General features: G+C 35.4%; 11 protein-coding genes, 4 long non-coding RNA genes and 1 pseudogene across 23 annotated transcripts in view; 10 read left to right on the top strand and 6 right to left on the bottom strand.

The window, feature by feature from the left end:
* Positions 1 to 6,081: 6,081 nt before the first annotated feature.
* LOC104730621 (uncharacterized) lies at positions 6,082 to 6,634 on the bottom strand. Its single transcript, XR_758491.3, has 2 exons — positions 6,436 to 6,634; positions 6,082 to 6,356 (listed from the first exon to the last, which is right to left on the bottom strand). It is a non-coding gene; the product is annotated as an uncharacterized LOC104730621 (long non-coding RNA).
* Positions 6,635 to 9,131: 2,497 nt separating this feature from the next.
* LOC104730628 (scarecrow-like protein 23 pseudogene) lies at positions 9,132 to 10,633 on the top strand (annotated as a pseudogene). The gene has a single exon (XR_015574046.1). The product of XR_015574046.1 is annotated as a scarecrow-like protein 23 pseudogene (transcript).
* A 24,646-nt stretch (positions 10,634 to 35,279) lies between these two features.
* On the top strand, positions 35,280 to 37,529 carry LOC147933198 (uncharacterized). Its single transcript, XM_087477329.1, has 4 exons — positions 35,280 to 35,343; positions 36,871 to 36,954; positions 37,038 to 37,159; positions 37,269 to 37,529. The coding sequence occupies exons 1-4, from the start codon at positions 35,280 to 35,282 to the stop codon at positions 37,527 to 37,529; spliced, it is 531 nt and encodes a 176-aa protein (XP_087333455.1).
* Positions 37,530 to 39,949: 2,420 nt separating this feature from the next.
* On the bottom strand, positions 39,950 to 40,446 carry LOC147933197 (uncharacterized protein At4g04775-like). The gene is made up of 2 exons (XM_087477328.1): positions 40,267 to 40,446; positions 39,950 to 40,174 (listed from the first exon to the last, which is right to left on the bottom strand). Exons 1-2 carry the CDS (start codon positions 40,444 to 40,446, stop codon positions 39,950 to 39,952), a joined length of 405 nt encoding a protein of 134 aa, XP_087333454.1.
* Positions 40,447 to 51,175: 10,729 nt separating this feature from the next.
* LOC104729620 (rab GTPase-activating protein 22) lies at positions 51,176 to 54,765 on the top strand. The gene is made up of 5 exons (XM_010448585.3): positions 51,176 to 51,517; positions 52,131 to 52,266; positions 52,393 to 52,442; positions 52,840 to 52,893; positions 53,118 to 54,765. The coding sequence occupies exons 1-5, from the start codon at positions 51,297 to 51,299 to the stop codon at positions 54,625 to 54,627; spliced, it is 1,971 nt and encodes a 656-aa protein (XP_010446887.2). The 5' UTR covers positions 51,176 to 51,296; the 3' UTR covers positions 54,628 to 54,765.
* Positions 54,766 to 54,784: 19 nt separating this feature from the next.
* On the top strand, positions 54,785 to 58,714 carry LOC104729629 (protein HLB1). Of its 2 annotated transcripts, none has more exons than XM_087478254.1 (14): positions 54,785 to 55,516; positions 55,646 to 55,765; positions 56,006 to 56,075; positions 56,400 to 56,513; positions 56,664 to 56,747; positions 56,877 to 56,927; positions 57,102 to 57,131; positions 57,254 to 57,316; positions 57,407 to 57,472; positions 57,572 to 57,700; positions 57,794 to 57,829; positions 57,914 to 58,043; positions 58,133 to 58,314; positions 58,433 to 58,714. In XM_087478254.1, exons 1-14 carry the CDS (start codon positions 55,026 to 55,028, stop codon positions 58,541 to 58,543), a joined length of 1,677 nt encoding a protein of 558 aa, XP_087334380.1. In that variant the 5' UTR covers positions 54,785 to 55,025; the 3' UTR covers positions 58,544 to 58,714. The 2 variants fall into 2 exon arrangements, with proteins under 2 accessions (XP_087334380.1, XP_010446893.1); XM_010448591.3 differs by having other exon boundaries at positions 54,891 to 55,516; positions 57,914 to 58,033; positions 58,123 to 58,314.
* A 53-nt stretch (positions 58,715 to 58,767) lies between these two features.
* On the top strand, positions 58,768 to 60,173 carry LOC104729640 (uncharacterized). Its single transcript, XM_010448603.3, has 6 exons — positions 58,768 to 59,024; positions 59,102 to 59,317; positions 59,421 to 59,500; positions 59,632 to 59,707; positions 59,806 to 59,913; positions 60,011 to 60,173. The coding sequence occupies exons 1-6, from the start codon at positions 58,890 to 58,892 to the stop codon at positions 60,035 to 60,037; spliced, it is 642 nt and encodes a 213-aa protein (XP_010446905.1). The 5' UTR covers positions 58,768 to 58,889; the 3' UTR covers positions 60,038 to 60,173.
* Positions 60,174 to 60,367: 194 nt separating this feature from the next.
* LOC104729651 (uncharacterized) lies at positions 60,368 to 62,408 on the top strand. Its single transcript, XM_010448613.3, has 7 exons — positions 60,368 to 60,652; positions 60,796 to 60,942; positions 61,043 to 61,141; positions 61,286 to 61,477; positions 61,619 to 61,738; positions 61,826 to 61,897; positions 61,983 to 62,408. The coding sequence occupies exons 1-7, from the start codon at positions 60,386 to 60,388 to the stop codon at positions 62,205 to 62,207; spliced, it is 1,122 nt and encodes a 373-aa protein (XP_010446915.2). The 5' UTR covers positions 60,368 to 60,385; the 3' UTR covers positions 62,208 to 62,408.
* A 1,394-nt stretch (positions 62,409 to 63,802) lies between these two features.
* LOC147933196 (serine/threonine-protein kinase WNK8) lies at positions 63,803 to 66,952 on the bottom strand. Of its 2 annotated transcripts, XM_087478472.1 has the most exons (8): positions 66,501 to 66,952; positions 66,276 to 66,340; positions 65,968 to 66,005; positions 65,647 to 65,874; positions 65,334 to 65,554; positions 65,098 to 65,255; positions 64,619 to 65,018; positions 63,803 to 64,531 (listed from the first exon to the last, which is right to left on the bottom strand). In XM_087478472.1, exons 1-8 carry the CDS (start codon positions 66,580 to 66,582, stop codon positions 63,957 to 63,959), a joined length of 1,767 nt encoding a protein of 588 aa, XP_087334598.1. In that variant the 5' UTR covers positions 66,583 to 66,952; the 3' UTR covers positions 63,803 to 63,956. The 2 variants fall into 2 exon arrangements, with proteins under 2 accessions (XP_087334598.1, XP_087334597.1); XM_087478471.1 differs by having other exon boundaries at positions 65,647 to 66,005; positions 66,501 to 66,893.
* Positions 66,953 to 70,492: 3,540 nt separating this feature from the next.
* LOC147933195 (uncharacterized) lies at positions 70,493 to 72,836 on the top strand. Its single transcript, XR_015575507.1, has 2 exons — positions 70,493 to 70,696; positions 71,090 to 72,836. It is a non-coding gene; the product is annotated as an uncharacterized LOC147933195 (long non-coding RNA).
* A 7,965-nt stretch (positions 72,837 to 80,801) lies between these two features.
* On the top strand, positions 80,802 to 82,815 carry LOC104729670 (uncharacterized). Its single transcript, XM_010448636.3, has 3 exons — positions 80,802 to 81,288; positions 81,387 to 81,535; positions 82,281 to 82,815. The coding sequence occupies exons 1-3, from the start codon at positions 81,112 to 81,114 to the stop codon at positions 82,417 to 82,419; spliced, it is 465 nt and encodes a 154-aa protein (XP_010446938.1). The 5' UTR covers positions 80,802 to 81,111; the 3' UTR covers positions 82,420 to 82,815.
* Positions 82,816 to 83,421: 606 nt separating this feature from the next.
* LOC147933194 (uncharacterized) lies at positions 83,422 to 83,995 on the top strand. Its single transcript, XR_015574821.1, has 3 exons — positions 83,422 to 83,563; positions 83,674 to 83,692; positions 83,860 to 83,995. It is a non-coding gene; the product is annotated as an uncharacterized LOC147933194 (long non-coding RNA).
* A 486-nt stretch (positions 83,996 to 84,481) lies between these two features.
* Positions 84,482 to 87,980, top strand: LOC104729678 (uncharacterized). Of its 2 annotated transcripts, none has more exons than XM_010448656.3 (6): positions 84,482 to 84,910; positions 85,199 to 86,383; positions 86,471 to 86,564; positions 86,648 to 86,857; positions 86,960 to 87,136; positions 87,208 to 87,980. In XM_010448656.3, the coding sequence occupies exons 2-6, from the start codon at positions 85,205 to 85,207 to the stop codon at positions 87,729 to 87,731; spliced, it is 2,184 nt and encodes a 727-aa protein (XP_010446958.2). In that variant the 5' UTR covers positions 84,482 to 84,910; positions 85,199 to 85,204; the 3' UTR covers positions 87,732 to 87,980. The 2 variants fall into 2 exon arrangements, with proteins under 2 accessions (XP_010446958.2, XP_010446951.2); XM_010448649.3 differs by having other exon boundaries at positions 84,514 to 84,910; positions 85,196 to 86,383.
* A 396-nt stretch (positions 87,981 to 88,376) lies between these two features.
* Positions 88,377 to 89,926, bottom strand: LOC104729689 (uncharacterized). 2 transcript variants are annotated; one of them, XR_015573881.1, is made up of 3 exons: positions 89,761 to 89,926; positions 89,324 to 89,645; positions 88,377 to 88,648 (listed from the first exon to the last, which is right to left on the bottom strand). It is a non-coding gene; the product is annotated as an uncharacterized LOC104729689 (long non-coding RNA). The 2 variants fall into 2 exon arrangements; XR_758328.3 differs by having other exon boundaries at positions 89,324 to 89,609.
* Positions 89,927 to 90,782: 856 nt separating this feature from the next.
* LOC104729697 (large ribosomal subunit protein eL6y-like) lies at positions 90,783 to 92,518 on the bottom strand. Of its 4 annotated transcripts, none has more exons than XM_087477783.1 (4): positions 92,206 to 92,518; positions 92,031 to 92,121; positions 91,283 to 91,433; positions 90,783 to 91,143 (listed from the first exon to the last, which is right to left on the bottom strand). In XM_087477783.1, exons 3-4 carry the CDS (start codon positions 91,365 to 91,367, stop codon positions 90,986 to 90,988), a joined length of 243 nt encoding a protein of 80 aa, XP_087333909.1. In that variant the 5' UTR covers positions 91,368 to 91,433; positions 92,031 to 92,121; positions 92,206 to 92,518; the 3' UTR covers positions 90,783 to 90,985. The 4 variants fall into 4 exon arrangements, with proteins under 4 accessions (XP_087333909.1, XP_087333911.1, XP_087333912.1 ...); XM_087477785.1 differs by having other exon boundaries at positions 91,283 to 91,376; positions 92,206 to 92,460; XM_087477786.1 differs by having other exon boundaries at positions 91,283 to 91,376; positions 92,031 to 92,114; positions 92,206 to 92,460.
* Positions 92,519 to 103,242: 10,724 nt separating this feature from the next.
* The window catches only part of LOC104729701 (heat shock 70 kDa protein BIP2-like), a 3,459-nt gene continuing 1,719 nt past the window's right edge, over positions 103,243 to 104,982 (bottom strand). The window contains exons 5-6 of the mRNA XM_010448682.3: positions 104,074 to 104,791; positions 103,243 to 103,986 (exon numbers count right to left, since the gene is read on the bottom strand). Of these exons, the coding sequence (XP_010446984.1) occupies positions 103,479 to 103,986; positions 104,074 to 104,791 (1,226 nt within the window). The 3' untranslated portion in view covers positions 103,243 to 103,478. The remainder of the gene's footprint in view (positions 103,987 to 104,073; positions 104,792 to 104,982) is intronic.

The following is a 104,982-nucleotide window of genomic DNA, read 5'->3' as shown; positions in this document are numbered from 1 at the left end:
TCACATAATATAAAACTGAAATCTTTATAGCTTCTCCCTATAAATTATACATTAACTTTATTTCTCCACTAAGTTGTATTAATCAATTGTATTAAAACAAAACAGTAAATTAGAATTGTAACTCTAATTTTTCTAAATGTAATTTTTTATCATTTCTCTTCCTATAAATACTCATTATCTTATTATCTTAGTCTATCACTCTTTCATTCTCTCATCTTCTTCCACTACTCTCAAATCTCTTTTTTGTTTTGTTTTGTTTTGTTTTGTATTTTTTTTGTTATTGTTGTTGTATGGGTTATAAAAAATCAACTCAAATATCATTGTAAAAGCTTAGTTTTAGAGTTTGTATGATATGTATATCTTATATATTTATTTTAATCTTTCAAAATGTTTATCTCCATTTTCTATTTTATATTAACATCTTATAAGTCATTATTTTCATACTTCCTTACAATATTCACCACACAATAAGATCATAAAGTTGAAATGATCCATATATAATTATCTATTATGTCTCTGGTTATCTCACATATTCATGTATCATTTTAAATAATTTATAAAGATCAATATAATATTTAAAGATCAATATAATTATCCATTTATCCATTTATAAAGACTATTTTGTTTTGTGATCCAATTGTTAAATCTGCAGAGATCAATATAATATATATATATATATATATATATATATATATTTTATGATTTGAGGTTTTTGAAACAAAAAGAACATAATTAAACAATTGGTTTTTTGTGTCTTTAATCAAAATAAAAAATGATCCAAAAAACAAAACATATTCAACTGGAACTTAAATATAAAAATAAAATATAATTTTAAAAATATCATTTCACTAAATTCTCTAAAGATGAAACCATTAGTATGAAATCTAGCACTATAAATTAAATTGATGAGTGAAAACCAAAAAAATATAAGTTATCCTTGGGATTTTAAAAATTATTGAGATTGAAGAATTCATATAATTTTATAAGAAAACTAATTTAGTTTGTCACTTAAAAAGTAATATTTTTTATTTTGAAATATTATGTGTAAGTGTTGAGTTTATATCAACAAACAACCAAATCATGTGAATTTTGATTCAGCCACTTGGTATTCCTTTTATTTTAGGTTATAAAAAATTAAAATATTTATTTATAATTAAAGACATGTAACTCCATTTAACTCAAATGTAACTCCTATCCAATAATTGTACATTAATTCATTCCTCCTACTAACTTATTATCTTTCAAGAGAAATTATTTTTGGTTAAATTTTAATATTTTTTATTTATTTTGGTTGGCTAAACTTATATTTATATTTTGGTTGGCTAAATTAATATATTTCTCATGTAAAATTATTGTTTATAATATATTTCTCATTTCAAAGTTTAAAGCAATATATCATATATATAAAAGTAAGGTTTTGGTCTCTCTTTATTGGTTGATTTTCATTTAATGTTTTCTTATTTTTTTTATTTTTTTATTTGCTTTCTAATTGCTTTAAACAATATTTAAGATCCAATAAACACAATACATTTAACTCACACATTAAAATAAAATTATAACTGAAAATAAAATAAATTATGCATTAATCATATTCTACCACTCAATTCTATTCAAACACAATAAATTACTATTGTAACTCCATAGTTCTAAATGTAACTTCCATCATTTCTTATCATATAAATAAGCATTCTCTCAATCTATAATTCTCTCATATTGACATTCTTTTACTATCTCATTTTCACATTCTCTCATTCTCTTCTACAATACCTCAAATCATTTTTCATTTTTTTTTTTTTTGATTTCTTATTTTTGTTGTATGGGCTGTAAAAAAAAATGAAATATCATTGTAAATTGTTAATGCTAAATTTTAATTTTAGAGACTACATGATATATATTTTACATTGTTCTTATTTTAAAAGATTTATCTCCTTTATCTAATTTGGATTATTATCTTATAAGTAATCATTCTCTCTTCCTCTCCCACCAATATCAAATGTTGTTATATCTCATATGTGTTTTAGAATGTATTATATATATAGATATTACATTGTTCTATTTTTTAAAGATTCATCTCCATTATCTAATTTGGATTACCATCTTATAGTAAACATTCTCTCTTCCTCTCCTACCAATATCAAATGTTGTTATATCTCATATGTGTTGTAACTTGTAATAGTTTGATTCTATATTTTAATGTAGAAAATATTATATATATTTAACATTGTTTTCAATTTTTTATTTTATTTATATAAAAAATATTTCTTTTATATTTCTTGCCTTTCTAATCTATTCATATTTATTTTTCAAATTTGCATAGTTAAATTTAAATTCACATATGTTGGTTTTAACAAAACAATCAACTTTATTTGAGAATTAGATGTTCCTATTCATTTTTAAACGATCAATTGTAACATATAAGCATTTTGTCTTGCAATCACAAGTTCCATTTCCATTGCTTAACTCCATGGTTAAACTATAATATATGTTGTCCTATTTGTAGGAATAACAACATACTTATTTAATTTATTTAAAAGAGTAGATGATTAAACGAAATAAACATTTCTCCAAATTTTATAATTCAATCAGTGAGTGTACTTATTATTTTGAAAAACTTTTACATTGAAGTTCATAAAATCATATAAGAAAACTAAAATACTATATCACTTCAAATTTGGAAGGAAACACTTGGTATTCCTTTTTAAAAAAGTCAAGACACCTATAAAAATTTATTAATATTTAACTCACTTTAAAGACATTAAAGGTCATTTAACTCAAAAATAACTTCTATCCAATAATTTCATACATTCCTCCCACAAATAAAATATATATATATATATATATATATATATATATGTTCAAGATTGTATTTAAATATTACATAATTTTTTAGTTAGCTAAATTTATAGTCACATATATACAATATATATACATAAGAATTTATATTACTTATTAACACCATAAATCGACCCATTATTTGCTTAACTCAATATTGGTTTCAAAGCCAACTAAAGAAAAACAGAAACGATCTTATTGATATTAGACCAAAACATGGGCATACAAACATAATCACTTACCCGGAAGATATTTTTAAAAAATAACTTATTATTGCAACATCAACGTATGAAGGGTTTACATAAGCAGTTAATTAGAAAATCTATAATACAATAAATGTATTGGAAACGATATCAGTCAACGATAAGATTGGATCCTCAAAAGCAAGAAACAACATCTTCATAATTCATAAAAAGTAAACGCCACAATTATACACATCTGAACGAAATGGTATAAACATATAGTGTATAAATAAAAGTGACGGCAAAGCCCGTATATGCCTAATTAAAACGAAATAATACAAAAGAGAAAACGAAAAAACCAAAAAACAAACAAGAAAGTGCCAACTATACCACAACCCACGTGTTGCGTGGGGAAGCACCTAGTTATAAAAAAAAAAGAAAAAAAAACCCAAAGGATTTTTAGAGAGAAGAGAGAGGGATTAAATGAATGGACCGACCATAACCATATTCAATGATGGTGAAATATATATAAGACGTGGGCTTAGTTTACTCCCCAACTCGTCTCGATCTGTGTCTATAGTCGACTATGAGAGCCTATTGAATGCATTCACCAAAAAAAAATACCTTCTCTATTTTAAATCAACTTATATATATATATATATGTGCTGTCAGAATACACGTTGATCAAAAACAAGATTTCTAAAATTATATAAAAATTATGCATAGTTCGTTCATATATAATTATTGATAAAAATAATTGTTTTTTTAACGATAAAAATAAGTGTTGGAGAACGTTTTATTTATTCAGTAAGTATCGGTGAATTTGGTTGTAATATGTGAGTATCGAAATTTGTGTGAAGTTTCTTGAATGGCTTTAGCTTTCGTATCAGCATCATACCAGACAGCATCAATTATACAACATTGACCTATATAGAATCTGTCAAGATCAATACATGTTCCCGTATCGTGTTCTAGATTTGCTAGTCGTGCTGAACGTACACAGCTATATGGCTTAGTCGAGAAATCATTACGTAGTAGGTCAATTTGGTTCCAAAAACTCTATAAATATGTTCTCAGTTTCAACAAAAAGGGGGATTAAGAAAATATCTTACTACTTGGAGTTCTGGGCGAAAACAAAAATCTTTTGATTTGAGCGTTCACTTAGAGGGTTCTACAATATCGGTGTCCGAAGCAACCTTGCATTGACGTCGCATTAAATCTTCGAGAAGATACCAAAAGCAACTATTAGATAAAGATAATGATAATCTTGCAAAATATCTTATTCCAATATGCCTTAACATTAGTTAGGAGAAAAAACAAAAAAACATTAGTTAGGAGAAACGTAAGCGTGCAAGTACGTAGATTTCCGTGTCCTTACAAATGTATATGTATATCTGTTTTATATTTCTTAAGGATGTTTTATAATGAGTATAGCATTTACAAGTACTGTAAATATTTTTTTAATATAAACTCGCCTCATGATGGTGTTATGCCATTTCCAGGTTAGCTATCCAATGATCATAGTTACCAGTAGTTGGGGTGGTTTTTTATAGGACGAATCGCATTGTCGAATTTAGTTCCATAATATTCTTAATGTCTCTAGTGAAAGTGTCACAATGACATTCCATCTATTTAGATGAGACATAGACGGTATCAATATGCTTGTGATTTCATATAAATGAATTGTTGACAATATGGTTTGGATGATGTCATGTGCTCAGAAAAAAAAAAACAAATTTTATACCGAGTCAAAATTGATTTGCAAGGACATTTTTAAAAATGCAGATTGTTCTTCCCATTTTTTTTTTTAGGTTCTTTATGTTGGATAATTCTTAAGACAACTACACTAATTAACTTACTTGTTTTAAGTCAAGTGAAAGTGGTTGCGCATCAACAATCTTGTATTATAGTATCTGACAAATTAAGAGTGGTTGTGGTACGGTTCACCAAACTTTTGTGTTCTTCTTTGTTTTGTCTTCAGCAGCCGGACCACGTTCAATTATTATTTTTACCACATTTACAAGCATTACTGTTCTTTCAACGGTTTCGAAAAAAGTAGTATAAAATAGATTGGGACAGCTATCTGGAACGACATAGTACGTCAGTAATTTTCCTCAAAAACTTTGGGACTACAAAAATAAAATTAAGTCATACTATATATACTGTAGAAAATAAAACAAAAATGGAGAGATATACCATTACTAGGTAAATGACGTTCCTTTGGAAATAGTTATAAATTAAAACTTAAGCATATATATTTCTTTTTAAGATCGAATATGATTCCACATTATCACATTGTATTCACTTGCATGAGAGTGACACTCGTCGCATCTTATAAGGCGCATATACACATAGGAAAAAGTAATAGGCAAAAAAAAAAAAAAAAAAAAATGAGAGAGAGATAACGACAATAACATGAATGGCATAGTTTTAACAAAAAAGCATGCATGAATGGTATAGTTTCACCCAAAAGTTAGAAAGATCAAAACGATTTTTACAAAGTTATATTTAGAACAATCATATACCCTTTCTTTTTTTTTTTTCTTTTTTTGCGGTGGAGACACCAAACATTCGAAACTTTATATGAGTGAGTGAAATAGGATTGATTCTGTAGTTTCACCTTTGTGAATCATACGTTTCCAAAAAAAATAAAGTAAAAAAAATGCAATAATTAAGAAGAGAATTCACTCATTGTATTAAAAGTCATTTTTTGTAAGCATCACCTAAAGCAAAGCATCTACTTCTCTTATCATCCCACTGGCACTAGCCCTTCTTCTGCTTCTTCTTTTCAAATTCTTTCCACATACATAATAATCCAGGCTCTTATAACAATAAATAAGTAAACACCATTGGATGAATGAAACCAGAAACAACGACAAATTAATTATATATAATAACGACAAATACTGAATAAGATGTAGTTTTACAAACAAACTAAATATTCAAATCTGAACAATAAGTTTTAATATATAAATCGATCTTGAAAAACTATGTTGTAACACTATTTTGTTTGTAATTTGAGCAGAATACACAAGTAAGAATCTGATATATATACCAAGAAATCAACTAGCAACCTCAACATGTAGTTAATTAATTAGTATATACCCCAAAACGTCCTAGCTAGCAAAACCATACAAAATAAACACAACCCACAATTTTTATATGAAATCATCCATAGAAATTGAAGTTGATATCGTTTAATTTAGAGAAAGGAAGATGAACGAAGCTTAACCAATCACTAATAATAGAAAAGATATATGAATGAAACTAACCTGATCAGATTACGAGCGTATGTACTCGAAGAAGGAAGGATCAAAGCGATGTAATTGAGGGGAATGAAGCCTGGTCCGACGTCATTAACCGTTAGATCGATCATTCAAACATATATATGTGTAGACTAATTAAATAAAGAAGAGAGTACTTATAAATATATAATCAAGTGTAGTAGATCTTAGTTAAGGGCCTCGTGCCAGACAACATTCCCCTCAAAAGAAAAAGCTTCACTGATGAACATGGACTCCATAAGAAAACCCTAGCTTTTAACAGAGAGAGAGGGAGATCAGAGAGAGAGATATGAGCTTAATTTATAAACAAAATAAAAGTGAAAGAGGAGAGGAGACAAGAAAGCAATGATGAAAAGAAGAAGGAGGAAGATATTATTAGGAAAAGATTGTGGAAATGTAGGGGGGTAAACAAAAAAAAAACACAAAAGCTAAATAAAAAGGCAATTCGAAAAAGATAGAAAAGTCGAAAAGAACAAACATATTAAAGTCATAATGATAAAATTCTGATGACTTATTTCCACTTCTTTTTTTATATAGTTCATCTTTGAAGCTAATAATGCTTTCACATGTATCCAGTATTTGCGTATTAAAAAAAAAACACAAAACAAAGTCAAATATTTTTATCCGTAGATCGTCAATTTTTTAGCTCTTGAAATGAGATGTACGTTAGACAATCTAGGTTTAGATAAAGAAAGAGTCAAATAATTTGTTGTTCCTTTAATTTTGCTTGATTAAATTTTGTATGATTACTGACTAAAACCTTAAAAGTATACTATAATGATCGATCGGATCCTATATATCATTATGAAGAAAATTAAGTCAAAGTGTCTATTGAGAAAGTCAAAAGATTAGGTGAGAAAGGACCCAACATAGGTAGATGAATGAAAAATGAAAAATAAAAAATAAAAACAAGAGAGGTGAATTATTAGAAGATGATTAGGTTGGATATGATGAACATGTCATTTGAGAGAGAGAGAGAGAGAGAATAATTATGTCTTCACCGTCCTCATTCACTTCATGTGACATTCACATGCCTCCCATATCTCTCTCTCACTCTCCCACAAGGCCACAACACATACAATAAAGATATTTTCAATACTTGTATTTTAAATTCGTGGTCGACAGATATACAAATTTTCTAAATAGCTAAAGCGTAACGTTTTGTATAGATGCTTGCGTATTTCGGTATCGGGGAACACGATCTCTAAAACGAAATTTTAAACCAATGTTAAATGCTCTATAAAATGTAATGCAAACCAAAATCTCTGACAAAAGTCACAAAAAGAATCAAATTTACTCTAGAGATGTTAGCTTCTATGTATTTTTTTTTTGTTTTTACAAAAATAAATGTAGTGTAAATACTCTTTTTCTTTTTATCTTGGTTAAAGTATTTTAAGGTGAAACTGATATAGGATGGAGTTTTTTTTTCCTTTTTGTTGCAAGTAATATCCGAAGAGTCAGTCTAGTTAAGGTAAAAAAAGCTCATATACCCTACTCTGGCTAAGATGATTTCTATATCTCTTTGCCACACTTTTTGTTTCCTTGTTTTTTCCTTTTTTTTTTTTTTTGCAAGGTTTCAAATTTTAGGCTATACTCTGTTCATTTTGATTAATGATATTAACATTATTATCAAAAAAAAAAAAAGCTCATATATATTTCTGTCAGGAACTGTTTTGCTTTAAAGAGCTCCCAAATAGGATTACAGCTAAAAGTTGTAGAAAACGTCCTATATCTTTGTAAATTCTTATGAATATATGTAATATTGTCGTAACTATATGATCAGTTTCACTATTTAGTTTGATTTTCTAACATTTTTTGTATGTCAACCTTTAGATTAATTGAATTTTCATATCTACAACATTTAGGAAAAAAAACTAAAATCGTGTTGTTAGAAAAAAAAAAGGACCAATATGTGATTGTGAGAAGCTCAGTGAATTAAGAGGAAACACTTGGAAAAGTGAACCAAAGAGTGGTGGTCAAGTAGTAGCATTTGGCCAAATATGGGGGTTCTAGAACAGAGGACCAACTACTAACTCATTTGATTTCAAGTCTCTGCACTTTATGTTCAAAGTGACTCAAAGACCAATCCTCAAGTTCTTCAGGACTTGGATCAACAGCTGAGGCTGCATCACCAACAGGTCGCTGTATGGATTTAAAAAGGACGTGTCAGGTCTAAGACCAAGCATTGCGCTGAACGCTGTCGACGATTCCCTTGATTCTCCTCGCTAGAGCTCCCATAGCTTCCTTCATTCATCTTTCTTCTTGACGGTTCACATAGAGAACCACGTATGATGTTGTAAAGTACAAATATATCTCTGGGTGATGGAAATATAAAGAGTGTGAAGAAAGTGTTCAAAGACATAAGTGTTACTAAGAATGCATGGTTGAGAGAAGGAATTGCAACTTTGACATGTGTTTTATTAGCCAAGTTACAAAAAGCAGCAGATATTAATGAAGATCAAATGTCAAATAGAAAAAAAGAGGAACTGATTTTTACAACTTCAACTTACAGCGGGAGAAGTGGCACGGATATCTCTATTCGTGTTCGTCAAGAAAAGATCAGATCAAGCTACTCCAGAAGATGTTTCCTCAAACCCTGTATAAAATTGTTTGGACTTAAAACTCAATCTAAAGACAGTAAAAAAGGACTTGTTTCGAACAAAGTTATAAATGGGCCCTTGGGCCTCGTTATAAAACTCGATCGATCCCAGCAAATTGAGGAATTTGGTCTGGTTCGCTTTTCGGTTTGGTTATGGATTTGGCCTGGTTTTTTTATCTTCACACTTAAAAAAAAAAAAAAAAAAATGGTTTCAAGTAAATAGAAAAAGACAAAAAGAGTAGCAATCAAGCTGTGTTTTTTATGTTCACAAAGAGCACTCGATTATAACAGTGAAAACGTTACGAAAGAAACTGAAAATTTCCAAAATACTATCTTGTCTCCTCTCTTTCAAACTCTCTCAAACCTTTTTCTCTTTTCGAATCTCCACTTTTCTTCTATCTTTCCATCTTCCTTCTCTCTTCAATGATTCATTTCTCAACACTCCTCCTCCATGACTACAAAACCTATCGACCGAGATTTCCCTTCTTCCAAAACACTCGAAAACGACGGTGCCGCCGCTATCAAACTCCTTAGCTTACTCTTACAATGCGCTGAATACGTCGCCACGGATCATCTCCGCGAAGCTTCGACGCTCTTATCCGAAATCTCCGAGATATGTTCTCCGTTCGGCTCCTCTCCCGAGCGAGTCGTCGCTTACTTCGCACAAGCGCTTCAAACGCGCGTGATCAGCTCTTACCTCTCCCGCGCGTGTTCTCCACTCTCCGAGAAACCTCTCTCCGTTGCTCAGTCTCAGAAGATCTTCTCCGCCTTGCAGACGTTCAACTCCGTCAGTCCTCTGATCAAATTCTCACATTTCACGGCGAATCAAGCGATCTTTCAGGCGCTTGATGGCGAAGACTCCGTTCATATCATCGACCTCGACGTGATGCAAGGTCTTCAATGGCCGGCTCTGTTTCACATCCTCGCTTCGCGTCCACGAAAACTCCGGTCGATTCGAATCACCGGATTCGGCTCCTCCTCCGATCTACTCGCTTCAACCGGCCGGAGACTCGCCGATTTCGCATCGTCGTTAAACCTTCCGTTCGAGTTTCATCCAATCGAAGGCAAAATCGGAAACCTAATCGAACCGAGTCAACTCGGGACGAGACAAGGCGAAGCTGTGGTGGTTCACTGGATGCAGCACCGGTTATACGACGTCACCGGAAACGATCTCGAGACGGTGGAGATTCTACGGAGGCTGAAACCGAATCTGGTAACGGTGGTGGAACAAGAATTGAGCTACGACGACGACGGAGGAAGCTTTTTAGGGAGATTCGTGGAGGCGTTGCATTATTACAGCGCGTTGTTCGACGCGCTTGGAGATGGATTGTGTGAGGAGAGTGGAGAGAGGTTCACGGTGGAGCAGATTGTGTTGGCGACGGAGATAAGAAACATTGTGGCGCACGGAGGAGGAGGAAGAAGAAGAAGGAAGAGAGTGAAGTGGAGAGAGGAGTTCAATCGGGTCGGGTTTAGACTCGTTTCGCTTCGGGGTAACCCGGCCACGCAAGCGGGTTTGTTGTTGGGTATGTTGCCGTGGAATGGATATACTTTGGTCGAAGAGAATGGAACACTCCGTCTTGGTTGGAAGGATCTCTCGCTTTTGACCGCCTCTGCCTGGATCTCTCAGCCGTTCCACTGATATATTTTTTCTACCAAACAGTTATTTTAATATATTTTATTTGAAAGAATAATACAATGTAGAAAAAATCTAATTATATAAAGTTGGGTTTTGAAAATTAATCATTAACAAGATTTTGATATTTGTTAAGTTATTAATCTTAGATTTTGACATGTGTAAAACTTAATATTTAATAGGAGGAATTTGATTACAACAAAAATAAAAAATTTTGTTTTAAAAAATATTAATAATGTAAAAAGATAATTATCAAAAATTACAGAATTTATATTAAAAATACAAAGTTTTTAAAAAAATAATTATAAGAGATTATTCATATATATATTTCATAAAATTTGAATTTATAATAGTATTTACTTATTTATAATTTTAAGTTATTAATTATACAAAAATATAGAAAAAAGGATTTAGGAAAATATAAAGTTAATTATTAATTCTAAATTTTCTAAATACTCACTGCGTTTTTCCTAATACTGTATTTTAAAATTTATTGTAGTATTTTTTGATTGTTTTATTTAATTTATATTTTTATTTTTGAATTATTTGGGATTCATATATTACCATGCTAATAATTTTCTATTGTTTCTTTAATTATACCAAATTATTTTTCTTCTAATTTCTCAACTTTGATTGGTTGGTCATAAACCCTTTTTTTTTTTTTTGCAAACATAATTGTTACCATTATTCATTTAATCCCAAAGGGAGATAACGAATAGAAGCTCAACAACCTAATAGATGGATAAAATAGGCTAATCAAACAAAAGTTTACAACAAACATAGATAGATTAATTGGAAAAAAATAAATTATTGATAGATCCATAGGAGCTCAAAAACTCTAACACCCTAATTTGTGGAAAGGTTTAAAAGAATTGATTTGGCCACATATGTCAGCAAAATGCACTTATTTTCTCGGTCAAGGGTCCTGATAGAACTTCATGATGGGTGACCTTCCTGGAAGTGATTGTCGGAACTGTGCGAGTGAAGACAAAACATAGGAAAAGATCATTTGTTGATTTGTAGGATCGGTAAACAAGTTTTTAAAGCCTCCTAGATGTAACAAAACGGCCATCAAATATAGATGGGTCCACGGGCCGGGAATAGATGTAGGCCCCACTTAGGAAGGTGGGCCTATGGACTGAGAGTGGACATGAGCTCACTAAGCAAGGTGGCGGTTGAGTTGTTATAGAGATAGAGGCTACATCATGGTGTGTCAAAGACACTTCCATGAATACATTGAGAAATTTAACATTGGTTACTATCAAAAAAGATTTTGTGACGTTAGAAATTTTATTTTTTCTTTCATTGGTTGTCAGAGCAAGCCACTTTGAGATAGCAAAAAGACGTGAACATTTTCTCTCCACACAAGAGGAGGGCAGAGCCGAGGAGGTTCTCTCTATTGTGGAGAAGGTTGGACACAAGGGTTATCTCCCCAAGGGAGGAAGGTGAAGGAGGTTGGACGCAAGGTTATCTCCCCAAAGAAAGAAGGCAGAGCCAAAGTTCTCCCCATGGTGGAGGAGGTTGGACGCAAGGTTCTCTCCATAAGGGATGAGGGCGGAGCTGAGGTTTTCTCCATGGTGGTCATACATTATTGTAATGATACATCATTGATTATTATATTATGTAATATATAAATACATTAGGCCAACTATTTTACTTTCACTTCTGCATAGTTACTATCAAAAATACATTGAGAAATTTAACATTAGTTGCTATTCAAAGATTTTGTGACGTTAGAAAAAGATTTTTACTTTCATTAGTTGTCGGAGCAAGCCATTTTGAGATAGCAAAAAGACGTGAACATGTTCTCTCCACACAAGAGGAAGGCACAGCCGAGGTTCTCTCTATGGTGGAGAAGATTGGATACAAGATTATCTCTCCAAAAAAAGAAGGTGGAGGAGGTTGGACGCAAGGTTATCTCCCCAAAGGAGGAAGGCAGAGCCAAAGTTCTCTCCTTGGTGGAGGAGGTTGGACACAAGGTTCTCTCCATAAGGGATGAGGGCGGAACCGAGATTTTTTCCATTGTGGTCATACATTATTATGATGATACATCATTGATTAGTATATTATGTAATATATTTTTTATTCAAAATATTTTTTGAACCAACAATTTTAGTAATTAAAAAACTATGCAGAAGTGAAAGTAAAATAGTTGGCTTAATGTGTTCATATAGACATGTTCTAGGTGGTGATAAAAAATATATTTGTAACATAGAATATATTTAAATGTAAAAAATACACTTTTAATAGTAACATACATAAAAGATTTGTAAATAGATATAAATCAGTGTATTATAACAAAAATAAAATTTATAAATAACGTACAATAAATTTTAATATATTTTTAAAAATTTAGTTTAATTAATAAACTTTAAACCTGCACATCGGACGGGTCCTCATCTAGTTTATTAGTAAAATGGTCATCAATCATCATCATGGATATTATCAATTTTGTTTTGAGAAAAATTCAGTAATATTTTCTAAAAAAGCTACCGTAATATATCTTAATTTGAGAAATTAATCTTTATATTTTTATTTAATCAATGTTGTTAAAATTTTTAACCTTACTATCATGTGGTATATTACAAAAAATATCATTACATTTTAATTAATCTAATAACTAATAATAGAATACTTATATTGATTTACAAAATAATAAACAATATTTTTGAAATTATTTAACAGATTCCATTTATTGTTTCAGAAATCGTAGAAAACAATAACAAACTATTTAAAAACTCAATTTTATTTATAAAACTAAAATTAAATATTTGGATCCGTAAATCGTTTAATAATGGCATATATATATATATATCAATACTATAAAAGTACTAGGGAGTTTCTCTCCAGTTGACACATCAGCTTCTGTATTGAACCAGAAGCTGACACATCAGTAAAAAACTCTATCCTATCAAATTATAACATTAATACAGCTCATCATATATTGCCAATAAAAATTGAATTATGTTCCACACATGTTCCACCAGCTCAGCTCATCAAATACGATCAAGGCAGCCCCTACTGGGCTTCAATATTCATTATGGCCTAAATAAATTAAATAAAGTGATACAATGTTAAACCAGTTAGCAGCCTAACTTACAACCAAATCATATGAACATCTTCATCGTTTTACTTGATTTAGCGATTTATGAGAAAATATTTCTAAAACATTGGCTCATAATCATATACGTTTAATAAAATGAGGTAGACTTACTCTCAAATTTTCATTTTTTTTGCGTGTTGGTTAAGAAATTTTTTCTTCTAAATAATATTTTTAACCCAAATTAAAAAATATTCACAATCCAATTAAAAAAATCAATATTAACATATATTTTTTCAAGTCGTATATCTTCTCGAATATTTTTTTTAAAAGACATCAGAGCATGGCCAATGGTAGTTTCTTTTAGGAGTACTATTAATTTTTTTAAAAATAATAATAATAAAGAAAGATAAAAATTGTGAAGCGTTTCTTCTTCTAGAATCGTAAAAATCGACTCTCTGGACAAAGAAAACATGTGTCAGTTTCTAATAGGTTTATTATTTTCGTTTTCCAAATTTCTTATTTAAATATATAATAATATTAAAAGAAAACAATTAAAATGTATTATTTTGAGAGAACTATGATATGTAGATGGTCTAATAAATCTAAATAAAAAATTCCCCTTCTATCAGCTGCCTCTTTCTATTTTTTTTATTCGAATTCCATCGAGTTAAGCAAAAGCCGAGACTGTGGATCATGTGGAAAATAAAATGTGTTGTTATCTTCGAATCTAAGATTTTTTTATGAGTTTTTTTTTCTGATTTATCTTTGTGTTCGTGGTTTTGGGTAGAAGAGAAATTTTGAGTTTTTCTTATTGAATCTCGTTACGAATTCGGTATTCGCCATGATTCGAGGGTAGAAGGGAAAATTGACACTTTCAGAGTATTTCTTTGTTAGGTGATTGAAGATTATGAATAAAGTTGGAAGCTTTATAATGTAAACAAGTTCTGGCTTGTGAACATTGTCCAAATTGGGTATGGAACTATATGATTTAGCTCAATGGTGTTTGCTTTAGATCTATTACTGAGTTATTTTATGAACTAAACTGCGAATTGAATATGTGATCTCATATTCATGGCATAGTTGCTTTTGTTTTGTTTTATCTGGAATTAAGTTTTTGGAAGGTTTATTTTTGAGATTGCAGTTTAAGAATGCTAAACCATTGTAATAAATTGTGCTTGATAATAATTTTTTTAACCATAAAAAAAAACTATATAACAATTATGTGATTAAATTTGTATAAATTACAAAAAGTACATCATAAATTCAAACTATATTAATAAGATATTTGTCCCACAAAATTTAAAGAAAATAAAACAGAACATACATTAGGGTTAGTTAGTCTATTTATACAATTAAGTATTTAAGTATATCCGATTTAAATGTAAATATTTATAAGTCATCTTAAATTTGAGATTTCTCTATGTTTATTTTATTAATGCATCTTCTATATTATCATTGTATAAAACCCATATGATATAAAACATAGTTTTTACAGTTAATCTAATTTTTTTTAAAATTCTATTTTCAATATTTCAATATATCTAAAAAGTATCGTAGCGCGGGTCTAACCTAGTATTTTTAAAACTAAGATACAACATTGCTTATCTTTTAAAAATATAAAAAATTATTTCTAATTTATTAAATGCTTTTTTGGACTGCACATCGACACAATGACATCATATTAAAATCTAAGGAATCACAAATGTTATATTTTATTCAATATTGTATATACAACTTTAAAGAATCAAAAAATTAAATCGAGATTTCTAAACATGATCAAATTTATACAATTCACGGGTTTAAACATTGTATTATGTACCAAATACGGATTGAAATCATAGTATGAACTAAGTAAATTAAATGTAAAATATAAATTGTATAGAGTAAATTAAATAAAACTTCTACTATTAATTTATAACTAACAAATTAAAATAAAGTTTACGTAAACATTTTCTAGTGCTATACAATACGGATAATTATCTAGTTTAAATGTATTTGACTCTATAGATAGGATTTAGATGATTAGTAGTTTGAAATCTTTGGTTTGCAATATGTTGGAAAAATAAATTATTGTATTCCCAACGTAAATGATGTCACTTTGGGTCATGAAAGCTTTTTCTCAAATGTATTTACTGAGAGTAACTCCTAAGTTATAATTAATTCTTAAATGTGATTGTTTTCGTAGGCTAAACTAACTATGGTATATGTGAGTTGGAGGTCTCTCACAAGTCACAATTGCCATGTGAATGGAATCCCATTATTTTCTATACTCATATAGTCATATCTTATTGATTTATACTTATTTTACCTCGGAGCACCGTAAAAATATTCTACTATATTAATTGAGAAGTACAAATTTGAAACTAACCTTAAATGTGTAAAAAATTACATTCAATTGCCATTAGAAAACTTAATTAAGATTAATAAATTAATTAAATAAATATAATTAATTAAAAAACGAAAATCAGGGATATATTAAATTGTAGAAAAATAAAAAAAAATCTATTATAATCAAAACTAATCCGTATTAAAAAAAATTAACAGCTAAGATTTTAAAAACCTAATCAAATAAAATCTACAACTACAAATTTTATCCTACTATATTAATTGGGAAGTACAAATATGAAACTAACCTTAAAATGTTTAAAAATTACATTCAATTGTCATTAAATTTTTTTTAATTAAGATTAGTTAATTAAATAAATAAAATTAATTAAAAATGAAAATTGGACACACATCAAATAAAATAAATTGTAGAAAAGTATAAAAAAATCTATTTGAATCAAAACTAATTCGTACTTAAAAATAATTAACAGGTAAGATTTTAAAATCAAATCGAATAAAATATACAACTACAAATTGTATCAAAACAATTTCACCACAGATTAAAATTATTACAGACAAGAAAAGGAAGCCACATAAAAAAAAACAATGAATGTTATTTTCAAAGAGGCTTTTAGAACTTTTACTAGCTATATTTAGTTGTTTTTTTTTACATGTTAGTAAGGATTGTGTTTAGTTGACAAAGGTTTAAACAGTTTTATTCATTACATGCAAATGTTTCAATAAACATTTTTAAAATTCAAAAATTATAATATAAGCAAACCAAAATTTTAATCACAAACTATTATAAATAACATAATAATAAATTAATTATTACAAATTTTTATTAAAAAAAAGTTCAGCCCGCGGAGAACCGCGGCTTAATACCTAGTTAAGAGGTAAATTGTTACACAATTGAGATATAATGTAAGATATGATCATATGAGCAATAAACATAAACATAAATAAATATAGGAGACTTTCTAGGAGATATCATCATAATTTTATATGGGATCTTTTATAGTTCTATTATCCATTATTGTCATCGTCCAGAATAAATTATTTTTCAAAGGTTAATCACACTTCAACAAACAATCCAAAATAAAATTTGGTTCATGAAACTATTACCAGCTATCTTTCAAAGATTAATCACACTTCAACAAACAATCGAAAATAATATTTTGTTCATGATACTGTAATCATCTATCTATTGAAAACACTACATAACAATTTGAAAAAATCTACATACTCATCGAGGAGGTCCAACCATGGGGACTGATCCCAAAGTTTCGAGCTCTTTTGTGCGTGAGATCATAGGTAATCATGACCATGGATTCTTAACCCTAGTTCTGTTATTAAAACCAGAAATTATGTTGTGACTGATTTTTTTTTATTGTGGCAAATGCAATGCAAGAAGAAGAAAAAGAAGATGTGCTGAACCTCGATGAGAAATTAAGGAGAACTATTGTACGTGTTGGACATTATGCGTGGGAAGAAAATACAGAAAATGAAAAATACGAATCTTATGATGGATTGATGACTTTAATCTCTTACCATCTCTCTCAATATTTTACTACTTCGTTTATTATGATGTGTTTGCACAATTTTTCTGTTGGAAAAAAAAGAAAGAATTACTCAAATGTTATCCAAAAGTTGGTTTATTACTCAAATCTATAAATCTTTTGAAAATTACTAGAATGTTTAGTGCCTTGGGTGTAATTACAATTTACCCCTTGGGTTTTGTTTTTCGAATTTGAGTAAAAAAAAAAAAAAAAAATACACATCAACAAATTAAAATACACATCAGATATGAATTAACACGTCATTAAGCAGTTTTTTTAAGATCCACAGTTTTGTTTTCTCTCGTTTATATCAAAGAGAGGGAAAGTGAATAGTTTTAACTATTCACAAATCGCGAGAAAAAAAAATTATCGAAACTCTCGTCTCTCGTCGCCGGCGATACTGTCATTGTCCACTCTCTTGCCGTCAATCTCCCGCCGTCATCTCTCGCCGTCATCTCTCACTGTCATCTCTCACCGTCTTTCTTCGTCGTCGCACTCTCTTTCTTCAATTGGCTCTCTATCTCTCTTCATCTTCTTCGTCTTCTTCGTCTTCGTCTATCCGGTATGTGTCGACTGTTTAGTTTCGAGTTTTCCGGCTGAATGTGGGTTTTTTCGATGATTTACCGCTGATTGTCGCCGTTGTTAATGACGGCTGATTTGTTAGATCTATTCGATTCGATGGCTGATTTACTTTTTGTTTTATGTTGCGGCTCAGTTATTTTAGGGTTTATGGCTGATTTGTTAGATTTATTCGATTCGATGGCTGATTTACTGTTTGTTTTATTTTGCTTACGGATGAGTTGTGACTGAGATATTTTGTGCTTTAGATCTGAGTTATGTGTTTGTGGCTAAGTTATGTTATGCTTTGTGTATGAGTTTGTTTTATGTTATGGCTGATTCATTTTATGATTTACTTATGAACTATAACAGATGTCGATGGTGATTATTTCTTCTGAAGAACAAGCAAGGGATTACCCCCCAAGACTATACGCTAAAATAGAGTCTAGAGATATAAACACAAATTTCAGGATGAAAGAATTCCCTCAGATTAGGGAATCAATAGGACTGGATGCGTGGGAAGAAACGAAGAAAGTACCTATTGGAATAATCTCTAAGCTAGTTGATAGCCAATTCGTCTGGTCTGGTAAGGTTGTTCATTTCCTACTATGTAACCAGTTAAGGGTACATAAGAAGGAGCTTTGGTTTGTGGTCGGCGGTCAACCTATCAGGTTTGGGTTGAATGAGTTTCATTTTCTGACGGGGTTAAACATAGACCCAATGCCTACTGAACGGTTTGAACTTGAAGAGGAACACAAAGATTTCTTCAGACTTTTGAAAGTGCCTGGTGGGGCAGGTCCAACGCTACTTGAACTCAGGGAAGCATTAAGAGTGTGCCGGGGATGGGTTAACCTTGATCATCGTAAATGGTTGGGGCTGTTTCTTCTTCAACACATTGGACTTTATGGTTTGCATCATAACTCTAGAATTCCATATGAAAGTGCCAAAAGAGTTTTTGATGATGAAGCAATGAAGACGTATCCGTGGGGTCGGTCAGCATTTGAAGCTCTTGTTGATTCCATAAAGATGTTGAACCCTACGGGAAAGTCGTACACCCTCAGTGGGTTTACACCCGTGTTACAGGCTTGGGCGTATGAGTCCATCAAATGCTTTGGAGAACGGTTTGGGAATGCATCAGCTAATGATGGTGGCATACCGATGCTTCAATGGGGTGGAAACCGTACACGTTCATTGCTGGAAACCGCAATTGCTGAAGAGATCAAAGCGCTTGGTGAGGTAAGGTTTATATCTGGTTGAGTGATTGTTTAGTAATGGATGAGTTATGATGTAGTTATGGCTGAGTTATGATGTAGTTATGGCTGAGTTATTGTTTAGTAACGGCTGAGTTATGTTTTAGTAATGGATGATTTATGCTTTAGTGTTGGCTGAGTTATGTTTTAGTAATGACTGATTTATGCTTTCATTAGTAATGACTGAGTTAAAACTTACTGATGGGTTTCATAATCTCTTATGTTACAGCTGCGTGTGATTAATATGGTTATGAAGGAAAATGGCTGCGAGCTATTTCATTCGTGGCCAGAAGAAGAAGACGACCCAGCAATCGATCGCCTGATCGAAGACATACATCTGAATACGTTTGTTAAAGGTTTTTGGGATGTTAAGGGGAGTGATAAGAAGAAAAAAAGAAAGAAAGCTGAAGCAGTTGTTGAGTCTGAATCTCCTCCCGCAAAGAAGCGGAAAGTTCAGAAGATGAAAGTTTCCAACAGTCAGGAAACTAATGAAGGAGTTGCACAGGAAAGGAAGAAGAAAGGAAAAAAGGTAAGTGAGGAGGAAGATGCTGGGGAAGATGATCTCTACGAATTGATCTCTAAGTTATACACAAGGTTTGACACCGTTGATAGGAACATTGAAAATGTATCGGCGAATCTGGAGAAGAAGATGGATGAAAGGATTGAAACCAGGCTTGGATCTTTTGAGACGGACCTCAAACAGATGAAAGAGCTCATACTTGCAAAGAGCACGACTGACCAGACTTTAAAAATGGGACAGGAACTAAATAACCTGGGACATGGACAGGAACTTCAGACATCAAAAGGTCCACCAAAAGTTCCGGTAATGTCTGGTTTATCTTTGTTTTATGGCTGATTTTTCAGAATGTTTAGGCTGAGCTATTATAATTTCAATTGTCTTCGCTATGATATACAGGAAAAGAACTCTTTGACTTCTCCTAAGAAGTCTCCAGATGCTAAGAAACCAGCTGATACGAAAACAGGGCCTTCCACGAGGAGAAATGCCAAAGAGTTAGAGGCGTCAGAGAAGGCCAAAGAGTTAGAGGCGGGAGAGCCGGTAATGTCTGGTTTATCTTTGTTTTATGGCTGATGTTTCAGAATGTTTAGGCTGAGTTATTATAATTTTAATTGTCTTCGCTATGATATACAGGAAAAGAACTCTTTGACTTCTCCTAAGAAGTCTCCAGCTGCTAAGAAACCAGCTGATACGAAAACAGGGCCTTCCACGAGGAGAAATGCCAAAGAGTTAGAGGCGTCAGAGAAGGCCAAAGAGTTAGAGGCGGGAGAGAAGGTAATGTCTGATTCATCTTTGTTTTATGGCTGATTTTTCAGAATATTTAGGCTGAGTTATTATAATTTTAATATACAGGAAAAGAACTATTTGACTTCTCCAGATGCTAAGAAGTCTCCAGCTACTAAGAGACCAGCTGATACGAAAAGACGGCCTTCCACGAGGAGAAATGTTAAAGAGTTAGAGGCGGCAGAGGAGGCCAAAGAGTTAGAGGCGGCAGAGAAGGCCAAAGAAGTAGCTGCGTTAAAGAAGCCCAAAGAAGTAGCTGCGGCAAAGCAGGCTAAAGAAGTAGCTGCGGCTGGAGGTAGAGGTGGAGGTAGAGGTAGAGGTAGAGGTAGAGGTACAGGTAGAGGTACAGGTAGAGGTAGAGGTAGAGGTAGGGCGCCTACAAATCCTACTGCTGCTGTTGTGGCTGCTGGTGTTAAGCCGTTGAAATTTGTACTACCTGGAGGTTCAGAAGCTGGTGCAGAAGCTGGTGCAGAAGATATTACAGACGAGTATTTTGCTGAAGCCGACTCACTTGAACCTGAATCTGAGGATGATGAGGAGGAAAAGATTAGGCTTGATAGAATTAAAGCTTTAAGGCTGGAGAGTGTTAAGTTGTCAGCGGATGGGAGTGCATTGAATACACAACAAGATCATCCAAGCTGGATTTTCCCTAATATTGGAGACAACGGACTGACGTGCATGAGGAAGAACTCTTCACCTGGACCTGGAATATATGATCCTCTGGCACCTGTTGATCCGGTGAAGTTGCAGAAACTTTTGGAGTACCTAAAGAAAGCCGAGTATGACCCTTTAGACCCTTTTGCTTAACAAGTTAATAACAGCTTGTTAACATTATATTAACTTGTGTTTATTTGTTTGTTAGGAATATCCCGTTAGGCAAATGCGGAATGGAAATTGAATTCTATAGGGTGCTAATGACCGAACGAAAGGAATGGCCAGTGAAGCCAGAAGAATATGGTAAATATGGGTGGGTTACTGATGAAGTAAGTTTATCTTAATGTCTTAGTTATTGTTGTCGTTGTCTGACTTATATTACATTATGGCTGCGTTGTTGTTTACTACTCAGTTTTCTGTTGTACAGCACTTGTGCGCGTTTATGAGAGTCCTTAGGTGTAGGTACAAACGAGATCCCTTCCCATTCCACAACAAACGCATTGCGTTTATAGACCCGTGGTTCACCAGTGAAATGGTTCACCGTCATTATCCGTTGTTCAAGTCCGAACCCAAGTTTTTTACAATGATTGGCAATTGTTATGAAGAATTAGTTAAAGGTTTGATTCCATCAGATGAACAAACTAATTTGAAGTGGATAGAAGATGTGGATCACCTGTATATTGCTCCACAAATTGGAGGTGATCACTGGGTGGCGCTGCACGTGGATCTCAACAGAAGGCATATTGATTGCTATGATAGCATCGTGGGACAAGTAACCGGAGAGAGTGAGCTTAGAATGCTGAATGCTTGTAGGGCGTTTACGCGGATGATTCCAGCAATGATGAACGCAAACGTTCCTCACGAAATTCGTACACCTACTTACAAACAGTTTACCTTCAGGAGGAGGACAGTCTCCAAGGTCCCTCAAAACGTACAGGTTGGTGACTGTGGCGTGTACGCTTTAAAGTTTATAGAATGTCTAGCGCTTGGTGTGTCTTTCGATGGAATCTGTGATCAAAACATCCAGGGTATACGTGTTAAAATGGCAGCAGAAATCTTCGATGAGTCACCTGATTTTATGAATCAGTTCACGTAAAAAACATTTGTATTTCTTTTGGTAGGTAGGAATTGCACTTTGGATATGTAAAAAAACCTTTGGATTTCTTTTGGTAGGAATTGTACTTGGATATGTAAAAAAACATCTCAATTTCTTTTGGTAGGAATTGTACTTGGATAAGAAAGTTCTTTGTTTAGTATCTTTTCAATGTTACGGCTGAGTTATGTACTTCACACGGCTGAGTTATAATTAAATATTGAATAAACATATATGTTATGGCTGAGTTATATATTTCGAACCGCTGAGTTATCTACTTCGTACGGATGAGTGAGTTATGGCTGAGTTATGTACTTGGGACGGCTTCGTTTAGTCTTTCGTGCCGTGCCTCGATATTACTAAAAGTGTTGTTGGGGAAGCCCAAACAATAATTCTGTACCTGCTCAGATCCACACGCGTAATCAATTTATAAAGTTAGTTTTTTCACAATATATTATACAAAATAATTAAAAAATTGAACTCAAAATTCGAATAAAAAATCTTAAAATTCCGACAAAGTGACTAAGTGATGGCTGAGTTATTGACTTACACGGCTGACTTATAAAATATTTGTAAATTTACATTATTATAACTCAACATTTAAATGTAAAATTGAATTATGAATATTACAATTATTATAACCAATAAAAAGTAATAATTATAGAGAAAGATTGATTTTTACACATTCTCACCAAAGATGTGTAAAACATACAACACATGACGTTTAGGGGTTAGGGTTAGGGTTAGGGTTGGGGTTTAGGGTTTGAGATGTAGGGTTCAGATTATTTGATTTTTGGATTTGGTTCTAATGTGTTTTAATGTGTATGGTTTAAGGTGGTAATATGGATATAATAATATTATTACATTTGAATATTTTTTTAAAAATCAAAAAGTCAAAAAAATATTTGGTTATTTCCGGTTATGGGTCGGTTATATTAATATCTAACAATAAATAACCCAAATTATATTGTAATTAAGTAGATTAGCCTAATATAACAGAAATTAAGCCAAATATATCCGAAATTAATTAAACATACCAATTCAAAAATATCAAATTGGAAAATTTATTTTATCGGTCGGTTCGGTTTAGTCGGTTATTTAGTCATTCTAATAAATAACCCAAAATATATTGCAATAAAGTAGATTAGCCTAATATAACCGAAATTAAGCCGAATACATCCGAAATAAACCAAACATACCAATTCAAAAATATCAAATTGGAAAATTTATTTTATCGGTCGGTTCGGTTAAGTCGGTTATTTAGTCATTCTAATTTGAGGGTTGGCTGAGATATCATCTATTGACGGCTGAGTTATAATTAATCAGCGAGATTCTCGGGACGCAGCGAAAATCTCGCTGCACTCTGGTTGGTGGATTCAGCGGCGGTTACTTCCCATAATCCCGTACAAATAGGTTTGAGAGCCTGAGAGATTGAAATATTCCAACCTCCACAACTTTCCAAGATATAGAGAGAAAGAGATGGTGACTACTCGATCTGCGAGGCTGAGACGGGCTCAGGAAAGGATAGCCGCTTCGGCGAGCGGTTCCAGCCGAACTGAAACGTCGAATAATCCCTCCGCCCAAGAGGGCGTGGAAACGTTCCGCGTTCGCGCACCTGTTCCGCATGTCGATATGACGGGTGCAGAAGGGAGCCTCGTATGTCAGGAACTCCGAAGGTATCGAGCTCGCCGCTATAGGCTGGGGGCTCACCTTATGGCGAGACGCCGTAGATTGGCCGAAGTCTGTTGGCTTTATCGTTTGGACGGGACTATTCGGGTCCTGAACGAAATAATCGCCGAAGGTTTCTTCTTGGAGAAGTGGCGTATGACCGGGCTGCTCGCCGCGCATGCGGCGTGCCAAGAGCTGGTGGCGAGTATGGAGGTGTTTGTCCTTTTTGAGGCTGACTGTCAACCTCTCGAAGATACCGCGCACCCGTTTACTGTGGATATCTGGGCCTACCGGGCTTCCATAGAGAGATTAAGGCGGTACGCCAATTTCCTGGAGTCGGCCGGCCCAATTTTCCGTGAGAGGCACTTGGTCGAGGGCCCGTGTTCCTTTTTGGAAGACTTGGCGTCAAGAGGCGTCGAAGTTCCGAGGGAGAGACTGGAGACCCTAAGGCAAGCTCGTCAGTTCTGGCGAACCGAACTGGACAAGGTAACGGTGGAGGAACCGCTGGCAGACGATCTATCAGGTCCACGGCCTCCACTTCGTCTGCAGGACCAACCCAGACGGTGATGGTGAAACCCCGACCCAGACGGTGATCTTGTATTTAGTTTGATGGTTGGCTGAGATATCGTCTATGACGGCTGAGTTATAATTAATGATGATTGAGTTATAATTAATCATGACTGAGTTATTAAAATAGATTGATAAAACACCACAACATAGAAAGTTCATATCAATTCCAAAAAAAAAAAAAAAAAAAAACAACGGAGCTTGACTAATCTCACAGATACTTGTTCAAGCTCTCAAACTTCTTCTCCAGCGCGTCATATTTCTTTTCCAAATACAAGATCATTTCTTCTTGAATCTCGATGCGCTTCTTGGTTGCATCCAAGTCCTGCTTCATCTCATTCTTCTCCTCCTGAGTAACCCTAAACTCTTCGCGCACTGCATCAGTCCACCACTTCCTGAAACCACAGCCTTGACCGGGACCCTTACAAATAGTACATAATTCATATTAGACTAAAAAAAAAGTCAGAAACAGAACACAAAACTCAACAATAAGAGAACAAAAATCTTTACATCTGTGATGTCATACGGACAACTGAAATAACGTTCTCCTCTCGTGGTAGGATCATTAGAAGTGGCAACGAGAAGCACCGCACCGCAATTACACCCGATTGGAACGCCCTTGTCTCGCCTCCGGATTTCGCCGTACCTCATTTTCATATTTATTTCATTACGATTCAGTTCCTACAGTTCCACAAACACAATATTAAGATAATGCTTTGAGATTTCAGATAGTCTAGAGATCTACCTCAGCTAGTGCTTCAGAAGCAGTTTTCTTATCAGCCCTGGAGTTGCCGCCGTATATATCTCTATTTGCCATCATCTTGACTCGATCTCGATTACTGAAGCAATAAAAATCACACCAAATCCCTTAATTTATACTAAAACAATATATCGAACGACGTCGTTTGACAGTAATATACTTGAAGGCTGAGTTGTGTTCTTTACACGACTGACTTAGGATAGTCAGTTAAATTAACAACTTTGTTATGGCTGACTTATGCAACGGCCATAATAATGGTTTTACGGCTGAGTTATCCGACGGCCACCCTATTAATTTATTATATACCCGCTCGGGAATGCAAAAAGGGTTGTTGGGGAGACGCAAACAATAATTATGTTTCTTGTTATCATCCATACGCTTAATAAAAATATTTTAAACGATTTATTATTAAAAATAAATTCAAAAATTTGAATTCAAATTTGTCATGTATTTTTATTTATTATTAAAGAAGGGGCCAGTAATTTGACTAAGTAGTGGCTGGGTTATTGACTTAAACGGCTGAGTTATGAGATATTTGTAAAATAAGGTTATTATAACTCAAAATTAAAATTTAGAATGGCAAAATGAATATTACTATTATTATAACCAATAAAAATAATAATTATAGACAAAAAGAGTGATTTTTACACATTCTGATCAAAATGTGTCAAACATACCAAAACATGTTGTTTAGGGGTTAGGGTTAGGGTTAGGGTTTAGGGTTTAGAGTTAGATGAGGTAACATTATTTGTTTTTAATATAACAGTTTGGTTTTGGATATAATGTGTTTGGATTAAGGTGGTAATATGGATATACTTATGGTTGAACCATTTTGAAAATAATTTTTTTAAAAAAATTTTAAAATTTTGAAATTAATTTTTGGTTATTTCCGGTTATTGGTCGGTTAGATGAATATCTAACAATAAATAACCCAAAATATATTGTAATTAGGTAGATTAGCATAATATAACCGAAATAAGCCGAATATAAGAAAACTAGGCAAACATACCAATACAAAAATACCAAATTGGGAAAAATTATTTTTTCGGTTCGGTTCGGTTTAGTCGGTTATTTAATCATTCTAATTTGAGGGTTGGCTGAGATACCGTTTATGACTGCTGAGTTATCTTTCCAGCATCGACAGTTACAATGAGAGGGAAAGTGAACGGTTTTTAAACCGCGGAAAAAAAAAACTCTCTGTCCTTATCGTCGGCGAAATCTAACCCTAATTGCGCCGGCGATAATCTGTCTTTTTCTACTCTCCCGCCGTCATCTCTCGCCGTCCTCGCTCGATATCCTCATTCGCTCTTTCTTCTCTTCGTCGGCGCTGGTCTTGTTCGTTTTCCGTCTAAGCCGTCTCGTCTTCGAGTTCCGGTATGTGTCTTCCTATTTATTTTTGAGATACGGGTGATTGTCGCCGTCTTGGATGGCTGAGTTTGGACTGAGTTATCTTATGCTTTACGACTGAGTTATGTATTATGGCGGAGTTATTATATGCCTTGTGTTTGCCATATGTTATGGCTGATTTATTTTATGCTTTACTATCAGATGGCGAAGGATATTTCTGAAGAACAAGCAAGGGATTACCCACCAAGACTATACGCTAAAATAGAGTCTAGAGATATAAACACAAATTTCAGGATGTTAGAATTACCTCAGATTAGGGAATCAATAGGACTGGATGCGTGGGATGAAACGAAGAAAGTACCAATTGGAATAATCTCTAAGCTAGCTGATAGCCAATTCGTCTGGTCTGGTAAGGTTGTTTATTTCCTACTATGTAACCAGTTAAGGGTACATAAGAAGGAGCTTTGGTTTGTGGTCGGCGGTCAACCTATCAGGTTTGGGTTGAATGAATTTCATTATCTGACGGGGTTAAACATAGACCCAATGCCTACTGAACAGTTTGAACTTGAAGAGGAACACAAAAAGTTCTTCCGACTTTTGAAAGTGCCTGGTGGGGCAGGTCCAACGCTACTTGAACTCAGGGAAGCATTAAAAGTGTGCCGGGGATGGGTTAACCTTGATCATCGTAAATGGTTGGGGCTGTTGCTTCTTCAACACATTGGACTTTATGGTTTGCATCATAACTCTAGAATTCCATATGAAAGTGCCAAAAGAGTTTTTGATGATGAAGCAATGAAGACGTATCCGTGGGGTCGGTCAGCATTTGAAGCTCTTGTTGATTCCATAAAGATGCTGAATCCTACGGGAAAGTCGTACACCCTCAGTGGGTTTACACCCGTGTTACAGGCTTGGGCGTATGAGTCCATCAAATGCTTTGGAGAACGGTTTGGGGATGCATCAGCTAATGATGGTGGCATACCGATGCTTTAATGGGGTGGAAACCGTACACGTTCTACGATGGTATCGGTAATTGCTAAAGAGATCAAAGCGCTTGGTGAGGTAAGGCTGAGTTATGGTTTAGTGTTGGCTGAGTTATTGTTTAGTATTGTTTAGTAACGTTCTACGGCTGAGTTATGGTTTAGTGTTGGCTGAGTTATTGTTTAGTGTTGGCTGAGTTATTATTCCCTGATGGGTCTCATATTCTCTTATGTTACAGCTGCGTGTGACTAAAATGGTTATGAAGGATGATGTACGGGAGCTATTTCATACGTGGCCAGATCAAAAAGACGACCCAGCAGTTGATCGCCTTATCCAAGACATACATGAGGATAAGTTTGTTAAAGGTTTTTGGGATGTTGATTCTGACTCTCCTCCCGCAAAGAAGCAGAAAGTCAAGAAGGTGGTAGTTTCCAACAGTCAGGGTGGTGGATCTGGTGAAGGAGCTGAACAGAAGGTGGTAGTTTCCAACAGTCAGGGTGGTGGATTTGGTGAAGGAGCTGAACAGAAGGTGGTAGTTTCCAACAGTCAGGGTGGTGGACCGGTTGGAACTCTCATTGAGTTGGTGTCTAATTTAACCTCAAGGTTTGACACCTTGGAAAAAAACATTGGAGATAGAATAGAAGAGAGGATGAATGAAAGGTTTGAAACCAGGTTTCGTTCTGTTGAGAGTGATCTCAAGCAGATGAAACAGCACGTGCTTTCCTTGGGTGTTGGGCAAACTGGCCAAAACAATGTTGAAGACCTTGGGGATGAACTGTTGTCACAAAACACTTGTAAAATTTTCAAAATAAAGAACCTTATTGATGAACTGTTGTCACCAAAAAGTCCACCAGTACCAGCAGTTCCAGGAAAAATGCACCAAAACTACTCTGTCAACAGTCCTCCGGTAATGTCTGAATTATGTTAATCTTATGGCTGAGTTTCCAGATTGTTTAGGTTGAGTTATCATTATCTTTAATTGTCTTCGCTTATGTTATACAGGTAGTTGGCAGTGGTTTGGCTGGGGTCAGTAGGAATCTGAATAAAGAGTTTGATAAAGATGAGTTTGATAAAGATCATCTTCTTAATTTCATTGAGAAGTCTCCAGCTGCTACGAAACCAATTCAACGGACTAACACGAGGAAAAATGCCAATGATGGAAAGAAGGACGAAGAATTAAATGCAAAGAAGGCCAAAGTTGAGGCGGCCGCTGCGAAGAAGAACAAAGAGTTGGCGGCAAAGAAGGCCAAAGATGAGGCGGCGGCTGCGAAGAAGGTCAAAGAGTTTGCGGAAAAGAAGGCAGAAGATGAGGCGGCGGCTGCAAAGAAGGTCAAAGATTTGGCGGAAGAGAAGGATGGAAATAATCCGCCAAAGAAAAGAGTTAGAAAGACTACTAAGCCTAATCAAATCAATCAATTGGGATCTGATTTGAATGAGGGAGTATCCAAAGCTGGTGCAAACGCTGGTGCCGACGCTGCTGACAGCAGTATATGTGATATGACAGCCAAGATTATGGCTGAATACAATATCCTTGAACCTGAATCTGAGGATGATGAGGAGGAAAAGATTAGGCTTGATAGAATCAAAGCTTTAAGGCTGGAGAATGTTAAGCTGTCCCCGGATGGAAGTTCATTGAATAAACTACAAGCTACACAAGAGAGGACTTTTCCTTATATTGGGGACAACGGACTGACGTGCATGAGGAAGAACTGTTCACCTGGACCTGGAATATATGATCCTCTGGCACCTGTTGATCCGGTCAAGTTGCAGAAACTTTTGGAGTACCTAAAGAAAGCCGAGTATGACCCTTTAGACCCTTGTTAATCACATCTTGTTAAAATTATATTAACCTGTTCTTATTTTTTTCTTAGGGGTACACCATTAGGCAAGTCAACATCAAATATTGAATTCTATAGGACTCTCATCACCGAAAGAAATAACTGGCCGTCTGGTACATTTGGGTGGCTGTTTGATAAAGTAAGTTTAACTTGATGTCTGAGTTATTAGGATCTCGTCTGAGTTATTATGTTTACGGCTGAGATATTATAACTTGATTTCTGTTTTACAGCACTTGGGCGCGTTTATGAGACTCCTCAGTATTAGGTACAAACGAGATCCCTTCCCATTCCACAACAAACGCATTGCGTTTATAGACCCGTGGTTCACTAGATCGATGATTGGTGATTATACGATGTTCAATATGAAACCCAAGTTTTTTACAATGACTGGCAATTGTTATGAAGAATTAGTTAAAGGTTTGATTCCATCAGATGAACAAACTAATTTGAAGTGGATAGAAGATGTGGATCACCTGTATATTTGTCCACAAACTGGAGGCAATCACTGGGTGGCGCTGCACGTGGATCTAAAGAGAAGGCATATTGATTGCTATGATAGCATCGTGGGACAAGTAACCGAAAAGAGTGAGCTTAAAATGCTGAATGATTGTAGGGCGTTTACACGGATGATTCCAGCAATGATGAACGCGAACGTTCCTCACGAAATTCGTACACCTACTGCCAATCAGTTCGGTTTCAGGAGGAAGAGTGCCTCCAAGGTCCCTCAAAACGTACAGGTTGGTGACTGTGGCGTGTACGCTTTAAAGTTTATTGAATGTCTAGCGCTTGGTGTGTCTTTTGATGGAATAAGTGATCAAAATATCCAGGCTATACGGGTTAAAATGGCTGCAGAAATCTACAATGAGGCACCTGGTTTTTTTGATCCAGATTTAATAATGCATTATGTCCTTCCTTCGTTTTGTTTGTTATCTCGTTGTACTTGGATTTGTAAAACTTTGATTTGTCTATTTTCATAATTATGGCTGGTTTATTACATATACCTTCTCGAGAAGACAAAAAGTGTTGTTGGAGAGACACAAACAATAATTATGTTTACTGTTAAGAACCACACGCGTAATACGTAAGATTTAGCGATTTTTTATTTAAAAAGAATTTAAAATTTGAATTTGAATTAAAAAAATTTTTTTTTAATAAAAGTATTTCTCAAACATTTGACTGATACGGCTGAGTTGTCGACATAAACGGCTGACTTATGAAATATTTGTAAATTATAATTATTATAACTCAAAATTAAAATATAGAATGAAAAAAGGAATATTACAATCACTATAAGCAATGAAAAGTAATAATTATAGACAAAGATTGATTTTTACACATTCTCACCAAGGATGTGTAAAACATACAACACATGACGTTTAGGGGTTAGGGTTAGGGTTAGGGTTAGGGTTAGATATGTATGTTTCATATTTCCAATATTATGGGTTTTAATATAACAGTTTGGTTTTGGTTATATTGTGTTTGGTTTAAGGTGGTAATTTGGATATACTAATATGATAACCATTTTTCAAATTTTTAAAAAAATTCTGAAATTACTTTTCGGTTATTTCCGGTTATGTGTCGGTTAGACGACTATATAACCATAATAACCCAATGTTATCCAAATTAGGTCGATTAACTTAATATAACCGATAGCAAGCCGAATATAACCGTAACTAATCGAAAATAATGTAAAAATAGTTTCCGGTTTGGTTCGGTTGGTCGGTTATTTATTCATTCTAATTTGGGGTTGGCTGAGTTATGGTAAAGTTATTGCTGAGTTATCGTTTACAGTATATTAATTTATTATATACCTTCTCGAGAAGACAAAAAGTGTTGTTGGAGAGACACAAACAATAATTATGTTTACTGTTAAGAACCACACGCGTAATAAGTAAGATTTAGCGATTTTTTATTTAAAAAGAATTTAAAATTTGAATTTGAATTAAAAAAAAAAATTTAATAAAAGTATTTCTCAAACATTTGACTGATACGGCTGAGTTGTCGACATAAACGGCTGACTTATGAAATATTTGTAAATTATAATTATTATAACTCAAAATTAAAATATAGAATGAAAAAAGGAATATTACAATCACTATAAGCAATGAAAAGTAATAATTATAGACAAAGATTGATTTTTACACATTCTCACCAAGGATGTGTAAAACATACAACACATGACGTTTAGGGGTTAGGGTTAGGGTTAGGGTTAGGGTTAGATATGTATGTTTCATATTTCCAATATTATGGGTTTTAATATAACAGTTTGGTTTTGGTTATATTGTGTTTGGTTTAAGGTGGTAATTTGGATATACTAATATGATAACCATTTTTCAAATTTTTAAAAAAATTCTGAAATTACTTTTCGGTTATTTCCGGTTATGTGTCGGTTAGACGACTATATAACCATAATAACCCAAATGTTATCCAAATTAGGTCGATTAACTTAATATAACCGATAGCAAGCCGAATATAACCGTAACTAATCGAAAATAATGTAAAAATAGTTTCCGGTTTGGTTCGGTTGGTCGGTTATTTATTCATTCTAATTTGGGGTTGGCTGAGTTATGGTAAAGTTATTGCTGAGTTATCGTTTACAGTATATTAATTTATTATATACCTTCTCGAGAAGACAAAAAGTGTTGTTGGAGAGACACAAACAATAATTATGTTTACTGTTAAGAACCACACGCGTAATAAGTAAGATTTAGCGATTTTTTATTTAAAAAGAATTTAAAATTTGAATTTGAATTAAAAAAAAATTTTTTTAATAAAAGTATTTCTCAAACATTTGACTGATACGGCTGAGTTGTCGACATAAGCGGCTGACTTATGAAATATTTGTAAATTATAATTATTATAACTCAAAATTAAAATATAGAATGAAAAAAGGAATATTACAATCACTATAAGCAATGAAAAGTAATAATTATAGACAAAGATTGATTTTTACACATTCTCACCAAGGATGTGTAAAACATACAACACATGACGTTTAGGGGTTAGGGTTAGGGTTAGGGTTAGGGTTAGGGTTAGATATGTATGTTTCATATTTCCAATATTATGGGTTTTAATATAACAGTTTGGTTTTGGTTATATTGTGTTTGGTTTAAGGTGGTAATTTGGATATACTAATATGATAACCATTTTTCAAATTTTTTAAAAAATTCTGAAATTACTTTTCGGTTATTTCCGGTTATGTGTCGGTTAGACGACTATATAACCATAAATAACCCAAATGTTATCCAAATTAGGTCGATTAACTTAATATAACTGATAGCAAGCCGAATATAACCGTAACTAATCGAAAACAATGTAAAAATAGTTTCCGGTTTGGTTCGGTTGGTCGGTTATTTATTCATTCTAATTTAGGGTTGGCTGAGTTATGGTAAAGTTATTGCTGAGTTATCGTTTACGGTATATTAATTTATTATATACCTTCTCGAGAAGACAAAAAGTGTTGTTGGAGAGACACAAACAATAATTATGTTTACTGTTAAGAACCACACGCGTAATAAGTAAGATTTAGCGATTTTTTATTTAAAAAAAATTTAAAATTTGAATTTGAATTAAAAAAATTTTTTTTTAATAAAAGTATTTCTCAAACATTTGACTGATACGGCTGAGTTGTCGACATAAACGGCTGACTTATGAAATATTTGTAAATTATAATTATTATAACTCAAAATTAAAATATAGAATGAAAAAAGGAATATTACAATCACTATAAGCAATGAAAAATAATAATTATAGACAAAGATTGATTTTTACACATTCTCACCAAGGATGTGTAAAACATACAACACATGACGTTTAGGGGTTAGGGTTAGGGTTAGGGTTAGGGTTAGATATGTATGTTTCATATTTCCAATATTATGGGTTTTAATATAACAGTTTGGTTTTGGTTATATTGTGTTTGGTTTAAGGTGGTAATTTGGATATACTAATATGATAACCATTTTTCAAATTCTTAAAAAAATTCTGAAATTACTTTTCGGTTATTTCTGGTTATGTGTCGGTTAGACGACTATATAACCATAAATAACCCAAATGTTATCAATATTAGGTCGATTAACTTAATATAACCGATAGCAAGCCGAATATAACCGTAATTAACCGAAAATAATGGAAAAATTAGTTTCCGGTTTGGATCGGTTTGGTCGGTTATATAGTCATTCTAAATTGGGGTTGGCTGAGTTATGGTAACGTTATGGCTGAGTTATTGTTTAGGGTATTCTCAATAATATGAAGATATGAAAACGTATTCTTCTTTCTTTCTTGGGTCTTTTGTTCTGTCAGATTACTAATAAGTATTAAAACATCTCTCGATATTACAAAAAGTGTTGTTAGGGAAGCGTGAAAAATCACTAATTCTGTGTCTGCTCAAATCCACACGCATAATAAATTCATAAAGTGAGCTTTTTATCACAAGATATTATTGCAAATAATTAAATAATTATTATTCGAATTTCGAATTTTATTTTTCTTAAAGTATTAAAACGTCTCTCGATATGATTAAAACGTTTCACGCATTTTTATTTTTTGTAAAAGTATTTGTCCGACAATTAAAATTAAAATTATTATAACTCAAATCTAAATTTAAAATAATTATTCAAAGTGTTACGGTAAAGTGATGTCTGAGTTATTCTATAATGTGGTTGACTTATTGAACTTTATGATTGAGTTATGATTCTGTGATGGCTGAGATATCGTAATAACGACTGATTCCCTTCCCTTATATTAATATGAAAGTACTAACAAAACGAAATAGAAAAATAAAAAAACACAAAATCATAGTTCGTAGTTCATAGTTCATTAGTTCATGTAGAAGACGACACAAAAGTACAATGACAATCACTTTTTGAAACCGACGTCATCTGGGCCAAATTCTTCAAACATATCGACCAAATCATTCCAAACTATGCTAGTCAGCATCTTGGGTTTATTGCCACCACTCGCCCATATCCTCCTGAGAGCACGTATCTGGGATCTGAATATCGTTCTAGCCACCAAATTAAACTGCGTCCAGACCGTTAAAGTATGCTTTGGATCCCACGTGTATTTACGCTACAATTGAAGGAAAGGAACGATAAGAGTAAAGAATAATATCAATATGGTTTGTTTTATTGATCTTACCGCGAGGAGGAGAAACCACCGTCTCTTAAAGTGGAAGGGAATCAAGCGGTACGTCGGCCACGCATGGTACCAGTTGTGTTGAAGTATTCCTCCGATCGCGATAGAGAGAACGTGAAGGAACTTGAACCACGTAACAGTGGTTTTGTCAACCAAGGAACCCACACCAGGGTTTAGAACCGGAATATTCTCTCGATCAGTGGCGCAGATGATCGCTTCGACATCTCTAAAAAACTGTCCATCGATGTGAGGAACAACTTCCATGTCGATAGGAAGATGTAACAGATAGACAGATCTGTGATTTAAGAGAAGATAAAGAGAAACAATAGAAACGAAGAAGAGATGAAAGAGATGAAAGAGAGTCAGACATATGAATGAGGAAAATATAAAGGAAAAACAATAGGAAAAACAAAAGGTCGCGTTTATTATTAGGTTAACTTATGGTTTCCCGCCAAAATATCGCTTGACGGCTGAGTTATAATATATACGGGAAACGAAAGGACATATTATAACTGAGTTATAGAGAGTAATGGCTGGGTTATTAGAAGAAAATTTTTAAAGGTAAATGAATGATATATATGATTTGACGGCTGAGTTATACTACTATTTACGGGAAAACGAAAGGTCATGTTACGACTGAGTTATAGTGAGGTATGGCTGAGTTATCGAAAAAGTAATGGCTGATATATTCACTTTACAGCTGAGTTGTAATATTTACGGGAAAACTTTCTTGTACTCTGGTCCAACCAAATAATATAATATTATTCCATCTCTGTATATATACAAGTATTCCCGTTACTTTAGTCTATTACCTCTCAACTACAAACTAGAATAAAATTATTTTTTACAACACTCTGTCCGCTCGAGCACCCAAGATGCCGGATCTCCCCGACGATGTTTTCATAAAAATTGTTTCCCTTGTTGCAGAAAATGCTGCAGAATATGGTGGATGGTCCTCACTTGGTTCTATTTTAAGGGCTGGTCATAGGGGGAAAAATGCAGTATACAGTGATGAAGTTCTAAAGACAGCTGCTATATATTGGCTTTGTACTGATCCATCAGAAATCAACACATCCAATGCCCCTGATGGTAGCCTCCAAAATGAAGGGCGGCACAGGCCTTTCTTCGTCAAATGCTTTGAGGCCGGCAACCCCATTGCCATTTACTACGAAGGGCTAAGGGTTGTGGCTGAGGATAGAGATATCCAGCGTGGGATTGATATTCTCAGTCGTATTGTACCGGCTGACGGTTATGCCACCATAGCATGTGGGGTACTAAGTATTTGTCAAGGGAATGAGGATATGGCCGTCCATTACCTCCAGCTGTTTGATGCGAATCATTATCCTCTGAAGTCTTCGGATGCCATGTTAACCGGTAATTATTTTATGTTTGAGTTATCTCGTTATAAGACGGCCCGAAAAAACTCATACACAGTCTCCCTTCGCTATCCTGACAACCCGCTACTCCCTTCACCCGTTTGTGCTGTGATGTGTTATTTAGAAGACGGTCTCCATCATCTCAACGGTCTCCTTCCTCTCCACTGTAGAGACATCTTTGAAATCATGTGCAAAAACTGTTACCTTTGGTGGTTGTCCATCAAAGTCTCTGAGATCCTTTAGGGTTTCCAGCAGTGAATTCCAGTTTTACCTTATCAACTCGCGACTCTAAAGTCTGTTTATTTTAAAATAATTATTTTCCATTTCTTGTATTAAAAGCGAGTATCTTTTTTCATGTATTAAAGGTCCCTATTTTCCACAATTTAGTATCTCCTCTCCTCTCATTAATGGCTGAGTTATCACAAGAAACAATATGAAAGTAAATGAGTGATATATATGACTTGACGGCTGAGTTATAATATTTACGGGAAAAAAGGTCATGTCATGGCTGAGTTATCACAAGAAACAATTTGAAAGTAAATGAGTGATATATATGACTTGACGTCTGAGTTATAATAGTAACGGGAAAACAAAAGGTCATGTGACGGCTGAGTTATAGTGAGTTATGGTTGAGATAGTAACGTTAAGGCTGAGTTATAGTTCGAAACAGCGCTATCAGAGACTTGTAAAACCGTAATTGATTGAAGGCGTAATACGCGAAGCGTCGCTTATGAAGCCGAAGGGGTACTTTTCGTAAACCAAAGCGACGTTTCGCGTATTATAAATACTTTTTGCTATCGGACTTACTCATCAAACATTTGTCTCACGAAAACTCCTAAATCATCTCTCAGATTCGAAAAATCTATTTACATTCTTCCTTCAATCCGTCAGAAATAGCCCGTCGTTCTCCTTCAAGCCTTATAAGGACTGATCTGAGATGTCTGAACAGGGATCTTTCGCCAAACATCACAGCAGGTAAACACATACATCTTCAGAGTAGATTTGTTTTACTGTCAAGGATAAAAGAGATTGAGTGTTTGCCTTTTTTTTAGTAACAGTTGATGACGACATTTTCCGTTGGGAGGCTACTCTAATCGGACCAGTGAATACTCCTTATGAAGGGGGAGTGTTTAAACTTAGGCTTACTTTTCCACCTGATTACCCAAGTAGTCCCCCCAAGGTATCTATTTTTGATTATACTCCTTTTTATTTTAGCAAGCATGATTATTAGTACTCCTTTTTTTGCAGCAACTCAATAGTTTTTTAAATAAAATTTCTTGATTATACAGGTTGTTTTCATTACAAGAATTTGCCACCCAAATGTAGCAGATAGGAGAGGCATTCACCTAAAACGTTTGAGGCGCGACTGGTGGACTCCCATGTCCATTGTTAAGGTTTTCAAGGAATTAGTGGAGAAGTTAATTGAACCAGAGGTCAATGATGAGGAACAGACCATTGAATACCTTGCTAACCTCTACAAATCTGATAGGAGAAGGTTTGACGCCATGGCTAGAGAGATGACTAATCAATATGCTGGGAGTGGAAACTGAATATGAACTTAAATAGTTCAAATCTATTTTTAAGAACTCTTGAATAATTTATCTTATATTTGTTCTTTTTAATTAAATATTTCAGTCTCTGCTGTTGTAAACTCCTTTTTTAATTAAATATTTCAGTAACGTAATGGCTGAGTTATCACAACAAACAATCTGAAAGCAAATGACTGAGTTATACTAATGTATGGCTGAGCTATGGTATTTAAGGGAAAACGAAAGGTCTCGTCGATTAATATAACGGCTGAGTTATAGTGATTTATAAATCCGCAATGGCTGAGATATCGTAATACAGCTAAAATGGTGTTGTCTAACTGGTGTTAGTTGCCTTGATACCGTAATACCGCCAAATCATATAACTATTTTTTCCCGCCAAAATATGATTTTATGGCTGAGTTATTGTATTTTCGGGAAAATGAAAGGTCATGTGACGGCTGATTTATTATATTTACGAGAAAACGAAAGGTCTCGTCGATTCATGTGACAGCTGAGTTATGGTTGAGATAGTAACATTATGGCTGAGTAAAGTGATATATATGACTTGACGACTGAGTTATAATATTTACGGTAGAACGAATGGTCATGTGACGTCTGAGTAATGGCTGAGTTATCACAAGAAACAATTTTAAAGTAAATGAGTGATATATATGACTTGACGGGTAAATGAATGATATATTATAACGGCTGAGTTATCAAAAGAGTTATATTATTTACGGGAAAACGAAAGGTCAAGTTACGACTGAGTTATAGTGAATTATGGCTGAGTTATCAAAAGAGTAATGGCTGATATTTTCACTTGACAGCTGAGTTATGGCTGAGTTATCACTAGAAACAATCTGATATATATTGATTTATAAATCCGTAATGGCTGAGATATCGTACCAATTATAAATCCGTAATGTAGGATTTTTATAGACTTATAGTGATTTTTACACGTTCTATTATTTGGTTAACTTATGATTTCCCGCCTATTATTTGGTTAACTTATGGTTTCCCGGCAGTGGAATCAGTGGGGGTTGCGTTCCAAGTTTTAGTATAAATAGGGAAAGGGTTGGAAATGTTAAGAGCATTCCAAACTAGAACGAAACTAGCAAAGATGCCAGTGACTACCCAATCTGCATGGTTGAAACGGGCCCGAGAACTGACAGCCGCTGGAACTAGCGGTTTCGGTCCGAATGCGTCGGATAATGCCCCCCCCTCAAGAGTCTCCGTCTCGATCCCGTTACTTTAATCCTTTTCAAAGGGAACTCCGGATGTACCGAGCTCGCCGCAAGAGACTTGGCGCTTATATTAAAGCATTTCGTCTTAAATTCGAGCAAGTCTTTCGTCTCTGCCGATTGGAAGGGACTATCCGAGTCCTGGATGAGCTCATCGCCGAAGGTTTTTTTCTGGCGAAGTGGCGCATGACTCGTCTACTTGCTGAGCATGCCACTTGCGTAGAACAGGTCTCCCGTATGGTGGTGCCCAACTTACCCGAAGGTGATTACGAACCTTTGGGAAATTCTGACTTCCCGCACAACACGGAAGTCTTGGCCTACCGAGCTTGCCTGGAGAGGCTGAGGCGGTACATCAACCACTTGGAGTCAACGGACTATTTCTTCCGCGAAAGCCATGACGTAGAAGGTCCATGTGCCTTCTTGGAGGAGATGGTGTCCAAGGGCTCCGAAGTGCCGATGGAAAGGCTTGAATCCTTAAGGCGGGATTGTCAGATCTGGTGATCTGAACTGAGCAAGCTGGTGGTGGAAGAACCGTTGGAGTCCGATCTATACGGTCTGCTCCCATCCTGAGTGTTTGACTTTTTTTTAGTAACTGTTGATGACGACATTTTCCGTTGGGAGGCCACCCTAATCGGACCGGTGAACACTCCTTATGAAGGGGGAGTGTTTAAAATATTTCAGTCACTGCTCTTGTAAACTCTTTTTTAAAAAATATTTTATTCAGAGTCTACTGTTTTAATATTAGAAACAACTTGTAAAGCTTTTAGAAAAGCAAATAAAATTGATATAGTATATCATTATAAACAATTTGTAAAACCTTTTAAAACTTTCTAAAAACCAGATATACTCTTGTAAATGAATGATATATATAACTTGACGGCTGAGTTATAATATTTACGGGAAAACGAAAGGTCATGTGACGGCTGAGTTATAGTAAGTTATGGCTGAGGTATCACAAGAAACAACTTGAAAGTAAATGAGTGATATAAATGACTTGACGGCTGAGTTATAATATTTACGGGAAAACGAAAAGTCATGTGACGGCTGAGTTATAGTGAGTTATGGATGAGTTATAGTAAATATATGACTGAGTTAGTAAAAAAGATTGATAAAACACCACTAACAACAACATTAGTTTGCTTGGAATCCATAACCATTAACAAACAACATTATGGAAACATAATCCCATCATACACTATCTCATCCTGCTATCTTAAATAGACCAAACATGATTATATAACCAAAAACTATCACAACTATCATAACCTTCATCCTTGCTTTCAATTCTGATTTTGCATCTTCAACCCTCTCAAATAGTTCCTTCCCAAGCTCCATTTGTAGTTTTTCAGTTTGAACAGAGAAAGACTCTACCTCATCCAACAGTGCCTCATCGACCCACTTGAAGACGTGTTCATCATTCATAAGCTATCAAGGTGATGGAGACAACAATTGGAACAAGAACAGATTCAATATAATCCAACAAGAACAGATTCAACATAACCAAGAACAGACTCTACCTTCTTCGCAGCTGCATACCCACAACGGAAGTATCGTCGACAAGGATTTGACTCCGATTTCGAATTTTTGGCCACGATTGCTTCTCCACACCAACATCTCTTAGGTACGCCAACAAATGTACCTCGTCCTCTCTCTCGGACATTTGATGCACAACTCGAATCTCCAGATACATTGCTCATGATTTACGAGAATTTGATTTTTTAGGGTTTAAGCATTCGATATTTGGGGATTTTCGTTTTTAAGAAGAAGAACATCACTCGACAATTAAATATTAATATTATTAGGTTAACTTATGGTTTCCCGCCAACAACTGGATTTTAAAATTATTAGGTTAACTTATGGTTTCCCGCCAAAATATCGCTTTACGGCTGAGTTATAACCATTATTGGAAAACGAAAGGTCACGTAACGGCTGAGTTATAGTGACTTATGGCTGAGTTATCACAAGAAAAAATTTGAAAGTAAATGAATGATATATATGATTTGACGGCTGAGATATCATATTTACGGGAATTCGAAATGTCGCACCGATTCATGTTACGGCTGAGTTAGAGTGAGAATGGCTGAGTTACCTCAAGAAACTTTATGAAAATAAATGGCTGATATATATGACTTTGCGGCTGAGTTACAATATTTATGGGAAAACGAAAACTCTCAACGATTCATGTGACGGCTGATTTATAAATCTTTAGTGGCTGATTTATCATAATACCGGCTGAGTTATATTAATATGAAACATTACAAAAAGAAATAAAAATCAAACAAGTTTAGGGTTCATAAAGAAGAGGAGACGATATTACAATGGAATTAACTTCTAAAAACCGATTAAGAGGAGGAGGAACCATGAGCTTTTAGTTAATCTCAATCAACAGGAGGAGGAACCACACACATGTCGGCATCGGCCTCCGCAATCTCTCTCATCTCCTCTAACTTCGTGTGCTCTGTCGCTAAGTCGACAAGTTCTCCAGCCAAGATTTGATTCAGTTGGTTTAGTTGAGCGTCGATTAGTTCCACTTGATGCACGAGGACGGTCTTCTCTTCCTTCTTCTTCATATGCTCATCCATCATACGCAGAATTTCTGCGTAGCGACGCTTTGACTCCGCCTCGACCGCGGCCCTTGTCTGAGAAAAGGCTTCGGACACACCCATTAGTGATTCCTCTTCCCACTCGTAAGCTTCTGGGACTCTTGCTGGCGATAATGCTTCGTCTGCCTTGCGTTTTTGACCCCTACTGGAACCCTCTCCGTCCATAGCTCGGCTATCAAAATAAAAACAACCGTCACCAACTGATAGGTGCAATGATCGGAAAATATGCAATAGATTGAGAGGGGATGGAGAGGAGACTTACATATGCAATGATCAAAGGATATATTGATAATGGTTGTAGAGGAGATTTGTAGGTGCAATATATTGTGAGCGGAGAAGAAGGAAACGATACAATGAGTAAGAAACCGAAACGATACAATGAATTAAGAGAATTTAAAGGAAAAACAATAGGTTAACTTTTGGAAAAACGAAAGGTCACGTCGACTATTAGGTTAACTTATGGTTTCCCGCCAAAATATTGCTTTACAGCTGAGTTATATTTTTACGGATTCATGTTATGGCTGAGTTATAGTTATCAAAAGACAGGTCGCGTCTATTATTAGGTTAACTTACGGTTTCCCGCCAAAATATCGCTTAACGGCTGAGTTATAGTTTTTTACGGGAAAATGAAAGGTCTTGTATATTCATGTGATGGCTGAGTTATAGTAAGTGATGGCTGAATATATATATATATATATATATATATATATATATATATATATATATATATATATATATAACTTGACGGCTGAGTTATCACTAGGATTATTAGTCTATTACATGAATAGCTTATGGTTTCCCACCAAAATACGATACAATGAATTAAGAGAATATAAAAGAAAAACAATAGAAAAACGAAAGGTCACGTCGATTATTAGGTTAACTTATGGTTTCCCGCTAAAATATTAGTTAACGGCTGAGTTATAGTTTTATGGATTCATATGATGGCTGAGTTATAGATATCAAAAGAAAGGTCGTGTCTATTATTAGGTTAACTTACGGTTTCCCGCCAAAATTTTGCTTAACGGCTGAGTTATAGTTTTACGGAAAAACGAAAGGTCTCGTATATTCATGTAATGGCTGAGTTATAGTAAGTGATGGCTGAAATATATATATGACTTGACGGCTGAGTTATCACTAGGATTATTAGTCTATTACATGAATAACTTATGGTTTCCCGCCAAAATATGCTTAACCCTAAAATCATTAGTCTATTTATTACCTCTCAACTACAAATAGAACCAAGTGCCTGAGTTATAATATTCCCGTTTTTAGTCTATTACCTCTCAACTACAAACTAGAATAAAATTATTTTTTTCAACACTATGTCCGCGCTAGCACCCAAGATGCCGGATCTCCCCGACGACATTTTCATCAAAATCGTTTCCCTTGTTGCAGAAAATGCTGCAGAATATGGTGGATGGACCGCACTTGGTTCTATTTTAAGGGCTGGTCGTAGGGGGAAAAATGCAGTATATAGTGATGAAGTTCTAAAGACAACTGCTATCTATTGCCTTTGTACCGATCCCTCATCAGAAATCAACACATCCAATGCCCCTGATGGTGGCCTCCAAAATGAAGGGCGGCACAGGCCTTTCTTCGTCAAATGCTTTGACGCCGGCAACCCCATTGCCATTTACTTCGAAGGGCTAAGGGTTGTGGCTGAGGATAGAGATATCCAGCGTGGGATTGATATTCTCAGTCGTATTGTACCGGCCGATGGTCATGCCACCTTAGCATGTGGGGTACTAAGTATTTGTCAAGGGAATGAGGATATGGCCATCCATTATCTCCAGCTGTTTGATGCAAATCATTATCCTCTGATGTCTTCGGATGCCATTGTAAGCGGTAATTATTTTCTTGATGATTTATCTTGTTTTGATACGGCCCGGAAAAAGTCATACTCAGCCTCCCATCGCTATCCTGACAGCCCGCCACTCCCTTCACCCACTTGTGCTGTGATGTGTTCCCGTTCTCTCTGCTTCGGAGACTTTGAAATCAAGTGCAAAAACTGTTACCTTTGGTGGTTGTCCCTCAAAGTCTCTAAGATCCTTTAGGGTTTCTAGCAGTGATTTCCAGTTTTACCTTATCAATTTGTGACTCTAATTTCTGTTTATTTTAAAATAATCGTTTTCCATTTATTCGTATAGTTTCCATCTTTTTCATGTATTAAACGTCCCTTTTTTCTTCGGCTAGTTCTATGTATCCACCTTTCATGCTTCCACATTTTAGTATCTACTCTCATGCATTGGCTGAGTTATAGTTTTACGGGAACACGAAAGGTCACGTCGATTCATGTGACGGCTGAGTTATAGTAAATAACGGATGAGTTATCAAAATGAACAATATATATGGCTGAGTTATCAAAAGAAAGGTCGATTCTATTATTAGGTTAACTTGCAAAAATATTGCTTAACGGCCGAGTTATAGTGAGTTATGACTGAGTTATAGGAACAATCTATATGGCTGAGTTACAGGTCATGTGACGGCTGAGTTATAGTGAATGATGACTGAGTTATCATTATAAACAATTTGAAGAAATGACCTTCGTTTCTAATGATAACTCAGCCATAATTCTCATCGATTCATGTATTGACTGAGTTCTAGTTAGTAATGGCTGAATTATCAGTAGGAATAATCTGAAAAGGTCTCGTCGATGCGTCTATTACAGGAATAACTTATGGTTTCCCGCCAAAATATTGCTTACCAATAAATTAGGTTAACTTGCAATAATTTTATTGTTTAGTTTCCCGCCAAAACTGTTACCTTCTGTGGTTGTCCCTCAAAGTCTCGGAGATCCTTTAGGGTTTCCAGCAGTGATTTTTAGTTTTACCTTATCAATTCGTGACTCTAATTTCTGTTTATTTTAAAATAATTGTTTTCCAGCAGTCGTATAGTTTCCCATCTTTTTCATGTATTAAACGTCCCTTTTTTTCTTCGGCTAATTCTATGTATCCACCTTTCATGCTTCCACATTTTAGTATCTACTCTCATGTATTGGCTGAGTTATAGTTTTATGGGAACACGAAAGGTCACGTCGATTCATGTGACGGCTGAGTTATAGTGAATAACGGATGAAATATCAAAATGAACAATCTATATGGCTGAGTTATCAAAAGAAAGGTCGCGTCTATTATTAGGTTAACTTGCCAAAATATTGCTTAACGGCTGAGTTATAGCTTTAAGGGAAAACGAAAGATATAGTCGATTCATGTCTTGGTTGAGTTATAGTGAGTTATAACTGAGTTATCGAAAAAGACAATATGAAAACAAACGACTGATCTATATGGCTGAGTTATCAAAAGAAATGTTTTTGTAATTATTAGGTTAACTTGCCAAAATATTGCTTAACGGCTGAGTTATAGCTTTACGGGAAAACGAAAGACGCGTTTCATTAAATGTGTTGCACGGTCTTTTATAGTTATTCTCGGGACACAGCGGAATTTTCGCTGCAGTCTGATTGGTGGACTAAGCGGCGGTTACATCCCATGACTCTATATAAATAGGGATGAAGGTTTGGGGAATAAATCATTCGAACTTCCACCAGCATAAGAAATAGAAGGATGCCAGCAAGAACTCGATCCGCATTGCTGAGACAGGCCCGGGAAAGGATAGCCGCCGCATCCGGCAATCGGAAGCCGGAAAATCCCATTCCACAGGAGGTAGGAGAGACGTCCCGATCTCGTGAGGTCGCTCCAAACTCAAATACTGTCGACCCCGGTGTGTCTCCCCTTCAGCTAGAACTTTGAGAGTACCGAGCTCAGCGAAAGAGGATGGGCGCGTATATTCGGGCGCTTCAGCTGAAACTTGACCAGCTCCATCGTTTTTACCGTTTAGAGGGAACCATTCTAGTCCTGGAAGACCTTATCGTCGAAGGTTACTTCTTGGCACACTGGCGAATGGTCCGTCTACTTGATGAGCACAAGGCGTGCAAAGAACTGGTCGATCAGATGGATGTACCCGATCTCCAGAAAGGCGATCGCGAACCCCTGAGGGAAACCGCCTTCCCGTTCATGACGGATGTCTGGGCCTATCGAGCTTGCTTGACTAGGTTAATCCGATACGTCAATTTCCTGGAGTCGTCGGGTGAAGCCTTCCGCGAGCGCCATCTTCTTGAAGGCCCATGTGCCTTTATAGAGGACATGATGTCCAGAGGCTCCGGATTGCCAATCGAAAGGCTAGAGGCCTTACAACGGGTACGAGATTTCTGTCGAATTGCGGTGAACGAACTCGCAGTGGAGGAACCATTGGAGACTGACATATCTGGCCCAGCTCCCGTTCTGCAATTGCAGGACCATCCAGAACGCTAGAGGGTTGGTGGCGAAACTTTTCGATCGGGCTCCCCCGACCAGAGATCTCTCGTTTAGGCGTTGTTATTATATATATATTTTTTTGTTGTTTGGATGAAGTGTAATGGAAACTAATCAAAACGATTTTAGTGAAGTTTAATGTCATGGCTGAGTTATAAAATTTACGGCTGAGTTATAGCTTTTACGGGAAAACGAAATATATAGTCGATTCATGTCATGACTGAGTTATCAAAGAAACAATCAAACGACTGATTTATACGACTGATTTTATGGCTGAGTTATAGTTTATTACGACTGAGTTATCATGATACATGACGAAATATATCGTCGATTCATGTGATGGCTGAGTTATAGTGTGTTATGGTTGAGTTATAGTGTGTTATGGCTGAGTTATACTACTTGACAGATGAGTAATACCACAAAATAAAGTAATAATACTTTGACAGATGAGTAATAACACAATATAAACTATAGAGCACAAGTTTTTGCATTGTGCCCAACTTGCTTACATCGCGAACATGCGTGTTGCTTCCTAGGGCGTTTATTTTCAGTGGCAACTTCCAAAGATGATTTAATCCTACGCTTCTTTGGTCTTCCTGGCTGGTTCACAACAATCGGAGGCAAGCACTTCTAATTATCCACAATTTCAGGAGCAGGGAATGATTCATCTGGAGGCATGATTGAACCAGCCCATCCGTTAACCAAATCGACACTCCTAAATTTTGTATTGCACATGGATATACGAGACACATCCATATGCTCTGCAGCTGCGATTGCATGGATGCATGGTATTTTCTCTTGGTCGAAACGACGGCATGTGCAACTTTTTATTTCTAAATTTACAACATGCAAAGATGATCCATATTTCACTTGAACACGTACAGCATCAATCGTTTGTACCTCCATAAGTCTTGCTCCGGTGACACGGTCCTATAAGGGAGTAGAACAAAAAACAAAACGCTTTAGGCTGAGTTATGAAAACAATTATGGCTGAGTTATTGAAACAACAATGGCTGAGTTATGGAAACTATAATGGTAATGGCTGAGATAAGGAAACAATTACGGCAGAGATATGGTAACTGTTACGGCTGAGTTATCAACATTGACGACTGACTTATGTAAAATTACCTGTAATAGTTTCTCAACACCTCGAGTGAGCGTTGTTTGCTGCGATTTTGCATCCTCTCTCCGTTCAGAAAACCATCTGGTCATCATATCCCGTATCGATTCTAGAAGTTGAACTATGGGAAGACTTCTAGCATTTGACAGTGCATGGTTCATTGATTCTGCAATATTCGTTGTCATTAAATTGTACCTTTCACCCGGGAAATGAACACGCGCCCACATTCGGACACCAGCTCGTTGGAGGTATCCATGTAGTTCGGGATGACGTGCTTCAATCTCATTGAAAGCCTCATTAAAATCAGTTAGCCTAAAACACTTTGCCGCTTTTTTCACCAGAGGGAACAAATGTTTTCCTTTGAACTTCACCAAGATGTTCTTATACAAATGGTAAGTGCAAATTCCACGTGAAGCCAACGGATACACTTGACGAATCGCTTTCCCTATTGACTGATGTCTGTCGGAGATTACCGCAAGATCCTTTTCGTCTGGAATGGCAACTTTGAGTTGTGTAAAGAACCAACGCCAAGACTCATCATTTTCAGTGTCAACAACAGCGAAAGCTAATGGGAAAATTTGAAAGTTACCATCCTGAGCTAGGGCTGTTAGAAGTGTCCCTTTGTAACTACCATGGAGAAACGTTCCGTCGACAACAACAACTTTGCGCATGAAAGCAAACCCAGCAATACTCGCACCAAAAGCAATAAAAACATATTTGAATCTATCTTCATCACCTATTTGAAGACGCGTGACTGTACCCGGATTTTCCCTTTTTAACTTGAATATGTAAGAAGGCAACTCGCTAAAACTTTCCTCAGGAGTTCCCTGATGGATCTGCCTTGCATTCAGCAGCGTTCGATATGCCTTCCAATAACCCATCTGTCGACACCAACAAATTAATAAATCAGCCATAATATATAAATAACTCAGCCGATACATTCGAATAAGTCAGCCTTAAATAATCAATAAATGAGCCGTAAAATGTAAATAATTCCGCCTATATATACCTATAACTCAGCCATTGTTATCAATAATTAACTCAGCCTATACATACCTATAACTCAACCATTATTATTAATAAGTCAGTCGAAACATAGTAATTACCTTTAGACTAAATTGCTTATTGAAAATGACTCCAACACTTTTAGGTTTAACATCCGGACCAAGATCACCAAGATAGTCCCTGTAAAGACCTGCCAGTACATCAGCTGTTGATTGACGGCATCTAGTAGAACGTTCCGTCACAGAACATGTGTGTTCCGAATCGTATACACGAACATGAAAATCCGGGTCATCCCCTTGTACAGATGCACGAACTCTCCAAATACATCCTTTAACCCAACACCTAAAAACCACTTGTCTCGGATTTGAGACTGGTACATTAAAATCAAATCCATCCCTAACCGAAATAAGTTTCACGTGATTCCTGAACTGCTTTTTGCTACTGTATCGTTGTCCTACAGCAATTTTTAGCGTTGACACCTCCAACCTAATAGCCTCCGGATTCATCTTCGATCCGGCAAAGTTATCATCTCTATGAGCTTTCTTCTGAGGAGGCGGAGTAGGTGGGTCTTCCACTGTACTCTGAGGCTCGCCCAATACTGAAAACTTCTCGTCATCAGATGACTCACCATCAGAGTCGTCGAAAACATCAAATCGGGTTGAAAATTCATCGTCTTCTTCTTCGTCAGATGCTACTTCAACAGCTTCTTCTTCGTTTTCTTTGTCAACAATATTACCATAATCAAAACAAGTGCCTTCAAATCCCCCACCGCACACTTCGGGGGTAGATTCTGCTTTCGAGTCTCTGCTTTGCCGAATCATACTTCCTCTAGCTCCACTAGTTTCTGTAGACTCTTTCGCCGAAAACTCTACACAGAGACGTAGCTGATCGGTTTTCCATAGACCCAAAAAACATTGCAACTGTCGATCATTGGAGACAAAAACTGGTGGAGTATCATGCGCCATATGTTTCATTGCCCTGTTTGAGAACATGTAGCTCAGCTTTAGCTCATGTCTAAACGAGTCCAATCCGTAGTCTTCAAGAACAAACTTAACAAGCTTGTCGTATGTTGTGCCTCCATCTATCTGCACAACTATACACCCTCTCTCGTCGGAGTTAAATACATATCTCTGTGTCTTTATCCAATTACCAGACACAACTAGTACCGGCACTGGATCCATGAAATATAATGAAGAACAAGGTGGAGAAGAACAAAAGTAGAAGAACAAGGTGTGAAGAAGAAAGTAAAGAAGAAGTAAAAGAACAAGGTGAATAAGAAGGAAAAATAGTTCACTTATTAACCAGTTGAAGAACCAGAGTCGAACGACGTTTCGTATTTCCGGAGAAAAAGATGATGACATGGAATGCTGACATGGATGCTGCATCCGACGTGGCAAATCAGCCATGAAACAATACCATAACTCAGCCTAACTAAAACTCAGCCACAACACGAAAAACATTACAGTAATTAAAAAGCAAAAAAAATTGCTGCCAAACTCAGCCGCTTCATGAACTGAAAATATGTAACTCAGCCGTATCGTTTGATAAGTCAGCCGTAACTGAAAAACATTCTAGTAATTAATCTTTTGCCAATAAGTCAGCCGTCAAATGGCTGACTTGTTGATAAGTCAGCCTATTACGGCTGAGTTATAGTTTTTTTACCATAACTCAGCCGTAACTACATCTCATAAGTCAGCTATTTTTCATAACTCAGCCAGTCGGAAAATGGCAACTCAGCCGTGTCGTTGTGATAACTCAGTCAAAATTTTGACAACTCAACCGTGTCGTAGCGATAACTCAGCCAAAATCTTGACAACTCAACCATCAGGTGAAAACTCAGCCATTACTACAGCTGAGTTATGCGCATAACTCAGCCAAATTTAATAAGTCAGCCATAACTCTTGGCTGACTTATAAGCGTAACTCAGCCAGATTTTCATAAGTCAGTCGTCCGCTCTTACTCAAATGTTTTTTTGAGTAACTCAGCCGCAACATACCTATAATTCAGCCGCAACATACTCTGTGTCGCGTTACGGCTGAGTTATGGTACACGTCAGCGATTTCTGACGTGGCGTCTGACGTGGCAATGACATTTTTGTAATAACGTTTTTTCTGGTAACATAAAACAGGGGCACGCTGGGTATCTTGAAAATACCCGAAACATTCTAGTAATAAAAAAGTTTTTTGTAGATTCTGGTAATATTACCTAAAATGAGTAACATTTAAGTAATTCACACAAAAAAAAATTTGAAAAACATTTCAACAAAGAAAACCAAATAATTTTCGTTTAAACAATACTTGTACAAAATAAAATATATAAAAAATTTCTTTTTGTCTTAATAAGCCAAATACAGTAATATTACTTACAAGTATTAGAAATACGTTTTTGTAGATATCCCTTCTCTAAAATACTTTTTTGTTATTTTCATTTTTGCTCTTTTTACATAATTATAATATATTAAATTAATTTATTTATTTTTAGGTTTAGGTTTTCTATCCTACTATATTAATTGGGAAGTACAAATATAAAATTAACCTTAAAATGTAAAAAATTACATTAAATTGCCATTAGAAAAAAAACAATTAAGATTAATAAATAAATTAAGTAAATATAATTAATTAAAAATAAAAAATGCTGACAGATCAAAAATAAAAAATCTAAAAAAATAAAGAAAATTTATTCAAATCAAAACAAATTTGTATTTGAAAAAATAAAATTAACAGCTAAGTTTTTTTAAAAATATAGATAATTATTAATTAAAAAAAAAAATTCCTCTAATAAAATTATGGACGAAAATGACTAAATATTTTTTGTAAAAATATAAACCAATTAGAATTTTAAAAACTAAGATTTTATATTCAAGTAGACGATAAAATGATTTTTACTAACTAGGTTTCGAAGATTTTATTAAAATTTCAAATTATGATATATAGATTTATCAATTAAAAATAAATATTATCTTAAACAAAATATTTTTTAAGAAATATAACAATAATTTTTATTATTTTATTATAATTTTTTTTTTAAATGTTGACCGTGCTTTAAGCACGGGATATCTCCTAGTTTTACATTAAAAGTATAGTTTGAAGGGTATAGTTTAGTATTTGAAGTCTAGCGTTTAGAATTTAGTTAGTTTATATATAGAAAATAATATTATAGTATTATTGAAAAAAGATAATAAGAAATTATATTTTTGCAAAAATAATAGAAAAATGGTATTATTGCAAATGTCCTAATATTAAGTATCCATTTTTTTTAAATGTGTCGAAAAAATTAGTCATTTAATTCATTAATCAACTTAACTTAACTTACATGAGTTTGATATGTTTTAGGCCCAACTACATGAAGGCCTATTAAATAAGTGGGCCTAGTTTCTATAAACGACCTTCGACTTTTTCAATAAATCAAAATTTTTCAATTCATCAAGCTTAGCAAATTGCTATGATTCTCTAAGAAATCATCAGAAGAAATCTTGGAGCAAACAAGTGAGCACAATCCCTAGTTTGGGGATGATGTTTCCGCGACTACGATTGACGAAGGTCTTCTTCTCCCTGGTCCTCGCCGGGAATTGGATCGTCTTTGCCGACGGTAGCAGCGGTGGCGGCGCGAGAAACGGCTACTCCGGCGGATTATGGTCGTCGGCTATTGCTCCTTCCAATGTTGGTTTAGCTGTCGCAGTCACCGTCATGGCCGGTCTGGCCGTGACTCTCACCGTCGTCTACTCTCGTAGGTATATATATATTTGCATACCCTAAAGATCTGATTATGTTCTAATCAAATTGTTAACTGCTAGTTGCTTAGTTAAGTAGTCGTTTGGTACCCAGAGATTTGATCGATTCTTGCTTCTTTGTTAACCTCACCAATTGTTTTGCTGATTTACATTCCTGGAAGCTTCTTCCAACTGTTAGAACATTTGAGACTAGATCCCCATGCCTGTTAGTTAGGTTATCTGTGGTTGAGCTCTTGGTCCAATGTTAGCTGATTCGTATTACCACTACAATGGCGTGGCTATATTCTATATTCATAGACTCTGATGCGTATAATGTTTTTGAGGCTAATGTTTACTTTGAGGTTGTTTGTTGGGATGTCTTTTGTATGGCATGCTCTCTTGGTCAGTAACGAACAAGCCGATCGATTTTCTAAGAAGGTCCTTAGGGGAAAGTCTGAAACTTCCAAGCTTTATTCGTGTTTTAATCTCTTGCAATTTTATCAGACACACAAGCTTTTGATTGTTGAACGTTCTCCTGGCCATATTCTATATTCATAGTCTCTGTCTTATTTGTTTCAAGAAAGCTTTTTGTTACTACTTAAGTTGCTTATTTCCTGATCATTCACTTCTTCAGAGGAAGCATTGGATCACCTTGGTCACTGAGGAGAAGAAAGCATGTTCTTCAACCTGAACAGTGGAATGCTTTCTTCACAGAGGAAGGGCGACTCAGTGATGGAGGTGTCAAATTTCTGAAGAAAGTTCGTAGTGGGGTATGTTGCTAAACAAGAATTATGCACTAATGAGTATTGCGGCATTGATAACCTTTTGACACTCTTATTTTAACCAAATTTTCCCATTATGCCTTGATATATTCATTCTTTTTCTTTTTGTTTCAGGGTGTACATCCAAGCATCAGACCAGAAGTTTGGCCGTTTCTCCTTGGAGTGTAAGAATCGCATCTTTGTCACTGTTCCTTGATTGATGTATACTTTTGTCTTTTGCGGCCACTGTGAGGATTTTTCTCTTCGGCCTTATGTTCATACTCATGCATGTTCTAAATGTTTGAAGTGTAGATTTTTCTTTGGGGTTGGGTATTGATGTTATTTAGGTTTAAGGTTGAATAAATAGTGCAACAGTAAAGCATACGTACTTTAACTAGGAGATGGGGCCTTTATGTTTTTCTTCCAAGACTGATCTATAAGATTAGTCCTAGTTATGCCAAACTCGCAAGCCGTTGTTCTACATTCCATTTACTTTGATAATGATCCCTGTTGTGTAAGCTATTAGTAATCGCTCTTTATCATCCCGACACATTGTAACCTTTTCCTTCTTACCTCTCACAGGTATGACCTAAACAGCACCAAGGAAGAAAGAGATTCTATTCGACAGCTGAAACAGTACGTTCACTTATACTTATTAAGAGTTTTATGTCTTCTCAACTTTCCGCCAATATTACGTTTCCCATTTTTCTCTTTTCTCTTAGTTGGCCGCTGGTAATATTTTGATCACTTAGATTTCGAGTTTGGAACTCCTATCACTTAGATTTCGAGTTTGGGACTCCTATCACTTAGATTTCGAGTCAGTTTGTAATTAATCTTTTATATATCTGGTAATTATGCAGGACGGAATATGAAAACCTGTGGAGACAATGTCGCGAGATTCATGAACGCAATGAAAATGGCTGCGACTCAAAGCAGACAGCTCAGAACAGTAATACTGGAGACAGTCAGGTTCTTGATTCCCATGATATTGAGGAAGTCGATAGTTCCACAAGATCCGTCACCGTAGGGGAATCAGAGAAGTTAAATTCCGAATCCATTATGCAGGATGAGAACTGTGAAAAGAGTGATGTCACCATTGAAGATGCTGCTGCTAATGACTCAGACTCGACCAACCCTGAAGAAACCGAGACGTCACCTCTTCTAGCTAACGAAGAAGCAGAAAGCCAGAATACTGTTAACCATGAAAAAGACAATTTGTCTCCATCATCAAAGCCAAAATCACAGGCTGCAGAAGAGGATTTCATCACAACTAATGACTCAGACTCGACCAATCCTGAAGAAACCGAGACTTCACCTCTTCTAGCTAACGAAGTAGCAGAAAGCCACAATACTGTTAACGAAGAAAAAGACAATTCTTCTCCATCATCAAAGCCAAAATCACAGGCTGCAGACGAGGATTTCATCACAACTAATGACTCAGACTCGACCAACCCTGAAGAAACCGAGACTGCACCTCTTCTAGCTAACGAAGAAGCAGAAAACAACAATACTGCTAACCAAGAAAAAGACAATTCGTCTCCATCATCAAAGCCAAAATCACAGGCTGCAGACGAGGATTTCATCACAACGTGGCAGAGAATTATCCGCCTAGATGCCGTGAGAGCAAATGACGAGTGGGTACCCTACTCACCGTCTCAAGCTGCTGTTTCTGAGACAAAAGCCCGGGGTATAGCCATACAGGTTGGTCTCAATGACTACGACCACTTGGAACCCTGCCGGATATTCCATGCAGCCCGCCTGGTCGGGATCCTTGAAGCCTACGCTGTCTACGATCCAGAAATCGGTTACTGTCAAGGAATGAGCGACTTACTATCTCCTTTAATCGCAGTGATGGAAGACGACGTCTTAGCATTCTGGTGCTTTGTTGGGTTCATGAGTAAAGCACGGCATAATTTCCGGCTAGACGAGGTTGGAATCAGGCGACAACTTTCAATGGTATCGAAAATCATAAAATTCAAAGACATTCACTTGTACCGACACTTGGAGAACCTTGAAGCAGAAGACTGCTTCTTTGTATACCGTATGGTGGTTGTTCTGTTCAGAAGAGAACTAACCTTTGAGCAGACGCTGTGTCTCTGGGAAGTAATGTGGGCAGATCAAGCTGCGATACGAACTGGGATTGCGAAGGCAACATGGGGGAGAATCCGGTTACGAGCACCGCCTACAGAAGATTTGTTGCTTTATGCGATAGCCGCGAGTGTGTTGCAGAGGAGAAAGACGATCATAGAGAAATACAGTGGGATGGATGAGATAATGAAGGAATGTAACAGCATGGCTGGTCATCTTGATGTTTGGAAACTTCTAGACGATGCTCATGACTTAGTCGTCAATCTTCACGACAAGATCTAAGAATTATATATCTCATCTCACCCTTGTTCTGTCTCTTTTACTTGTTTGTTGCCCTCTTTGTTATTGTTACATAAAATGTAATAAAAACAACATTGTCCAAAAACGCTTGAAAATGTCTTCTTCTTTACATTTGCTAAATCAAAATGTACAATAGAATATTGTTAGCCATAGGGAACCTGCTGCGGTGAAAAGGAGGAGTTGACTTTATTTGGTCTTAGGAGCCTCTAGTTGAGCTAGAGGTATTTACCGTAACAAACAATTCTTCGTTTTTTTTTTCTTTTTCCATTTTCCAAAATATCAGATCTCTTCTTCTTCCTTCCTCCGCTTGAGACTTAGATTTATTTTGTGATCAGTCTCGGACTGTAAGATACTGCAATCTCTGTTAATCATTTTCTCTTATGGCGGATACTGTTGAAGAGCCTCAATTGCAAAATGGAACGGCACCAGGTGAGTCAGAAACCGAACAAAATCCGACTCCGGAACCACAACTCCAAACTGAGCCCAAACTTGCCGGAGAAATTCCGGAAATAGAAACGGATGCGACGCCGGAGGAAGTAAAATCTGAGGTAACCGATGCGAAGCCGGAGGAATTACAATCTGAGGTAACAGATGCGAAGCCGGAGGGAGTGCAATCTGAGGTAAAGCCGGAGGAAGTACAATCTGTGATAACCGATGCGAAACCGGAGTTAGCCGATGTGGATCTGTCGCCGGGAGGATCCGAGGAGATCCCGATCCGGTCGAAGGAGGCTGATCAGGAGTCTTCTTCTTCTTCTTCTGTTCTCAAGAAAGAAGATGAGGGGAACAAGACCTTTACCATGAGAGAGTTGCTTAGCGAATTGAAAAGCGAGGAAGGAGATGGGACTCCTCACAGTTCCGTTTCTCCCTTTAGGTTTCTTCTCTCTCTCTCTTTCTCTTTAATTTTCAAACTGATTTGAGTTGAACTGTGTAACTTGATCATGTAACTACTCTTTGTAATCTGGTTAACTTTGTTTGTGCTTTGTCTTGTGATTTTGCTCAGTCGAGAAAGTGCTTCTCAACCAGCTGAGAACAATCCTGCAATGGATCTGATTAACAGGATCCAAGTTAACGATGAAGAGGGCCGATCTCGCCAGCGTGTTCTTGCATTTGCTGCCCGCAAGTATGTTTACACTTTCCATCTCCTGATTAAGTGTAGACAAGAATTGCAATCATGGAAATTTTTGCTTTGTTTCAAAGTTAGTTGATTGACCACTGAGTTAGATTATTATTTGTCCTCAAAGGCAGGCTTGATAGATACAGAGATTTAGGAAAATAGTTTCATTCTTGCTCATTGGAAGGCTTGATTTTTTTATGTTTGTGCTGTTTCGGGAGCTAAAGTTATAAGCTGCAACTTTTGTAGGTATGCTAGTGCGATAGAGAGAAATCCAGATGATCATGATGCATTATACAACTGGGCACTTATACTCCAGGTTTGGATTCTTCGTTTATAGTATTTAGCAGTTCTCTCTTTCAATCCCTTTCTTATATGTGATTGGCTTTCGTTGGACATATTCATATTGAAGTAATTAAAGAGGTGAATTAGATTTGGTCTAGAATTTGCTTGCAAGTGTTGAAGAAAACAATCGAAAGATAGCTGAAACATACATTTAAAATTCATAAACACTGGGTATGAGATATAAGTATGTCTGTAAGAGCTTAGGAGTGTCAGTCTTTGTGGAGACCAGAACTTCTTTCGTTCATATGCTATTACTGGGAATGATACTGAATTCATTACTTGTCATATATCTCCACAGGAAAGTGCTGATAATGTCAGCCCAGATTCTGTTTCACCTTCTAAAGATGATTTGCTTGAGGAAGCTTGTAAGAAGTACGATGAGGCAACCCGTCTCTGCCCGACGCTTTATGATGTATGTATGAATAGGACACTAGATCTGTTTCTGATTGATGTAACTGCAAATTCAATATAATAACTTTCACAATCATAACCAAGATAGTTGTTATCTTCCGTCAATAAATGCCTTCAACTTTTATGTATGACGTGTTTGCATCTTTGACAGGCTTACTACAACTGGGCTATTGCAATCTCTGATAGGGCAAAGATGCGTGGTCGCACAAAGGAGGCTGAAGAATTATGGGAACAGGTAAATAATATTGCATATGATATCAGGAATGACATGACCTTATCCTGCTAATTGTGAAACCTATATATACTGTAGTTTGATCTCAACTTCTAATACTAAAGAAGTGTTTGTTTGGCATTCTGTTTCCAGGCAACCAATAATTATGAAAAAGCTGTCCAGCTAAATTGGAACAGTTCCCAGGTATTTTCCTTCATCCACTTCATCCGATGTACAAACTTCATGTACCGTCTTGTTTAAACCAAACCTTTGTCAACTATGTTATGTCCTTTTTAAGCATGTGTCATCAATTGGCTAGTTCAATATTTCTCGTCTTTTGATTATCTGAGATATGATTTAAACTATCAATTTCTGCAGGCATTAAACAACTGGGGACTGGCGCTGCAGGTAACTGAGTGACATTTGATAATCTCCATGAATTGATGTGATATATAAAGATGTGCCTATTTCAGAACAAAAAAAAACTATGATGCTAAGAGATTAGGAATATTCCCTGGGTTTTTCATTAGGAACTCAGTCAAATTGTTCCAGCTAGGGAGAAGGAAAAGGTTGTTCGAACTGCCATTAGCAAGGTGCTTATTCGACTTTTGAACTAATGTAAACTTTGGACTGATATGCATGATTGATTTCTTATTCTCCTTTACACTTGTTTTACCATACAGTTTCGGGCAGCAATCAGGTTGCAATTTGATTTCCATCGAGCCATATACAACCTTGGAACTGTTCTTGTAAGTTCTGCTTGAATTTTTTTTTACAAAACTCTTACACGCAGGTTATGATTTGATTTCAGTCCAGTTAATTGACCACTCCTTATAACACATTTACAGTATGGATTAGCAGAAGACACACTTAGAACTGGGGGTTCGGGAAACGGCAAAGACATGCCTCCTGGTGAGTTATACAGCCAATCTGCCATCTACATTGCTGCAGCTCATTCGTTGAAGCCAAGTTACTCAGTAAGCCTTATCTTCATTCTGTAACATAAGATTTAGGACTTAGATTCATCCCTTCAAATTTTTTGGGTTAGGCTGATTCTTTTACTGGTCCAGGTTTACAGCAGCGCTTTGAGGCTTGTTCGCTCCATGGTACATCCCTACTTCCACACAAAATCAAGTTGATTTTTGTTTGTGGAAATGACTCGAAATAAATTGAATTATTGATGTTGACAGCTACCTCTACCACATCTAAAAGTTGGATATCTAACCGCACCACCCGTGGGAAACTCACTTGCTCCTCACAGTGATTGGCAACGCACAGAGTTTGAACTCAATCACGAGAGGCTTCTACAGGTACTGAAACCTGAACCAAGAGAGGCGAAAGATGGTGAATAATGTTTATATAGAGATTCAAAGTCGTTACATAACCCGGTGTCGTGTAGGTACTGAAACCTGAACCAAGAGAAATGGGACGAAACCTGTCAGGAAAATCAGAAACAATGAACACAAACGTGGAGAAGAAGACGGTAAAAGTGAATATAACAGAGATTGTGTCAGTAACCCCTTGTGCTGATCTCACTCTACCTCCTGGTGCTGGTCTCTGCATTGATACCATTCATGGCCCAGTCTTCTTGGTAAGTCCCCAAAATCCTGATTTGTGGTTTAGGAACTATTGGAACCGGGTATCGTTTGGATTGTTAGTTGTGCTGTGGTGAATATAAAACCAAATGAAACAATTGAATTGGATAACAGGTCGCAGATTCATGGGAGTCATTAGATGGATGGCTGGATGCTATTCGTTTGGTTTACACAATTTACGCGAGAGGGAAGAGTGATGTTTTAGCCGGTATTATCACCGGTTAACAAAACCTCAAACCTTTTTTCTTAATAATTTTGCTCTTTCATTGTTAGTCTTGTGATGTATGATCTTAGTGAAATATTTTTGTTGCAAAGAAGTCTCATTTTCAAACATAATTTTTCTTTTTCTCTTTTTGATAATTACAGTGGGATTATCAATGTTTTTTTTTTCTTTCCTTTCTGTGTGTCTCAAAATTCCCAAAATAAAACGATAATCTAAATGTTGGGCTGATGAGCCCATAAGTGTGTAGGCTTTAATGGCCCATTAAAACTCCGCCTCTCTCTCACTATCTTTCTCGTAAATCGCTGTCACTTTCCGAAGGATCCACCGAGCTCGAAAAGCTCAAAAACAATGGCGTCTCTGTCGTGTCTCTCGATTTGCGGACTTTCATCCTCCGCCTCTCCCTACACCAAGCCTCGGCTACTTTCTTCTTCGTCTCCGTCGCCGCGCCCTACTCTAGCCTATCCCTTACAAAACCCTAACAAGGTGATTGATCAAGGCTACCAAATCTCCTCCTACAATGATTCCCTCGAGATATCTCAATTCCTTTCTTTACTTTTCAGCTATGTAGGAAGGTAATTTGCAAAGCGGAGTTTTCACAGGACGCACCACTAGTAACCGCCATTGGTGCTTGTATCCTCAGTTCATTTGTTTTTCCAGTGGCGAAACGAGTCAACGATGAGGAGGAAGAAGAAGAAGAGAACTCAGCGATTGTTTCAACTGATTTGAGATTGGCCGCCATGGGAATCATCAGCTTCATCCCTTACTTCAATTGGCTGGTTTGTTTTCATTTCTCTACATTTCCTATTTTTTAAAAACTCTCTTAGAATCAAAACACTAAACAAATTCGATTTTTTTTGTTTGATGAAATGGAGAGAACAGAGTTGGGTCTTTGCTTGGCTTGACACTGGGAAATTTCGTTATGCTGTATATGCTCTTGTTTATCTTCTTCCTTATTTCAGGTAATCATCTCTTTGTTACACAACAACACGCTTATGATACATTTTGTTACATTGTTCACATCTTTGAAGAATCCAAATTGTTTCGTGTTTATGTGACTTTGGTCATCTGGTTATATCCAAATGTTTTGCAGTTCGAATCTGTCAATTTCTCCAGAAGATAGCTGGTTACCAATTACAAGCATTGTCTTGGGCATTATTCATGTTCAGGTTCTGATTATTCTTCTGTCTTTTTCAAATCAAGCTCTTTAATTGCAACAACATACTTTGGTGTTTTTAATCTTGTTTGTTTTCTTTTGGGTGGGTAGCTTGAAGCAAGCATTGCAAATGGTGATATTGAGACACTTCGATTCTTCAGAAACACATCTGAAGACTTTTCATCTAAGAAAAGAATCCATTTTGACAAACATTCCAAGGTAACTTTACTGTCTTTATTACAAAGAGAAAGTCTTTCAAATCCTACAATGTATGATTGGAGTTTTGATTTGTCTTTTTATGTTTTTTGCATTGTAGGGTAAAAACAGTGACGATGAAAATTAAGAAAAGCCCCCCAAAAAGACACACAGAAGAAAATAAATGAATATTTGTAACAGACCTTTAGCTATTAGCTTTGTTAATTTAGTTTTCCTCTGTATCCGAATTTTTACAAGGTTAATTTTGATATAGCTGAAAACAACTTCATTTTTTTTTTTTTTTTTTTTTGAATCTTTTATACACCAACGTTTTAACCTGTATTTGAATTTGATGACTTTGTAAAAATTTGGTAACATGAAATGCAAATTAAGGAAAAAAAACAAAAGAAACTTAAGAGGCCCATGGGCCTATACTATGAAGGGTCGTATAAAAAGGTGGAAGAGGCCCATTTGACATTGTATCAGATTTCGTGAGATGTTTCCGGTAACGAAAGGTTTAATCAGAAACTTGTCCTGGTTCCAACTTCGTCTTCCTCCTCTCGTAGCAGCAGCAACAATGGCTCCTTCAAGCGTCGTTAGGGTTTACTCTACCGCTACCTCTCCTTCTCCTTCAGAGCTTTCTGTCAAGAAAGTTGGTACTCATAATGGAAGCTTTCACTGCGACGAAGCTCTCGGCTGCTTCATGATTCGCCTCGTCGATAAATTCTCCGGCGCTGATATCGTCCGTTCTCGTGACCCGAAGGTAACACAAAAATAATCCTCAGACTGTTTAGGAAATGAGTCATTGATTAGTTGCTAGAAATCGCCTGCTTCAGATTTTGGAATTTAGGGTTTTTTGATGGTCAATTTGAAATAAGATTCTCCTTTGTTGTATGTTACTTGTAGATATTGGCAGAACTTGATGCAGTGCTTGATGTTGGAGGTGTTTATGATCCGGAGCATGACCGTTATGATCATCACCAGAAAGGTTTTGAAGAAGTGTTTGGACATGGCTTCAACACTAAGCTCAGTAGTGCTGGTCTTGTTTACAAGGTTATAAAAAAAAGCTACACCATGGTGTTTGTTTGCTGTAACTCTCCTTAAGATTTCAATTTTTAAGTTCTGACTGTTGTTGTTGTTGGTTATACTTCAGCATTTTGGTAAGGAGATCATAGCTAAGGAGCTTAATGTTGATCAAGACCACCCTGATGTTCTTCGGTTGTTTTTAGCTGTCTACAAGAGCTTCATGGAGGTGATTGCAGATTTTCTATATCCAACTCAAATTTTAGTTTCCGTTTATCGTTGTTGGCTTGCTCTTAGTGCATTATTGGTTATTCTTCATATGGATATCAATTCTTGTTTGTTTTGATGACGTTATGTTGCTTAATATTGACAGGCAATTGATGCTGTGGACAATGGAATAAATCGGTATGATACAGATCAGCCTCCACGATATGTGAACAACACACATCTCTCCCCAAGGGTTGGAAGATTAAATCTGGATTGGATTGACCCTGACCAGTCACAAGAGAAGGAGAATGAAGCTTTCCAGCGTGCAATGGCTCTAGCTGGAAAAGAGTTCCTCGAAGTAAGTTCTCTTTTATATAAACACTCTATGTGCTTATTAGTTTTCTCTATGTCTCCATTGCAATGTTAGTTTCCTAGAGACATAACATGTTTCATAAACAAATATAAAGCTTATGGTAGCTTCTTTTACATTGTGTTGTAGAGTGTCCAGTTTCATGCAAGATCATGGTTACCGGCTCGATCAATTGTGATGCAGTGTCTTGAAGAAAGATTCAAGACAGACCCCAGTGGTGAGATCATGATATTGAATAAATTCTGCCCTGTAAGTATTTCAATACCTCGATTCCTCTTATCGATGCCAGTACTATTTGGAGTGTTAAGATTATAACTCTGGTTCTCTTGTGAGCAGTGGAAGCTTCATTTGTTCGAGCTTGAACAAGAAATGAAGATTGAGCCTCTCATCAAATACGTCATCTACCAGGTACACCAACCTTTTAAGATAGAACCACCTGTCATCAAATAATAGGTCTCTAAAACTGGTATGAAATGTGAAAAAAATATAACAGGATGAGCGAGCAAAGCAGTGGAGAGTTCAAGCAGTGGCGGTTGCACCAGACAGGTTTGAGAACCGAAAGCCTCTCCCTGAGAAATGGAGAGGCCTTAGGGATGAAGAACTCTCTAAAGCTGCTGAGATTCCCGGTTGTGTCTTCGTCCACATGAGTGGCTTTATCGGGGGAAACCAATCCTACGACGGCGCTTTATCCATGGCTCGAACCGCCCTCACTCTCTGACTCAGCACCACATAATCATTTTGCCCATTAACCCCATTGAGAGAGGGAGAGAGAGAGGATTTTGTTCTACAATTTCTGTTTTCATTGAGTGAGCTGAGAAACCCATTGAATGATTTTTTCTTTGAATGGAATCATATTTTCAAAAATCAAAACCTATGTGATTCATTTTCTTCAAGGTTTATAGAATTTTTAATTACAAAATATATTATCTTTGGTCAAAAAGCATTTGAATAATTAAGTTTCATAATTTATAAAAAATAAAACTTTATTTGACAAAGAAAAAGAAAATCAACTTTTAAATTGATCTTTACCCCAAAAAAAAAAAGAAAAAAAAGAAAGAGGACATATCGTCGAACAGATGGAGGGCAGTAAACGATCGCTATGATCTGAGATATTTCACTTTTAATTCTTTCTCTCTTAATTTCGCTTTCAGATAGTTTCCGAGATCGAGATTGTTTAGCTGCGTCGCTAAAGAAGAATCTATGGCGATCTCAGGCGAAGCAGACAAAGAAGAAGCTGCTACTCCAATCCCAGATGGTAACAAGTTCGTATACCAAATCCTCAATGGTCCAAACGAACAATGTTTTGAGAATTTCCGAATGGACAAGCCTGTCTTCTATAAGCTCTGTGATCTCTTTCAGACCAGAGGCTTATTGCGTCACACTAACCGTATCAAGATCGAGGAACAGTTAGCAATCTTTCTGTTCATCATTGGTCATAATCTTCGAACCCGAGCTGTTCAAGAACTCTTCTGTTACTCTGGTGAAACCATTAGCCGCCACTTCAACAATGTTCTGAATGCAGTTATTGCAATCTCTGTTGATTTGTTTCAATCCAATCCGGATTCTGATACCTTAGAGGATGATGATGATGATCCTAGATTCTATCCTTATTTCAATGACTGTGTTGGTGTTGTTGATAGCTTTCATATACCTGTTATGGTTGGAGTCGACGAGCAAGGTCCGTTTCGGAACTGCAGTGGACTTCTTACTCAGAACGTTCTTGCAGCTTCTTCCTTCGATCTTAGGTTTCGTTACGTATTAGCTGGTTGGGAAGGTTCAGCTTCTGATCAACAAGTTCTCAGTGCAGCTTTGACTCGGCGTAACAAGTTACAAGTCCCTCAAGGCAAATACTACATTGTAGATCACAAGTACACGAATCTTCCTGGCTTTATCGCTCCCTATCACGGTGTCTCAACCAACTCAGGAGAAGAAGAAGCAAAGGAAATGTTCAATGAGCGACACAAGTTGTTGCATCGAGCTAGTCGCCGGACTATTGGAGCTTTGAAAGAACGGTTTCCGATTCTGACATCAGCTCCACCGTATCCTCTGCAAACACAAGTGAAGCTGGTGATTGCGGCTTGTGCATTGCACAACTACGTCCGCTTGGAGAAACCAGATGACATGGTGTTTAGAATGTTTGAAGAAGAGACTATGCAGGAAGCAGGAGAAGATAGAGGAGTGGCGGCTTTACAAGAGGAGGAGATAGAGGGGCATGAACATGGGTTTCCACCAGAAGAAGTTGGAGATAGTTTAAGGCTAAGAGATGAGATCGCATCTAATCTCTGGAACGATTATGTGCAAAATCTGTCTACCTTTTAAATAAATGTTAGCTTCTTCTTTAACAGTTTTTTTTTTTTTTTTTTTTAGTTTGTTTAAGTAAAAAAAATTCTTTACATCAAATCAAATATATCCAAACACCAAAAGTAATGTAACACCAATCTCAGGGGAAGAAGAGTAAATATCAAAATCAGGAGATGATCACAGCTTTTTGCTTTTTCGTGATCCATTTCCGCTTTGCGTTCTCTATAGCATCCTCTTTCAGTTTCAGTAGATCTTGGAAGGACTGGTTAAACTGTGACTCTATCAAGTTCAGTTCTGTCTTGAGATCTTCTGGGTAGTCATTGTCTGAAATGGAAAGATTGTAGATGGTTGACATCATTGAGCAAGAATCCAGAAACGAGTTCATCGACTCTGCATCTCGACCAGCCTCCATGGCAGCGTTTGCGTTGTTTGAAGAGAAGGGTAAGTAATAGTCTGCGGATATGTCTGACTTCATTGATTGCCCAGCAGCTTCTTCATCTTTCGAGTTCACAGTTTGCTGATTTGCTGCTTCATGATCGTCATGGGCTACATGTGGAGAGTTCTGATTATGATGCGACGAGGTTCGGTCAGAGTTAAGTTGCATCATCAAGTCATCTATCATATCAGCTATCACAACAACTTCTTCGCTTGTTAGATGCAGTTCCTCAACCATTTCCTCAGCGATTGCCTTAGCTGTGTCAGAGTGCAGATAGAATGCAAAGTGTACGATTCGACATTTACCTGTATTAGGACATTCAGTTGATTCAGCAAATGAAAACTGTGAGAAGATTGAGTCTGGATAGAAGATATTTGTTATAGAAAACGAACCAGATGAGCCAGCAATACGCAGAAGCATTGCTGCTGTGACATCATCACTCCTCTCTCCTCTCAACCTGAACTCTTTATTCTCTGCAAACCTCTGAAGTTCGATCGTTTGGCACCATGAGTAGTCTTCATTGCTTTTACGAGAGGAGCCACTGGAGACACTTCTATTCTCGTTTTGATCCACATCCATGGGAAGATGTTCATGGTGTGGTGGTCTCACAGGTTTAGATGCTGTGCTTGATGAAGCAAGAAGAGCAGAGTCCTTGCACCCATCTCTTGCAAGAAACGGGTCCTTCGAGAGATCTAGAGCAGTTGGTCTTGAAGAGGCAGGAAGAAGACATTTCTCTATAAATTGCCTAACTTGAGGATCATCAACTTTGTTGAGAGATTGAGGCTTTATACCCTGCGAATGCAAAGTTTCAAAGGGGAGCCCAATTTCAACATATAATTGTGATGGAAAGTCAAGATCGTGGAAGACTTACCGAGGTGACCTTTTTATAAATTTGAGCCTGGTTTCTGCACTCGTTGTATGGATATTCACAGGTTACCATCTCCAACATACACATGCCAAAAGAATAGATGTCCACAAGCTCATTGTATTCCTCTTCATACAGCTCAGGCGCCATGAATTCAGGAGTACCTGAATGCGCTCAAAAATTGTCAGCTAGAGTAGATTTTTCAAGGGTCTAGGAAGGAGGATGTTTTTATGGTGTATTACCTATCACACTTCGTGCAGTGGGTTGCTGCAGAACAGTTGCGAGTCCGAGATCTCCAATTTTGACCTCTCCAGTATTTCCATTGACAAATATATTGTCACACTTAAGGTCACGGTGAATAACAGGAGGAGTCTGAGAATGCAAATAGTTCAAGCCTTTGAGAATCTGCCTTGCCCAGTTCTTGATGGCCTTGGGATCGACCTTCCTATGCTTCTTACGGTATCTTCGCGCATCGAAAGAAGTGGTGATGAGAAGAAAACAAAAAACGAAGGATCATAATAACAGAAGAGAAGTGAGGAGGAGATAGATACTTACAGCCTGAGACTACCAGAGGTGAAAAGCTCAGTGATCATGTTAATAGTCTTGTTCTTTTCGTCAACCCAAGAGTAGAAGAGTTTGATGATGTTTTCATGTTTTAGAGCTTTTAGTAGATGAACTTCAGAATAAAGCCTTTCAAGTTGACCAGGCATCTGCATTACATCCTCAATGCTAACTAGGTTCCAAGCAACTTCAATCCCGTCTATTTCGTCAAACGCCTTATATCTGGTATATATATATATCGGAGAGTTAACAAACAAATCAGAATAATTTTCCTTTGCAACTAAAACATAAAAGCATAGGGTGTAGGAACCATACACAGTCTTGAAAGCTCCTCTCCCCAGGACATCATCATACTGAAGAATGGAACAAAAAAAAGGATGAATCACTCTTTTGTTTTCCACCATATATACTATCCATAACAACAATGCAACATGATCTTAAAGTTGATTGTTCCAAATGTATGTGTAACAATAACATAGATTAAAATTTGAAACGCATATATCAGTAACCGAAACACATTGCTATTGGCTAAGTCATTCAAACGTTCTGATCATTTTCCTCATAATTGAAAGATTCAAAACTCAACAAAACGAGAATGAGAGAGGAGAAAACGGTGAGTGTACCCTGATGTAACGGCCAGAAGGATCTTTCTCGGCGAAATCAGCCTCTTCCATGGAAGATATTTGACCTAAAAATCCAGAACCAGAAGCCATATATGTGTATGCACAAACAAAACAAACAAACCAATCGAAACAAATGAAGGGAGCGGAGAGGAGGTTTTGAGGTGAGATTACAATTGAAAGGAAAAAAAAAAAAAGAGATCGAGGAAGGGAGATTATTATTATTACAGGAAGAAGAAAAAAAGAATGGGCTATAAGAAATGGACGGAGAAGACGGAGATGATGATGATACAATCGGAGAAAGCCTCATGAGCGAAGCAATACGAATCGATTGAAGAAGATCGGAAACGGAGTTTAGCGGCGGAAGGAATCATCCCCTTCATTTCTCCGATTTGTCGATCTCTCTCTCCACCCCCTCCGTCGTGATTATCCGTCTCTGTCTCTTTTATCAGAACAAATAATCCTTCTTCCATTCATGATGATGATGATCCTCCATGATTTTTGCAAGAATCTAAAGAGAGTTTTATTATTGTATTATTGCGATGAGATCGATGGAGAAATCAAGAAGCAGAGGAAGAAGGAAGAAGGATGATGATGAAATCGATAGGGAATAATAATAATAATAAAAAAAAAAGGAGGCGGCCACCAAATAAATCGGGAAAGTCAAATTATCTGTCTTTATCGAACCAATAAGTAACGCTCTCTTTTCTCTTCTCAACAAATTAATAAATTTGGCATTCTATTTTCATTTATTTCAGGCCTTTTTTTAATATCTATTCGTCATTTTTCAGGTTTGGAGTACTAATTTCTTATATATATTAAAAAGTTTTGTTAATCGTTTATTTTTTATTTTCTTTCTAAATCATCTGAAATATGTTACTATTGCAAAGGTTGTTTTTTTTTTTTTTTTTCAATTAAAATAAGAAAATTGTGGAATTTTAAAATTCCTGGATCATTTACCATATACCATCGATAATGTACTTTACTACTTTTATTAAGGTTTTTAAATTACTACTCGGATAATAGATATAACTATAATTCAAATTTAATTTATCTTGATTGGTAGAGCATTAATACAAAGATCTACATCATTTTGTCGTTGAATAATATATTTTTGTGTTACCCTCTGCCTCTTTTACTAGGTTCACTTGTTTCCATTGTAGTGATTGCAAGATCAGCAGTTTGAAATGGACTAGCGAGGTGATCCTTATCAAGCACTATGTTTTCACTAGTGGTGTTTTGGGGAGCAATTGCTATTGCAGCTGCTAGGATACTTTTAGACGTTCTCCATTAGGTTATTATTTTCTTCATGGTTTAGTCTATGCCTTCTGTCTACTTTCAGATGGATCTGCGCAGGAAATCATATCTCTGCAGTCTGCAGCAGTATTAAAAAAGAGTAATGAAATCTAAATAATAACCGTTATAAAGTTTTCAAAATTTTGTTAAGGAACAAGCTATTATCCAGATCTCACCTAACTTTTGTTAAGATAAGTGTCTAGAATGGGATTTGGATGATAGCTTGTTCCATAAAGCCTCAATAAAGTGCCTAGGAAAACATACCAAAAGCAGCATTGAAGAAGAGTTGTGAGATCTATTTTGGTGAGTTTCATTCTTTTTTTATTTGTCTTCTTCCATGTTTACTATAATACGGGTAAATACCATTAGATAAGACACTTTTTTTTTTGGACAAACTAACTTGCTTTCATTCATTCAAATAAGAACAAGTACAAAGAGAAGCATTGAAGACACCCAAAGATTAAAAGCATTACAACAAAATGCATTCCCCAATGCCATAAAAATATAGATAAGGTTCATCAATTTTATATCCACGAGAGTTTTGAGACAAGGGCTTGGAAGCGCATTGAAACATGTGAGATCATGGTGAATCGAGAGATCATCCTTGAAGGATACGAGAGATGACATATTGGTCACTGTCAAGAGACGTCATGACGTTGAAGAAGGAATCAATGCTATGATTCTCACTGGAGCGAGCTGAACTACCCAAGGTAGCGTGATAGCAAGGATTCGGGAGACTATGGTGTTATAGTCAGTTGAGGTTAGTTTTGAAACCCAAAGCGAAAGGTTTATAACTCCTTGATAGATTGTGACACAATCTTTGTAGCATAGGATCTGGATGGTGGTGAGAGTACGCTGCTTGAGAACAATAGATGAGTTGCTTGGTAAAAATTGGTGCTTGAACATAAGAAGTCCAAAGTCACAATTAACACCCCGGCAAGAACGGTTCAAGATATTTAGATCATAGGTTTTCAAGCCTTTGTAAGCATACCACAAGTCCCTAAAAACAACTAATACCAGGGTTCACACAAAATATATGGAAAGCCAAAACAACACTGGTGATACCTCTCTCACATGGAGACTTCGACCAAGGAGTAGAGGAGATCAACACAAACATTGTCTTAAGCGTTGCATAAGAATTGTGAAAATAGACCTGGGGATATTAGCCTTATAATTTTGATAATAGTTGTTGGGCTTGGGCCTTCTTGGCGGGAGTGGGCCAATAATGGAAATTAGGTCCACTGGAAAAAACCATATTTTCACTTTAGATTGTCAAGGTGGTAAACGATTGTGGCGGTTGTCCGATACTTGGGAAGAGATTTGCGGTGCAGGGATCATCTCCGATGAGTGAAGAATCGGCGAGAACAGGCGTTGGCCGTGGTCCGAGTCTGAGGCATAGCTCCAACGGTTCGTATCCTTTCCGGCGTGCGGAATCAGATCCCAGAAGAGTTGCTTGCCGTGCGCCGTCGACATCTCCACTGAGCATGGCGCATCTGATGGTCCAAGAGGGAGACCTCCATAGCGATAGACTTTTATGGCAATTCATCACTAAAAACCGGAAGTTTGTGGGCGATTAGATCCTTCCAAGGGGCTGCGAGGAAAAGGAGAAGAAAGGGATCTGTCGGTTCCTTCATCTTTCCTTCTTCGCTTGTTATTGACGAGCGGCCCGAACGCGATATAAAGGGTTTAAAAAGATTACAGATAGGTTAAAAAAGGGGAAGAAGATGGAGAAAAACTTTAAAAGAGAACCAACTAAGAAAGAAATTAAAACGAGAGAGATGTGTCGTTGAGATAAAGGGAGGCTGAGTTCCCGATGCCGGCAAGCAAAAGCTTCACCGGCATCAGAGAGATTTATCACAAAAGACTTCTCGATAGTTGTGCTTGAGAGGTTTTTTAGTTTTGGTATCTTTTTACAAATTCTGTTCCTGATCAAGTTTTTTAGATAAGACACTTATCTTAATAAAACGTATGTAAGATCTGAATAATAACTTGTACCATAGAGATGTGTTAAAAGTCCCAAAAAACAATCATTTGTCGTTTTTTATTTTTGGTGAATACAATCATTTGTCGTTGAATAATATATTTTTGTGTTAAAATATCCAATTGCTTTTATTGAATTAGTTGGTCAAAGATAATATGTGATGAAAGAGAAAAAAAAAAAGAAAGGAATTGTTAGGTTCTCCAAGAAAAATGAATAAAACATGTTCATTTTAAAGATCAAAATGAAAATGCCAAAACAGATAATTTAAATATTTTATTCGATATATTTTCACAAAAATAGGAAATATAAAATTTGGTAACAAAAGGGATTTTTTTTTAGTTTTAAATATAATGATTAATTAAACATGCTATTAAAGTTCGATGGCATGTTTTAATTATATTTATTTCATATGCTTTCAAAATATCATTGTTTTAGGTTATTTGTGTTGACTTTTCGCATTTCATTTGCTTGTTTGTTGTATTTCAATTTAGTTTCTATACTTAACACTTCCAAAAACAATCACAGTCTTCCTAATTAAAGAAATTAGGAAGAAACAATCACAGTTTATAGTTTCTCATTTAGTTAGTTTTTTTTTTTGCCTTTTTGCTTTTGATTGAATCATTTCAAATTTCTTTGAATTTCAATTTAGTTTATATGGTTTTCAATTTTGCTTATTTTTTAAAGTCAAATAATTATGTCGTTGATTCTCATTTTGTGTGTGTATTTAGTATATACACCCACCAACATTAATAATAAATTCAAAAAAAAATTGGGTGTAAAAATAACAAATTAAAAAAGGTCGAAGTATCAAATATTGACACCTACCAACGATGTCCATATAGCTGTGCTTTACACGCTTACGTATTCAAAAAAAATTATAGCCGTTAGTGATTTGTTTCTTCTTCTTCTTCTCTTTAATTCTGAATATATATAAAAAAAAATTGAGAAGGAGCCGAGAAAACTAAAACGCCTATTGTTCCATCTCTTCGTCTCTCCTTCCTTCTCTCTCTCTCACGCTCTCTCCTAGTTCCGTGGCATGATTCAGGGCTATGTTTAAGTATGGAAGCAGCAACAACAGAGGAATCAACCGTTACTACGGGAGAGGAGAGACGAAAGACGAGGCTCGCCGAGCCAAGCCAAGCCTAGTGTGAGTTCTTTTCTCCATCTTCGGTGTTAGAATTTTAGATTCTATGAATTGATTTCGATTTCGTTGATTTCTTAACATCAACAGTTTTTATTAGGGTTTCAGTTTCGTTGATTTTGATTCTCGAAACTCATAATCCAAATTAGGTTTTGATTTTAATTTTGTTGATTTCGTAACAACCATGGTTTCAATTTCGTTGATTTTGATTCTTTAATCTCAGAATTCAAACTAGGGTTTGATTTAAAAACCTTAGGGTTTCAGAACGAATTGGGTTTTTTTTTTCATATCTCTGCTTTGGAATTTTCTTTTTCTATTTCTTTTTGAGAATCAGAAACTAAATCTGCGGTTTCTACAAATCTTATATATGACTTCAAGGTCTCTTTATCTTTAATGCAGGTTCGGTTCCTTAAATCAAAGCAAGGTAGAAGATTTATCCACGCTGAATATATTTCCCTGAACATGGGCTAATTGGAGATACCTGCTGAATCGGTGAAGGGGGTTTAACCGAAGTAACAAATGGCGCAAAAGGGGGTTTTCTCTAAGTACACCATCGTCCATCAAGTTATGCATATGTCAACTCAACGAACTGTTGTGAGGCAGTTAAATTTTGCTACAGTATCTTGCTGGAGCTAACACACAAATGCCTCTTCTCAATCGAGGTAATCAAAATTACCTCTCTGAAATGTCCCATCTTAAAGTCCCTGTCCGTAGAATGATAACAAATGCCTCGGTTGGTCCTCTCTGAATGTCCCTGTTCCTAATGAAAACGAGATTGTCCCCGGTTCTGTAATATCTCGGGTTCCTAGTCACCGAGCTGAAACAAATACCTCGTGCTGCTAAGGTAATTTTAATTACCTCTCTTAAGGTCCATAACCCTATCCCTGATGGTAGAATGATAACAAATGCCTCGGGTTGCTCGAGGTAATCAAGATTACCTCTCTGAATGTCCCATCTTAAAGTCCCTGTCCCTGGCCATGATGGTAGAGTGATAATAAATGCCTCGGGTTGGTCGAGGTAATCAAAATTACCTCTCTGAATGTCCTTGTCCCTGTCCATGTCCCTGTCCATGTCCCTGATGGTAGTATGAAAACAAATGCCTCGTGTTGATTGAGGTAATCAAAATTACCTCTTTGAATGTCCCTGTCCCTGTCCCTGATGGTAGAATGAAAACAAATGCCTCGTATTGGTTGAGGTAATAATTACCTCTTTGAATGTCCCTGTCCCTGTCCCTGTCCCTGATGGTAGAATGAGAACAAATGCCTCGTGTTGGTTGAGGTAATTTTAATTACCTCTTTGAATGTCCCTGTCCCTGTCCCTGATGGAAGAATGAAAACAAATGCCTCGTGTTGGTCGAGGTAATCATAATTACCTCTCTTAATGTCCATGTCCCTAATGAAAAAGACTGTCCCAGTTATGTGTAGATTCTCGGGTTCCTAGTAACTAAGCTGAAACAAATGCCTCGTGTTGGTCTCTGAATGTCCCTGATGGTAGGCTCTGTAGTCCCAACTTATTAAATACTCGGGTTCCTAGTCACCCAAAAGCAAATGCCTCGGCGCGGTATGAGATTGAGGGTTCCTAGTCACCTGATTGAAAAGAACAAATGCCTCGACTCGGTATGAGATCCCAGTTGCTCATGCAATTGGGATTTCCATTAGTTTGGGGGTTTAGTCATCTAACTTAAAAACAAATGCCTCCACGCGGTATGAGAATGAGATATCTCGTTAGAAGTACTTATGCTGAAAGTGAACTCCTAAATGCCGCAAATCAGGTAGTTCCTTACCCTTACCTCTTGACTTGCTTAAAACAGCTCTGCAAAATCAATATATGTGAATTCAGGTATGTAAATTTTTGTTTCTTCTATACCTGATGTCTTATTATATTCAGTTTCGTTATAATATTGTTTCTACACTGAATCCTCTTCTTTTTTTCTGGCGTCTAAAACATTCATGGTTTTGCAAACTGAATCCTCTTCTAACATCACATTTTTTTTTTGCGCAGGCTGTTGTTCCTTGGTTTCCAAAGATCGTCATCAGGTTATTTTCAGGGTAGACTCTTCGGTTTATATTCTTCCTCATATTCCCATTTTAAGAATAAAATTATGCATATTGCCTTTGCTTAAGTTTGTCTCTAGTTCAAAAAGAAAGTAGATCATTCTATAAGTTGTTACTGTTACTGTAAAAAGATAGTAAATCACTTGATAATTATAACTCCATTTCTAATATTTGTGCTCATATAATTATAGAGCAGATTGCATAATTTTTAACACTTTTTTAACTTGCTAACTGATAGTTTGGTTTGTCAAAATTCCATCAAGGATTGAGTTTGTTGAGTGTCTTTAGGTGACTAGAGCTAATTAAAATGGTTCAACTCATGTTTACACATGTGATTCTCTGTTGAAATTTTATTCCTGTAGATTGTCAATTTTAATATATTGTAGGATCTTGATATCTTTATACAAATTAGAAAGCTGCAATTTTTTTCTATTATTTGTGACATTCAAGTTCTTCTAGAAAACCATTCAATTACTTGTAGTATGAGTGATACAATGTTTTCCTGTGCTTTCATTCAAGTGTAGCCGTGTAGAGAAATATGTGACAGCTCAATGTTGTTCTGGAAGATCGTATAGTTGTGTCTGCTTACTATATCTTGTGTTATCTTGTGTTCACAATATTGATTGAGCAGTATCTTCTCTGACTTATACTGAATGATTGATACAATTGAGTTTTGTTTTTGTGATGGTTCATATTTGATTCTTAGAGAACCTCATGTCTGAGATCTGTCGGGTTTGTGGTAATGCAACCCATTTGCATTATGAAAACAGAGGAAGTTTTGGGTAGCAATAGAATTTTATGTATATTTTGTTAGGTGCATTGTTCTCATTTGTGATTTCTTATTCCAGTTACGCATTCGGCTTACCCTTTGTATCATATTGTTGTTAGTTACTTACTCATTTGGTCATTCTCTATCTTCTTGATATGGTCTTATGCCCTTGTTTGTTGAGATTTCTCAATGATGACATGTTTTAGTATAATTGGCTATCTTGTTTCCTATGATTGGTGATGAATATTAGTGATCTATAAAATTGACCACTTCTTACTGTTGAAGCTGAATAGCATAGCAGTTCTCTGCTTTGTAAATATTTTGGCATTTGATTTTGAGTATGTTTCATGTTGCTTTAATAGTTTTATTCATTCTTGTTGTTATTTTTGTTATGGTCTGATCTGACCTTGGTTATTTTGGATTCAGCCATTGTTGGATGAAACCTTAGATGTTGTTATCATGTAAAGTTTGCCTTAATTTCTTTTTTCAGGAATGACTCTGTTTCTAATGTTTGTGCTCATATGATTTAGAGAAGATACTAATAGTTTTTGGTTTTCTTTTGTTTGTCAATGTTCTATGGATGACTGAGTTGGTGAGAGTAAAAGTATTGTTCAGTGTCTTTAAGGTCACTAGAGTTAAAATGGTGTAACTCATATTTACACATGTGATTCTTTATGTAAACATTATTTATATAATTTTTCAATGCAATATTTTGTAGGATTTTACTTCCTTTATACAAAGATCAAAAGCTTTATTTGTTTTTATTTTGTTTTGACATCCAAGTTTAAGTAGAAACCACTCACTTACATGTTAGTGTGAATGGTATAATAATGTTTGTGTTTCGTTTAAGTGCAGCCGTGTAGCTAAATATCTTGTGTTTGGTTCTGGGAGATGGTATAATAGTTGTGTATGTTGACCATATCTAGTGTTCATCACATTATTGATTGAGCAAACTATATCTTGTCTGACTTGAGCAGGATGACTGATGCAATGAGTTCATATCTTTTCTGTGTTAGTTCATATCTGATTCTTAGAGAACCTCGTGTATCATATATGTCGTGTTGCAATCCATTTTGTCTTATGAATATTTTACTACATGGATTTTATCAGATCTGTTAGTTCATATATTTTCTGTGTTTTGTTCTAGGAGATGGTATAATAGTTGTGTATGCTGACCATATCTAGTGTTCATCACATTATTGATTGAGCAAACTATATCTTGTCTGACTTGAGCAGGATGACTGATGCAATGAGTTCATATCTTTTCTGTGTTAGTTCATATCTGATTCTCAGAGAACCTCATGTATCAGATATGTCGTGTTGCAATCCATTTTGTCTTATGAATATTTTACTACATGGATTTTATCAGATCTGTTAGTTCATATATTTTCTGTGTTTTGTTCTGGGAGATGGTATAATAGTTGTGTATGTTGACCATATCTAGTGTTCATCACATTATTGATTGAGTAAACTATATCTTGTCTGACTTGAGCAGGATGGCTGATGCAATGAGTTCATATATTTTCTGTGTTAGTTCATATTTGATTCTTAGAGAACCTCGTGTATCAGATTTGTCGTGTTGCAATCCATTTGCCTTATGAATATTTTACTACATGAATTTAGAGTGCAATTTTCTTACTTATTCTTTTTTTACATTTTGTCTAGCTGTTTGTTACTGTTCGATCCCGTCTTAAATGGTTGTGTCTCCTCTGTTACTTTGCCCGTCGTAGATTTCTCTTCATCCCATAGGTTACTCTATCTGGTACTCACTCGTCCACCTTAATTGGTGGTTGCTTCCTTGAGGTACTTTAAATTACCTCTTCGTTCTAAATTAATGTTTTAAAAAAATTCTTTTCCTGTTTAAGGTGTAGTGATTTCGCAATTTAATATGGACGGTTCTTTCTTATATTTCATATAACAACCCATATATCTCTTATCTAACAACCATATAATATTTACAAGAACCATATATAAGTTATAACCAATTTACAAGAACAACATATAACCAATATAAATTATTTAATAGAAATTATCATTTAAAAAAACAAAATAAAATTACCAAGGAAAAAAGAGTTAAATAATTTAGGAGACACAACCATTTAGGTTTAGTTTAGAATCACATATATGGCAGTGGGAAAAAAAAGAGATTAATTTTTTCCCCCAATATTGACTAAAGTAACAAACCTAAATTTTTCTGCAAAGAATTCGAGTATTAAAAAACCTCGAAACCGACAAAAACTAAGCGAATATAATAAATAAAAATCCAATTTACCAAAGAAAGAATTTATATTAAATAAAAGTAGAAGCTTTTAAGGCGTCCACTAGGATTTCAAAAAAGTAACTAGATTTTAACCCGCGGTACACCGCGAGCCTATCTTTTAAATTTAAATATTTAAATTAAATTGTATTTATTTGTTAATATAAATAAATAAATATATATATATATATATATATATATATATATATATATATATATTCAGTTTTATCATTAGTTATAAACCTGTAATCACCAATTTTCTTATATATGTGGAATGATTTTATTACATGTACTATTTGAAATTCAAAAATAATATTTAGAAAAACAAATAATCTAAAATGAAACATTACAATTTCATTAATTTAAAAATAGATTTTTGTCATCATCAATAATCAAAAATGATTTTTTTTTGCCGGTAGCTGTGTAAAGATTTTAATAAAAAGATATATTCAGTAATATTGAATTATATACAATTTAAACATATGCACGTCTATTATGGTTATTAGTTAAAATAAAATTAGATAATTTTATCAATATATATGATTAGAAGGATATGTTAAAAGGATTTTTTGAACCTACGCTCATTTTATAAGTTATAAAATTACAAAAAAAAGTGGAAACTTCTTAGCTATTAATTATATTAGGTTCATCGAAAATATTAAATTAAAGATAAAATAGGAAAATTAAATAAACTAAATAAAAAATGGCTACAAAAATTAGAGAAATATATATATATATATATATATATATATAACTTATGATTCCTAGAATAAAAAATATATATATATATATATATATATAATAAAAGGAGTTATTAGATTTCCACATAATCATAACATTAATTCAAAATATATAGAATAAACAAACCAAAAGAAAGAAAACCTAATGAGAATATGATCTCCTCTCACAACAGTTTTGATCACAACATCAACTCTATCTCAGGCTAATGAGCCTGAATATTTTCATAAAATAGAAAACCTAATGAAACCCATGTATCACATCCCTATATCATTTATACCAAAAAAAAAAAATTATACAAATAGAATATAAAAATTAACAAACGTCCAAGATGTGTAAAGAACATGTATTGACAAAAACAGAAGATGAACGCTGAAATACTGTTGCACTGATGCACGACCAAAACTGTTATGTTTTTTGCAGAATCTTTTTTATTTTGTTATGGAATTGAAGCAAAATCAATTGATTGGTTTATGATGAGGAAGTTTAGAGTTTGTTCGGAATTGATCGGTATATATAGGGGAGGAGCGGTTTAGAGTATGTTGTTAGGTTTAAGTAAAAAATATAAAAAATAATAATTTTAACTATCATGCAAAAAAAAATTCATATTTATCATCTTTATATATTAAAATGTGATGATGAATAATATTTATGATTGATTGATGAATCTGTTTTTCAAAATTTTGCAGAAAATTAGGCATTCAATCAAAAGAAGTTAAGGAATATTGTAATAGTTTCTATATTTCTGGATAGGATATGTTTAATTTTCTTATGATATGCGAAATTATTTTGGGAGGAGATGTCTTTAGATTAAAGAGAGACTAATGTTAATATGCTAAAATTATGGAAATTAATAATTAGAGAATCTTAATTTGATTTTTTGGTCATACGGAAATGTTAATATTAAATTTACAATTGTTTTTTCAATTTTGTTTTTTTTTTAAAGTATTAATTACAATGGCAAGGAATGTAAATAGTTTCCAACTCCAAGTCTTCTTTCACAAAACTGCTGTGAAAATGTTAATATAGATAAGAGTTAAACATGTAATTAATTAATATTTTTAAAAACTTCCAGAATTTTGTATATTTAGATTTTTTAAATAATCAATCGAGATTAAACATCTCAATAATTAACATTTTTTGAAATTATGTAAAATTTATATATTAAAAATACTTATAAATAAGTGTATGTACAACGTCCCACATCGGCTAGAAAATTTTTAGACAATGGCTGAGAACCATAATAAATAAGATTAATATGTTTCCAATTACGAATGAGTAGGAAGCTTGATTTATCATACATCTAAATTTGAAAAATTTAAAAGTTTAAAATAGTATAATTATATATACTAATAAAAGTTGGAGCTATAAGCTCTTTAAGCCGTCCACATAGGATTTTAATCAACCTATCGGTATTCAACATGTCACTGATTAACATTTTTTAAAGTTCAAATATTTATAATACTTTAAACTCTTTCAAAAGTTTAAGTATCATTAATATTTTACTCTAAAAATTTAAATGTTATAAATATTTAAACTACATCTAAATTTTAGAATATATTACAAATATATAAAGTCTATAAAAATTAAAAATTTAAGTATTATTAAAAATTCTATATTTGATTTTTTAATATTTTGAAAAAATATTATTTATCTCTTTTTGTGCTTTACATCTCTTATGAACTGTAAAACATGTTTTTGTGTATGACTTTTGGGTCTAAGGAAGAAGGATTGACCTCGCAAGACCTTGATTTGATGTTGTTTGAGTTAATTTTTGTGGTTTAAAGAAAAAGGATCCACGACAGATAGAGCTGTCAAAATGGGCGTCCACGTCCATTTTGACCCGTCCAATATTGTCCACTTTTATTTTGGACAAATAAGTGTCCGTGTCCATTAACGTCCGGTCCATTAACGACCATGCCCACTTATGCCCATTTTTTTATGGGCTTTCCATGGGTGTCCATTGGACAAAAATATAACAAATTTTGTAAAATGAGAAAAAATTGTGTAATTAGCTTAGAACATAAACATAAATGATCATTTTGTGCTGCCAATCACATTGATCAACATATAAAACATAAAAGATGGATCCAAAAGCAATAAAGCATAAATGTTTCATCTAGAACTAGAATAATCAACATCCAAAACACAATGATCAACATCCAAAAGCAATAAAATAAAGCAAACATGAACATCTAGAATGTTTCAAACACAATGACACACATATTTCAAACTCCCTCTCCTTCTCCTTCTCCTTCTTTGCCTTCTTCGAATGGATCAACAATCGATGGAGATTTTGAAGACAGACACACTTTTAATAGCTATACATGTATTCATATTACTTTCTCTACATGTAATTTGCAATTTTGAAGTATTACAGATTTTGGTATAAAAAGTTTAAATACATGTGAATCTAAAACCGAATAAGTATACAGGTGAAAGTATCAATAATTGAAGCATATGGTGACTATGCTGATCTATGAAATTTTACGAGAAAATAGGCAATGATTTTTTTTTTAGAGTTGGATGGGTCAACAAGTTATTTGGTAGTCTAAAAAACGGTTTTAAATGATTATTTAGTGGAAGAATGTGAGAAACCTGGCGAGGAAGAAGAAGAAGAAGAAGAAGATTATAAGGAATAATTGAACAGTATAAATAATGATTACAATTATCATGAACATTTGACAATGAAAATGACGAAAAATAAAATGAATAGTAAGAAAACAGTGGAAAAAAAACACGAAGATTAATTCATGATTCTAAAATGTTTCGTTTGCCTGATAGTCAAAGAAACGGTTTAGGATATGCAAGGTCACCAGTTCGAATGTTCGATCCATCTCGTCTGGAAGTCCAGTTAAATTCATGATTCTTTTGTTCAATTTTGATTTTTAAACACAACTGATATATATATATATATATATATATTTTTTTTTAAAATTGTGCATCTGAAATAAAAATTTTGTCTTAATAGTAATTTAATTTTTTTTATAAGATATTACTTTATAACTGTCATCAAATTACTTTATGGGCTCATGTGTTGAGGAGTATGTATAAACCTAATCTATACTAAATAAAGTAGGAGCTATAATCTCCTTAAGCCGTCCACATAGAATTTTAAATAACCTATCGGGATTTGACATGTCACTCATTAAAACCAGTCTGGTTGCTGAATACCCCCCACTTTATACATACTCCTCAACACACGGGCCCATAAACTCTCCCTATCATGCAATAACCGCCAACCCTCCTTGGCCAGTAACGCCAACATTCATCTCCCATGCTCGTCTAATAGCAACACCACCCTCATGTTTTGGTAAACATGCGCGTTCCCAGGTGATCAAGTGTTGTTTCTTTTTCTCCCGTGTACTACTTAGAGGAACGATCGGGAAACCTTCTCCAACTCATTCAAGAGGGACTTGGGCATGGCAATCAAGCTCATCGTATGAACAAAAATAGATGTTAAAACTGCTTTTGTGAGTGTCATCCTACCAGCGAAACTTAAACACTGATTTTTCCAACCCGCCAGCTTTGATGATACATGTGCTAAGACCTCATTAAAGGTTTCTTTATTCATTCTCTTCTACAAGATTGGCATTCCCAAATATTTGCCTAATTTTGTTGTTGATTTGATGCCGCTCTCATCACTAATGCGTCTGCTTAGCTCTCGAGAGACATTGGCTGAGAAAAAGATTTTGGATTTTTCAAGGCTTACTTTCTGCCCTGATGCACTGCAAAACTTCTCCAAAACACGTCTTATCGCACGGATTTGTGCAACCGAGGTTTCAGCAAATAAGATCAGATCATCTGCGAAGCATATATGAGACAGGAAAGGGCCACCTTGCAATAGACGAATCGGTTTCCACTCCTTTCTAGCCGTCGCTTTATCAATTTGATGACACAACCACTCAAGGCATAAAACAAATAGATATGGGGACAAGAAATCACCATGTCTCAGTCCTCTAGAAGCCTTAAAACCCTCTCTTCTCTCGCCATTCCAGAGTACATGCATCATTGGACCCGTAACACGCTGTAGGATCCATCTAACCCACACATCTGACAATCCAACATCTATAAGTGTATCCTCCAAGAAATCATATCGAATACGGTCATAAGGTTTCTCCAAATTTAACTATAGTAACGAATATTAAAACGCCCCTCCCTTACCAAAAAAAAAAAAATCAATTGAAACGAATATTTTCAAAAATAAATAATTTTTTTTTTAATACTTTCGAAAATGTAAAATGTGTACATAATCGAATTATATATCCGATCGATGCCAATGAAGAAAAGTCCAATATTTTTTTTTAAAAAAAGGAAAAAAAAAAAACAAAGCATGAGTCGTCGTCGTGGTTTATCGAGCGACGCGGTGAGGCTAACATCGGTGAGCCATCCAACCACCTTCCTATTTTAATTTAATGCTTTTTAAATTTCTTTATATGAAAAAAACAAAAATCGAAGAAAATAAAAAGCCCAGAAAGAGCCCAAAAGAAAAGACGCAGAGACAAAAAAGAAACAAACTTGTTCCTCCGTTTGTACGATTCAATTCATCAGCATCATCATCATCTCCGATCTCTTCCTCCTCTGATCCTCCGAATCTCCGGCGATGTACGTTAGAGCACTTCCGACGACGGATGTGAATCGGAACACGGAGTGGTTCACGTATCCTGGTGTTTGGACTACTTATATCCTCATCCTCTTCTTCTCTTGGCTCCTCGTTCTCTCCGTCTTCCATTGTTCTCCTGGCATCGCTTGGACCATCGTTCACCTCGCTCATTTCACCGTATTTCTCCTCCTCCGATCTGTTGATTTCTTGATTTCCAATTTTTTTTTGTTTTTTGTTTGGTTGATTTATAGATTTGAAAAATTTGTAATTTCTAGGTCACGTATCATTCGTTCCATTGGAAGAAGGGAACACCGTTTGGGGATGATCAAGGAATCTATAACAGGTTGACTTGGTGGGAACAGATTGATAATGGCAAGCAGCTTACACGTAATCGCAAGTTTCTCACCGTTGTTCCTGTTGTCTTGTAAGTTCCCTTTCTCTTTCAAATCTCGACGATCTTACTTCTTTACCTTCATCATTAGGTTCAAAATGGGGAAATGAATGGCTCGGCTCATTTTCAATGGCTATGTTACAGTTTGTTTTGCCTTAAGTTTTATGTGTAGGAGATGTACTGATCTTTGATTTGCCATACTTGTGTTCTCCTAGCGATTTCCAATGTTGTAAACGAGATGCTTTTTTTTTTTTTTTTCTTTTGTTTCTGTGCTCATTTTACCTCTAGTTTATGTAGAGATGCTCTCAACGAGCTTAATTTACCCCCTGCCTGTTTAGTTGCAATTCGATTTTATGGCAAAGCGGTTGTTTTTTTTTTACAATCTGATTGGCATTATTACTATACAGTTTACATTTAGGCATGACAATAAATTATTCTTGCATTTACAGCAGGCCCTATCAGTCTCTTCATGTTGAATTTCTGTTTGTTGAGTAGTGCGCTTCAAAAGTTTCACTTTCTGTGTTCAAATCCGTTTCACTGATTAGGGTTGGATCGAAGTTCGCCATTATGATTCATATCAGTTTGTTATAAAAGGCTTCTTTAGCTAGTACCCTAGAACATTAGATGTAGATTTTAGGTCTAGACATTCATACAAGGCATAAGGTATGTCGTGAGATTGCTGAATCTCTTTTAAAGAATGTTGTTGAATACTTCAAATTGTTTTGCATGAAGATTGGATCTTTGTGAACTGAAAATCTGATAAAACTTTTGCATGTAGGTACTTGATAGCCTCTCACACAACAGACTATCAGCACCCGATGCTCTTTCTCAACACACTGGCCGTATTTGTCATGGTGGTCGCGAAATTCCCACACATGCACAAGGTCCGCATATTTGGAATCAATGGAGACCAATGAAAACTTGGAGAGAACAAAGACAAAGGTATGTGTATTATGCGAGTCAGAGTAGTAGTTGGAATGTGGAATCCAATGACAAATGCCATCAGTCGTTCAACATGTCTGTACTCTATACAGACGTTGAATCCCAACAAGAGAAAATGTGTTATTTGGTCTCCATCCCATCGCATAGTCAAACCTTTTCTACTCTTTGTTTGGGGCTTCTATTTAATTCATATTTGATCTCGTTTGTGGTCTCCTAGTTTCTTATTTTGTGTAATCCCAAAACTGGTTACAACAAAAGTTGTTTAGTGAGCAATCTTAGGGTTTGAATGAATAGTTGGGGAAGAGAAATTTATATACACTGTTTTTTGATATATAGATTCTTTATTAATGTGAAATCAAAGCAATTATGTATTTATGGTTTACTAGTAACGGTCGGTCTTTACTCCTAGCAAGTATAACACTGATCGTCGGTGTTCATTATGATGGGTTCAACGTGATGGGTGGTCCTCAATATTAATGTAGCACTAAAGAGAGGTCATTGTTTTAAGTGAATTAGAGTCTTGCCCTGACACGTCAGTTGTAATTAAAAAAAAAAACGATAAAAAAGAAAAAAAAAAAACATGAAAGCAAAGAACAATCAGCCCATCGATTGACGATTTTGGATTTAATGAAGTGATCAACGATTTTGAAGATTCTCCTACATGACACTTATAGAGTCATGGTGAAGCCTAGATTAGACAAGACCCGTATTGCATTCCCAACTCTCAGAATGTTTTGTCGATTGTGTATAACCAAAGAGAAAGATAAATGTTGTCAAACGGGAACGGCAATGAACGACGCAACGATAACCAAATGCGATTGAAAGCCTTTCACCGAAGCAACGATAAGTATTTTTCTTTGGTATTTTACAAGGACTAAGCATTTATGGTCTTTCAATACACAATCTAAATTTAAGTACCAAAAAAACCATAAATTTAAAAGTATGTGTAAACTGTAAACTTATACTGTCATTTTCAGGGGATTGTCTTCTCTACATATCAGGAAACTGGCCCGGCCCGCGCGCGGTTAGGAAGATTGGCCGCAATCTGAGCGGTACCACCCACCGACCTTCCTGGACTCGCTTTCATCTCCTTCTTTGAAAAGCTATTGGACATCAATGGTATCGGACTTATTTCCTTTTCACTCAACAATGAAAGCTAAACGAAACCGATATTGAGAATTAAATCTAATGATTTTGTTTTGGTGGTGTTGTTGATGAATTTAACAAAGACATTTTAGCACACGTGAGGTAATGTATTCAGCTCAAAAGGGAACTTGACAAAATCGTGTTCCCACCTCCTAAAAATTATTAAATAATTAGTTTATCGTTAGTGTGTCTTTTTCTCTTGTTTCATTTTTATTTTCATATTTTGTGATAAGGTCTTTTTTTGAGTTTTTTTTATTTTTTTAATCCAGTTATCCAAAATCCAGTAGGTCCTGACTAGCCCACTAGCCCGAAGGCTTGGTGTGCGTCTCGAAGGCGGTAAGAGTGGTTCCTGGAGGCTATGCAGCCTAATGTTAAATTTTTCTGCAGTGGCCAATTAAGGTATTTGCAGTCATGGGGATTCGAACCCGAAAGTATTGGGAATCTCACCCTTAACCCGAAATCCATCCTATCACTGGCCCACTTCTAAGTGGTTCTTTTTTCCAAGTTTATTGTTAGTGTATGAATGAATAATTAGGTGACACATATAACCAAAATAAAACAATGGGGAATTTAATCCATTTGTTGTGATAACATCACCTCGTTTCTAATTGTTTAGTGAGTAGGTGGGTCACATATATGAGGCTATTGACTCAGGCAAGAACTAAACACAAACTACGACCAAATCAAAATGTGGAAACAAAAAAAAAAAACAAATGAAAAACATCAATTTTCTTAAATCAAGATGTATAATTTCATTTATCATAAATGCAATAGAGTCCATATCTTAAAATCTGAAGAGGGGTCATATTTTTTTTTGGTGCCATCTTTGAGCCGGCCTGCTCAAATCAAATGTAGATAAAAGAAAGAAAAAAAAATCAGCATATGGTTATTGAAATAAAAGTAGGATTAGAAGATTAAAAGTTGACTAAGTAAGTGTAAACAATGTTTTGACCATTTCAAAACTAAGAGAGTTATATGTAAAAAGGAAATGAAGAGAGAAGAAAAAGACAAAAGAAGGAAAGGATCTTTGTTCAATTTATTTGATTTCGTACCCTTTCCTTCTCTCTTCTTCTTCGTATAATAATGGAAGAAACAAACTCTCAACTTTCCAAATTCCTCTCCTCTTAAAAATCAAACCTTATTTTTTTTTGGGTTTTTGTGTGTGTTTGAACCCCTCTCTCTCTCTCGCAAGGAGGTTTTGGGTTTTTTTATTTATTTTAAAAACCGTTCGTTTCGATGCAGACAAAAAGACAACACTAGTGTTTTTTTTTTTTTTTTTATAAGAATAGAGAGCATAATATTTGAATCTGGTAATAGAATGTAAGTAAATCTATCTCATCTCTTCCCATAAACTCTTCGTCTTCTTCTCTGTTGTCTTATTCTTTTGCTTTACTCCAAAGCAATCTCCTTTCTTTTTTTTTTGCCTGATCATATTTGATTTTTAATGATTTTATCATCTGACCACTTCCCCCTTTTGGTTTAGATTAGTTTCAATTTCAATCCGAAAACCATTGTTGAAAATTTCTCTACTTTTCGAACATTTTTGTCTTTGAAAGTTTGACTTTTTTTTTTGTTTGTGAATTGTGTGTGTTTTTTTGGGGGCAGAAGCTATATATGATGGGTACCCGAGGGAAGGAGGAAGAGGAAGAATTGTTCGCTGATGCCCGTGAAGAGGTTTCATCTGTTTCTGATTGTAACTCTGAAGTCGCCGCCGATGATTTTGTTCAAGCAACTGGCGATTTAGATCTCTGGACTATGAATCCTGAGAGTGTTGATAACCGTCGCCTAAAGTTTTTTCAATCTATGGGTTTTAGTTTCAAAAAAAGAAACTTTGACCTTGATCTTGATCTTGATCGTCTTGGAGATTCTTGTTCGGACCATGTCCCGGTTTCAAAACAGTTAAACTCTGTGTTTGAAACTAATCACGAGGAGGATGATGATGAGGAGGAGGAGGAGGAGGAGGATGAGAAGTTGCTGAGGAATGAATCTATATCCTCTAGATCCTCTGTTTCCTCTGTTTCATCATTGTCAACTTCTTCTTTGGCTGAGGCCTTTAGTTTCAGAGGTTCGTTTCAGAATCGTGCCAAGAACTTTGATGATCAGATTTTGCTGACGAGAGATTATTCCAGCAATAGTAGTAGCATTGCTGAGGGTTTGAGTGAATCTGGTTCGAGTAGGTCTGGTAGCTATGGAGATTTCCAGAACTCTCCCATGAGTCGTTATGAAGATTCGCCTAAGAAGGGAGGAGCTAAAGGTTGGTTAAAGAAGTTAGGTGTGTTAACTCATATCCTCGACAAAAATGAAGAGTGCACTGATGGTGAGTCAATGGGATCATCGGTACGGAGGCAACTAACTCGAGTTCAGTCTTTTAAAAAGCAGTTCAAGGAGCTTTCGTCTCTTTGTATCGGACAAGAGTTCTCTGCGCATGACGGATCCGTTGTGGTGATGAAGTTTTCACATGATGGGAAGTACTTAGCTAGTGCTGGTGAAGACTGTGTTGTGCGAGTGTGGAACATAACGGAAGACGAGAGAAGAGACAACGAGTTTGAAGTGGTGGAGTCTGATTCAAGCTCTAGTTGTGTCTATTTTGGAATGAATGACAAGTCTCAGATTGAGCCTCTCAAGACTGAGACTGACAAGGTTGAAAAGAGCAGCAGAGGGTTGTTGAGGAAGAAGTCAGAATCGACTTGCGCTGTGTTGCCCTCAAAAGTCTTCAGTATATCTGAAACCCCTCAGCACGAGTTCCAAGGACATAAGGGTGAAATCTTGGATCTTTCTTGGTCGGAGAAAGGGGTAAATTACTTTCCCATTTTGTTTTGTCTTTTAATGGTAAGAAGATGAGATGATGGAACTAATTAACAACTTGTGATTGTGCTGCAGTTTCTACTGTCATCTTCAGTGGACGAGACTGTTCGATTGTGGCGAGTTGGTTCTTCTGATGAATGCATCAGAGTTTTCTCTCATAAGAGCTTTGGTGAGTTTGTTTCTCTATCTGCCTTCTTCAATTCTGTTTTTGGTATGTCTTCTTACGCACGTTCTCTCTTCCTTTTGTGACAGTGACTTGTGTGGCATTCAATCCTGTGGATGACGATTACTTTATAAGTGGATCGATTGATGGAAAAGTCCGAATATGGGATGTGTCCCGTTTCCGAGTTGTTGACTACACTGATATAAGAGAGATTGTTACAGCTTTGTGCTACCGACCTGATGCTAAGGGTGCGGTAGTAGGTTCTATGACTGGAGAATGTCGCTTTTATCACACAATTGGTACGTTTTTTTTTTTTTTTTTTTTTAACTTTTCGGATTGCCAAACACGCAAGTAAAACCATTTGTGTGTTTTGATATCTGAATCATCTTCATGAACTTCAGATAACCAGCTGCAACTGGATAGAGAGATCAGTTTACATGGGAAGAAGAAGGCTCCTAGCAAAAGAATCACTGGTTTTCAGTTTTTTCCTGGTGATTCGGACAAACTGATGGTTACTTCTGCTGATTCTCAAATCCGAATAATCTGCGGAGTGGATACAATCTGCAAGCTTAAAAAAGGTTTCGTCTTTCGTTCAATATATAGGTGTTGCTGTTATGAGTTTATTTATGGTGTATATATATCTTTGCAGCTTCAAGTCTTGGAACAACACTGACGAGTCCAACATTTGCTTCATTCACATCTGATGGGAAACACATTGTCTCAACAATAGAAGACTCAGGCATTCATGTTTGGGACTACTCTCAACCCAACAAGAAGGCTTCTTCTCAGAAACCAAAAACCATTAGATCTTACGAGGGGTTTCTCTCACAAAATGTGTCTGTGGCTATACCTTGGCTAGGCCAGCAGGGGAAGGAGGACAATTTCATAGCAGATTTGGAAAAAACGTTTGCTCATTTCCCGGTTCCCATGGACTACTTATCTCCAATCAAAGGAGCAACAACGTGGCCAGAAGAGAAGCTTGGAGTGGCAGGTGCGGCTGCAGCAGCGGTTTCAGCTACAGTCAGCAGTAGATCCAAGTTGAGGCTCTTAAGGAGTGTGTGCCAGAACGTTAATAGCTCTTCGCCTCACCTCTGGGGGCTTGTGATTGTGACAGCAACTTGGGACGGTAGGATCAGAGTGTTCCATAACTACGGTTTACCAATTCGGGTCTAAAGATCCTGAAGCAGTGCGTGTAGATTTGAGAGTTGTGGCAGCGTTAGTGCAGTATTCTTTGATTTTGTTTGGAGCTTACTTAGCCTTAAGATATGCACATTAGGACCATGAGCTAAGTGGGTCTCTCTTTGTATTTGCTTGTAATTGGTACTATTTGTATAGTGTGACATCTTTTTTTTTTTTGGTGTGTAATCATTTGTTATGAAAATACCAATCATCACTCGGAATTGAATTTGTTTTCAAGGTAAAGGTAATTGTCGTACTCATAAAACTAAACATAAACAGTATATTAATTGGAATGACTTGTCACTTAGTACCTAGCTAGTCTCTTATGAAGAATTGGGAGAGTTGTATTTTGGCAAGTATAATTTGAAACCAATCGAATATGGATCATTTGTTATAGGCTAAAAACACTTCCAACTTATTGTTTGCCCACACTTAACAAACAGATTTATAACACCATTGTCATACATTCAATATTTGGTTGCAAGAAATAAAAACCACTGATCCACTACATACTCTTTGCACCTAACGCAGACTTTGTTTTTCTTTTTCTTTTATTCTACTAAAATGTGTATATCAAATGGCAAATGATGCACTCTTCTATATGCTAGCTAAGCTATTGCATAGTAACACAGTTGAATATTGAACAAAAAGCGAGAGTTTTTCATACCATCAAAAGATTCATCTAAAGACATATAAAATATTAGATAAACAAGGTAGTGACGGAGCCTAAAAATAATCCCTGCTCCTCTTGAATGCTTTCTTCTATCAGAATAGCTTTTTCGACAACATCTTCTAGCCGTTGAAACTCTACACCGAGTAGATATGTCCGGATGTCGGGTCTCAGTCCCCTTATAAACCTACGAATATCAGCTTGCTCCTTGTCATAATCTTCTCGAAGAAAACATAAAAGCCTGCAAAACTCGGAGTCAAACTCGGAGTCATACTCTGTTCCGTGCCTACGTTACGAGATTAGAAACTCTCGCCTACGGCATCATATTTTGTGAAAACTTTATGAGGCTATATATGTTGATAATGGCTATCAGATATATGTATTATTATATAGAATTAGCAAGTTAAGTTAGAGAGAGACTAATACAAAGTAAATAGTATAACGTGTAATATAGAAAATTTCTAAGTATGTACAAGAAATCTAAAACGTTATATATTAACCCGTCTTTCTTTGTTCATCTTCATCCAACTTTCTTAACTATTTTTATATATTAGATAAAACATTTTGTATAACTATATTAAATGATATATCAACCTAATATTTATATTTCATTTGTTTTTCAAACTTTTTTCTTAATTATTTCTATATATTAGATAAAACATTTTGTATATCACTATAACTATATTAAATGATATATCAACCTAATATTTATATTTCATTTGTTTTTCATACTTTTTTCTTATTTGTTAATAATTGCTTTTGTTTCTGGAACTGTAAACTTCTACTTAAAATTTTATATATTTATTATAAATATTTAAACACTAATATATATATATATATATATATATAATAGTAATATTTGTTAAATATATTATTGATATATAAACCATTTTTTTGGCCTACGGCATCAGAATACCTTGGCACGGCTCTGCTCCCAAACGGACTTACTCCCTTGTTCTAGCTTAAAGAACTGAAGCTCAATGGAATCCCTAGCCTCCGGTGGAAGATACCGCATCCTGAATACATTTTCAAACTCTATCCATGTCTTCACATTTCTTCCACGCTCAACTTGTTGCCACCAAGAAACGCACAGCAATATCCATCCTAAAATCGAGGGGACACCCGTTTATATTAGCATCCAAGGGGTTTGCGCCTCCTGAGAATAACGGAGTATTCATATTCCTCATATGGCTCAAGAATTTCTGAAAACATTTGAAAGTAACACCCGTTTCAGATATCTGACCAAATTAAAGAAGACATATATTAACATATTTGGAAAACAAGAGTTACTGAGAGATAAATTTCAAATGCTTCCCAAAGAAATCTTAAAAGTAAACACCGAAATCGATTTACCAGTAGTGGAGGTTCATCGCGCTCATTTGGGTCCCAATCCATGCTTGTCTCCTTCCTAAATTAATATAGAGAATGATGAGAGATAGAGATTGAAAGAATTGTATCACGAAGGTTAAGATATATATGTTTCTAATATGTAGAGGAGAATCTAAACCTAATTAACCTAGTTCCCTAGCTAATATACACAAATAGACAATTACGAGAAATATACTCAAACATATTCTAACTAATTCTAGATACTTCTACACATAAAACCTGAAAAAATATTTTAATAATCAAAGATTAAAAACAAATTAAATGAATGGTTTAAAATGGCCTTTATTAATGTATTCAAATCGTATATTTTTTTTTATTTTCACTGTTTGGCCGTTCATAGTAGATCTTAGACCAAGTTTATCGGTAGTCTCTAAGTAGAGGGGTTGTTAAATTTTATATGAATTAATTGTGTATTTTTTTAAATATAAGAACCCATAATCTTTTAGATAAAAAATTTTCCTTTATTGGTAGGTTGTTATTTTGGGTCTTTTATTTTTGAAAATATTGTTTTTTAAAATTTTAAAATTTTAATTAGAATAGAAGTGGTATAAATATGTAAACATTTAAGATTTTATAAAATTAGAAAATAATGCATTTTAATTAATTTTCAAACATACAAAACATAATAAAAACATTAATACATATTACAACAGAAGTGCAATTTATAAATGGAGAGAATGATTAATTTTAATACTGATTTGCTCCAAATTTTGCCCAAATATTCTCAACCAAATCATCTTGCAAGCAGTAGTGCTTTGTATGCAGTAGTCTTTTATGTGTTCGATATCGATAACGATCAAACCCGTGTAGAAGCTCCTCCAGCTTGACATCGGTGCGTGTGAGTGATGAGTAATAAGAGTATCAACGTTCTTAGTAGAATGTAATCTAACTATTAGCATCATTGAAATGGTTTTTTCAATTCTTCAAACAAAACTCGTAATCTCATCACTTCCATTTTCATCAGGTCTTAACCTGTACTAGAATCATTTGAATTGAATTGCATTGCTTAATATCTCACACGGTCAAAAACAAGATTGAGAAATTATCCATATGTAGAACAGAAATCCATAAAACAGCAGCCAAAATTTTATGTCTCTGGTCAGTGGACAAGAACAGAACCAACCAATTGAAGTGTAAAACTTGAGGAGACAGATACTCTAATAGAAACCTCAGAAAAAGGTTATGAAATCTAGAAAACAAGCTCATGGGGCTTCATCCCTTGTTTCAATGAAAACCTTGCTCCAAGGTAAGCCTTCAACTCAGGAACTGCTTCAATGGCTTTGATCAAAGCTGCATCCACGGCTTGGTTCACACGTCTCAAAGCAACACCATTGACCTTGAACGGTCCTGTATGTTAATAACACAACAAGAATGTCAACTTCATACAGAGTACACAAAGCAAGTTTAGTGAAGTATGTGTTCGTGTTCCTCATTTGGGATATACAATGTTGGCAAAATCAAAAGACAACATTAGCATCAAACTCACCAGAGACAAGGAGCAATCCAGAGGCAAGTTGCTTTAGAAAAACAACTCTCTTTCCCTTGAACCTACCAGCAATATGAGTACCCATGCTTCTTTTCTGTTTGACAAGGAATCACTTCTTCAGTCCAAAAAAACAACCTTTTTCTAGCTTTACCTAAAAGAGAGAGAGTAAAACCAGACAGTTAAGATAAAACTGAAAACAGGTATAAGAGTAAAACAACTCTCTCTGCGTCACAATCATAAGAGCAAGTAAACACCAAAAAAGAGAGAAACTTTCATATAAATGTGTAAACTTAAGATACTTTTAGCCAGGAGCAATAAACAGATCACAAAAATTCGATCCAGAGAGTAAAAACTGGATCCTTGGTTTCAGAGAAATCCAAAATAAAAACAAGAGTGAACCAAAATCCATAGTTTTGTTCTTGAAAGTTTTTGAAAGAACCCAAAAGGTAGATCAAGAAGATGACTGATCTATTCAAGATTCCTGAGTAAACACAACAAATCTGATCATAAAACCCTCAATATAAAAAATAAAAAATGGAGAAGAAGAAGAAGACTCATAACTCTAGTTCCAATACTTCTTCATTAGTACTAGTCTACTACCCGATTTAGCACACACATACACACAAAAACAGATCAGACAATATGAATCAGACCAATAAAAAAAGGTAACTATACAAAGATGATGATGATAAGATAAAGACAGATTCCAAGTAAAAGAAAAAAAAAAAGATTAAAAGGGAAGCTTCACCTAACGTTTATTGGCGATTGCTGAAAACGGAGATTTGCTGAGGGAGGGAGACGACAAGTGTGCTTGTAGTAACCTCGACACGAACTGCCATCTCTTCCGATCCAAAATCAAAAAACCCTAATCATCAAACCCTAATCGTGATTGATTAAATAAGTAATTGAATTGAGAAACGTACCCTCTGCTTCCAATTGACTCAATCTCTTCCGATTGAGTGGACTCCCAATTCACGATTCACGATTCCACGTCGCTTCTCCTACATGCAATCGGACCCGATTCACGATTCAATCAAAATATTGCGATGGGACACGGCCGACTCATCAATTCACGATGATGAGCATCTCCTCCGACAGCAATCTCGGCTTCCTCCACACCCAGACGATTTGCGAGAGAAAGAGAGAGAGAGAAAGAAAACGAAAGAAATGGATGCAATAAAAAAAATTTCCTCTTTTTGTATTTTTTGTTCAACAAATAAGATGCTGACACGTAGCGTCTCTTAGATCACAAATGGGGGTATACTATATAACAACTCCCCTTAGCTTTTTTCTTTTGTTCTGAATTATTTTTTTGAACCAAAATGTTAAGAGATTCTCTATGAACCTTCCGATAATCATGCTCTTACCCACTCACCGCTCACTCACGGCCGAACCAAGCCTCCATCATAATCAACTAATTAGAAGTTTAGAACAGACGAAACCTAGTGATTAACCGTTTTAAAACACAACAAAAATAAAAATCAAATCGTTTCAGAAATGTGTTGATCTAACTTAATACTGACCAAAAGAAAGATTGGATACACTTGTTTCTAGTATAAAAGAATCAATGAGAAGCAAAGAGTATCAAACATTTAAGTAGCCAAAGAACACATATTAGACTACTACTACTTTCACAGATCGGGGACTTAGAGAGAGAGAGAGAGAGAGTTGGAATGTGATCTGGGATTCCTTTGAGACGATAAATGTGCGTGATGCATGCAATGAGAATGTTTTTGACTATCTAAAAAAAAAAAATAACCGACCCCTTTTCTCTGCGACGATTCCAAACTTTCTCCTCCGGCAGCCTTTACTTTTTCAACGATTCCCGGCCGACGTCAGTCTCCACGACGTCGGTCGGTGTCTCCCTTTTCTGTTTAGTTTCAATTCTCTTGTTTTAGTTTTAAATCCCTAATATTTGGCCAATGATTTCTGCAAATCCATTGGTTTTCTTCTTTCAATACTTCATAATTATCCTCTCCTTTGGGATGAGATTCATTCTGTCCACTTTCCGGCGATTTTCCCGGCAGTGTGTTGATGTCTTTCCGCAAAAGATCTGTGCAAATAGTTCTCTTTGTTCGTTAATAGCAATCAAATCTCATATGCATAGTCGACTCTCTTTCCATATTTGTTTTTCTTTGAGAATTGATTTGCAATTTCGGATTTGGGATCCCGGTGATTTAAATGCTGGAATATATGTTGGTGTCTTGAAGATTCGAACAGACTTTATTGTCAAACATCACCTCCATATTTTTTTCATGGTTATGGGCTTTTTCTCTCCTTCGTGAAAGTGAGGATAGAGTTGGCTGATGATGTTTTCACAGTCCTGTTTTCAAAAATCTTTGCTCTGCCTATTATTATTCTCTTTGGATATGGAGAGTGTTTTTCTGGAACCAAAATTACAGATATGGTCGGGTGGCTTTGGAAACAGTCAATTATACACGGAAGGAAGAAAAGAAATCAATGGTTTCTACATCAACACAATGATTTGTCACCAAAGTCGTATGAAGTAACTACAAAAGCCTCTCAATTATGGCCATTGAAGAAGAAGAAGAAGAAAATCAACAAAGAAATCGATTTTATGAATTTATCATGGGCGATATTTACAACCGATATATTCCCATCACCTAGTGTGGGAGATGCAAATGTTTGTGTGGTTAGCGATGTAACGGATGGATCGCAACCCTTTGATTTTCAAAAAATTTTTTGGTGCTACACAAAAGAAAAGATAGCCCAACAAGAAGATCATAATGAACAGACGATGATGAAGAAAAATAACAGATGTATTAATCTGTTCACGTATAAAGCTTATCTATATGAAGTAACATGTTTTTTTACTTCTTCGTTAATTTTGTTCTATTAAAGTATTGGTTGTATGGTTAGTAGAGCTTCAAATTGTATGCTTATTGGTATGTTTGTATTAACGTTTTCAATTTAATGAAGAATGAAGGTGTTAAAAGAGAGAGAGAGAGAGAGAGAGAGAGAGAGAGAGAGAGAGAGAGAGAGCAACGACAACGGTTATGGTAGAGACAAGGGCACCATTTCGATCAAATGAGGAGAGAACAGGACAATGTTGGTTTTTTATACAAGGAACCGCAAGTGACACGTGTGTGTTGTTAACACTTTCTTGTCTTGACACATCATATACATGAGCAGTAAGTTAAGATCTTACGGGTACAGTTATTTCTTCTATTGACACATGCAAACAATAGTTACGTGCCACATGGAATCACTTGAGATCTTATCATGTTTGTTCATGAATTTATCGATTAATCAAGGGCTCACGTTAAACATATACACTAAAAAAAATTACATTTAAGAATCTAAATCAACATGGCAGACTATGATTTTATACAAAAATTATCATAAATGCAAATGTAAAAAGTATATTTTACTTTTTATTATATGATTGTGTATTCACTGGGTTTTTTATAATTATTATTCTAATCTAAAAGAGCTTTTCAATCGTATATAAATGATGAAAACATAAAAACATAGGTTAAAAATATCGCGTAAAGGCAAACGACAAATATCACACAATAATAACAAATATGGCATTAATGATGACAAGTGTTACAACTTGTGCAACAGATAACAACAAGTGTCATGAAAAGTGACCAGTATTATGAAATCATGACAAAAATATTGTATAAACATGAGCATCCATGATGGTATATCACGATTACATAGGGTTTGAATGGTAACTGCGGTCAATGCGGTTAAATCCGTCTGCGATCTGGACCGTTCTATTTTTGGGCGGACTACAGACCGTTGCGGACCAACTATATTTGTATGCAAAAGCGGTCTGCAGTTGGTCCGCAGCGGTCTTGTCTCTGCTTTATTTGGACCGCACCACTGTGAACTACAATTGCTGAATGGTAAATAAAAAGCGGTCCAGTCCGTAGACGAATTTATCCGCCCCAACCGCTGCAACCATTCACACCCATAATGTGTTTAACACTTTGGCTTCCATTACATGTCTTCGTTACGTTGATGGACGATTGAGATTGTTCCGAAAGAAACCTTTAAAGTGGAGCTTGGTCCTCTCCAAAGCCGTGCGGACATAAAATGTGACCGGAGATGGTAGAAAAGAAAAAGCTCCAATTCATGAAAATGAAATATGTCAAAAATAATATACAAACTACTAATATAACAATGTTGTCAAAAAAAAAAAATCAAACAACAAAGTATAATAATAATAAAGTAAAAAAAAAAAACATTTTCCTTTCTTCCTTACAAAATCATTAACCAAACATTCACAATAAACTTTTCTAACTAAATTCTCTTTTGATATATTAATCTTTCTTATGACATGTTTCTTCTACAAATTAAAATACTACGAGTTTAATCAAGTAATAAAATTTAAATAATGATCAACAGATGTAATTATGAAAAAACGATTATTCTGCTTGTGTGAGCAATTAAACCAAGCTGTGAAGAGGGAATGTTTACCCTATAATATTTAAAATATAAACTTTAATTTTTTTCCAAAATTGTGAGGCCGTAGGCCAAAGTTTCTTTTATTGCCATTGAGGCACGGCTCTGATCCTCTCTGCTCTCTGCACCGATAAATACAAGCCTTTAGTCTATCATAAAGGATTTCCGAAAAGGCAAACACTTTAGAAAAAGAGATATTTGGCAAAATGATACATTTTTCAAACAGAATTAGGAAACACATATATTCACTATTTACAATTGGAAAAAAAACACATTCACCATTGTTGAACTATTTCCACATCCTTTTTTGCCATTCAGAACTTTACTTAATTACATCTCATGCCATTGTTTCCCATTTTCTTCCCTTTTCTTGATTTTTCAAATAATTATTAATATAATTTGTTTTTTAGAAAACTTTTTAGATACAAAAAATCTATATTTTTTTCTTTACAATTTAATATAAATTTTTAAATATATTCTATAAATATTTTGTATCCGTACACATTTGTAAGTGTACAGATATTTATACATATTATTAAGTGTACATATGTAATTTTTACAAAAGCATTGGGGTACAGATATCTGAACACTAAATAATGTGTATAGACGTCTGTACACTTAATAAGTTTACAGATACAAAATTTGTAAAAAATAGTTAATATTATCAAATAAAATCATCAAACAAAATGCATATCAAATTATCAAACATTATTATGGAATTTAAAAGTTTTTAGGGTTTTTTTTGTAGCCTTTTTTTCTTTCACAAGATCTTTTTTGGTAGTAAAATTGTTTTTGTTGCAAGTGTTTTGTGTTGTGGTTTTCATGGATCATGAACTTGCTATTTATAGGCTTACTAAAAATAACTGCTATGGATTTGCTAGGGAAATTTACAAGAGATTTGTGCGGGATATTTAAAAAAATTATTTTCTTGCAAGGGATTTGCGAGGCTGTTATTGTTTTGCTGACAAAACAGTTACACTCGGGGAAAACGTGGTTGCCGACATCTTCTTCCCTTGCAATTCCCTCGCAAAATTTGCGACGGCAAAAGCCCTCGCAAATTGGCGAGGGAGTTGCGAGTATTTTGCGAGGAACGTTCGCGGGGTCGTAAATCTGTATCAAATCCCTCGCAAATCTGTATCAAATCCCTCGCAAATTTACGAGGGTTTCGCCGTCGCAAATTTTGCGAGGGAATTGCAAGTACCCTCGTCTTCCTAGCAAATAACTCGCAATTCCGTCGTAGATTTCTGTCGCAAATCGACTGTTTTCTTGTAGTGAAGTTTGCCTAGACGTTTTGCTTATCGATCTTACTACATTTTGCTTTAGTACTTGAAGGTTTGTTTCTTCTTACTTTCCAAATACTGATTATGTTGGATATTGATAACAGGATTTTCACCTAGGGTATCAATTCCCTATGCAGTTGTAGTACAAAGGTTATCAATCCAAATGGTTGTTATGCTAGCAGATGAGATATGATCAGAACTATGCAAGTCAAGCCAAGCAAAGATGGGGTTTGATCTAAAAATCCTAAAATAATTAAAAGAGAATAAGTAAACAAGAACCACACGACCTAAGCACTCGATGCAAGCATGTACAGGATTGGGTGGAGTGATCGGGTAAACAAGAAGAATATGAACAGCTCGAAGGTGTACACGAAGCTGGTGATGAGTACCAGTTCGGGTATAGGGTCGAGTTATGAATAAAAACGTAAACAATCAAGATGCGAAAGCTCCTAAGGATGGGGTAATCGACTCCTAAGTGTTCCTGACCAGTATGGATGTCCTACATGCCTCAAGAAAATATTCCCTAGACAATGATTCTCTAAAATCTTGTTAAAACACTCTCGTAATAGAAACAATCAACCTTGATCACTCCCCTACCCAACTCTCGTTGGAGAAACATGACCAACCAGGCAATACAAACCGATTCATTATTGTCAATAAACTCCTTACACATCTAATCTCTTAGGCTAAGTGAGTAAATCTCTAGCATTGATTGATTCAAGCATTTCAACTACATCTCTCGATGGCAACACATCCTAGATCTAATCTCAACCTCTCGGTCTATTGATAGCATTAAGAACACCAATCTAGAAAGGAATTTATAAAACATAAACAACCAAGCTAAGACATCCTAACTGATCAAGAACACATAATTGTCTATCCCATCCCTAGAAACTTTGTTTCACTACTCAGATCTCATTGCAGAAAACATAAAAGCATAGATAAACGAAAATTGCATTGTATTGAAAAATAAGATAAAAGTAAAGAGTACAGAGTAGAAATCTAAAAGGATAGCAAAGAAATGTAAAATAAATCCTAACAAAGTGGAAAAAGAGTTTGAGTCGCTCAAGATCTCTCTCAGAAGCTCTCGCTCTCTGTATTGAGTGTCTGCGGCGTGATAGGGCGCGAGGAAGAAGAGGGGGGTTTTATATATGGAAATCCTTTTAACCTAGCTGCCCAGTCCTGCCCGAGGGTCTACTCGATGCGGTGCACGAGGATGTGGTCGGGTTACTCCTCGGATAGGTCTTCGGGTTGTTCTTCCTTTTTTGGATCCTCCTCGATCGGGTTGGGATTCAGACTGTTTTTCCTGCTCAATAGCTTCTTTGGGTACATGCTCCGATTTGACCTTATTTCTCTCTATTTTAGGCTCTAAAGCACCTGTTTTCATCCAAAATATGCAAATGCAAGAATGCAACACCCTAAATGGTCAAAATGTGAATTACTACAGTTAATGACCTAACAATGCTAACGTTAGGGTATAAATAATGCAAAATATGGATAAAAAAGGATGTTTAAAACATGTAAATTAGAGAGTTATCAGATATAATGTTGTTGTTTCAGTTCAAATTTGATTCTCAATCTCTGTTCAGAAGAGTTGATGGTCTTTGTCATTTCTATAGGAGGTGGGAACAGAAGAGTTGGTGTTCGTTGGCATTTCTATGGAAGTATGCGATTACTACTTCTATAATCCTTAGTCTTACCAAATTAGTTGTAATACTTCTACAGTTTTTACTTCTATAATCATAAACAATGTTGTAACATTTGACTTATTATTAAATATTATAATTGTTATGATCATTACATTTACGTCCAATTAAATCTAAAGATCATAATAAATATAGTTTGGTTAGTTACACATATTTAATAGAAAATATACATATAAGGATATCTGATTATAAGGTATCTGATTCAAAGAAATATAACGACAACTTGATTCAACACTAGAGATGGTTTCAACTGATATTCAGGTTTGTTATATATTTAAATTCTTAATCAATGACTAAATCTTTTAAACATGATCACATTATGTAAAATCATTTATAATATGATAAATTTATTTTATTTAATAGGGTAAGAAGATCCAGTAGTTTTTGTGGTGCTGTGTATGAAAGATTTGTGTCCAAATTTCATGTTGGTGATTGGATTGAGCTTGAAAACTTTAAAGTTGTAGATCAATATGGATTACTCTCATCTTTATTTTGTAACTGAGATAACACATTATAATATTGATATTTTTGAATTTGCTTACGCTTTAGAAAATTTTGAATTTACTTATTGAATTTTAATATCTATTTACTACAGTTTAATTGTTTATTTATAAGACTTAATTAATATTTTACATTGAGAATATTATGGTTCTTTAGAAAATAAACCCTTCTGTATATATGCAAGTACAAAAAGTTCTTGACAATCCAATAAAACATTATAATTTTTTTTCAAAAGATAAAACATTATATTTAAAGATGTCAATTATTACATATTAAATCAGAAAAGCAGCATATCCTAAAATATGAAAACTATTTTTCTTAAGATCTTATTACCGTGCTTACGCGCGGGTACCTCCCTAGTAATATAATAAAATTATACCACCAAAATTTTATGTGTAGTAGATTTCTTCATAAAACAATAACAAATATATACATTTTCTTTTAAAAAATCATTTTTTATTTTATATCTTCAAAGGTGTGGGTTTTAAATATTTTTTTTGTTTTACTTATTTATAAGATTATGTCATTTGAAATATATCCAAGACACTGCCAACTATTTCTTTGGTTTTAATAAAAAAAAGAAAGGAAGAAAATAACGAAAGTTCTATTTATTTACATGAAAGACATATATTTAGAAGATAATTAAAAAACAAAAGTTGATTATTTACATGAAAGACATATATCTAGTAGTTTTTAACGTGCATTTGTAACTTTTTTTTTTTAATTATCTCCTAGATATATGTCTTTCATGTAAATAAATAGCATTTCCATTATTTTCTTCCTTTCTTTTTCTTATCAAAAAAAAAATAGTTGGCAATGTCTTGGATATATTTCAAATGACATAATCTTATAAACAAGTAAAAAGAACAAAAATATTTAAAGCCCCCACCTTTGAAGATACAAAATAAAAAATAATTTTTAAAAAGAAAAGGTATATATTTGTTATTGTTTTATGAACTTCGGTGGTATAGTTTTATTATATTATTTTTGGTATATTTTTTGTATTAACAAAATTAGTTACTAGATATATGATGTTCATATATTTTACCTTGTTTTCCCTTAGTATTTTCACCTCTTTTGCATCATTTGCTATCTAGTTTAGCCATTATTGCATAGCTTTTAGGACTGTTCATGCATTAGAGTATAGTTGCATTGCATTTGCATATTTTCTTGCATAAACAGGTGATTTTGGAGCCTAAGGAGCATGGAAGCAATGCTGATGACAAGTGAAGCTATCAAGAGAAGAAAGCAATGGAGTTAGAGCTGAAGAATCAAGGTCCAGAGTTCCAATCGACCAGACACTCGACCATGTGCGGAAATGGATTCGACCGGATGGAAGAAGAGGAAGAGAGGTCAACTCGACCGGTCACTCGACCGAGCACCAGGTCGCGTTGACCGAGCCGTCTAGTTATTTTGTCTTTTAGCATTTTTAGGGCTTCCACTACTTTTTCTATATAAAGCCTTGTACCCTGCAGCCACCAAAGAGAGCCACCTTTGAGAAACTCTAAAAACCTAGTATTTACCCTTTTGGGAATTTATGCTTTTTACTTTTGACATTTCTTAGATCCGTTATCTACTTTTGGAGAAAAACAAGAGATTTCTTGATACTTGCTTGTTCAATAACTTTCAAAGTATTAAGAATTCGAGTTTGATTCCTTCTTCAATATTGTAGATCTTTGCTTTATCTTTCTAATGATGCAAGTTTCGTCATTTTCTGGGTTTATGATTTCATTGATCATGTTTAGCATTTGTGAGTAGTGGCTTAGGATCTTAAGGATGGTTTAGGCTGGATTGTGGTTGTGGATTGTTTAGCTTGGTCAAGCTTGATTGTTGTAGATCTCTTCTAGGCTAGATATGCTCTATGCTGACCTTATAACCGAGAGGGTAGGGTTTGATTTTAAGCTTCTTAGCATCACACCAATGTCTAGGTTGCTAGATAAGGCTAGATCTAGAGATTATCACTAAACATGCTAAGAGATTAGATGTTTTGTTTGATTTTTGACATAAATGATATGTTGCTTAATGCTTGCTTTTATATGATCTTTGCTATGTGAGAACTAGTTTAGAAATATAGAAGCTTGATTGTTTTTGCCATGAGAGTGGATTAACATGTTCTAGGAGATCATTGTCTAGAGATTAGCTCATGTTGTTTAAGATTTGTTGACCAAGTTAGATGACCATAATCCAAAGTCCAGCCCATGAATCCATCCTTAGGACCTTCCTTATCTATTGATTTACCTGTTTGAATCTTGTTATCCGCTTGTTGATTGATTTACTTTTGTCTTGCTCTGTTTTATTTGGTTTGCTCTGTTTCTCGCATTTGTCAACTCGATCGAGTATCCGATCCAGTGCTTGCTCGAGCTCACCCCAGAGTCTCTTGTTTATGCTCTGTGTTTGTCCTGTCTCATTTCCTGTTTCATTTTAGTTTCATTCCTGTTGCATTTACTTAGTTTTCTATCCAATCATGTTCATTACTTGTCTTACATAAGTTCATTACTTGTCTTGCATTACTATAGTTTATGTTTCTGTTTCATTACATTGCTGCTTAAATCATCATGTTCTCTTTGCATTTAGTGTCTAGTCTTAGTAGCTTTTACTTTCTGCATTTTATATTCATCATTAGGTTGTTAGTGACAAACATCCTACATAATTGGCTTAACTTAGACAAATATTCACATCCTGATTGCTTGCATAACACTCACTTAGGATTGACATCTCTTATACTACAATAGCATAAGGGAAATTGAAACTCCTTGCATTCCACCTGTTCACCATATCATCATCATCTCATTCATCATCATCACCCACCATAAAAACCAAGTTTCAATATACCACAAATTTTGTTTGTCATATAATTTTTTCTTTTTTTTGGTATATAATTTCTTGTATTTTTTTGTCATATAATTGTTTGTTGTTATATTTTGTTTTCGTAAATTATACAAATCATTTATCTTTTTATTTATTTATCAAAATATATAAAAACAAAAAATATATCATTTTTAGGAAAAAAAAAAAAGAAAAATAGTGGTCAACGGCGGTCAACACGGGTTAACACCAGTTAATACTAGTCAACGTCGGTCAACACTGGTCAACGCCGGATTCCAGCCAACCTCGAATGTTTATGGTGTTGTACACATAACTTATGTTTGTTTATAGATGTCGTTATGTGATGACAATAGTTCACGTAGTTAACAAAACATTATATTGTTAGTATGTGTGGCTATGTGTTGACGTATGCTTCAAGTAGCTGTCAATCATTTTTCCTATTTTGAAATCACGACAAAAATATTGTATAAACATGAGCATACATGATGGTTAATCACGATTACATAATGTGTTTAACTCTTATGCTTCCACTTGTATTACATGTCTTTGTTGCGTTGATATACGATTGAGATTATTCCGAAATAAACCTTTAAAGTGGAGCTTCGTCCTCTCTGCTCTCTGCAGCTATAAATACAAGCCTTTAGTCTATCATAAAAGATTTCCGAAAAGACTAACACTTTAGAAAAAAATATTGTAGGCGAAAAGAGAGAAATTGATATTCCGACCTTAAAAATTAAGCTTTCATCATTCATCTAAAAAACCGTTCATGAAGACTTCACCGCTGAAATGAACGGAGGTATTTTGCAAATTCTTCTGATGTGTTTATTAGGTGATCAGTTAAAATATTTAACTGACTTTTGATACTCTGTTATCTGAATGTGATTAATGTAGAATTAAGATTCTAGTGATTGCATAATTTTAACTGATCACATTATTAGAGAGCTTGGCACAAAAGAGTTTGGTTCGCTCACTCGACACCAAAACAATCCTTTTGTACTTGGCTTGCCATGCATAACCATCCATCTACAGGCGACCCGTATGTTAGGCTTGGAATAATGGCTCAGATATGACTTGTGTTTTCTGTTCCACTCCCACTGAGACTCGAGATCACTTATTTTTCTCATGTCGTTATGCATCTGAAGATTGGTCAGCCATTGCTAAGAGTCTTCTCTATAAAATTCGGTTCACCACTGATCGGTAACAATGCATCTGATTTTGGATGGGAAAAAAGTATTTGTTATGAAGAAGTCAAGGGAACATAAAGAGAACGTCCGGGGAGACTAAAGAAGGGACGCTACTTAATCACTCCCCTTTCCTAAAATAAAAAAAAAAAAAAACCAAAAACTTACAAAAAAAAGCAAAAACAAAAAACGACTTTTTTTCTTTCATACTCAAAACTTGTCTCTAATGGTTTTAACAAATCAATGATAAAAAAAAAAAAAAAGACATCTAGAGTTCATCATGAGACTCATCTTCCTCCTCAGTTGTTGATTCTCCTCCTGCACCTGGTGCTCCGCCTGATCTCTGGTATACTGCCGTGATGATTGGGTTACACACTGCTTCTACCTCCTTGAGCTTCTCATCGTACTCTTCTTTCTCTGAGTTTTGGTTCTCGTCGAGCCACTCCAAGGCCTCTTTGGTAGCTGCTTCGATCTTCTCCTTCTCATCCCCTTCCAATTTGTCTGCAAGCTTGTCCTTGTCGTTCACTTGGTTTTTCATGTTGTACACGTAGGTCTCCAACGCATTCCTGGCGTCGATCCTCTCCTTCACCTTCTTGTCTTCCTCTGCAAACTCCTCTGCCTCCTTCACCATCCGGTCAATCTCTTCTTGGCTCAGACGACCCTTCTCGTTTGTGATTGTAATCTTCTCTGATTTACCACTCGCCTTGTCCTCTGCTTTCACGTTCAGGATACCATTGGCGTCCACTTCGAATGTGACCTCGATTTGAGGGGTTCCTCTGTCAAAAAGAAGAATGATGATTATTTTGAAGTTCAAATGAGACAGATTTTACAGTTACAAAAGGTTAAAAGAAGTGAGAGCAAACCTTGGGGCCGGTGGGATTCCGTTGAGGTCGAATTTCCCGAGCAGCCTGCAGTCCTTGGTGAGACTTCTTTCACCTTCAAAGACCTGAATTGAGACAGTTGTCTGCTGGTCTTGGTACGTTGTGAAAACTTGAGATTTCTTGGTTGGAATAACCGTGTTTCTCGGGATCAGCTTTGTCATCACTCCTCCTACAGTCTCAATACCCAAAGTGAGTGGTGCCACATCAAGAAGAAGAATATCTTTGGTCTCATCACCGCCTTCTCCACTCAAAATACCACCCTGAACAGCAGCACCATAAGCAACAGCCTCATCGGGGTTCACACCCTTGTTTGGCTCTTTACCTTCAAAAAAGTCCTTCAATAGTTGCTGAACCTTTGGGATCCTGGTGCTTCCACCAACAAGGACGATCTCATCGATCTGGCTCTTCTGTAGACCAGCATCATCCATGGCCTTCTTCACTGGTCCCATGGTCTTCCTGAACAAGTCATTGTTCAGCTCCTCGAAACGAGCTCTGGTGAGTGGCTCAGAGAAATCAACACCATCAAAGAGTGACTCAATCTCTACACGGACTTGGTGCTGGCTACTAAGAGCTCTCTTAGCCCTCTCACATTCCCTTCGGAGCTTACCAAGAGCCTTGTTGTCCTTGCTGATGTCCTTCTGGTGCTTCTTCTTGATCAACTTGATGAAGTACTCCATGATCCTGTGGTCAAAGTCCTCACCTGCGCAGATCATAACAACAAAAGGTTAGCACCAACATCACACTAAAAGTAATCCCTCAGTGTCTGATACTCTATCTATACTTTGACACATGTTTTTGATTGTGTTTTGTTTAGAATATTTGGGCGATTCCAATTGCACAACACTCCTCTGTTCATAAACAAAATGTAATTAAAAACGATTCATTCGTGGT

Source organism: Camelina sativa, chromosome 12 (assembly GCF_030686135.1).
Source record: "Camelina sativa cultivar CO46 ecotype springtype chromosome 12, ASM3068613v1".
In the NCBI taxonomy this organism is placed as follows: domain Eukaryota; kingdom Viridiplantae; phylum Streptophyta; class Magnoliopsida; order Brassicales; family Brassicaceae; genus Camelina; species Camelina sativa.
The sequence above is the reverse complement of the archived record's forward strand: the minus strand, read 5'-3'. Positions and strand labels throughout refer to the sequence as shown.

What these genes read in the sequence shown, in the direction of transcription:
- LOC104729640 (XM_010448603.3), top strand. Translation starts at nt 58,890, where the DNA reads ATGGCGTCTCTGTCGTGTCTCTCGATTTGCGGACTTTCATCCTCCGCC. An exon ending in TATCTTCTTCCTTATTTCAG is followed by an intron (nt 59,501 to 59,631) that starts GTAATCATCTCT and finishes AATGTTTTGCAG; the next exon opens with TTCGAATCTGTCAATTTCTC. An exon ending in TGGGCATTATTCATGTTCAG is followed by an intron (nt 59,708 to 59,805) that starts GTTCTGATTATT and finishes TTGGGTGGGTAG; the next exon opens with CTTGAAGCAAGCATTGCAAA.
- LOC104729651 (XM_010448613.3), top strand. Translation starts at nt 60,386, where the DNA reads ATGTTTCCGGTAACGAAAGGTTTAATCAGAAACTTGTCCTGGTTCCAA. An exon ending in TCTACAAGAGCTTCATGGAG is followed by an intron (nt 61,142 to 61,285) that starts GTGATTGCAGAT and finishes TAATATTGACAG; the next exon opens with GCAATTGATGCTGTGGACAA. An exon ending in TCAAATACGTCATCTACCAG is followed by an intron (nt 61,898 to 61,982) that starts GTACACCAACCT and finishes AAAATATAACAG; the next exon opens with GATGAGCGAGCAAAGCAGTG.
- LOC104729629 (XM_087478254.1), top strand. Translation starts at nt 55,026, where the DNA reads ATGGCGGATACTGTTGAAGAGCCTCAATTGCAAAATGGAACGGCACCA. An exon ending in ACTGGGCACTTATACTCCAG is followed by an intron (nt 56,076 to 56,399) that starts GTTTGGATTCTT and finishes ATATCTCCACAG; the next exon opens with GAAAGTGCTGATAATGTCAG. An exon ending in ACTGGGGACTGGCGCTGCAG is followed by an intron (nt 57,132 to 57,253) that starts GTAACTGAGTGA and finishes GTTTTTCATTAG; the next exon opens with GAACTCAGTCAAATTGTTCC.
- LOC104729678 (XM_010448656.3), top strand. Translation starts at nt 85,205, where the DNA reads ATGATGGGTACCCGAGGGAAGGAGGAAGAGGAAGAATTGTTCGCTGAT. An exon ending in TTTCTCTCATAAGAGCTTTG is followed by an intron (nt 86,565 to 86,647) that starts GTGAGTTTGTTT and finishes CTTTTGTGACAG; the next exon opens with TGACTTGTGTGGCATTCAAT. An exon ending in AATCTGCAAGCTTAAAAAAG is followed by an intron (nt 87,137 to 87,207) that starts GTTTCGTCTTTC and finishes ATATCTTTGCAG; the next exon opens with CTTCAAGTCTTGGAACAACA.
- LOC104729670 (XM_010448636.3), top strand. Translation starts at nt 81,112, where the DNA reads ATGTACGTTAGAGCACTTCCGACGACGGATGTGAATCGGAACACGGAG. An exon ending in TTCACCTCGCTCATTTCACC is followed by an intron (nt 81,289 to 81,386) that starts GTATTTCTCCTC and finishes TGTAATTTCTAG; the next exon opens with GTCACGTATCATTCGTTCCA. An exon ending in ACCGTTGTTCCTGTTGTCTT is followed by an intron (nt 81,536 to 82,280) that starts GTAAGTTCCCTT and finishes TTTTGCATGTAG; the next exon opens with GTACTTGATAGCCTCTCACA.
- LOC147933197 (XM_087477328.1), bottom strand. Translation starts at nt 40,446, where the DNA reads ATGAGCAATGTATCTGGAGATTCGAGTTGTGCATCAAATGTCCGAGAG. An exon ending in GGTATGCAGCTGCGAAGAAG is followed by an intron (nt 40,175 to 40,266) that starts GTAGAGTCTGTT and finishes TCACCTTGATAG; the next exon opens with CTTATGAATGATGAACACGT.
- LOC104729697 (XM_087477783.1), bottom strand. Translation starts at nt 91,367, where the DNA reads ATGGGTACTCATATTGCTGGTAGGTTCAAGGGAAAGAGAGTTGTTTTT. An exon ending in TGGATTGCTCCTTGTCTCTG is followed by an intron (nt 91,144 to 91,282) that starts GTGAGTTTGATG and finishes ATTAACATACAG; the next exon opens with GACCGTTCAAGGTCAATGGT.
- LOC147933196 (XM_087478471.1), bottom strand. Translation starts at nt 66,582, where the DNA reads ATGAGGCTTTCTCCGATTGTATCATCATCATCTCCGTCTTCTCCGTCC. An exon ending in ACCTCTGGTAGTCTCAGGCT is followed by an intron (nt 65,555 to 65,646) that starts GTAAGTATCTAT and finishes CGATGCGCGAAG; the next exon opens with ATACCGTAAGAAGCATAGGA. An exon ending in GCGTATTGCTGGCTCATCTG is followed by an intron (nt 64,532 to 64,618) that starts GTTCGTTTTCTA and finishes GTCCTAATACAG; the next exon opens with GTAAATGTCGAATCGTACAC.
- LOC147933198 (XM_087477329.1), top strand. Translation starts at nt 35,280, where the DNA reads ATGGCTGATATATTCACTTTACAGCTGAGTTGTAATATTTACGGGAAA. An exon ending in GAAAACTTTCTTGTACTCTG is followed by an intron (nt 35,344 to 36,870) that starts GTCCAACCAAAT and finishes TCAATCCGTCAG; the next exon opens with AAATAGCCCGTCGTTCTCCT. An exon ending in TTCGCCAAACATCACAGCAG is followed by an intron (nt 36,955 to 37,037) that starts GTAAACACATAC and finishes TTTTAGTAACAG; the next exon opens with TTGATGACGACATTTTCCGT.
- LOC104729620 (XM_010448585.3), top strand. Translation starts at nt 51,297, where the DNA reads ATGATGTTTCCGCGACTACGATTGACGAAGGTCTTCTTCTCCCTGGTC. An exon ending in ACCGTCGTCTACTCTCGTAG is followed by an intron (nt 51,518 to 52,130) that starts GTATATATATAT and finishes TCACTTCTTCAG; the next exon opens with AGGAAGCATTGGATCACCTT. An exon ending in TGAAGAAAGTTCGTAGTGGG is followed by an intron (nt 52,267 to 52,392) that starts GTATGTTGCTAA and finishes TTTTTGTTTCAG; the next exon opens with GGTGTACATCCAAGCATCAG.